Genomic DNA, 117,826 nt, shown 5'->3' with positions numbered 1-117,826 from the left:
ATAAGGACCCAGAAATTCCTCTTGGGGTTTTGGGGACCCAACAATCTCCAGGATGGAATGGGGGGCTGGAATTTGAATAAAGACCCAGAGATTCCTCTTGGGGTTTTTGGGGATGCAACAATCCCCAGGATGGGATTGGGGGGGCTGGAATTTGAGGTAAAGACTCAGAAATTCCTTTTGGGGGCTTTGGGGACCCAACAATCCCCAGGCTGGGCTGGGATGGGGGCGCACAGAACCTGAGCGAAGCTCTGCTCCTGCCCCTCTGCCAAGGGAGCCCCTGTGCCCCCGGGCCGTGCCAGGCACTGCAGCCGGGCAGGACGCTGGGGAGGGGAGCTCTAAAGCCGCTGCATAATCGGCTTTAGCAGGCCCAGCGCCGCGGAGCCGCGATGTGAGCGAGGGACGCGGGCGGGCGGCCGGGGCGCAGGCACTGCCAGGTAGGTGCCAGGGGTGCCCAGCCTGGGGGTACCCCCTGCGCTTGGATGCCTGAGCCCCCCTGTGCTGTGTGGGGTCGCGTCACCGCAGGTTTGGGGGCAGCAGGGCTGAGGTTTGGGGGGCAGGGGGTGCCAGGGGGTGCAGGGTGCTGGTGCCACCTCCCAGCTTCAAGGGAGGCTGTGGAGAACCAGCGAGGCGAGCGAGGTGCCACCTCCCCTCCCAGGAGCTGACTCGATGGTGCTTTTATCCCAAATCATCTCGCTCTGTTTGTGCTGAATAATAAGTTTTTCACCTTTAAGATATGTTCCAGAGAGTGAAGGGGGAACAGAAGAAGTGCACAGGTGTTTTGGTTTTTCATCCCAACATTCCTGCTCCTGCTTTCCCACCATAGCCCCTCTGGGGATTCCCTCCCAAATTTGAACCAGGACAGGGGCACAGGGAGGTGACACAGGCCCACAGCATGGGAGGGGACACAGTGGAGTTGATTCTCTGTGCTTTTATCCCCAGTTTTCTCGTTCTGTTTGTGCTGAATAATAAGTTTTTCACCTTTAAAAGTGTTCCAGAGAGTGAAGTGGGGGACAGAAGAAGTGCACAGGTGTTTTGGTTTTTCATCCCAACATTCCTGCTCCTGCTTTCCCACTGTAGCCCCTCTGGGGATTCTCTCCCAGATTTGCTCTGAACCACGACACTCTAAGGGGCACAGGGAGGTGACACAGGCCCACAGCATGGGAGGGGACACAGTGTCCCCCTCTCTGTGGAGTTGATTCTCTATGCTTTTATCCCCAGTTGTCTCGTTCTGTTTGTGCTGGATAATAAGTTTTGCACCTTTAAGACATGTTCCAGAAAGTGAAGAGGGGAGAAAAGAAGTGCACAGGTTTGGGGGTTTTATCCCTCCACATTCCTGCTCCTGCTTTCCCACCCTTTGGGGATTCCCTCCCAAATTTGCTCTGAACCACGACACTCTAAGGGGCACAGGGAGGTGACACAGGCCCACAGCATGGGAGGGGACACAGTGTCCCCCTCTCTGTGGAGTTGATTCTCTATGCTTTTATCCCCAGTTGTCTCGTTCTGTTTGTGCTGAATAATAAGTTTTTCACCTTTAAGACATGTTCCAGAGAGTGAAGTGGGGGACAGAAGAAGTGCACAGGTGTTTTGGTTTTCTGTCCCAACATTCCTGCTCCTGCTTTCCCACTGTAGCCCCTCTGGGGATTCCCTCCCAAATTTGCTCTGAACCACGACACTCTAAGGGGCACGGGGAGGTGACACAGGCCCACAGCATGGGAGGGGACACAGTGTCCCCCTCTCTGTGGAGTTGATTCTCTATGCTTTTATCCCCAGTTGTCTCGTTCTGTTTGTGCTGAATAATAAGTTTTTCACCTTTAAGAGTGTTCCAGAAAGTGAAGAGAGGAGAAAAGAAGTGCACAGGTTTGGGGGTTTTTTCCCTCCACATTCCTGCTCCTGCTTGCCCACCGTAGCCCCTTTGGGGATTCCCTCACAAATTTGAATCAGGAAGGGGCACGGGGAGGTGCCACAGGCCCACAGCATGGGAGGGGACACGCTGACCCCCTCTCTGTGCTGTTTGCCTCCCATTCCTGTCAGCTGGCCAGCTACCCACACATTGCTGCACCCCGTCCCCTTCCATTCAACCCTTCCCCCGGGCTCCTGCGCCCAAAAGTCACGAGGTTGGGCCCAAAATAGCAAGTTCTGGAGTGATGGGGGAAGCCAGCCGTGCTGCTGGCATCTTCCTGGGAGGAGACAGGCCAGGAGACACGGGGACTGCCATGGGGAACTGCCATGGGGAAACGCAACAGGGAACTGACAGCCTGCATTGTCCCCGTGTCCCCTGAGGGGAACACAGAGTCCTGGCCTGGGGCAAGGCCGAGCTGGAGCTCCGTGGGGGCTCTGCACAGCCCCCAGGGGACAATGCAGATCTTGTGGGGTCCTTACAGACCCATATGGGGTCTATCACAGCCCCAGAGACACTGCGCAGCCCTCTGAGGACAATGCAGGTGTTATGGGGTCCTTACAGACCCATATGGGGTCATCACAGCCCCCAGGGACATTGCACAGCCCCCAGGGGACAATGCAGATCTTGTGGGGTCCTTACAGACCCATATGGGGTCTCTGCACAGCTCTTAAAGGATAATATTGGCATTGTGGGTTCCTTACAGGCCCACACGGGGTCTCTGCAGAGCCCCAGGGACACTGCACAGCCCTGTAAGGACAATGCAGACATGATGGGTCCCTTACAGAGCCCCCAGGGACACTGCACAGCCCTCTAAGGACAATGCAGATGCCATGGGTCCCTTACAGAGCCCCCAGGGACACTGCAGAGCCCTCTAAGGACAATGCAGATGCCATGGGTCCCTTACAGAGCCCCCTTACAGAGCCCCCAGGGACACTGCAGAGCCCTGTAAGGCCAGCACTGACATTTTGGGTTCCTCACAGAGCCCCTTGGGACCCAGGCCCTCCCCACAGGCTCCTGGCACTCGCTGGTGTGGACCTTGCACAAGCCCACGGGGACCTTTGCACATCCCCGTGGGGCCACGTGCAGCCCGTGGGGGCCTTGCCCAGCCCACGGGGACCTCGGGCACTTTGCAGAGGAGCCTGTGGTGGATCTCCAGCCCCGCTGCAGCCAAAGCAGGGACTCGAGGTCAGGTTTGTCCCTCCCCTCCTGGTGTCCCACGGATCTGAGCCCGGAGAGGGTGGCTCGGAGGAGGGAACTGGGGTCCCACAGCAGGGCCGTGGCCACGCTGGGGGCTCTCAGAGTCACTCAGGGCAGGCAGGAGCACCAGGTTTGAGGACCACCAGAATTTCTGAGGGGGGAAATCCAGCCCAGGAAGCCTTGGAGCAACCACTGTGATGGGGCAGGGCTGGGAGTGACTGCAGCGCCTGGCAAGGCACCAGGGTTGGCCAGGCAGGGCACCAGGGCTGCTGGGGGCCCCAGGGCAGCCCCTCCAGGCCCCTGCGTGCCCGGGGAGATTAAGGTCAAGCCACCCTGCTAATCCCAAAGGAGGGGCTGAGGCGTGAGCCTGTGCCCAGTGCCACCCGCCAGGGCTGCACCCCAACGTGCTGCAGGGCACAGAACCCCCCCGGGCACCCTGGGGGTGTCCAGCACCCCGAGGGGCTGCGGCTCAGCCCTGGGGAGTGCCCAGCTCCTGCCAGGCTGCCAGTGCTGCCGGGCACGGGGCACAAACTCCTTCCAGATCCCTGCCCGGGGCGCCAGCCTCCCAAAGCTGGCAGCTGCAGGGGCACTGGGCTCTGCCCTGCAGCCCTGGCAGGGAAGGCTGGAGGGGTTTGGGGTGCAGATGCTGCACCCCAGCTGATGCAGGGCAATGCTGGAGGGTTTGGGGTGCTGCTGCTGCACCCAAAACCTGGTAGGGCAATGCTGCAGGGTTTTGGGGTGCAGATGCTGCTCTCCAGGCAATGCTGCAGGCTGGAGGTTTTGGGGTGCTGATACTTCCCTGCACCCCAGCCCTGGCAGGGCAGTGCTGGAAGGTTTTGGGGTGCTGATACTGCTGATACTGCACCCAAAACCTGGCAGGGCAATGCTGGAGGGGTTTGGGGTGTTGATGCTGCTCCCCAGCCCTGGCAGGGCAATGCTGGAGGGTTTTGGGGTGCTGATACTGCACCCAAAACCTGGTAGGGAAATGCTGGTGCGTTTTGGGGTGCTGATGATGATCTCCAGCCCTGGCAGGGAATGCTGGAGGATCTTGGGGTGCAGATGCTGCACCCCAACTGATGCAGGGCAATGCTGGAGGGTTTTGGGGTGCTGATATTGCACCCAAAACCTGACAGGGTAATGCTGGAGGGTTTTGGGGTGCTGCTGTTGCTCCCCAGGCAATGCTGCAGGCTGGAAGGTTTTGGGGTGCTGCTGCTGCACCCCAGGTGATGCAGGGCAATGCTGGAGGATTTTGGGGTGCTGCTGCTGCACCCCAGGCAATGCTGCAGGCTGGAAGGTTTTGGGGTGCTGATACTGCACCCCAGCTGATGCAGGGCAATGCTGCAGGCTGGAGGTTTTGGGGTGCTGCTGTTGCTCCCCAGGCAATGCTGCAGGCTGGAGGGTTTTGGGGTGCTGCTGCTGCACCCCAGCCCTGGCAGGGCAATGCTGGAGGGTTTTGGGGTGCTGATGTCGGGCAGGGCAGGTGGGTGGCTGCAGAGGGGGGAAGTGGTGCTTTGGGATCCTGTTTTGGGGTTCTCACTCAGCTGGGAAGGGGAAGGGAGAAAGTCCCACAGCGAGGCCTGCAGGCCCCAGCCAGGCCGGGCTCCCTGCAGGGGAAATTCCGAGGGGGAAATGCCACAGGGCACAATTTGTGGGTGCTGGGGGCAGGGGGGGGCACACACAGACAGCCTGGTGACACAGCTGCACCCCAAAGTGCTCCAGGGACCCCCAAATCCACAACGTGGGAAGCCAGAGCCAGCAGCACTCAGCTGGCAGGGCTGGGACAGGAATGGGGTGCAGGGATGGGGTCTGGGGGTCTGGGGGTGCAGGGACAGGGTTTGGGGGTACACGGGTGGGGTGTGGGTCTGGGGGTGCAGGGATGGGTTGTGGGTCTGGGGTGCAGGGATGGGGTGCAGGGATGGGGTCTGGGGGTGCAGGGATGGGGTGCAGGGATGGGTTGTGGGTCTGGGGGTGCAGGGATGGGGTCTGGGGGTGCAGGATGCAGGAACGGGGCTTGGGGGTGCAGGGATGGGGTGTGGGTGTTGGGGTGCAGATATAGGATGTGAGTTTGGGGGTACAGATATGGGGTGCACGGGTGGGGTGTGGGTCTGGGGGTGCAGGGATGGGTTGTGGGTCTGGGGTGCAGGGATGGGGTGCAGGGATGGGTTGTGGATCTGGGGGTGCAGGGATGGGGTGTAGGGATGGGGTCTGGGGGTGCAGGGATGGGGTGCAGGGATGGGTTGTGGGTCTGGGGGTGCAGGGATGGGGTCTGGGGGTGCAGGGATGGGGTGCAGGGATGGGTTGTGGGTTTGGGGGTGCAGGGATGGGGTCTGGGGGTGCAGGATGCAGGAACGGGGCTTGGGGGTGCAGGGATGGGGTGTGGGTGTTGGGGTGCAGATATAGGATGTGAGTTTGGGGGTACAGATATGGGGTGCCGGGATGGGGTGCAGGGATGGGGTCTGGGGGTCTGGGGGTGCAGATATGGGGTGCCGGGATGGGGTGTGGGGATGTGATGCAGGGACAGGGGGATGCGGATCTGGGCTGCGGGATGGGGGGATAGGCTCTGGCTCTGGGGGTGCTGAGATGGGGGTGCGGGGACTCCTTGCCGACAGCAGAGAGCACAGCTGGGGTGAAAGGCCCCGGTGCTGTTGTGGGGGCACAGGAACGTGTCAGGAGAGGGTGTCACCCACACCATGGGGGCACAGGGCTGTCCCTGCCCCTCCTGGGGCTGCGGGCTCGGTGCTGTGCGGGGTGAGGGGGGGAGGCAGAGCCCCCTCCATGCCCCAGCGCGGGGGCGGTTTGGGCTCCGCAGCCCCGAGTCCGTCAGTCCGTCCGGGTCTGTCTGTCCGTCTGTCCGTCTGTCTGTCGGTGCGGGGGGAGCCGCGGTACGGCCGTAGCCATGGCGACGTGAGCCGGATGCGGGGCCGGGGGATGCCGCTCCCGCCCGCCCGCCGCAGGTCGGTACCGCCGCTCCGCCACCGGGGCCGGGGGGCGCCCGGGGGGCCCCGGGGGCTCTGGGGAGGCTCCGCGGGGCCGGGAGGTGGAGGGGGGAAAGGGGGAGATCGCCATAGCGGGGTTGGGCTTGGGGGACCCCCAGCGCTGATGCTGAAAGCGGCAACAAAGAGGATGAGGATGAGGATGGGGATGGGGATGGGGATGGGGATGGGGATGAGGATGAGGATGAGGATGAGGATGAGGATGAGGATGAGGATGAGGATGAGGATGAGGATGAGGATGAGGATGGGGATGGGGATGAGGATGGGGATGAGGATGAGGACGAGATGCCAGCCCTGGGGAGACCGCCGGTACCCCCCGCACCCTCTGCCCTTCACATTCCTCCCAAACCTCCCTCTCCCCCGTGTCCTGTGCACCCCTCCACGCCTCCTGCACCCCTCAGCTCCCCCCTGTGCATCCTCCTCTCCCTTTCCTGCACCCCCCAGCTCTCCCCACCCCTTGCTATGGAGCAACCCCACGGGCACAATCAGCTCCCTTTTTCTCTCCCAAATTCCTCCCCTTCATCCTCCCGTGCCCTTAGCCCACCCCCTCCTGCCTTGCCTTCCATCTCCCACACATCTGGATCTCGGGGCTTCCCCCACACATCTGGATCTCGGGGCTCCCCCCACACATCTGGATCTCGGGGCTTCCCCCTCACATCTGGATCTCGGGGCTTTCCCCTCACATCTGGATCTCGGGGCCTCCCCCAGGCCCAGCTGCCCCAGCCCCTCGTGGGTGTTGGGATCATTCCTGCGCCCCCCACACCACAGGGATGCTCCTGGGAGCTGGCATGGGCAGGGAATTGCAGCCCGGCTGCAGAGAAGGGGCAAACTGTTGGGAATTGAGGCAGGGGGATGTCTGAGCAGCTGGCACATCAGCGCCACCAGCTCCACGGCTGCCCTGCACCCATCACTGCCCACCTCAGTGACCACCAGGGCTGGGCCTGGCTCCATCCTGTGCCTCTGTGCTCACTGACAGCACAACGCTCCCTGTCTTAGAGGGAATCCTCCAGGAGGAGATGCCAGCAGGAGCAGGACCCATGAAACCACAGCTGTGCTCAGCCTGAAAGCACCAGGGGGAACTGAACCATCCTAGTGTTGAGAGACCCTTGGTCTCCCTCCCATGTGCCAAATCCTACAGAGAGGGGCTGGAAATTACATTCCCAACCCTGTCTTAGAGGGAATCCTCCAGGAGCAGATCCAAGCAGGAGCAGGACCCATGAAACCACAGCTGTGCTCAGCCTGAAAGCACCAGGGGGAAAATGAAGCACCGCAGTGATGAGGGACCCTTGGTCTCCCTCCCATGTGCCAAATCCTATAGAAGGAGGCTGGAAATTACATCCCCAGATGTAATCACACCCCAAATTACACCCCCGTGACCAGGGGCCCCCAAAAAAAGAGAAGAGACAAGGCTGAGAGGGGATTCCAGCTTCCCACCTCACATCCTGCCCCAGCCCTGCCTCGCATTGGGTAACACCGGCGGTTTCCTCAGCCCCACCACAGCCCCAAATCAAATCTCCAGCCTCTCTGAGGAGCCAAATCAAATCTCCAGCCTCTCTGAGGAGCCTCTGCTCCCGTTTCCACCCCCCCCCCCCCTCCCTCCACGGCCTCGGTGGCTGCAGCCCAGGGCAGAACAATGGGGCCGGTCCGAGGCTCCGTGCGGCCCCGTCCCCCTGCAGCCCCTGCCAAGTGGGAAATCCGGGGCAGAGTAACCTACTTTCAGCCTTCTGTGCTCACAAGGAGCTTCTGTCCCAGCCAAGCAAGGTGCTGAGCACAGCTCTGCCCTGCCGGGGCTCCCCTGGGCCGCTCTGGCCATGGCAGAGGCAGGTAAGGAGGTCCCAGCAGGGCAGGATGCTCCTCAGGGATGTTGGGGTGCCTCGGGGATGGTGAGCAACTCCAGGGCTTGGGTTTTGGGGGGGCCTACAGCCAGCCCAGAGCAGCCTGGGCTTGAGGATGGAATGTCCAGGGGAACATGGGTTTGGGGAACAGCTGTGGGAGATTTGTGGGGCTGCCCCGTGGGGCTGTTTGTGGGTGCTCTGTGGGGCTGTTTTGGGGTGCTCCATGGGGCTGTTTGGGGTGCCCCATGGGGCTGTTTTGGGGTGCCCCATGGGGCTGTTTGTGGGTGCTCCATGGAGCTGTTCAGGGGTGCCCCATAGGGCTTTTTTGGGGTGCAAGTTTTCTGGGTGATGCCTGTCCCCATGGGGCTGTTTTGGAGGTTCCCCATGGGGCTGTTTTGGGGTGCTCCATGGGGGACTGTTTTGGGGTGCCCCATGGGACTGTTTTGGGGTGCAGGTTTTCTGGGTGATGCCTGTCCCCATGGGGCTGTTTTGGAGGTTCCCCATGGGGCTGTTTTGGGGTGCTCCATGGGGGACTGTTTTGGGGTGCCCCATGGGGCTGTTTGGGGTGCAGGTTTTCTGGGTGATGCCTGTCCCCATGGGGCTGTTTGTGGGTGCTCCATGGAGCTGTTCTGGGGTGCCCCGTGTGACTGTTTGTGGGTGCTCCATGGGGCTGTTTGTGGGTGCTCCATGGGGCTGTTTTGGGGTGCTCCATGGGGCTGTTTGTGGGTGCTCCCTGGGGCTGTTTGTGGGTGCTCCATGGAGCTGTTCTGGGGTGCCCCATGGGGCTGTTTTGGGGAGCACTGCTCCCCCCTGGAGGTGTGTTTTTCTGGGTGATGCCTGTCCCCATGGAGCTGTTTTGGGGTGCTCCATGGGGCTGTTTTGGAGTGCCCCGTGTGGCTGTTTGTGGGTGCTCCATGGAGCTGTTCGGGGGTGCCCCATGGGGCTGTTTGTGGGTGCTCCATGGGGCTGTTTTGGGGTGCAGGTTTTCTGGGTGATGCCTGTCCCCATGAGGCTGTTTTGGGGGTACCCCATGGGGCTGTTTGTGGGTGCTCCCTGGGGCTGTTTGTGGGTGCTCCATGGAGCTGTTTTGGGGTGCCCCATGGGGCTGTTTTGGGGAGCACTGCTCCCCCCTGGAGGTCTGTTTTTCTGGGTGATGCCTGTCCCCATGAGACTGTTTTGGGGTGCAGGTTTTCTGGGTGATGCTTAATCCCATGGGACTGTTTGGGGGATGATGCTCAGGCCCGCTGTTGGCCCGCACAATCCACAGGAAAAATGCCATTTATTTTCCTCACCCCAAAGCCTTCCCCAGCGAGCAAAGCCTGGCACCTGGGCACACCCTTTGTCCCCCCACTTTGCCACCCCGGGGGCACCCAGCTGCAGGAGCAGCGCTCCCCATTTCCCATCCCGGCTCCCATCCCGGCCGCCTCCGCCAGGCTCCGCTGCTCTCCCCGCAGGGATGCGAGGCAGGAGAGGCGGGCTCAGGCACCCACTGCCCCAACCTGCCGGGGCTCGTCCTCTTCCAGCAGGACTTTCAGGTTCCCGGAGCCACGCGGGGCTGGGCTGGGCTGGGCCGGGCTGGGAGCTCGGAGCGAGCCGGGCATGGAGCCGCGGGACACGCGTGGCCGCGGCCCCCGGGGCTCGGGCACCTGCCCGGGGCTCCCGTGCCAGGGCTGCAGGTGAGAGGCTCCGTCCTGGGCTGCCAGAGAGGTAATGCTGCTCGCTGGGCACGCGGTGGCCATGGGCGAAGGGGTTTGGGCACCAATGGCTTCTGCAGATGTGGCTCTGTCCCCAGTGCTGCAGGAAGGGGTTCCCGTGCGTGTTCCCCACCGTTTTGTGGGTGTTGTGGTCACTGATGGAGCCAGGCAGAGGAATTCCTGGTGGGGATGGGCTGCTGAGGCTCTGGGGGCAAAGGCAGGAGCCTCTGGATGCCTGTGTGCTGGGGTCCCGTGCAGGAGGCCCAGAGGGTGAGGGGACATCTCTGAATGTGCCAGAGATTGTGGTGCAGGAACCCAGAAGGTGAGGGGACATCTCTGACTGTGACAGAGATGTTGGTGAGGAGCCCCAAAGGGTGAGGGGAAATCTCTGAATATGCCAGAGATTTTGGTGTAGGAGGCCCAGAGGGTGAGGGGACATCCTGAGTATACCAGAGATATTGGTGCAGGAGACTCAGAGGGTGAGGGGACATCTCTGTACCAGAGATTGTGGTGCAGGAGCTGCACATGGTGAGGGGACATCTCTGACTGTGAGAGATTTTGGTGCAGGAGCCCCAGAAGGTGACAGCATGTCTCTGACTGTGGCAGAGATGGTGGTGCAGGAGCCTCAGAGGGTGAGGGGACATCCTGGCTGTACCAGAGATTGTGGTGCAGGAGCTGCACATGGTGAGGGGACATCTCTGACTGTGAGAGATTTTGGTGCAGGAGCCCCAGAAGGTGATGGGACATCCTGACTGTGCCCAAAATTTGGTAGAGCAGCCCCAGAAGGTGACAGCATGTCTCTGACTGTGCCAGAGATTGTGGTGCAGGAGCCCCAGAGGGTAAGGGGACATCTCGACTGTGACAGAGATTTTGGTGCTGGAACTCAGAGGGCGAGGGGACATCTCTGTGCCAGAGATTTTGGTGAGGAACCCCAGTGGGTAAAGGAACATCTCTGTGCTAGAGATTGTGGTTCTGGAGCCCCACATGGAGAGGGGACATCCTGACTGTGCCAGAGATGTTGGTACAAGAGCCCAGAGGGTAAGGGGACATTTCTGACTGTGCCAAAATTTCGGTAGAGCAGCCCCAGAAGGTGACAGCACGTCTCTGACTGTTCCAGAGATGGTGGTGCTGGAATCCACATGGCGAGGGGACATCTCTGTGCCAGAGATTTTGATGAGGAGCCCGGAGGGTGAGGGGACATCTCTGACTGTGCCAGAGATGGTGGTGCTGGAGCCCCACATGGCGAGGGGACATCTCTGTGCCAGAGATGTTGGTGCTGGAATCCAGAGGGTGAGGGGACATGCTGACCGTGCCAAGATGTTGGTGAGGAGCCCAGAGACTCCTCTGGGTGCCGGCATGGCAGTGGGAAGTTGGTGCCCAAACTGGGGGGGCCCCGTGGGGACTCGAGGCGCTGCAGACACCCCCTTCCCCCTCCCTCTCCCGGGTACCGCTTCCCCCCTCGGGTTTCCGCCGGGGGCGGTGACACGCAGCCAGCCCGGCAGCAGCGTGTGACCCTCTCCCCTCCCTGCCCGCAGGGATGCTGGTGGGACCCTCGTGGGGCGCAGCCCTGCCGCCCCCAGCCATGCCCGCCGCCCTCCGCCTGCTCTGCGGGGTGGTGGTGCCCGCTGCCCTGCTCTGCTCTGCCCAGCCCCTGCCCCGCCTCGCCTTCCCCAGCGGTGAGTACGGCCTGGGAGAGGTGGGGAGGGGGGTGCACGGCTGGGGAGGGGGGTGCACAGCTGGGGAGGGGGGTGCACAGCTGGGGAGGGGGGCGCACAGCTGGGGAGGGGGTACACAGATGTGGAGGGGGTACACAGCTGGGGAGGGGGTACACAGCTGGGGAGAGGGATACAGAGCTGGGGAGGGGGTACATAGCTGGGGAGAGGGGTGCACAGATGTGGAGGGGGTACACAGCTGGGGAGGGGGGGTACATAGCTGCGGAGGGGGTACACAGCTGGGGAGGGGGTACACAGCTGGGGAGGGGGTACACAGCTGGGGAGGGGGGGTACATAGCTGGGGAGAGAGTACACAGCTGGGGAGAGGGATACAGAGCTGGGGAGGGTGGTACATAGCTGGGGAGGGGGGTACAGAGCTGGGGAGGGGGTACACAGCCTCTGCCTGGGTCAGGGTCCATCCCCAGGGCAGAGCGTCCAGCATCAGGAACCTTGGGGTGCCCCCCAGCATAGCCCCCCCTGCCCCATCAGTGACCCCCAGAGGGTTGGGGACAGCACCAGTGGCTGCAGGCGGTGTTGGGGGGGATGAGACAATCATTTACTGGCACCCCAGCACTCGATGGGCCGGATCCTCCAGGGATTTTGTCACCCAGCTGGCACCCAGGGTGTGCTCAGGGTCACCCTGGGGGGGATGAGAAGCTGCCTCTGGAAGGGACAGGGCACGGCATGGGGGCAAAGCAGGGGACTGGGGGGCTGGGATGTCCCAGTCGGGCTGCAGGAAGGTCTCTGCCCCACGGCAGGGTCGTGCCTTTCCAGCCCTGACTGCGCTGTCACTTCCCTTTCCCCGAGCAGCCATGCCCAAAATTGCAAAAATCCCCCAGTTTCGGTGCCTGCTGGGGATGAATGAGAATCTGCAATGTCTGCCTGTGCCCAAGAGCACCCTGGGGACTGGCGACACCCACAGTCTGACACTTTGGGGTTTGTAACCCCTCCAGGGTGGCACCCTGGGGCAGTGCATCCCCCAGACAGATGCCCCAAAGCATCACAGGCACAGCTTGGGGGGGAAATGCACCCCATTTCTGGGGATCTGCAGCTTGGGGATGTCCAGCTCTTGCAGCAGGAGCTGGAGGGGACAGTGGGAAGTGGGGAGCCGGAGGGTGAAGGTGATATGAAATCTGAAGGGGAAGAGCTGCAGCCCATTTCCTGTGTGAGATTAAACAGAGCTGCTGTGCTGGCAGCTGCTGCCACATCCGCACACGGAGGGTGGTGGGGGGGCTGTGTGTGTGTGACCCCCGGGCTCCCCTCACCCCCTCTGCTCCTGCCAGGGGACCCCCGGCGGACCCTCACCCACTTCAGCCAGGACAACGTGTCCCACTACGACATCTTCCTGCTGGATGAGAGCGAGGAGCAGCTCTACGTGGGGGCACGCGACTGGCTGCTGGCCCTCGCCGTTGGCACCCCTGGCAGCATCCGTGCCAAGGCCTCGGTGAGCAGCACCACTTCTGGGGAGGTGGGAGAGGGAGGTGCCTCTGCTGTGTTTCAGTTTTCCCGTGGGGTTGGGCTCGACAGCCCAGGAACATCTTTGTTTCCTTTGTAGATAAGGTGGGGACCCACAGATGAGAAAATATCTGAATGCGTTTTTAAGAAGAAGAGCGAAGAGGTGAGCTGGCCCTGTGGGGGGCTCAGGGGTCCCACAAAGCTATGGGGGTGCTCAGCACCCAACTCTTTCCCCTTCAGACTGAGTGCTTCAACTTCATCCGAGTCCTGGTGGCCCTGAACCAGACCCACCTCTACGCCTGTGGCACCTACGCCTTCAGCCCTGCGTGCACCTACATCGTGAGTGTCCTCCCCAGGGCAGCATTCTGGGGCTCTCTGGGCAGCTTGTGGGGTTGTGTTTTGTCAGGACCTACAAAATACAGTCCAGAAGTGAGCCCAGGATGGGGGTGCTGGGTGTCCCCCCTCAAGGGACATCTTCGTGTGCCATCTGCTAAAGGAGCCCTTGGTGATTCTTGTTCAGCTGCCAGCAACTCTTCCTCTGGCAGGGAAACCCCAATTTTGGGTCCCCTCAGGTGACTCCAGGCTCTCTGTCCCTGCCTCAGTCTCCTCCATGCTGAGCACGTGGTGGGGACTGCCACTCCCCCAAAATGACAATGAGGGAAGGTGACAGGAGCCGGGTACCCCCAGCATCCTCTGTCATCAGCCCCTGCCATCATCCCTGCACCCACCTTGAAGACACGGGCCACCCTATGTCTGCAAGTTATTCCACACTCACTCCCTGCAGATTTGGGGTTGTTTTTGTGGGATCTCAGCACCTCAGGACTGAGGTGCAGAGTGGCCGAGACCACCCTTGGGGGGCTCGGGAGTCCTGGAATGTTGCCAGAAGTGTCTGGTGGCTGCACTTTGATCCTACACAGGAGACGGCACCTGTATGAGGATGGGAGGATTTCACTGGGTGAATGGTGAAGGGATAAGTTAATTAGAGTGTGAGACACAGGGTTTAGGATTTCTGTACAGGGGGGTCTAAAGAAGTAAGATGGAGGAATTGGGGCGTGTCCTGTTCTTCTTCTTCTTCTTCTTCTTGGCCTTCATCTTCTGTGGTGGTGGTGGCACTTTGGGATTGGTTATTACTAGAAGTGCACCGGTTAATAAGGGAAGAAGGTATTGGGGAAAAATTATAAATATTGTACACGTAACTTCGGGTATAAAGATAAGTGACCGCCCCGGGGGCTCGCAGTGTGCCCATGGCTGACATGCTGTGCAGACCTCTGTTGGGCTGAAAGAAAATCTTTTAGATAAACAATTAATAAACACCGAGACCGAGAAAAGATCAGAAGTCTCTCCTCGTCCTTTGAAGCGCGGGCTGTCCAAGGCCACCCTGGGCCTTTCCAGGCCACCTAAAGAGCCGAGAAACCGACAGTTTTCAGTCCTCTGGCTGATTTTTCTCCCCTTTTGCACAGCACCTGGAAAGCTTCACACTGGCCAGTGGCAGAGGACAGTCCTTCCTGGACGGGAAGGGCCAGTGCCCCTTCGATCCCCAGCACACTTACACGGCCCTGCTGGTGGGTGAGTACGGGGCCAGTGGCCTCTCAGCTGGGCTCCCACGGAGTGGAGGGCGAGGGTGGGGGGGGTCCCCACCATGGCTCAGCCCCCTCTGTGTCCCTGGGCAGACGGAGAGCTCTATGCTGGCACCATGAACAACTTCCAGGGCAACGAGCCCATCATCTCCCGCTCGCTGGGCACCCGCACGCTGCTCAAGACAGACGCCTTCCTCCGCTGGCTCTCGGGTGAGCAGGTGGAAGGTGCTGCACCTGGGGAGGTGCTGCAGCCCTGCATGGCTCCAGCTTCTCACCCATCCCTACCTGCAGCCGACGCCGCCTTCGTGGCCTCCTTCAGCCTCCCTGGGGACGACAAGGTCTACTTCTTCTTCGAGGAGACAGCAGATGAGTTTGACTTCTTTGAGAAGCTCCTGGTGCCACGGGTGGCCCGTGTCTGCAAGGTGTGAGAGCAGGGAGTGGTGGTGGGCTGCAGTGGGGGCGCAGTGAGGGGGTGTCACTATAGGACACGAAAGAACGCGAGCGCACACTGCTGCTCTCAAGGTGAAGAAGAAAAAAGGGAAGTTTATTTTCTGACTTTAGCATTTATGGTTTTCTGAAAGTGACAGTGGATTGGAGGGTGACAGTGCCACCTCTCCAATGACAGTGGATTGGAGGGTGACTGTGCCACCTCTCCAATGACACTGGACAATCCAACAGTCTATCAAATTTCTCTTCCATAAAAGAGAAGCTGGTCCCGGTAGGCCATAAAAGAATGCAAAACAGTGAGTTATTTACAGACAGTGTGTGAGAAAGTTCCCTACAAGAATGTCAACATCAGAAAGCTTAGAAAATCTTAAAAAATCAGAGCGACAGTGGGGGATGATGATGATGTGACAGGAGATGATGGGACAGGGACAGTGATGGGAGACCATAATGGGGATGATAGTTGTACTGTGATAGCAATGATTTCAGGGGACAATGGCAGGGGACAAAGGGGTCATGTCACCTTGGTGATGGGCACCTTCTGCAGAGCGATGTAGGGGGGGACAAGGTGCTGCAGAAGAAGTGGACAACATTCCTGAAGGCACAGCTGGAGTGCTCCGAGCCCGGCCACTTCCCCTTCAACGTCATCCACCACGCCTTTGCTCTGCCCCGCCACGACGGCCGCGCTGTTTTCTACGCGGTGTTCACCTCGCAGTGGTGAGTGCCAGGGCTGTTCACTGGCACTGGTTTGTGCCCAGGGCTCTTCATCTCATAGGGGTGAGTGCCAGGGCTGTTCACCTGGCACTGGTGTGTGCCCAGGGCTCTTCATCTCATAGGGGTGAGTGCCAGGGCTGTTCACTGGCACTGGTGTGTGCCCAGGGCTCTTCATCTCATAGGGGTGAGTGCCAGGGCTGTTCACCTGGCACTGGTGAGTGCCCAGGGCTCTTCATCTCACAGAGGTGAGTGCCCAGGGCTGTTCACCTTGCAGTGCTGAGTGCCCTGGGCTGTTCACCTTGCACTGGTGAGTGCCCAGGGCTGTTCATCTCATAGTGGTGAGTGCCCAGGGCTGTTTACCTGGCACTACTGAGTGCCCAGGGATGTTCACCTTGCACTGGTGAGTGCCCACGGTGTTCACCTCACACTGGTGTGTGCCCAGGGCTGTTCACCTTGCAGTGCTGAGTGCCCAGCACTGTTCACCTCACACTGGTGTGTGCCCACGGTGTTCACCTCGCAGTGGTGAGTGCCCAGGGCTGTTCATCTCATAGGGGTGAGTGCCCAGGGCTGTTCACCTCGCAGTGGTGAGTGCCCAGGGCTGTTCACCTGGCACTGGTGAGTGCCCTGAGCTGTTCACCTGGCACTGGTGAGTGCCCAGGGCTGTGCAGGGAGCCCAGGGGCCTGTGCCCTGCTGCTGCCCACTGTCCCTCCCTGCAGGCAGGCGGGCAGGGCGGGCAGTGCCGCCGTCTGTGCCTACAGTCAGGAGGATCTGGAGAAGGTCTTCGAGGGCAAGTACAAGGAGCTGAACAAGGAGAGCTCTCGCTGGACAGTCTACAGTGGCCCTGACATGAGTCCCCGGCCTGGCAGTGTGAGTGCTGCCCCTCAGGGGTGTGCCCCCCACCAGGGGACAACGCTGGTCCCCAGGAGATGGGCTCTGTGTATCCCTGCGTGCCCGCACTTGCAGGTGGGATGGGAAAGGAGAGGGGTCCCTCTGCACCCCACTGATGCTGGCCAGGGCAGCATGGTTCTGCGGCACATCCTCCCCTCCCCGTGTCTCAGTTTCCCACCCCAGCACAGATCCTCCTCTCCCCTCCCCGTGTCTCAGTTTCCCACCCCAGCACATCCTCCCCTCCCCGTGTCTCAGTTTCCCACCCCAGCACATCCTCCCCTCCCCGTGTCTCAGTTTCCCTCCCCAGCACAAACCCCTCTCTCCCCCCACAGTGCTCCATGGGTGCCTCCTCGGACAAAGCCCTCAGCTTCATGAAGGATCATTTCCTGATGGATGGGAAGGTGTCACCCCTCCAGGGGAAGCCTCTCCTGGTGAAGTCAGATGTCACCTACACGCGCATCACAGTCCATGAGACCCACGACGTGCTGGGCACCCCGTACCGTGTCATGTTCCTGGCCACAGGTGGGGCGATATGGGGGGCACACAGGGTCACCCATCCCACCCTCCCCTTGGCTCCAAAGCCTCAGCAATGTCCCCATGCCCCACAGACGAGGGTTTCCTGCACAAGGTAGTGGAGCTTGGGGGAGTGGAGGGTGCCCACATCGTGGAGAGCATCCAGCTCTTTGCAGCGCCAGAGCCGGTGAAGAACCTGCTGCTGGCACCAGGGAAGGTAGGGCAGGTGTGAGCACCCAGACACCCAACAACCACCCAAAACCAGCATCAGGGGGAGGCTCAGCCCTGCACCTCTCCCTCCCCAGGGCATCCTCTACGTGGGCTACTCCAGAGGCGTCCTGCAGGTCCCGCTGGCCAACTGCAGCCTGCACCGGAGCTGCGCCGAGTGCGTGCTGGCACGGGACCCCTACTGCGCCTGGCACAGCCCCGGGGGCGCCTGCCTGCGTGCCCACCTGGCCACCGACAACAAGTGAGCAGCAGGGTGGGAGCCGGGAGGGCTCTGGGGGTCACTGGGGTGCTGCTGACCCCTCTGTTCTGGCTGCAGGAGTGAGTGGCTGCAGGATGTTGAGAAGGGGAGACCGGACGCCGTGTGCCACCGCGGGAGGAGCGCGGCCATGCCCCGCTCCTGGGGGGCGCCGGAGGATCCCGCTGTGCAGGGTGGAGTATGGGGGTACATGGGGGGTGGGATGGGGCTCATGGGGTGTGTTTTGTGGGGATGAACAGAACTTTACAGCTTTTGCGAAAGTTGTAAAGTCAGGATGTTTACTACAGCGCTGGATGCATGTGGGAATCATTCCCTTAAAATGACATGTGTGCTTCTGGGAATTTCAGGTCCCTTTTTATCCCCCTCTCAAATACATATGCACACGATTTCACAATATTTATTTTATAGATATTTACATTTATATTTATAAATATTCACACTATATATATATTTATAAATATTTACATTATATTTCATAAATATTTACATGTTTGTTTATACAAATTTCATGTTACTTTTGCCACTAGTTCTTCTTTATCAGAAAGAATTCCTAGGTCAGGTTGAGTTGCTCTCACAGCAGTCTCTGTCTCTCTCTATCACTTTCTGTCTCCTCCCCCCTTATCTCTGTCTTTCACTGAAGCAGTTTCTCTGAGCTTAGGTGTGATGGTGTTCACAGGGGTCTGAGGATGAGGGAAGAGATGAGGATCTGACTCCATGTATCAGAAGGCTTGATTTATTATTTTATGATATATATTACATTAAAACTATACTAAAAGAATAGAAGAAAGGATTTCATCAGAAGTCTAGCTAAGAATAGAATAGGAAAGAATGATAACAAAGGTTTGTGGCTCAGACATAGAGCCTGAGCCAGCTGACTGTGATTGGCCATTAATTAGAAACAACCACATGAGACCAATCCCAGATGCACCTGTTGCATTCTACAGCAGCAGATAACCATTGTTTACATTTTGTTCCTGAGGCCTCCCAGCTTCTCAGGAGGAAAAATCCTAAGGAAAGGATTTTTCATAACAGATGTCCATGACACTTGGGCTTTTTGCAGCTAGACTACCCAGAAAGCTACACACTTAAAGATGTACATTCTGCCTAAATCAAAATAGATTTCTACCCTAGAAAAATCTCTCCTCTGCCTCAGGTGCACCACATCACTGTGTTCTCCACACCCACAGGGCTCAGCCCCCCGCTGAATGCCGTGGTCCAGCTGCCGTGCCCTCGCCGCTCCGCCCTGGCCACCTACAGCTGGCAGCAGCCTGGCAGTGCCCAGGGGCACACGGTGCTGCAGCCTGACCACACGCTGGTGGTCATCATGCAGCAGGGAATGGCCGGCACCTACACCTGCCAGGCCACCGAGAACGGCTACACCTGGACCGTGGCTCGCTACCAGCTCAGGGACTCTGGCGGGGCCCAGCTGGGCGAGGTGGGCTCGCCGCCCCGCTCATACTGGTCCCAGTTTGTCACGGTGACGGTGCTGCTGGCCGTGACGCTGGCCGGGGCCGCCTGCCTGGCCCTCATGGCCTACCGGGACCAGCTGAGGGCTCGCAGCAAGGTGAGGGGCTGCAGCACGCCCCACAGCCCCCCGTCACGCCAGAGGGAGAAGGTGCCCCTCAACGGGGGCACGGCGGAGCCCCCGGCACCCGGAGCTGCCACCGAGGAGGAGGAGGAGGATGAAGGCTCCCAGGCGTGCTGCCTGCAGCTCGGTGGGGACGTGGATGTGGACAACAACAGGCTGCATGTGCCAGCGGGGGACACGGCGTGACAATGGCAGCGGGTCAGGGCGACCCTGGGGAGGGGGTGTGGGGAGGGGTGGCACTGTGAAAGGGTTTTTTTGGTTTTGTTTTTGTTTTATTTAATACACTTGTTTTAACCTAAGGCTCACGTTCTGGGGCTGGGGGTGGAATGGGACAGGGAGTGGCACAAGGAGAGAGGTCATGGATGTGGCACAGAGGAGAAATGTCACCGTGGGGTGGGCATGGCTGGGAACGGTGGATGCTGACACCAGGGGAAAAAAACAGGTTCCATAAAAACCTCAGTATGGGTTTTTTTATTTAATACACCTGTTTTAACCTAAGGCTCACATTCTGAGGGTGAGGGTGGAATGGGAGCAAGGGAGTGGGACAGGGAGAGAGGTCATGGATGTGGCACAGAGGAGAAATGTCACCACGGGGTGGGCATGGCTGGGAACGGTGGATGACACCAGGAAAAAAAAAAATAGGTTCCAAAAAATACCTCAGCATGGGTTTTTTTGGTTTTGTTTTATTTAATACACGTGTTTTAACCTAAGGCTCGCAGTCTGGGGCTGAGGGTGGAATGGGCCCTGGGAGCAAGGAGTGGGACAAAGGAGAGAGGTCATGCGGACATGGGGACAGGCAAAGCATGTGACACAGAGGAGAAATGTCACCGTGGGGTGGGCATGGCTGGGAATGGTGGATGCTGACACCAGGAAAAAACAACAAGTTCCACAAAAACCTCAGCACAAAACCTCCACAAAAACGGGCCAAGCTGTGCTGGATGGGCTCCCTAATCCAGCCCTGAGGGCACCCACCCTGCACTGCCACCCGCCCCTCATGGTCCCAACCCTGGGGTGCCCCCACTGTCCCTGGCTATCCCCCCACCCCATTTCCAGCGTCCTTGAGCTGCCTTTTCAAAGCCAAGCCAGCTGTACATTTTCCTGCTCTTTGCTTTTTTTATTAAAAAAAGGAAAACTCGACGCCTGACATTGCTGGGTCTGTGGAGCGGCCCCGAGGGCCTTGTGGGGTGTGCGAGGCTGGGCCTGGGGAACGTGTGGGCACACGTGGGTGTGAAGGGACACGTGTGAGTGTGCAGGGATACACATGGGGGTGCACAGACACCCATGGGTGTGCAGAGAAACTCGTGGGTGTGCGCAGACACACGTGAGTGGGCAGGGACACCTGTGGGCATCCAGGGACACGCATGGGCGTGCAGGGAGATGCGTGGGTGTGCAGGGACATGATTGGGTGTGCAGGGACACGTGTGGGTGTGCAGGGACATGATGGGGTGTGCAGGGACACATGTGGGTGTGCAGGGACATGATTGGGTGTGCAGGGACACCTGCAGGTGTGCAGGGACACATGTGGGTGTGCAGGGACATGTGTGGGTGTGCAGGGACAGCTGTAGGTGTGCAGGGACACGTGTGGGTGTGCAGGGACATGTGTGGGTGTGCAGGGACAGCTGTGGGTGTGCACAGACACACGTGGGTGTGCAGGGACACTCCTGGGTGTGCAGGGACGTGTGGGTGTGCACAGACACACGTGGGTGTGCAAGGACACCTGTGAGTGTGCACACACACATGTGGGTGTGCAGGGACACACGAGGGTGGGCAGGGACACCTGTGGGTGTGCAGGGACACGTGTGAGTGTGCACACACACATGTGGGATGTGCAGGGACACACATGGGCATTCAGGGACACCTGTGGGTGTGCAGGGACAAGTGTGGGTGTGCAAGAACACCTGTGGGCATTCAGGGACACATGTGAGTGTTCAGGGAGACTTCAGCGTGGGTGTGCAGGGACATCCATGGGTGTGCAGGGACACTCGTGGGCCTGCAGGGACATGTGTGGGCGTGCAGAGACACCTGTGGGTGTGCAGGGACACACGTGGGCGTGCAGGGACACCCGTGGGTGTGCGCACACATGTGTGGGTGTGCAGGGACACGCACTCCTGTGCAGTGTCCACCTGCAGCGAGGCGCAGAGAGAGCGGGAAGCGGGGAACAGCTCTCTCACAGCCATCACTCCCTCCTGTGGGTGCCCCCGGGCTGTTTCCCCCTCCAGCCGCTGGCCCTTTAAGAGCGGTAATTCGGCGCGGTCCCTTTAAGGCCCGGCCGCCCTCTTTACTGCGGGCCGGAAGCGCGTGGGCACTTCCGGTGCGACCTCTGCCCGCTCCCAAGATGGCGGCGGCTCGCCGGTGCTGACGCCGCCGGTCACTTCCGGCCCGGGAGCGGCCATGGGGCGGCGGGGCCGGCCCGGCCGGGGGCTCCGAGGGGCTCCCTCCCGCCGCCGTCAGGTGAGCGGCTGCCGGGACCGGGGCCGGGCCGGGGCGAGGCCTGGACCGAGCCAGCCGCGGTGCGGCACGGCCTGACGGTCGTGGTTTGGCCCGGCCCGGTGCGGCGTCGGTGCGGGCGGCGGCGGCCGAGCGGGGTCTGGGCAGGTGTGGAGGCGGCGCGGCTGGGCGGGAGGGCGGCAGGTGGAGGAGAGGGGGCGGCTGGTGAGGGGCGCGCGTAAAGCGGGGAGGGGGTTGGTGTGAGCCCCTTTGGCCTTGAAAGAGCCCGGGACAGAGGCCCGGAGGGTCCCGGGGCGGGCGGGGAGGGCCCGGAGCCCCCTCGGTGAGACCCCCGGGGCAGGCGGGACAGGGCTTGAATGGCGGCGGGGAGAGGAGCTGGAGGGTCCAGGACCCTCCTCGGGGCAGCGGGGAATCCCTCCCCGGGCTGGGCGGGAGAGCGGCCGGAGCCCCCCGGGGCTGCAGGGGCACGGCGGCTCGGGGACAGCGGGGACACCGAGCCGCGGGGCTGGGCACGCGTCCGGCCCCGCAGTGACCTTGAGCGGATCCCGGACCGAGCTGTGCCGCTGTTCTGTGCCCCAGAGCTCGGCCGAGCTCCTGTGGTCGGAGGAGGGGGTCTCACCCGGGGTGGGATCGGGGGGTCCTGCCCCGGGCCGGGAGTGCTGGGGAGGGCAGTGCTGTCCCCAGAGCGCCGCTGCCACAGCGCTCACGGAGCCGCAGCTGTGCCGGGGTGAGAGCCGGGACTGCCTCCCTGGAGGGGTTGGATCCCATCCTACCGCGGGGTGAGTGTGAGGGGCGGATTTAGCTCGGTGAGCTGGACGTGAGGCCTTAGTTCAGCTCGGTGAGCTGGATCTGGTGCCTCAGTTCATCTCAGTGAGCTGGGTGTGCTGAGCTGGATATGGGGCCTTAGCTCAGCTCAGCTCCATGAACTGGATCTGGTGAGCTGGATGTAGGGCCTCAGCTCCATAAAGTGGATGTGGTGCCTCAGCTCAGCTCAGTGAGCTGGTTGTGGTGAGCTGGTTGTGGTGTCTCAGCTCATCTCCACAAGCTGGATGTGGTGCCTCAAGCTCAGTGAGCTGGTTGTGGTGAGCTGGTTGTGGTGAGCTGGTTGTGGTGAGCGGGTTGTGGTGAGCTGGATGTGGTGAGCTGGATGTGGTGAGCTGGATGTGGTGAGCTGGATGTGGTGAGCTGGATGTGGTGCCTCAGCTCATCTCCACGAGCTGGATGTGGTGCCTCAGCTCCATGACCTGGATGTGCTGAGCTGGTTGTGGTGAGCTGGATGTGGTGCCTCAGCTCAGTGAGCTGGATCTGGTGCCTCAGCTCCATGAGCTGGATGTGGTGAGCTGGATCTGGTGCCTCAGCTCAGCTCAGTTAGCTGGTTGTGGTGTCTCAGCTCATCTCCACGAGCTGGATGTGGTGCCTCAAGCTCAGTGAGCTGGATGTGCTGAGCTGGTTGTGGTGAGCTGGATCTGGTGCCTCAGCTCCATAAGCTGGATGTGGTGCCTCAGCTCCATGCGCTGGATGTGGTGAGCTGGATGTGGTGTCTCAGCTCAGTGAGCTGGATCTGGTGCCTCAGCTCCATGAGCTGGATGTGCTGAGCTGGTTGTGGTGAGCTGGACGTGGTGCCTCAGCTCCATGAGCTGGTTGTGGTGCCTCAGCTCAGCTCCATGAGCTGGACGTGGTGCCTCAGCTCCATGAGCTGGTTGTGGTGCCTCAGCTCAGCTCCACGAGCTGGACGTGGTGCCTCAGCTCCACGAGCTGCTGTGGTGCTGATAACCCCAAGGTCAGCGTTCCATCCCCAAGTGAACCATTCGCTGCAGAGCTGGCCCTGCTGGGCCCTGTCCAGCTCGGGCTGTTGTGTGATTCTGTGCCCTTGGAGGTGCCAGGGCTGGCTGCACAGGGTTCCCAGGCTGCTGCTGAGGCATTAGCATGCTGAGCAGGGCACATCCCTGCCCGGGGCACACAAAGCCCTGGCTGTGTTTGCCAGAGAAGCATCTTGAGCTCCAGCTGCAGCAACGAGCGGTTTGGGGACCAGACTGACAGGGTGGCATTAAAGGACATGAACTGGGGGGGTTTGTACTGAGTTCTGTGTGTAGGAGACTGAGGCTGTGCCCAGATGAGACAGCAGGAACAGGGATGCCCTGCTTGGCACCCCCTGCTTGCATTTCCAGGCAGAAGTTCAAGAAATGCTGTTTGTGCGTGGTGGGAAGGAACCACTGAGGGGTGGTTTTGGCACAGAAGCTGCTCCAGAGTTGAAGGATGTGTGAGCTGTGGTGTGCTTGTACTTGTTTTGGAGGGCAGGTCAATTCTCAGGAGATGTAACCATGACTTTTATATCAGTCTGTCTAAAATTCCTTGAAAGATCATCAAATCTTAATGAGTGTGATGGGATCCCTGAGCAAGGCCATGGTCTAAATTTCTGGAAGATTAAATGCTCTGAGCAAAATGAATGCTTTTTATGTTGGCAAAGAAAGAATTGCAGCCATGCTGCTCATCCCTGGAGCTGCCAGGATCCCTTCCTTCTTCCACACAGGAGGGACTTTGAGTGCCTCAGAGCCAAGGGATTAAAGTGGCTTTGTCTAATTCAGAATGAGAGGAGTTACTGGTCAGTGTCCAGAGAAAATACAGCTGTTTCCTCAAGAAGTTGTGGCTGAAATTCTGAACCCAAAGCACATAAAACTAAATAAAGATCAAGGAATTATTATTATTGTTGTTGTTTCTGTTTTGTTTTCCATATTGCAGTAATGAGAATGTTTTTTGCAGCCCTTCCCTTTCCTTTGTGGGGAGCTCAAATTCCATGGTGGTGGCAGAGGAATTTGGAGTATGGACTAAACCCTCAGGCTTCACCAGGGAATCACATTGGCTAGAGTCTATTTTAATTTTTTTTAATGACATATTAAGCTAGTGGGACTCCTAACAAGAACCAAGTGGTGTTTTCATAGGTGCTGTGCACAGATAATTCCTGTGCAGGAAGCTTTGTGTGTCAAATCATGTCAGTATTAGCAAACCCAGTAGGGCTGTGATTGTGACTACAGCAATCCAGGCTGGGGTGTTTGTTGTGCCTTAGCTGCCAGGACAATTAGCTGGCAGGGTGAAGTGTAGTTCTCTTTACAATGTAAAAAAGTGGAATTTGGGGTGTTTTTAACTCCCCTGTCCACCTGCAGGAGCTGTGGTAGCCTGTAATGCTGTTTTCTCCTGTTCAGCAAATATTTTGTTGGCCAATGGGCAATGAAATGGTCACTTAATGGGACACCCACCCCTGTTCTGCCTTAATTTCATAACTGCAATTTCTTCTCTGTGCCAGAGGTAAAGAACTTCCAGTTGTTTTGTTACTGTGTTTCTAACAGAATGTCTCTGGCCTGGGTGAGTTCTTCATCAATCCTGAAGTGTTGAGACATTTCCCTCAGAATCCCAGACCGGTTTGGGTTGGAAGGACCTCAAAGCTCATCTCATCCCATGGGCAGGGACCCCTTCAACTATCCAGGTTGCTCCAAGCCCTGTCCAGCCTGGCCTTGGGCACTGCCAGGGATGGGGCTCTGTGCCAGAGGGAACACCTCAGAGGGAGCAATTCCTTCCCAATATCCCACCTAACCCTGCTCCTGCTCAATGGGAAGCCATTCCCTCTGTCCTGTCCCAGGTCCCTGTCTGTCCCTTGGAGCTCCTGTAGGCACTGATGTGTCATGGTAAAGTGAAGTGTGTGCTGCTGGCTGCCCATCCCTTTGAGCTCTCACTTGGTGGTTCTGTTTTCAGATCAAGGTTTTGGCTCCCTTGTTCCTGTTCCTTGCTCTGGTTCTGCTCTCCAGCAGTTCAGCTCGTGCACTGCCAGTGCCTGGAATACAAGTTATGGTCCAGCTGCAGTCCAGATCATTTTGTCATTCCATTATTTAATGTGGAGTTAAGTGGAAGGGTCAAATTAAATCCTACAAACACTTTTCTTTCAAAATTCAACATGTCTTTTTACTCTTTGTAAACAGGTTTTGCACAAATCCAGCGAGGGTGTGAGCTGTGGGCACAACCAACAAAAGAGCACAAACCCTCACATGCATGAGGGCACCAGGGCTCCCTGGCACACCCTTTCCCAAAAGTTCAGCACATTTTTTTAAAATTTAATGTGCCTTACTGGCAGTGAGCTGCTCCATGTTGTTTTGGGTGATTCTCTGAGCTGTGCTTCTCCTGCTGCCTGGCTCTGTGTGCAGGTTTCCCTTAGCCCAAGCTTGGTTAATCGTGCAGCAAGTTAATTTACTAATTACAGCAGCTGAAAGTACCAGGAGCCTGCTGGGCCATGGTGATGAGCTGCAGCAATTGGGGCTGGGGGAGGCTGAAGCAGCCCCTCCCTCCTCATCCTCCCCATTCCACAGCCAGCAGTGGAAGGGGGGTTATCAGCCCAGGAGCAGCGATGGAGTGTTGGAATGGAGGGTGAACTTTGCTCGTGTAGCTGACAAGCAGCTCAGCAGAGAGATCCTGGGCTGTGATTTAACCCTTTCTTTTCAGGATCTTGGTCATCAATGTGGAGACTCTACATGGCTGTCTTGCCTTGTTTTCCCATTGTTGTTCTTTTCTTCTCATCACCCTCCAGCTTTAGGAAGATAAGAATGGAAGTGCCCAAAGAAATGGGTCTAATTCATGCAGGGAATCCAGGAACACAAAAGGACTTGTCTCTTTCTTCTTTGTACAGATCCTGGAACTGAAAAGTGACGTCCTGACACCTGGGAGCACGACAGGCCTGGAATGACTGGGGAGAAGCTGCTTTGCTTGGCCATCCCTGATCTTGCGTGCCCATTAAAAGGTGTGTGTGCTGCTCATCTGCTTCTGAAAGCACAGGAGCTTTGCTTTTCCCCAGAGCAGCCTGGGCTGTGCTGAGAGCTGCTGCTGGGGCTCAGAAAACAGCCACAGAGACATCTGAAGGTGTCACCATCAGGCACATGGTAGGGCCTTGCCTCTGGAGGTTACAGTCCCTCAGTGCTGTGCAAGGCTGGCTGTGTGTGACCGTGTTCACAGGGGGACCAGGATGAGGGAAGAGATGAGGATCTGACTCCATGTTTCAGAAGGCTTGATTTATTATTTTATGATATATATTATATTAAAACTATACTAAAAGAATAGAAGAAAGGATTTCATCAGAAGGCTGGCTGAGAATAGAATAAGAAGGAATGATAACAAAAGCTTGTGTCTCGGACAGAGTCCAAGATAGCTGACTGTGATTGGCCATTAATTAGAAACCAACCACATGAGACCAATCACAGATGCACCTGTTGCATTCCACAGCAGCAGATAACCATTGTTTACATTTTGTTCCTGAGGCCTCGCAGCTTCTCAGGAGTGTCGCAGACATTTCTCCACAGAAATCCTTTCTTTCGGATTTCTGTGTCTTCGGGAGGCCAGAGGCCTCCGAAGAGAAGGTAAACAATTATTATCAGCTGCTGGGGAATGCAACAGGGACACCTTGATTGGCTCATTTCCTATGTTTATAATTAAGGGCCAATCACCAGTGCAAGCCAGGGGACAGAGTCCTTGGCCACAACTTTGTTATAGATTCTTTCTATTCTATTCTTAGATAGCCTAGCTGCTCTGCAAACCTCTCTCTATATTCTATTAGTATAGTCATAATGTATTATATATAATATCTTAATAAATCAAGCCTTCTGATCAAGATACAAGATTCACCGTCTCTCTATCACCAGCTGCGACCCACTCAGGCGCGGTAATACAGGAGGAAAAATCCTAAGGAAAGGATTTTTCATAAAATATCATGGCTGTGTGCTCGAGGAGAGTCAGCCAAGGGTGAGGTGATGTGGGTGGCCGTAGCTAGCGGGGCTTTGTCCTCTACCCAAGGGCTCTCTCATTTCAGGTGCCAGCACTCGCAGCCAGCTTGCTCAAGGCTGGAAGGCTGGGCCTGCATCTGCTCTGTACCTTTGAGGGAAACCTGGACCTGTCCTGCCTGCCCCCGAGGAGCCATGGAGGACAAACGCAACATCCCCATCATCGAGTGGGAGCACCTGGACAAGAGGAAATTCTACGTCTTTGGCATTTGCATGACCATGATGATCCGCGTGAGCGTTTACCCCTTCACGCTGATCCGCACGCGGCTGCAGGTGCAGAAGGGCAAGAGCCTCTACAACGGCACCTTCGATGCCTTTGTGAAAATCCTGCGGACAGAAGGGGCGGCCGGGCTCTACCGAGGCTTCCTGGTGAACACCTTCACGCTGATCTCAGGGCAGTGCTACGTCACCACCTACGAGCTCACGCGCAAGTACGTGTCGCGCTACAACAACAACAACGCCGTCAAGTCCCTGGTGGCGGGAGGCTCGGCCTCCCTGGTGGCCCAGAGCATCACGGTGCCCATCGATGTGGTCTCCCAGCACCTCATGATGCAGAGGAAAGGGGAAAGCATGGGCAGGTTCAAGGTGCAGAGCCAAGACGGCAAGCGGCTGCTGGTCTTTGGGCAGACCAAGGATATCATTGTACAGATTTTCAGGGCTGACGGTTTTCGAGGTTTCTACCGGGGTTATGTGGCCTCGCTGCTCACTTATATTCCCAACAGTGCTGTCTGGTGGCCCTTCTACCACTTCTATGCTGGTAAGTGAAAGGAGGTTTGAAATCTGTCTTATCCCAGGAGAGCCAGGAGCCCCTGGATGAACTCTTGGTGCTGTGGATTCAGCGGGATTTGTTTTCTCTCTGGGGGTGGGAGCAGAATCTGGCCTGAGCCAAGGAGCTGCATCTGGCTGTGTGGGAATTCTGCAGGGATTGGGTGGAAGTTTAACAGAGCAGCAGTGTTTCATGCACAACAAGGGGTCCAGGTGCTATAGAATTCCAAATTGGATGGTTCCAAGCAAGTGGGGCTTTATGCATCTGCTTTAACTTTCTCTCCCACTTAACTCAAGTAGTGCCTCCTCCACAGGAGTGAGGAAGGCAGAATTTTGGAGCCACCATGTAAGTATAGTTCATCTTCCAGTTCATGTGAACTCAGGAATCTCATAGATGGCAAAGGGACTTTTAGAGCCACAAATCTTATGGCAAAACCAACAAGGGCTAAATCTTCCCTGGATTTCTGTCAGGTTTGCTGGATTTGTTTCAATTTTGGCAACTTTAAAATTGGCACTGAGTCTTTTGATGGAAAACTGCACTCAGCAGGAAGTTCTTTCTCCCTAGCTCAGTTCTTGTACTCCTTGGGGTGTTTCCAAAGACTAAAGGTATTGGCCAACTGAGGTTTATTTTCACCTCTGATGTTCCTTTAGATTTCTGCCCTGCAGCTTTGCGCATGGTTTTTGGGAGCCTGGTTACTTAATTTCTGCCAAAAGGTGGTGGCAATGAGTGCTTTGGGTTTTGCTGTACTGGGCCTAAAGTACATCTTGGAGGATTCTTCAAAATCCAGATGTCTCCAAGGTCCTGTGTGTTTTCCAGAGTTGTGGTAGCTAGAGGAAATATTGGTGCTGCATTTAAATGGCAGTGGCAGCCTGTCATGTTGGTCTGTGCTTTGTGGGAGTGCTCCCATCAGTGTCCCTGTCAGCTGTTCATAAGACCAAAACCCAATGTACTAACTGTAAGATTTTCATGCCCAAAGGGCTCAGAGGAGGACAGGTAAGAAGAGGCAGCTGATATGGAGAAACCAGAGCTCTCAGCTTCCAGGTGTTTGCTCTTTCCCTGTCTTCTCAGTGGGAATTGAAATGGTGGGAAACATCAACCCCAGCTGTCAGTGAATCTGCTCTGGCTGCATTTCCCAGTGCTCTGTCCCTGGAGCAGCAGCTGGGGTCCCTGAACCCTCCTTGGGTTCAAAGGACACTGCTGGCCCTGATTCCAGTCGGTGTTCAAAGTCCCAAACAGAGCTGCTTCCGTCCCTCCTGCCAGCCAGGCTTCCTCATTGTCCAAAAATGGGGCTTTTGAACACTGTTGTGTCCAGCTCCAACCAATGAAAGCGTGGGAGATTCAAATCCTATTGGCCAGGCAGCAGGAGCAGAGTGAGGAGATCTGGGATCAGCACTAACCAGGGTATCTCCTGGGCACTGTGCCCATTAGTGACAGCTTTCTGTACAGATCTCTGCTGACTCCTTCCAATGGAGCCTTGTCTTAAGGCTTCCTCCACCTTCTAAAGAGAGTGGGGGTTTTCATGCCCTGTTTTGGGGGTGTGGAAGCTGATTCTGTCCAGTTTGCCCCACAGGCCTGGGGGGCTGTGGCACAAAGCATGGGGAGAGTCCTGGAGCCAGCAGTGTGATGAGTCCTGCTCCCTGTGCTGTGCCAGCTTTCTGCTTGGTGTAGGAAGCACCACTTGGAGATTCTGCAGGCTGGAAATCAGGGATTCTGCCCACTGCAAATCAGCTGGAGTTAGGGGGTGGGGTTAAGGAAATTGTAAACAACCACTGAAAGTCTGAAACTTTGCTCTCTCTCCTGTTCCCAGAACAGCTTTCAAGTTTGACTCCTAAAGACTGCCCCCACCTCCTTCTGCAAGCAATATCGGGGCCCCTTGCAGCTGCCACGGCCTCCACTCTCACCAACCCCATGGATGTGGTGAGGGCTCGGGTCCAGGTAAGAGCTCAGCCTGTTTGGCACACAGCAGGGTGGGGTTCAGCCTGGGCTCTCTCATCTCTGTGCTTTCAGGTGAGCTGTTTCCCTTCTCTCCCTGGGCCTTTCATCCTGGGTAGCAGCTGCTTAATTAATTAACCCTCAGCATTGGCAAGAGGAGCCCGGGCTGGCAGTGCCAGCCTGGCCTGCTCAGACAGGCTTTCCCTTCAGAAAGGGAGAGGTGCTTCCTGCTGCCTCCTTAGGACTTTGTGCTTTCCTCGCTGCCCTCCTCAGGGAGTTCTGGAGACCAGACCAAGCCTAATCAGACTGGCTGATCTGTTGTCTCCGGAGCGTTCAGTTGCAGCAGAGCCCCAGAGCAGCTCAGCATGGAGTCTGGCAGCTCTGGCAATGTTTGTTCTGGCCTTGCAGGTGGAAGGCAAGAGCTCCATCATTCTCACCTTCAAGCAGCTCATTGCAGAGGAAGGTCCCTGGGGGCTGACCAAAGGCCTCTCTGCCCGCATCATCTCGGCCACTCCCTCCACCATCGTCATCGTGGTGGGCTATGAAACGCTGAAGAAGCTGAGCCTGCGCCCAGAGCTGGTGGACTCAAGGCACTGGTAGAGGCAGCTGGGGGAGGAGAACCTTCCTGAGACCTCTCTGAGTTTGGACTCTTGCAGGGGAGAGCCTGGGATGCCACGCAGCTGCTGCACCTTTGTCTCCGGCTGGTTTCACAGCACAAGGCAGATGCAGAAGCAGCTGCACTTCACCTCTTTAGATCTGAGTGTCATGCAATGGTTCTGCTGCTGGTTTCGCTTCAGCTGTGACCTTTGGCAGTGCTCCTTGCCTGGAACAGTCCATTCCAGGTGTGTGAATGCATCCTGGCAAGTTAGTAATTCCTTTTTTTTTTTTTTTTTTTTTTTTTTTTTTAATTAAAGACTTACTGGCTTAAGCAAAAAGCCAGTTTATTCTCTTTAAATTATTTTCATCTTTGCCAAACTTCCAAGGAGTCTCACAGCCTGCAGCAGGACCCTCTGCTGGGATGTCTCTAGTGGCAGTTGTGCTGTGGGAAGCTGGAAGCAGAAAACAGACAAGTGACTTTCTCCAATTACCTGCTTTTATTTCTAGAAGATGTGAGACAAGAGTAACCTGCAACCACTTCAGACTTGATTTCCTGCGTTTTGAATAGATCTACGTACTTGTTTTGTATATTCTTGGAAAATGTTCCCTGTCTCTCATCCTCCAAACAGCAAGCTGGCTGACAGCAAGTGAGGAGCTGAGCTGGCTGTTTGGAATTAGCTGATGGCAGTTTTGACACCTAACCTGTGTTTTTAATCTGTTGTAATTTAATTTTTTTTTTTTAATTTTAGGGAAGCTTATTCTGATTCCTGGGGTACTGAATGGTTGTCCTGTGGCCTCGTTCAGTGTGTCAATCCTGCATGTTCAGAGTGGCTGTGGCCACTTCCCACCTTAGTTAGTTTAAGCCCAGAAATGCAGTTTGGAAGTGTTTGATCGTGGTGCTGCCAGCAGCTGGATGAGAACTGAGTGGGCTTTGAGCTACAATTAGATGGGATGTGGGGAAGGAAAAACCTTGTGCTGGCTTTTGATCCAGTTCAAACCTGACAGGCATGTTTATATTGAATAAGAAGTGATGGTTCACTTCATGAGTTTCAATTCTGCTCTTCCAGTTTGGGAAGGGCAAGGATAATGTTTTGCACAATTGCTGGATCAGAAGCCTGAGCTATGGCCTGTGTATTTTACCAGGTGAAAACTTCAGGGGGATGAAACCAGAGGCTGCTTTTTGGGGAGGGGAGGGAGGGGGTTGTTTGCACTCTGCTGCTCTTGGTGGTTGAGATTTGCCTTTCATGCTGCCAGCCCACACGTGGTGCTTGTCTGGGGAGGTTTGGGGTGCACCTCCATCCCCCTTCTGCCATAACCAGGAATTCTGGTTGAGGTGTTGATCCTGCTGACCCGTGGCTGTTGCTGGGCTCCATTTGGCTGTCTCTTCCTGAGGGACTCACCAGGTGTGGCTCTGCCCTTCATCCCAGTGATGTCCCTGCCTGCTGGAGATGGAGAGTGCTGCAGCTGCTGCTGAGGTGGGAGAGGCTTCTCTGCTTGATTCCAAGGTGCAGTGCTGTGATGGGGCTGTGGGTAGAGCCCTCTTCATGCCAGTTTTGTTTCTTGCAGTGCTCAGAAAGGCACTGGATGCTGGAGCCACTGGTGGAGTTGTTGGAGCAGCACCTTCTGCACCTGCTCCAGTCACCTGTTTGTTGTTTAAAAGTTGACACCAGTCGGCTCTTGCTCTAATAATAGATTCTGCTCTGAAAAGCAGAACAACAGCACCCCAAACCACAAGGCAGCAGGATGTTAACACTGATATATGAACAGGAACAATACGATCAGCCTCTGCCAGGTGCAGCAGGGCCAGTCCCAGTGAGCAGAACAGAGGGGTGGCAGCACCAGTGTGGGGAGACACTGTCAAACTTAATGTTCCTCTCGTAACCAGCAACGTTCTTGACAACTAATAAACTTGAGAGACCTTCAGTTTGGTGCCTGCGTTTGAAAGCACGTGGCTCTCCACGCATGGGGAGGCTGCTGCTTTTGTCGTGTCACAGGAAGGGTTTCACCCTTAGCCTTTGGACTAGGAGAGGGACGTGAGCTGCCTGAGAACTCAGTGACTGAGGGAGAACCGGCTGGAGCACTGGAATGCCTGCAAGCAGCCGTGACCCAGAGCCGCGGGCTGGCTCCTGCTTGGCTGTTACATGGGAAATGTCGCTTTTTTTATTCTCTAACCGAGCTGAACTTTGTTTCTTCTTTTCTCTTTGAATTCTTCAGGCTTGATCGTTTTATTTCACTCAAAGTCGCTGGGGGGCAGGGCGGGCACTGGGGAGAGAAGCACGGATTTGTCTCGCTGCTTCGCTTCGGACCGGGCGCAGCCCCGCTCCGGGAGGCGGCAGTGTCTTCAAAAACCGCGGTGGTTTTGTCACGGTTTGATTCGGACCGGGAGAAGCCCCGCGCCGGGAGGCGGCAGATTCTTCAAAAACCGCGGTGTTTTTATCGTGATTTGGTTCGGACCGGGAGCATCCCCGCTCCGATAGGCGGTAGTTTCTCACGGCGGTGTTTTTGTCGCGGTTCGGTTCGGATCGGGCGCAGTCCCGCTCCGGTAGGCGGCAGTTTCTCACCGCGGTGTTTTTGTCGCGGTTCGGTTCGGATCGGGCGCAGTCCCGCTCCGGTAGGCGGTAGTTTCTCACGGCGGTGTTTCTGTCGCGGTTCGGTTCGGATCGGGCGCAGTCCCGCTCCGGTAGGCGGCAGTTTCTCACCGCGGTGTTTTTGTCACGGTTCGGTTCGGACCGGGAGCGGCCCCGCGGAGCGACGCGAACCCCGCCCGTGCCGCGCGCTCCGTTCTTTCCGCGCTCCGTTCCCGCGCGCTTCCCTCGCTCCGTTCCCGCGCTCCGTTCTTCCCGCGCTCCGTTCCCGCCTCCGTTCCCGCGCTGGCGGCCGTTAGGGGCGGGGCCCGGCGCCCCGGCCAATGGGCAGCGGCGGTGGCGGCGGCGCACCCCCGGGCCATGGCGGCGGCGGCGGGCGGCGATGGCGGCGCGGGCGGGGCCGAGGGCGGCGGGGCCGATGGCGGGGATGAGCCGGTACCGGCGGCGGCCCCGGGGCGCGCCCAGGTGTTCAGCGCCGTGGTGGACACGTTCCTGGAGAAACTGGTGGCCGCCGGGAGGTGAGGCGGGAGCGGGGGTCTGCAGGGTGGGGAGGGAGCCTTGAGCCCGGTGCCAGCCGTGCCGTGACCCTGGGCTCACCGGATCCCCGGGAGCAGCCCCGGACCCGGCTCTGAGCGTGGCCTGACCCGGTCCCAACCGTGCCGTGACACTGAGCCCACCGGACCCCCGGGAGCAGCCCCGGCCCCGGCTCTGAGCCTGAGCCTGGTCCAAACCGTGCCGTGACACTGAGCCCACCGGACCCCCGGGACAGCCCCGGACCCGGCTCTGAGCCTGGCCTGACCCGGTCCCAACCGTGCCGTGATACTGAGCCCACCGGATCCACGGGAGCAGCCGGCTCTGACCCTGAGCTTAGCCCTGATCCGGCCCCACCGTGAGCCCGGTCCCACTCGTGCCGTGACACTGAGCCCACCGGACCCCCGGGACAGCCCCGGACCCGGCTCTGAGCCTGGCCTGACCCGGTCCCAACCGTACCGTGACACTGAGCTCACCGGATCCCTGGGAGCAGCCCCGGACCCTGCTCTGACCCTGAGCCTGGTCCCAACCGTGCCGTGACACTGAGCCCACCGGATCCCCGGGAGCAGCCCCGGACCCTGCTCTGGGTCTGAGCCTGACCCGGTCCCAACCGTGAGCTTGGTCCCAACCGTGCCGTGACACTGAGCTTACCGGACTCCCGGGAGCAGCCCCGGACCCGGCTCTGAGCCTGGCCTGACCCCGTCCCAACCGTGCCGTGACACTGAGCCCACCGGATCCACGGGAGCAGCCGGCTCTGACCCTGAGCTTAGCCCTGATCCGGCCCCACCGTGCCCCCAGTCCCAACCGTGCCGTGCCTCTGAGCCCGCCCGGACCCCCGGGAGCAGCCCCGGACCCGGCTCTGAGCCTGGCCTGACCCGGTCCCAACCGTGCCGTGCCTCTGAGCCCGCCCGGACCCCCGGGAGCAGCGCTGCCGCCATCCCCATCGCTAACCCGGCTCCGGTTCTGACCCTGCCCTCCTTGCAGCTACCAGAGGTTTGTCAGCTGCTACCGCTGCTTCTACAAGCTGCAGCCGCAGCTGACCAGGAGCATCTACGATCAGTTCATCTCCCAGCTCCAGACGTCCATCAAGGTGAGCGGGGGAGCCACCCGGGGGCAGTGGAAAAATGCTGAGCAGGTTGATATTAAGGGCAGCAAATGTATTTCCTAAATGTAAAGCAGAAAGTTGAGGCTGCTCTCTGGAGTTCTGCCTTCCCCAGAAAAAGCTGTAGGATCGTTCAGGTAAACACCACTGGGACTTTGGAGTCCAAGCATGGCCAAGGCCACCACAAAACCAAGTCCCTGAGTGCCACATCCACACATCTGTTAAATACCCTCAGAAATGGTGATTCACAGGGTATTCATCATCCATGATTCCAGCTTTTCTTCCAGGACAAAGCCAGAAGGACTTTGAATAAGGGATGGAGTGACAGGACAAGGGGAATGGCTTCCCCCAGTTAGATGGGATATTGGGAAGGAATTCTTCCCTGTGAGGGTGCTGAGGGCCTGGCACAGGGTGCCCAGAATTTAAGGCCAGGTTGGGCAGGGCTTGGAGCAGCCTGGGGTAGTGGAAGGTGGAAGGAGATGTGCTTTAAGGTCCCTTTGAACCCAAACAATTCCCTGATTCCCTGACCAGCCAAGGCTGACAAGCAGAGTGGTGCCTGTGTTTGTTCAGCTCATGTCCTTCCTTCACAGGAGGAGATCCAGGACGTGAAGAATGAAGGGAATCTGGAGGGGCTCTTCAGTTTGCTGGATAAGATCGTGGAGGAGGCCAAGGACCGGGAGGAGCCAGCGTGGTATGGATGGCCAGGCGTGGGGGGTGGTTTTGCTGTAAGGGAGAGTCTGAAGGCTGCTGTATCTTTACAGAAGTGTCACTGGGACTAAAACACACAAAAATCAGTTTAATCTGTGCTTCTCTGGGTCCAGGATCCATTTCCACTCACTCCCTTAGTGCCGGGAGGTCAGTGCCACTGAGCTGGGGGGTTTGGGCACAGCACCTGTCCTACAGCAGAGTCCCCCTGTGTGCTCTTTGTGTCCCTGGCTCAGGCCTCAGCAGACACTGGAGACACTGGGGACTGACCAGAAACACAGGATTTTGTGTGTCTGTGCTGAGGGGGTGAGGACATCCTCATGTTCCAAGCACCCACTTAGGGCCAGGCTTTGGGAAGAGCTCCCTGTGCCCTCCAGTGGGGCTCTGGCTGTGCTGGGTTCCCTGTGGCAGCCACAGAGCTGATCCCAGCTGGCAGCAGCTCTGCAGCTGTGTGGGACCAGTGCTGGGCAGCATCTCTGGCCAGGGTCTGTGTACAAATCACCAACAGGATGGGACTGCTGCTTGAGCTGTTTACTTTCCAGCATCAGCCTCATTCCATGGTGATGACAATGGCAAGATGCCAGCAGCTCACATCCCAGGCAGCAGACAAAGAACTCAATGTTACAACTCACTTTAAAAGTTTTTTGACCAATCACACAAAGCAAAAGCACATTGACAGCAGTTCTGTCTAACCACTATCAGCACAGGTACCTTTGGTTAAACAATGCTTGCTTATTTCAAATACAATCCCTGCTTGTGAGCCTTAAAACACAACACACAGAGCTCCATTATTAAGCTTCAAACTCCCTAATATCTCCCTAGATATATTTTTCTTTAGCTTAGGGAGTTATTCTAGACAAGTAGAATATGCTTGTGAACCTGCTGTAGGGCCTTAGAGCAGATCTGTGCAAGGAGGAAAGTCCAGCTCACCCTGAGTGTTGGGATGGGAGCAGTGCCTTGCTTTACCCCAGTCCAGGGGATGATATGATGAGCCCCCCATTATTAAGCCTAGAACTTCCTAATATCTCACTAGATACTCTTTTCTGCAGTTTAGGGAGTTATTCTAGACAAATAGAATATGCTTGTGAATCTGCTCTGGCCCTTGGATAGAGCAGATGTGTTCAAGGAGGAAACTCCAGCTCACCCTGAGTGTTGGGATGGGGGCAGAGCGGTGTCATCCTTTACCCCAGTCCAGGGGATGATATGGTGAGCCCCCCATGATCAAGCTTAGAACTTCCTAATATCTCAGTAGATATACTTTTCTTTAGCTTAAGGAGTTATTCTATTCTATTCTTTTCTTGTGAATCTGCTCTGGCCCTTAGAGCAGATCTGTGCAAGGAGGAAGCTCCAGCTCACCCTGAGGGTTGGGATGGTGCAAAGCAGTGCTTTGCTTTACCCCAATCCAGGGGAGGATGTGCTGAGCCCCCTCAGAAGGCCAGGCTGGCTGGAGGACACTCCAGGCCATCTCCCCAAGGCTGCTCCCACACTCTGCAGCCTCCCAGTTTACAAAAGTACAGGTGCAATGCTCTGTGAATGTGACCGTGTTCACAGGGGACTCGGGTTGAGGGAAGAGATGAGGATCTGACTCCATGTTTCAGAGGACTTGATTTATTATTTTATGATATATATTATATTAAAACTATACTAAAAGAGTAGAAGAAAGGGTTTCATCAGAAGGCTGGCTAAGAATAGAAAAAGAAAGAATGAATAACAAAGGTTTGTGGCTCAGGCTCTGTGTCTGAGCCAGCTGACTGTGATTGGCCATTAATTAGAAACAACCACACGAGACCAATCCCAGATGCACCTGTTGCATTCCACAGCAGCAGATAACCATTGTTTGCATTTTGTTCCTGAGGCCTCCCAGCTTCTCAGGAGGAAAAACCCCAAGGACAGGATTTTCCATAAAAAGATATCCGTGACACGTCAATACCCAGACCATTCTTCTATTTGTCCTTTTCCACTTCCCCTGTAACTTTCCTGCTGACCAATCTCCTGGCTGCTGCTTAGCTCTAATGATATCTTTGCTATCTCTGAGCCCTGATTTTGCATCTTTCCCACCCCCGTGCTGCTGGGAGCCCAGGGCAGGGTGTGTTGTGTGTTGTGGGTGCTCCCTTGCAGGCGGCCCAGCGGGGTCCCGGCGCGGGACGTGCGCAGCGCCCTGGTGCCGTTCCTGCTGCGCCACCGCTCCCACCTGCGCCGCGCGCTGCACGAGAGGCAGCACAGGAGCAGCAGCCTGGCCCAGGAGGTGCTCAAGGGCAGGGACAGCATTGCAGAGCTGCAGCAGGCGATCCAGGCTCGCCAGGAGGCCTGGCAGGTAAAACACGCCAGAAAACCCAGACCAGACTGACCCAAACCAAACCAAAACCAGACCAGCCCAAGCCAAACTAAACCAAACCACCCCAAAACCAGACCAAACCAACCCAAACTAGACCAAACCAACCCAAACCAAACCAGCCCAAACTAAACCAAACCACCCCAAAACCAGACCAAACCAACCCAAACTAGACCAAACCAGACCAAACCACCCCAAAACCAGACCAGCCCAAGCCAAACTAAACCAAACCACCCCAAAACCAGACCAAACCAACCCAAACTAGACCAAACCAACCCAAAGCAGACCAGCCCAACCCAAACTAAACCAAACCACCCCAAAACCAGACCAACCCAACCCAACCCAGCCCAACCTCATTCTCACAGCACCTGGAGAACGAGGCTCTGGAATGACTTTCCAAGCCTCCACTTCCCCAGGACCTCCCCAGCAGCCAAGTCCTGCTGAAACTTTAGTGTGGGCATTGGAGGTCTGGGGTGCTTTCTTTTCCCTGTGCAGTGGGTGGGGTGTGGGGTGTGGGTGGTGCCAGGGGAGGTGAGGGGGTTGTTGTGTTCTGCACATGCAGGGGACAGCAGTGTGTGCCAGCATCCCACCCTGAGTGTGGCAGGGTGGGAGAGGCTCCATGCTGAGCTCCGTGGGTTGTGTTCCTTCCAGGCAATCACTAAGGAGCAACGAGAGCTCATCATGGCACTCCAGGGGCTCCAGTGATGTCCCACAGGCTCTGCTGGGACAGCTCATCATCCCACAGCACTGATGGGACGAGGTGTGTGCGCTGAGAATCACCCCATCAGGCCACTGGAGACTGCAGAGGGACTGGAACAGCTGCTGGACTGGCATGGGTTGATTGAAAACAAAAAAAAAAAACCAACAAAAGAAACAAACAAAAAAAAACCAACATTGATATCTTTGGAAATGGGTGGCAATTCTCTATTTCCCACTCAGCTAGGCAGAGGAGCATCACACAGTGTGTCTGTGCTCTCATCTGCTGCACTCAGTGCTGTGACAGGCCTGGTTCCAGTTTCCAAAGCCACATTTGGGGGTTTGTAGCTGTTTTAGCTGTGTGTTAGACAAAATTCAGTGCCTTAAGCCCCAGGGCAGGCTGTGCTGGGGTCACAGCCAAGGCTCCTGCCTTTGTTTGCAGGTTCATTCAGTGTCCCTGTGCTCACTGCCCTTGCAGATGTGGCAGCAGCCGCCGCCCCAAGTTCCTTGTTACCATTCCTTCTGTCTCTTCTAAAGTTATTTTCTAGCCCTGCTCCCCTCCCAGGGATCTGTGCCGAGCTTGGAATGGCCCTGCCTCCACTTTGTGGCTTTGTAGCGCAGGGTTTTCATGTTTGTTTTTCCTGTGGAACCTTCCAGAGCCAGACTGGCTTTCCCCACCCAGAGCTGTCTGTTGCTGCCCCTCCTGTTTGTGGGCTGGGGAAGCCAAGGGATCTCCCTGGCACAGCCCCACCCGTGAGTGTTCCTGCAGCAGGGACAGGCTGTGCTGGGGCTGGCCAGGGAGGCAGGAGAGTGCCCTGCACCTGCAGAGGTTCTGAGGGCACAGCTCCAGGGTTCCTGCCCTGTGCCCGGCTGGGATGGGGCAGTGGCTGCTCCACCACAGCCCAGCCTCTGTCAGCAATTAGGGCTGCAGAGTGGCTGCAGCATTTCCCCTCTGCCTCCCCTCTCTGTGCTGGAATCTCCTCAATAAACTGGGGCTGTTCTTCCCAGCTTGGCTCCCGCTGTGCTCTTGGCCCACGTACTCTGTGTTTTATGGCTTTGTCTGGCAAAGGCTCTGCTTCAGCAGCTCTGTCTGCCCCAAAGGCAGGGCTGGGATTTACAGGATCAAAAAAAAAAAATGGTCAGGATGTGAAAGAGGAATGTTATTCAGGGGCTCTGGGTGCCCTGGCTGGGATGGTGTTCACAGGGGTCTGAGGATGAGGGAAGAGATGAGGATCTGACTCCGTGTTTCAGAAGGCTTGATTTATTATTTTATGATTTATATTACATTAAAACTGTACTAAAAGAATAGAAGAAAGGATTTCATCAGAAGGCTGGCTAAGAATAGGAAAAGAAAGAATGATAACAAAGGTTTGTGGCTCAGGCTCTGTGTCTGAGCCAGCTGACTGTGATTGGCCATTAATTAGAAACAACCACATGAGACCAATCCCAGATGCACCTGTTGCATTCCACAGCAGCAGATAACTATTGTTTACATTTTGTTCCTGAGGCCTCCCAGCTTCTCAGGAGGAAAAACCCTAAGGAAAGGATTTTTCAGAAAATATCACAGCTACAATTCACCTTGCAGCAGTTTTGGAAGGGCTGTGTGTCCATGGGGGAATTCACTGTGACCGTGCTGACAGGGGTCTGAGAATGAGGGAAGAGATGAGGATCTGACTCCGTGTTTCAGAAGGCTTGATTTATTATTTTATGATATATATTACATTAAAACTATACTAAAAGAATAGAAGAAGGGATTTCATCAGCAGAAAAAGAAAGAATGATAACAAAGGTTTGTGGCTCAGGCTCTGTGTCTGAGCCAGCTGACTGTGATTGGCCATTAATTAGAAACAACCACATGAGACCAATCCCAGATGCACCTGTTGCATCCCACAGCAGCAGATAACCATTGTTTACATTTTGTTCCTGAGGCCTCCCAGCTCCTCAGGAGGAAAAATCCTATGGACAGGATATTTCATAAAAGATGTCTGTGACACCCTGTCTGTAACACAACATCTGCCAGGGACCAAGGCAATGGGCACCTCTCACCCTCCCCCAGGGGTGCCCAAAAGCAGCACCTGCTGCTCCCCCAAAACTGGGCCAGCAACCTCCCTTTGGGAAAACCCCAAGGTTTTGGCAGGAAAGTCTCCCTCTGTTGCAGAAGATGATTCTGGGGTGCTGGGACTGCAGCAAGGAGCCCCCAGTGCCCCCTCTCCCATCCCGTGGGGCCTGGGCACTGCCAGCCTGGCAGGGCTGGGCCCACCAGCAAATCCCCCCTGGCCTGGGGCCACTCCTGCCTCCCTCTGTGGGCTCTGGCTGGGCACAGGGCGCCGGGTTCATCCCAAACCACAATTGCCAGCTCTGCCAGCAGCTCCGGCCATGGCGGATGTGCTGCAAATAACCCTGGTGGGGCCGGGCCCCCCGTGCCAAGGCCACAGGGCCCTATAAAGGCACCCAGGGAGCCGGGGCTGCGCCCAGCCCAGCTCGGGGAGGCACCATGAGGGCCCTGGTCCTGCTCACCCTCCTGGCCCTGCTCGCCCTCGGCCTGTGCCGCAGAGGTACGGGGACTCTGTGGGCACTGGGGGTGATTCTGTGGGCACTGGGGGTGATTCTGTGGGCACTGGGGGTGATTCTGTGGGCACTGGGGGTGATTCTGGACACTGAGGGTGATTCTGTGGGCACTGGGGGTGATTCTGTGGATATTGGGGGTGATTCCATGGACACTGGGGGTGATTCTGGACTCTGGGAGTGATTCTGTGGGCACTGGGGGTGATTCTGTGGGCACTGGGGCTGATTCCGTGGACACTGGGGGTGATTCTGGACTCTGGGGGTTATTCTGTGGGCACTGGGGGTGATTCTGTGGGCACTGGGGGTGATTCTGTGCCCATTGGGGCTGATTCCATGGACACTGGGGGTGATTCTGTGCACATTGGGGGTGATTCTGTGGAACTGGGGGTGATTTTATGGACCCTGGGGGTGATTTTATGGACACTGAGGCTGATTCTGTGGATTCTGGGCGTGATTCCATGGGCACTGGGGGTGATTCTGTGAATATTGGGGGTGATTCTGTGGACATTGGGGGTGATTCCATGGGCACTGGGGATGATTCTGTGGGCATTGGGGGTGATTCTGTGCCATGGGGGTGATTCTGTGGGCCCTGGGGGTGATTCTGTCCACATTGGGAGTGATTCTGTGCCCTGGGAAGGGCCCTGGAGGGAGCAAAGGGACTGGGAAAACTCTGCTGAGCTTTGGGGGGTTCAGTGGGGAGACAGGAACCGGGACATCCTTCAGCAGACTGGGGGGGTCTCAGGGAGGGATGTGAGCCCCAAAAGGAGCGGGGTGAGAGCAGAGCAGGGTGGGAGGGAAGAGCAGGACCCGGCTGTGAGCGCGGCCGCCCCTCCGTGTCACCCACCCACAGACGGCTCTGCCAGCACCAAGGACTCGCCCAGCTCTGAAGGTGAGTGAGCCTGGGGACGGGGACACACACAGGGGACAGGGCACAGGGGACACAACCCCCTGACCCCGCTGTCCCTGCAGCCTTCGTCTCCAGACGCGCCAGCGCCGAGCTGGTGCCGAGGCAGAAGCGCAATGCCGGCCAGGGCAGGTGAGCACGGCGGGGAGCAGCGGGGGAGGTTTGCTGGCCCAGGACCCCCCAGAGCCCCCGGGTGTCCCTTCGTGTCCCTTTGTCCCCAGCAGCGGCCCCGGGGCCCCTCCGGACCCGCTGGAGGCCAAGCGCGAGGTTTGCGAGCTCAACCCGGACTGCGACGAGCTGGCGGATCAGATCGGGCTGCAGGAGGCGTACCGGCGCTACTACGGGCTGGTGTGAGCCCTGCCCTGCTTGGGGAGGGGGCCGAGCTCTCCAGGAACCCCCCCTGCCAGCCCCGCACCCCTACACTGCACCCTCCCACCCTTGCTGTTAGCCCTGGAATGGAATAAATGCAAATGTAGAGCCAGTTCCTCCCCAAGCCTGGGGTGTGGGTGGGTGGCTGGGGGGATTTGGGATGTGCTCAGTGTCACCCCATCCCATCCATCCCGGGTTCCCTCCTGTGCCCCCCAGGCTCCAAGGAGGAGGTGCTGTCACCCCCAGGTCCTGCTGCCAGCCCAGAGCTGCCCCATCATCGTCCCAGTTTAATTTAAAGCTGTTTCTCCCAATGTGGGGTTACTGGGGAGCAGCAGGGCTGATCCATGCACCCCTGCCCGGGAATTTCATCACAAACCACCTTAATTACTCATTAAACCTTGAGGAGGAGAGGTGCTACCACCCCGAGATCCTGCTGCCAGCCCAGAGCTGCCCCATCACCATCCCAGTTTAATTTAAAGCTGTTTCTCCCAATGTGGGGTTACTGGGGAGCAGCAGGGCTGATCCATGCACCCCTGGCCAGGAATTTCATCACAAACCACCTTAATTACTCATTAACCTTGACTCACACATGCTTACACTGCTGGGTCCTGTGTGGGGACCCCAAATTCATGGAATCGCTGCTGGAGAATGGAATTTATGGGATGAATTCATGGAATCTTTGCACTGAAGAGCTGAGGCATAGACTGGGTGCAGAGGGAGTTGGGAGAGGGACACTGCAGGACAGGGACAGTGCAGGACAAGGACACTGCAGGACAGGGACACTGTGGGACAGGGACACTGCGGGACAGGGACACAGCAGGACAGGGACATTGCAGGGCAGGGACACTGTGGGACAGGGACACTGCAGGACAGGGACAGTGCAGGACAGGGACACTGCAGGATAAGGACACTGTGGGACAGGGACAGTGCAGGACAGGGACATTGCAGGACAGGGACACTGCAGGATAAGGACACTGCGGGACAGGGACACTGTGGGACAGGGACAGTGCAGGATAAGGACACTGCAGGACACCCAACCACACCCCAAAGAAGCTGCCAGGGTGCCGGGCCCTGCCAGGCTCTGCAGCCCAGCCCCTCACACGGGTCCCTCTGGTGCCCAGTGCCCGCAGGAACCCCTGAGGAGCTGCCAGAGCCACCAGGGGCTGGGCAAGGCCTCATGAAGGCTCTGAGGATGGCACTGCTGCCCACAGGGCAGTGCCAAAGGTGCTCTGGGCCTTGGTGGGGCTCAGGTGGCCCCACAGCCAAGCCTGGCACATGCCCACGTCACAGAGATGCCCTGCAGCTGCCCAGCACAGAACAGATGTGCAAAGCTGGTGGCTGTGTCCTGCCAGGCTGAGGCCATCACCCACAGCTGCTGCTCAAGGGCAGCTCTGGGGACAGGGGACAGAGTGGTGGCACTGGGGGGACACCGGGGGCTGCTGCTCAGGGGACAGGGGACAGAGTGGTGGCACTGGGGGGACACCAGAGGCTGCTGCTGCTCAGGGGACAGGGGACAGAGTGGTGGCACTGGGGGGACACTGGGGCTGCTGCTGCTCAGGGGACAGGGGACAGAGCAGCACAAGGCTCCGGGGCAGGGGATGGGCAGGGGAAGGCGGTGAGCAGCACAAAGAGGGGCCGGTGGCAGCAGCAGAGCTCAGCCTCACTCCAGGCACAGTCCCAGCAGCAGAGGAGCTCTGGGGAGGAGGGGCAGGAGCAGAGGGAACCTTCTGGAAGCCCCCTGGGGTGGTGGGGGCACCTGAGCCCTGCCCTGGGCCACCCTGACTCACCTGGGACCCCTGCCCCAGCGTGCCGTCCCCACAGCAAGGACCCCGCAAAAACCTCGGGTTTCATCCTGAGCAGGGGGAATCAGCAAGAGGAACAAAAAGCTGGGAAGGAGGAAAGCTCCACCCCCAGTTTCCTTATCCCAAACACTCTGGGAACAGCAGGAGAGGCCGGTGCGGGTGAAGGAGCTCAAAGCAGCCACAGGGACAAAGCAGCAGTGCCAGACATGGCTGACCGGGAGTCTGGCATGGCAAATGTGCAGCCTGTGACAGACACACGGTGTCAGGGGGCCTGCAGCTCCCTGTGCCAGCCCATCCTTGTGCCAGCCCATCCCCGTGCCAGCCCATCCTTGTGCCAGCCCAGCCCTGTTCCAGCCCATCCTTGTGCCATCCCATCCCCGTGCCAGCCCAGCCCTGTTCCAGCCCATCCTTGTGCCAGCCCATCCCTGTGCCATCCCAGCCCTGTGCCATCCCATCCCTGTGCCATCCCAGCCCTGTGCCATCCCATCCTTGTGCCAGCCCATCCTTGTGCCATCCCATCCCCGTGCCAGCCCATCCCCGTGCCAGCCCAGCGTCACAGCTGCTGCAGATGTGCTGGGCAGGCACTGCCCTGGAGCTGTGATGTGGGCACAGCTGGGGACAGAGGGACAGGGACAGACAAGCAGCAGATGAGACAGATGGCAGCAGGGACAGGCAGATGAGCAGTGCTGGGCCCAGCAGATGCCCCAGGGAGGATGGGAGCACCAGGCAGTGCCACCTGAATCCCTGCTGGCACAGCAGGTTCTGAGGTGAGCTCTGTCCCTGTCCCCATCCTCATCTCCATCCCCTCCTCATCCCTATCCCTGTCCATGTCCCTAACCCCATCTCTGTCCCTAATCCCATCCCTATCCCCATTGCCAGCCTTTCTTTGTCCCCATCTCCTCCCCATCCCTGTTCCCATCTCCACAACCATCCCTGCCCCCATTCCCACCCCAACATTTCATCACTCCCATCCTGGCCCTGTTCCCATCACCATTCCCATGCCCACCCCCATTCCCATTCCCACCCCCATCCCCTCCTGCTCAGCAGGAATTGTGTCCAGGGCTGTCTCATTCACCACCAGAAAGGAGCTGAGGACACAGTCAGAGCTCCCAACATGATCCCATCCTCCCAGAAGATCTGTGGGGACAGCAGGGCAGCCCAAGAGCTGCTTTGGGATTGTGGTGGGTGGGGAAACTGAGGCAGGGTGGGCTGGGAGTATCTCCCAGCTGGAACAAGGTTTCATGGGGTGTCCAGGTGATTTCCCACCTTGGATGAGGGAATCGAAAATGATCCAAAAGTATCTGGATAAAGGAGGCAGAGCAGGGCTGCTGAGGAGCACCAGGGGTGTGCTGGCCACCTGCAGAGCCCCCTCTTCACCCCTGCCTTGGGCTGGGGGTCTGCTCCTGCTCTTGCCCTGGCAGATGGGGCTCTGCAGGGCCCCAAAGGCAGCTTTGTGCTGTTCACATCCCCGACCCTGCCACAGCCTTGCTCTGGCTGAAATCCCCCCAAATTCCCAGTGCAGACACGACCCTGACTGTGCATGGGGGCACACGGGAGCCTCCAGCTGGAGGGGCCACAGCTCTGGGCACCAGGCTTGAAATGCCACCAGGCTGGGACAGCCAGGGCAGGTGACAAAGGCAGGTCCGTGCACGGGGCCTCAAACACCCACCAGGTGACACTGCAGGGGGAGATCTGGGAGGGAAGAGGTGGAGAAAGCAAATTTGGGCAAACAAAACCTGGCAGCGGCTCCAGCTCAGCCCGTGGGGCAAATGCCAGCAGAAGATCCAGGCTGCAGCTGGGTGGAGCTCAGGGGACAGAGGACAGATGCCTTCCAAAACCCCAATTTTTGGGGATTTATTGATCCCCACAGGATTGGTGTGCTGGGCACAGCACGAGCAGCCTAAAACCCCCAGGTGCCTGTCCAAGGAGCCCGGGGTGCTCTGGGCTCTGCTGCTGACAAGGGAAGTCACCCCCTGTCCCCAGGGAGGGTCTGGGGTCTCCACTCTGGGTGCAGACCCTGGAGCTGAGCAGAGCCTCCAGAACAAGCCACGGGGCACAGCAAGCCCAGGCAGGGAGATGCTCAAGGCAGGGGATGACACGGCTGGAGCAGAAGTGGGAAGCTGAGGCACAGGAGAGGAGGGGAACGGGCAGAGAAACAAACAGGGGCAGACACAGCAGCTCCTGGGGCTCCTGCAGGATTCAGCTCCACCAGGAGCAGCACCAGGAGCTGCCCAGAAGAGCTGTGGCCTTTTCCTGCTCCAATTTCACCTCGGTTTGTTCCCATGAAGGGCTGTGGGACAAACCCCCAGCCACAGACCCCCCCAGCAGCACCATCCTGCATGGAGCAGCAGCGGAGGCTCAGGGCTTGGTACAGGGCTGGCAGCCTCTTGGCACGGCCCTTCCAAGCAGGAAAAGGCATTCCCAGATGGGGATGGAGCAGTGCCAGTCCCTTTGTGCCAGCTCAGCCCTGGGACAGGGCAGATCTCAAGCTGGATTTGCTTTTAACACCTCCCTCTCTGACCTTCCCACCAGTGGCAGCCTCCAAAGAACCCGAGAGGGAGAGAGAATTATGGCAGTGCTCGATGCTCCCCACCAGGGGAAGCAGAGCAGGAGCTCTGACAGCAATGAATTCAGGGCAGGAATATTCATTTATTTTCTCTCCTTTGGCACCAGGGCGTGGTGGGACCCTCACAGCCCAATCTCCAGCCTGAAGCCCCCAGCCCACCCTCTCCCAGCGCCTTGAATGGACACTGGGAAGTCACACATTTTAAAAATTTACATTTTCCTTGTCTCAAACTTCTCCATCCCCTTTCCCCATTAAAAGTGAGTTGCAAAGGCCCCAGTGAGCTAGGCCAGGGGTGCTCCTGTGGCAGCAGAGCCCTAACAAGAGGATGAAATCGGCCCCAATCACAGAGACAGCAAGGGAAATGCTGTTCCCATCACAGGGCTGAGGAAGGACCCACCTGCACTTCCCTCACTGGGAAGTCTGGTCAGCAAAGCAGATTTGGGTGGATTTACAGATGGAAAATGCACTCAGCTGCTCAGGAAAGCTGGGAATGACCACAGGACACACACAGTACAAACATCTGGTATTTTATTAAGCCAGTTGCTGTGCTCAGACCATGGTCAGACATTTGCTGGGAGCCCCAGCCCCTGCTCACCCAGCTGGGCCCCAATCCCCTCAATCCTCCCTGGCTCTGCAAGCCCGTGTGCCACACGAGGGCTGGGGAGAGGTGATTGTCCCTCGCCTCCAACCTGCATCCCCTCCCTGCCATGGCCAGGCCAGCAACACAACCCTGTCCCTGCCCAGTGCTGCTGCACACCCAGAGGGAAAAGAGCCCAAAATTGAAGATGTGAGACAAAATCCGAGGCATTTGCGGGTGGCCTCAAGCCAAGCGAGGATGGGAGCAGAGGAGCTGCTTGGAACAGCCCATGAAACCATGGAGCAGAAGCCCAACAAGCACCAGTGACTGTGTCCACCATGGTTTGGGGACAGCCCAGCCAGCCTCAGCCACCACAGCCCTGTGTCCTCCCAGCGTGGGGTCACCCCAGGAACCCCGAACCGCTCCACAGGGTGGTAATGAAGAGAAAAACCAAACCCAAGGAACACACCAGAACTCATGAACACTCTTGTTTTTCAGCCCACAAGATGGTTTTTCTGTTTGCTCTCCTTCCCAGCACAGCAGGCACCACTGGACTGGGTGACAGCTGCTCTAGGCCAAGCCTGGGGTTGGTGCAGGAGAATCCATGGCCAGAGCCTGCAGCCTCCGCCCTGCCCGATGCTCTCTGCTGAGGCAGCTCCCAGCTCTGGCTTGGACAGGGATGCACAGGCTGGGGGGGCCCTCAGGGAGCCCCCAGTGCAGCACCACAGCAGCCACAGGCTGCACAGAGCCTTCCACAGCCCACCATGCCCTTTGCCTCCACCCCCAGAGCCACTCTGAGCAGCCCTGGGCCAGAGCAGATCTGTGCAAGGAGGAAACTCCAGCTCACCCTGAGGGTTGGGATGGGCAGGGCAGTGCTTTGCTTTATCCCAGGCCAGGGGAGGATGTGCTGAGCCCCCTCACAAGGCCAGGCTGGCTGGAGGACACTCCAGGCTGCTCCCACACTCTGCAGCCTCCCAGGTTTTCAGCTTCCAGCTGTCTCTGACTGGGGATGCAAATCCAAAAAGCATTCACCAGGTCCTCAAGCACAGGAGGAGAGCAGCACAGGGACCCTTCAGGTGTGTTTTTAAAGGTCACAATCCCTCCCCATCCAGCCCAGAGTGGAAGGTGCCATGGGGGCAGTCAGGATTCCCCTTTCTCCCCCGCAGGTAGGCAAAACCTTGGAATATCAAACCAACCCCTCAGGGAGCAGAGCAGTGACTTAAGGAGAGCTGTGAGCAGCCCCTGTTGTTGCCATGTGGCCCCACATGGGCTCACAGCAGCTCCTCTGCCTCTGGTTACAGAAAATGAGTTGATTTGCTTTGTTCTTAACTGGATCTGTGCCCACCAAGGCCTCAGTGAGTCAGGACACAGCTCCTCCTCAGCCTGGCCAGCTGTGGCTCCCAGCTGCCATCCTGCACAGCTGTGGGAGCTGCAAGAACTGAAAACATCTGCCATCAAGTGAAACACTTGCCACCAGTCAGACAGGAATTCCCTCTGGGCTGCTGCTTTACCTCTACTGCTCCTCTCAAGATCCAGCCAGGACCCAAGGAAAGCTCAACCTGGAGCTGCCCCCAGCTCCTCACTGCTCTGGCCACAGCCCTGCAATGCTCCTCTTCACCAGCCACAAGGGTCACACTGAGGCTCTCAGGACAAACACAGCAAGCTCAGCCCCAGGCACCCCCAGACCCCAGCATCAGGGGGGTTTCTTCAGCAGAGCACATCAACTCTGTGCCCCCACCAGACAAGGAGGGCTTCACCCAACAACAGTCCCACAAGGAGATTCCCTTCTCATTTCCCACCCCATTGAACAGAAACAATGAGCTCCACAAACAAATGACTTCAAATAAAAGCACTGGAGGGGAAGAGTGACTGGGAGCTTCACAACCCATCTCAGATCTCCAAGAATCCCCGAGGTGTGCCAGTCTCTGACCTGCTGTCCTGCACATGGCCTTCTCTTGGCTTAGCCAAGCAAAGCACTGTGAGTTTCAGGAGAAGATCCTGCAGGGAAAGCCCTGTCCTTCCAGTTGGACCAGGCAGGTTGGCATTTCCCTCTGCTGTGCTGTAAAGGAGCTGGAACTGGAACAGAAATGAATCCTCTGGTACTTGTGCTGGTATTTTTTAGTTTTTACCTGAAAACAAGAACAGCCTGCCCCTGCAGAACAACACACCACGCTCAGAGCCTGCACAGAGTGGAGGATGTGGCTCAGCTTCTCATGTTTTGCTCTCTGGCTGTAGCAGTTTCTGGCTGGCCCATGTGAGAACACAGACACGTAGAAGACTCCAGTGGTTTGTACTTGCATAGCTGCTGCTGGTTCATGTAGATGGAGACATCTCTTCGTGGGCACACAGAGGCAAGAAAAGGGAGCAGGAGGAGACTGCCCAGCCCCTCTCCTGCTGCCCTGGGAGCAACCTGCAGCTTCACATGCGAGTGGCAGCGTGTCAGACACGGGCTGAGTGAGATGCTGCCAGGATGGAGCTCTGCAGGATCCCTCCCAGCTCACCTGGGCTCTTCCAGCACCTTTCCAGGTAGCATCAGCCCTCCTGTTTGGGATGCCAAAAGCAGGGAGCAGTCTGTGAATCTCCTGCACAGCCTCTGCCAGCCCAGAGGGACGTGAGAGAAGGGGACACAGCTCTGTCACCATCTCTAGCACAGCATTGCAGCAGTGGTGCATTGAACAACCAGCAGAAGATAATGGCTTTGAGATTCTCCTTCCTCCTCCACAGCCTATTGAAAGATTTAGTGGGGGGGAAAAAAAAAAAGGGGAAAAAAAAAAAAGAAAAGATGAAAAAGAGGCTTTGGGTCCTTTGGAGACATCTGCTCCATCCCAGTGTTGCAGTGCTCAAGCCAAGCATTTGAGCCTTAATGGTGCATAAATCCCACCCGGCTCTTCTCACTCTCTTTCAGCAGTTCTGCCAGATTCCTCCTTTTCTCCAAGGTCTGATGCATAGTGGGAGAAGCTGGGGATGGAGGCAGAGTCCTGTGGCCTCCCTGGAGCAGCGTGGTGGAGCTTGTGTTGCTCATGAAGCATGGAGCTCCCAGGGAGAGTGGAGTGCAACATGGGGCTGCTCCCTCCTCACAGGCCAACATCCCTTTGCACTGAGCCTGCTCCATGGGGGCCTGGGAAAGGAAATAAATATGCTTGTTCTAAGACAAAAAAAAAAAAAAATTATATTAAGAGCTTCTTCCCCCTTTTAAATAGAGTGTTTCCTTTTCTTTCTGATGTTGGAAGAGTATCCAAAACCCCAAAGGAACTCTTCTTTTTTCTTTTTTTTTTTTAATATTATTCATATATATAAAAACTAAAAATTAAAAGGAAAAAAACCCTTGAAAAATAATTAATTCAAAAGGAGGGGATGGGGTGGGGGGGAGAGAAATCCTATCCACTTTCCTGTCCCCAGATTGCCAAACAAGAGCAAAACACTCTTTGGATCTTCTTCCCCAAGGCAGAGGGCTCCGTTTCTGCTGCACTGGTTTGGTTTTGCTGAAGTGAAGTCCATGCTTTGAACCACCAGCCTGCTCCTGCTGGCCAAGCAAGCTTTGGGAGGAAGGAGGGGGATGAAGGACTGCCTGTCTCTCGCCCATCTCTGCCCACTGGGAGAAGGGCAGAGCTCTGCCCCGGCCGCTCCCATTCCGAGGGGCCTCTCTCAGAGCAGCTGGCTCCATCAGAGCTGTACAGCCTGTCTGCTCAGGATGCAGGTGGAGGGTGTCAGTGTGCGTGCCCACTTTGGATTTTTGTTTTGTTTTTTTTTTTTAATTCATTTGGGTAGGTATTTTTTGTTGCTGTTGCTGCTGCTGCTGCTGCTTCTTCGTGTCTTAAGTGTCGCCCAGATTGTTGTTTCCTTCGTTCAGACGCTGCACGTTGCGAGAGGGGGAGAGAAAGGTTCACCAACCCGATGCCTTTCTGACCATCAGCCCATCTCTTTCCACTGCTTGTAGAACTCCAGAACATTTTTTATCTCTATGCTGGCATTGGCGGCTGCCTGGATGGCAGACTGCAAAAAGCAAACACGGAAAAACAGGCGGTTAATTTTTAAACACAGAAAAAGGTGGGTAATTTTTAACTTGCCCTGCCATTCCCAGCCTGGGGACTCTCCAGCAGCCTGGCACAGCTGGAAGGCCAAATCCTCCCAATTCTCATTGCTCTGGCACAAGAGGCCTGCAGAGACATGGAATTAAATTCTCTCACCTGTCCCAGAATATTCTGTATCACAAAATCAAGAAGCCTTGAGGGAATACAGGATCTCAACATAAAAATTTGGGGAAACCAAACTTCAGGGATTAGCCAAAGTAAAAACATTTAAAAAAATCTCTTTCCAATCAATCACATTATATCCTTGCTAGGAAGCAGAATGGCTCAGCTCAGGCAGACAAGAGCTACTGACCTGCATGGGCACTGAGAAGGAGCTGGGGTCCTCCAGCTGGAAGCCTGTGATGATGGTGACCATTCCTGTGGTGTCATCCTCCCCACTGCCCTGGGACACTGTCAGCTGCTTGCAGCTGTCCAGGATTTTATAGAGATTCCTGACAGAACAGAGAAACAGAGGGGAAGGTCAGCAGGGAAGGCCACATCTGCTCAGGACAATAAATGGAAAGCAGGGTTGCTCTCCTGTTGTCATTAAGGACTTTTCTGAGATCCTTCTGAGCACAGAGTGCTTTGTGTAACATGCACAGGTGGCTGTCCTTGTCTCCAAGGAATTTCATCATTATTCACATAGAACAAGCTCTGCAATGGGTCCCAGTGCTAACACCTCTCCCCAAAGCCACCTGCCTGCTGTGAGCCCAGCTCAGACATCTTCAGATGCTGAAATCTTACCAGGCATCTAAATCTTGTCTCTTCAATTTATGCCTCTCAAAGCTCTTCCCGACATCTTTCTGGCAACGAATGTACCTAAGGAGAAAGCAGAGTCTCTGAGCTCATATGGAGACTGTCACACAGGCTGAAGTCAGCAGCTCCTCTGGGTGCTGCAGGGCCTTCCCTCAACCCACATTTAACACCCAAAGGTCCATGCAAGGAATGCTCTGTGAATCCCTTCCATCCCCTCCCTGCCTCAGCACCATTCCCACATGTCTCAAGCCCACCAGCCCTGATAAGGACCCCAGAGATGCAGTTTGTCCTTCCAGCTGTGTTTCTGCAGAGCACCCAGGCACAATTCAGCTCTTCCAGCACTCAGTGCAGTGGCAAAGATCACTGCTCCAGTTTATACAGCAACAGAGATGCAACCCCACCATTGCTCAGAAGCTTCTGCACTTCACAGCTGAGCAGCAGCTACCAGCACATCTGAAGAGCCAGCTGCTGCATCTGCTCCTTCCCATTCCTGAACTCTGGCTTTTCCTTGGCCCACTCCTCATTCTGCTCCAAGGGATCCTCTGCCTGCTCCCACCCATTCCACAAGCAAAGGAAAATCCCACCCTGTCCTGCTCTCACCTGTTTCCCTTTTTAAATTCTGCCTCCAGATAGCGAATGCTGTCCCGAGCACCGGCGTTCTCCTTTTTCAGGAAGTCCAGGCCATCGATAACTAACAGGAACAAAAAGCAAAAAACCAAAACCATCTTGGTTACAGTTCCCCTTCTGCAAACCAATCCAGAGGTGTCAAGTACTCCCCATTCCACAGAATGTCCAATGCAGCTCCCACAGGAGAGGTGTGGAGGGAACAGGAGCTCTCTCCCCTCAGCTCTTCTGACACACTGTGTCAAAATCCCAAGCATGGGCCACACACAGAACAGGCCCCAAAAGCAACACATCAAAAGGGTGCTGCAACTGTTCCAAATGAAGTGAAGGAGGAGAGAAAGCCACCACCCAGGCCCCTGGGGCCTGCTCCCAGCACAGAAGGGTCAGGGGGGCAGCCACTGGCAGTTTCCTGCTGTGGAGTCCCCATACCTGTTCGAGGGATGATGATGATGAACCTCCCACTTGTGGCCAGCTGCTTGACAAGAGCCAGGTGCTGGCAGAGGGCCTGGGTGTCAGGAACCAGGTAAGGGGACATGGCTGACTGTGCCTTGGGCTGCTGGAGACTGCCCTCCAGCTGAGACACCTCCAGCTGAAAACACACATGCAAAGACACTCGATTCACATTGATGCTGAAACAAATCATCAAACAGGACAAGACTTGCCCTGCAAAGCCCCACCAGGCCCTTCCAACCTCCAATCATACAGAACAGAGGGCTGGATGCAGCACAGGGTCAGCAAGAGAAGAGGATCTCACTCTGCACTGCCCAGTGCAGCCTCACCTTGAGTACTGGGAACAGTTTGGGGCACCTTGATGTAAGAGGGGCATCAAAATATTAGAGAGTGTCCAGAGTGGGATAACCAGGATGGTGAAAGGCTGAGGTCACTCAGTTTGCTCAGCTTGGGGCAGAGAAGGCTGAGGGTGACCACTCCATCACAGCCTACACCTTCCTCAAGGGGCCAGCAAGCAGGAGGTGCTGACTTCCTCTCTCCAGTGACTAGCAACGAGGAAATGGTACATTTAATTTCTAGCTTCATTGCTGCATCAGGGCAAGTTCAGGCTGAACATTTAGGAACAAGCTCCCCAGGAAAGTGGCTGTCACACCAAGCCTGCCAAAGCTCAAGGAGTGCCTGAACTACACCCGTGGGCATTCAGTTTGAAGTATCATGTGAGGAGCAGGGACTTGGGACTCCTGATCCCTGTGGGATCCCTTCCAACCTGAGATACTCTACAGTTCAATCTATGCAGAATGGAGTTACTGCCTCTGTGTGGGACAGAAGCAGAGAGTTCCCCCTTCCCTTCCCAGGCTGTGACATTCCAGCCACTACCCTGCTGGTTTTCAGGCTGGAACTGGAGTCTCCTACCTGCAGTCGAAGCTGAGCCATGTCTCTCATGAGCCTGTTCCGTCGAGCTTCCTCTGCAGCCTAGTTACAAAACCAAACCTCCATATCAGTTAGCAGGAAACACACAGCTGACACTAATATACACCTCCAGAGTGAAAAGTGGAACTGCTTTAAGGAACAGAACTTTCATCTCCCCCCAAAGATCTGTGATTATAGTTACAACCTAACAGTAACCTACAGGAAACGGAGAATACAGAGGATTCATTCACCTCTACCAACTCACCATGTGAAACTGAGCCTGGGCCTGGTGCAACAAGTTGTCTTGCTCAGACTGTGCTATGCTGATGAAGATGCCAAGCTCTGAGTTGAACTGCAGGATGCTGCCTTGCAAGTGGGTGATGAAGTGGCCGAAGCTCCGGATGCAGCAGATGCGCACGACAGACTGCAAGGAAGAACAGAAGTCAGCAGCCACCACAGGCAGGGTGAGCCTGAGGCAGTGCCCACCTGCAGCTCACACTTATGAAAAAGGCAGGAACTGATATTAAATTCCCAGTTCTGATAGATGTTTGTGATCTCTGAGACTGCAGGAAAGGCTACAGCTGGCCAGAAGGTTCAGGCGTGCCAGTGTCGCAGACATCTTTTATGAAAAATCCTTTCCTTAGGATTTTTTCTCCTGAGAAGCTGAGAGGCCTCAGGAACAAAATGTAAACAATGGTTATCTGCTGCTGTGGAACGCAACAGGTGAATCTGTGACTGGTCTCATGTGGTTGTTTCTAATTAATGGCCAATCACAGTCCAGCTATCTGGACTGTCTCGGTCAGTCATAGGATTTTGTTATCATTCTTTTTCTGATAAAATCCTTTCTTCTATTCTTTTAGTGTAGTTTAAATATAATATATATATAATAAAATAATAAATCAAGCCCTTCTGAAACATGGAGTCAGATCCTCATTTCTTCCCTCATTCTCAGACCCCTGTGAGCACGGTCACAGTGAATTCCCCCATGGACACACAGCCCTTCCAAAACTGCTACAAGGTGAATTGTAGCCATGATATTTTCTGAAAAATCCTTTCCTTTCCAGGTGCATCTGTGATTGGTCTCATGTGGTTGTTTCTAATTAATGGCCAATCACAGTCAGCTGGCTCAGACTTTGTCCGAGCCACAAGCTTTTGTTATTCATTCCTTCTTTTTCTATTCTTACCCAGCCTTCTGATGAAATCCTTTCGTCTATTCTTTTAGTGTAGTTTTAATATAATATATATAATAAAATAATAAATCAAGCCTTCTGAAACATGAAGTCAGATCCTCATCTCTTCCCTCATCCTCAGACCCCTGTGAACACGGTCACAGCACCAGCAAGTCTGGGGCTTCCTCAACCCAAGAAAATCTTAGGAAACATCAGCAGCAGCCTGCCACACCTGCTCTACAAACCTCTGCTCAAGCTTTCAGTGCTAGGAAAAGGAACCACATAACACAACAATCCAGGTTGTGTCTGTTTTTTTTCCAGGATTTAGCCCAACTGACCTCCTCGAGTGCAGAGAAGATGGGCCGCTCCTGCTCGAAGTTGAACCTCTTGTGTGCATTTTTCAGAGGGGGGAGATTGCGCAGGGCCACGTCCTCAGGGAGCAGCAGGTTGGCCTTCAGGTCTGGCAGCTCAGCATCACTCAGCATGTCCTTGACTTCATCACACAGGGCCAGCCCTGGACAGGAGGGACAGAAGGAGAGCAGAACTGGTGAGGGGGCTAAGAGGGGAACTGCTTTAAGGCACATGATCTGTAATGGTTGGGGCAGAGGTGTTAATGAAACACGATCTGTGAGCATCTGCTTAAGGAGGAACCACCAGACCACCCACAATATAAAGAGTTAAATCTCCCAAACAATCTGCCAGGGGACTCTGGGAAATCTCCTGTTTGGAGGGACAGCTTTCCCACCTATTGATGAGCAACCCTGTTTAAACTCTGCTTCTCATAAACCATTGGGAACTTCAGGCTCAGCCCTGAACAGGCACAGAGCACATCATGAGCAGCTGGAGCTCTGGAACTATTTTCCAAGATTACCATGGCAAAATCACAGCCTTACTCCTGCTACTGGCAGTGAATTTCACTCCTGCTGGCCACACATGGATTCTCACATGCTGGTGCCAGTGTTTCAGTATGCTGCCAGCCACATTCATGCATTAACACAGCGTTTTTGTGTGTGATTTTTGGGGTTGTCCTGTCAGGGCCAGGAGCTGAATTCAATCCTAGAGTGAGGTGAGGGGTCTCTTCCAACTCAGGATGTTCTGTGATTACATGATTCTGAAGACCATGGGACAGTATTTAACTGGAATGGTGGTTAAACAAATAAAAACAATTTCATTTCCTATTGTGCTTATAAAAGCTGCTACTAGGAAATCTCCCTCCCTGGGCTCTCACACACCCTGGGAATAATCACTGATGACTGGGCTTGGTGAAACATGACATTGCCACTTCTTTCTCCAGTACCTGATTCCTGCAGGTCTGCAGCAGAAGGCAGAAGGTTCAGGAGCACAGACAGCCTGTTCCACAGGCTCTGAGAGCTCTGCAGGAACAGAACACAAGAGGCCATAGAAAATATCATGACAGATGTATACAACCCTCAGAATACTTTATGAACAGTAAACCTCACCATCCTTCTTAGATCCAGGTTAGCTTAATTCAGCTGGTGGGGGACATAACATCACCCTCTGCCCAGGACTACAACCAGCCCAGGGAAGCTGCCATAACCTTGTAGAGAGCCCTGAGACCATCCCCACCTGAGCACACATAATGATGAGGTCTGTGTTTGTCCTCAGCCAGTCCAGGAACACCTTGACAGTAAGCAGCAGCCCTTCATTGGTCACAATCTCCAACTTCTCCTGAAGGGATCGCTCGTTTCTGCAGGATTTGTTACTTGAAATGCTTTCTTCAGAGTCAGACACATCATCTGGAAAACAAAGGCAAGCACAAGATGGCAGCTGTTAAACCCTCTGGATGTCAAGTCAGAACAGCACTGGGCTGGTAATAATTGAGTTGAAATACCAGGTGCCTCCACACATCCTCAAAAAAAACAATCCCTGTCCCCTGTGCTGTCACTGGAGTCTATCACCCCTGCATTTCCTTCTCCTTGGGATAAGAGGGTTAAAATCTCCCTGTGAGGGTCTGACCAATGCCTGAGCTCTGCAGCAGCCTCCACACTGACAGATGGGGCAGTGCCAGGGCCCAGAGCAGTTCCTGCAGGGAACAGAGCCCTGAGGCCAACATGCTCCCAGCTTGGGGCCAGGCAAGAGCAGGAAATGGCAGGGCTGTCCTGTGAGTCAGAGAATTTTAAATATTGAACATATTCTTCACTCTTCTAACTCTCCAGAGCTGAGGATCTCAAAGCCATTGCCAGTGGAATCACAAGTGACACAAGTGATCTGAGGTCAAGGTGGGAATCACCCACACATTTTGCTACAGGTCCTCATTTCCAGTCTACCATTGCTTCCCATCAGCACATCTGTGGGCATCCCATAAACCCTCAGAGTCACAAGAAAGGAAATCATTTATTCAGAACCCACCACTGACAGTGTTACACCATGAAAGAGCAGTTTGGACACAGCACACATGAGGAGAGCTCGAAGCTAAAAAGTTCACACTGAACTCATTCTATCTCTCATTTTCTACACCTGTAAAGGCATTGTGGCCACACAACAGCAAGAAAACCACTGAGGCAAAGGGTTAAACAGACCAAAGCCCATTTGTTTCTTCCCCCACCTCTTTCATGTGGCCATGGAGCAGTGCCAGGAGCCAGTCAACACTAACATGATCTAATACTGTGCCTTCAAATGCTGGCCCAGGCAAAGCCTGAATCCTGCCAGTGCTGCAGGCCAGCTGGGTTTGGCAGCAGAATGTTTCCTTGCTCCAGGGAAGCTGGGAGGAATGAAAAACAAGACTGAACAGGCCCATGTAGTTTTATGTGAAACACAAACAATTCCCTGTAGTTTATCAGATCTCCCTTTCCAGCTGTTTTTGCCCAGAACATCACTCAGTTGTCTAAGCTGAGTGGAAATGGAGACATGGCAGCTCCACCTGCTGCACATCTCCCAGGGGTTCAGCATGCACAGTCAGTGAGGCACATCTGGGGGGTCACAGAGACACCCTCAACACCCCTCACATGCACCTGGGTCACACCTTCCACACAAACTTCTACATGAGCATTGGGCTGATCATCTGTCATCTCATGGACAACCTCCTGTCCCCCATCTGCCCTGTCACCAGAAGCAACACTAAGTGTGTGATTAGGTATTTCACCAAGGGAAAATGGAAGATGCAATTTTTAATACCTGCTGGAATCATCCTCTGGAACCAAAATGGCTTCACTACAGCAAATCATACCTGAAAAATTCATTGGCTTTCTACAATGGGGTTACAGCAGTGGAGGATGAAGGAAGAGCAGCTCACCTCACCCACCTGGGTTTGTGCAGAGCATTTGACACTGTCCTGTACAACATCTGTGTCTCTTAACTGGACAGACATGGATTTGATGGGTAGATCACTTAGTGAGCAAAGACTTGGCTGGAAAGCCATGGGTAAAGAGCTGCAGCTCCATGTCCAAGTGGAGAGCAGTGACAAGGAGCATCCTCAGGGCATGTTTTAACATCTTTGCTGGTGTCACAAATTGAGATCAAGTGCATCCTCAGCCAGCTTGCTGACAACAGAGCTGTGTGGTGGGGTCACACATTGGAGGGAAGGGATGGCACCAGAGGAACCTGGACAGGCTGGAGAGCTGGGTTTGTGCCAAGCTCAGAAGGAACAGCAAGGGCAAGGAGAAATGTTGCACCTGCATTGGGGCACCCCAAAACACAAAGAGGCTGGGGGAGAATGGATGGAGAGCAGCCCTGGGAAGGATTTGGGGGGATGGGCTGACAAGAAGCTCAGCACATTGGGAGCCCAGAAAGCCAAAACTGACCTGGGCTCCTCCCCAACAGCGTGGGCAGCAGGTAAAGGGGGGGATTCTGCCCCTCTGCTCTGCTGAAACCCTGCCCTGCAGAGCTGCCTCCAGCACAGGGAGGACAAGGAGCTGCTGCAGTGAGCCCAGGGGAGGCCACAGAGATGATCTGAGGGCTCTGGAGCTCCTCTGCTCTGGGCACAGGCTGGGAGAGCTGGGGGTGCTCAGCTTAGAGAAGTAAAGGCTCCAGGGAGACCTCAGAGCTCCTTCCAGGGCCTAAAGAGGTTCCAAGAGAGTTGGGGAGGGACTCTGACAAAGGACAAGGAGGAATGGCCTTAAACTGAAGGAAGGCAAATTCAGATGTGGTATTAGGAAGAAATTGCTCCCTGTGAGGGCGGTGAAGCTCTGGCACAGGTTGCCAAGAGAAGCTGTGGCTGCCCCATTCCTGAAGTGTTTAAGGCCAGGTTGGATGCAGTTTGGAGGAGCCTAGTGAAAGAGGGATGAAATGACATGGGCTTTCAAATTTCAAGTCCCTTCCAAACAAACTAGCCTGTGGGCCTGTGATTATCACAGCTGCTCAGTATTTAGTGTGCAGAACAATGGTAGTTCTGGTAACCCTGGCTGGCCACAGGTGTTTCCTTTGCTCAGTGCACATATTCCTGCATGCTGGGCAGTAGAAGTAAAGCTTCTGTGTCAGGAAAAGTCCAACCCAAGGCCTGCCCACTACCTGGCCAACCTGCTCCTCCAGACCTACCCAAAGGAGAGAGCTTGCACCATGAGAAATGGTGAATTTAGCAAACAGACTGCTATAGTTTGCAGTTTTCTACACATAATTGCAATAACAAGGCCCTTACCTTGCTCTGCCAAGCTGGGCTTCTCCAGATCTCCATTGACACATGGCTTGCTCTCCATGCCATCCTTCAAGGCAGGTGCTTCACTGCTGGGTTTCAGGAGGATGTTGCTGAAGGTGGGAGCCAAGCGAAAGCAGCGTTTGGTCTGGAACAGCTGGGTGGACATGGCCTGCAGATTACTGGCTATGCTTGCATCATTAGTGCTCAGGGAAGCTGGCCCATTGACTGCTGGATCCACAGCTTCACTTTTAGAGATGCTTGGGCTCTTGGAGTCCCCCAGGCCACTGCTATCCACACAGTTTTTTAAGGCCTCTTTGGGCCCACTTTTGCCTTGGCTGCTTCCTTCCTCACCCGGTTCATCCTCCATGTCCTCCAAGTCAGACCGAGACTCTTGGCTGTTCATGTCGGAGTCTGTCTCCACATCAAAAGCAGCTTCTGCCTCCTCATCACTCTTCTCTGAGCCACTCTCTGAGCCATCACTGCCCTTGATGGAGCTCTGGCTGGAGTCAGAGTCAAAGCCCTCACTCAGGTCGCTCTCATCCACCTTCTGGGCGTGCCGGCGGCGGCGCAGGCAGGACAGACGAGAATATTTCTTGCTTTTCTTGCAGTCGTTCTTCCTCTGCTCCTCACTGGGCTGATGATTGGCCAGCTCAGCTTCAGCTTCCTTCTCAATTGAGTTCACAGGCTCCCGTGGCTCCTGCTCATCTGCATTTACAGGGAGAATAAAAAGTGAAGTCACGGTGTGTCCCATAGGCTGCTGCTGGCCAGCCCTGGGACCAGGGCTGCAAACATCAGCCATCACCTCCATCAGTGTCTTCCACTGCAGAATAAGCAACCCCAGAAGAAAGACTCACTTTCTAAAAGCACCTAGGAAGTCAGAATTCCTACTGCCCAAGCACTGGCAGTACTATATAGAATATATATAATAATCTATATATATAGTACTATATATATATATATATAATGCTCTATATATATAGTACTATATAGAATATATATAATGCTCTATATATAGTACTATACATAATATATATAATACTCTATATATATAGTACTATATAGAATATATATAATACTCTATATGTATATAGTACTATATATAATATATATAATACTCTATATATAGGGAGTATAATATATTACCATTTTATTATTACTATATTACTATTATATTATTATATAATACTCTCTCTATATATAGTACTATATATAATATATATAACACTATATACATAGTACTATATATAATATATATAACACTATATATATAGTACTATATACAATATATATAATATTCTCTCTATATAGTACTATATATAATATATATAACACTCTATATATCTATAATACTATAACACTATATATATAATACTATATATAATATATATAATTATATATATAGTACTATATATAATACTCTCTCTATATATAGTACTATATATAATATATATAACACTATATATAGTACTATATATAATATATATAATACTCTCTCTATATATAGTACTATATATAATATATATAATATTCTGCTACCAGGCAGCCTCAGTGCTCAAGGCTGCTAAACCAGAATAGAACACAGCTGAATTCTAACTCTCCTCCCCAACTTTCTACTGTCAAAGAGCTGAGTGACCCACAGAGCAGGGCAGGGACATGTGCTCTGTAACTACACTGACCTGACCAATCCCTTTCCTGACCAACATGCATGAAGCTTTTCCAGCAGCCCTGAATCACTGTGACAGCTTCAAAACATGCAGAGGAGGGGTCATTCCTTGCTGCTATTACCAGAAACTCCCTCACCCTGCATTCAGTGAGGTATTGCCAATGGACTGTTGGCAGGGGAAAGGTTTAGCAGTTTTAGTCACTGCTCAATAAAACCCCCTTGCCTGAGCAGAACTGAGGTATGCTGAGAGGGCCTGTCTCCTTCAGCCCCACTCTGCCCCTTCTGCCTCCCTCAGCCCAGGTGTTTCACCCAAGATTGTCTCCTCAGTGGAGCAGGAAAGCAGCCAGTAAACAACAGCACAGACAGAGAATAAAACCTCAGATTGGGATAAACAGATGATGAAGGAGCTGCCAAGAGATACAGAAAGCAATCTCCTTATAAAGTAAGTAACATGCCCATCCTGAGGTGATTCAGATACTCAGAAAGAGCATCCAAGTGGAGACAACTCAGCATATCAAACCCCTTTGGGGACTCCACACCAGAAATAAAAGATCAGTGCACCTCTGCACTACAGAACCCATGCCCAGGGGAGAAAGGGGAAAGACAGCCCTGTAGGCAGGCAGCCTGGGAGACCCAGTTGCTGCCATCTCTGCTCTCTTACCTGTGCCATCACTCTGAAAGGCTGGGACAGGATTTTCCCCTTCCTCTAGCTCAGCCTGGAGGCGAATATTGACGTGATTGATCAGGTGAGAGAAGAGAGCCAGCGTGAAGGCAATGGCTGCACTGTACTGCTTGGAACCTGCAAGCACACAGCACAGTGTGGGATGGAGGAGGTGAGCACTAACCAGTTCAGACAGCATCCCCAGGCTGTGCTGCTGGATGCTCACCAGGAAATTCCCAAACAAAGCCCTGCTCACCTGCCCTCTTGAGGCTGTGAACGCTCATAAGGCAGATGATGACCATGCGAAAGATCAGGAGGTCAGGAAGGAAGGAGTAGCCACTCTCATACTCTTCTTCATCTTCACTAGTTGAGCTCAGGTTAGGAGGAGAGGGCAGGTAGAACAAGCACAGGTTGAAATCCTCCAGCACAGACTGGCAGAGAGATGTCAGCTCAGAATCCAAAGAGCTTAAAAAGAGTAAAAAATAAATAAGAATTAGTAACTTAAGACTCTGCTCCTGGCATGTCTGCCCAGAAACTGAACCAAAACTGCCAGTTAGGCTGTCCTTCAGCACTAGGCAGGATGAAGCACCAGGGAAGTAAATTACATTAATCAGATTATGTTTTCCTCCTTAAAGCTGCTTAACTAAAGACAAACAATACCTAGAGAGGGTCACCAAAAATCAGATTAGTTTTCCCCTGGGAGCTCAGCAGTGGCCATTAAGATACACAAAGCACTTAAATGCTAAAGGGAGCAAAAGTTCTAGATGCAGTGCTCAATGAAAAGTATTACACTGCCACACACACAGGACTCAGTTTTTCCTCCTCCCATGTCTCTCCTGTAGCCCAGAATATTCCAAAATCCTCCAGAGCTATTCAGTCCTTCAAAGGAAGTATCCATGAGATCAATCCAATGGGCTGTGGGAGCCTCCCAGTTACAAAACAGACCTGCTTGTGAAATTTCCAGCAAAGCCTTCTCAGGGGAAAGTGTGCTTGGGAAATTAAAGTAGTTCCCAAATTTCTTATGTTCTAAATACATGTTGAGTGGATATTAGAGGACTCTTGTAGTTCCACCTCAGTGTAAGGCAGTATTGGAAAGCCAATCCCATACTGGGCTGCATGAACAAAGGCAGAGCCAACAGGCTGAGGATGTGTTCTCCTCTCCATCCAGCACTCACAAGGTGGCATCTGGAGCACTGCACCCAGTTTTTGGGTCCACAGGACAAAAAAAAAAAACACCAAACAAAACCACACTGACAAGCTGGATTTAGTCCAGCAGAGGAACAGAGAACATGATGTAAGAGAAGAAGCAAAGAGAATTGAGTTTGTTCAGCCTGAAAGACAGAAAGCATGGGGGGGAGTGTCTTCTGTTTCCAGATGCCACACAGGTGATTACAGAGGATTGAACAAGGCTCTCCTTAGTGGTGCACAACAAAAAGAAGAGAAATTATGGGTACACTACAGAAAAGAAAAATGAGATTAGATGCAAGGAAAAAAAAATTCTGTGCTGAAGGTGGTCAAACACTGGGAAGGGGACCAGAAAAGTGTGGGATTTTTGTACTTGGATCCAGTCAAAACTCAGTGTGATGAGACTCTGAGCAAGCTCATCCAACTTCACATCTGCATCAACTTTCACAGTGAACACTACTTTGGGAAGTACCAGACCCCCAAAAGGTCCCTTCCAACCTAAACCATTCCACAATGAATTTAACTGCAGCTTGTATTTAAGCCCTTTAAAACACCTGTTCTGTTTCATGCAGTAAGAGGTTTATTTAAAATCACCTGAAAATCTCCCAGCAGAGACAGAGAAAATCCAATTAAAAAAATCCAAAAGCCCAAAATCACACAGCTATACAAAGCTTCCCATTTATTCCAACACAACCAGGTTTTGGTGTTTCTTTGAACAAGGTGTTTGAGTTACAGACTTCCAAGTGCAGTGAACAGCCTCACACAAGTGTGGACAGCAACTCTGCTGTCCCATCAGCCTGAACACAGGGCTTGCCAGGAAAAAGCATCTGCTGACTGCATGGGGTAAGCAAACACCAAAAGCACAGCAGAGAGACAGCTGCAAGGCCCAGGAGCTCAGCATGCACTCAGGCTGGCTTGGTTTAGATTTAGACAAGTCACCAAGGATTTAACCCTTTGGTATTTCAGGCTCCCCTGGAAACACAATCTTCATGCTCCATGCATGGATAGGGCAAAATCTCAGGCTTTTTGGCAGAAAGCCTCTGCACAGGCACTGTTATCCTACAGGAAACCATCCCTTCCAATTCTGAGTGCCTGCTCCTGTCAGTTATCAATAGAGGACACAATTTACCATAACCTTACCTGCTCTTTGGCTGCAAAAGACTCTGCAGGTACATGAAGCTCACCAGCAACCTCTTAATGTCTTTTCCTCTAAAACGATGGAGGAGAAAACACTGTAAATCAGGTGCCCTATCACAGACAGGGCTGGGATGACAGAACTCTATTAACAGGTAAATCAGGTCTCAACTGAAAAGTCCATTCTGATGAAATTGAAGAGAAACAAGACAGTTTATACACTGCCAACTTTCACCACTATGCCCCAACCCTCATGAACAGTCTCCAACTCCAGGGAAGAGTGAGAAAAATCCCTAAATGCAAACTCTACACCTGGCCAGCATTTAGCTTTTCTCTTGAAACTATGACTCAAGACAGCAAGATTGGGATCTAGAGTGGGGCTTTCAAAATTTGGGAACAATCACCGTGCTGAAATGGCCCATCTACCAACTCCACTCCCTACAAAGACATTACTCTCAGCCTGCACCTCTCCTTTTCCTTCCCTTCTTACCTTTTCTTGCTTGGAGACAACTTCCTGGTCTCACATTTCTTCAGCTGATGGTACATCTTGGCTGCTTTGTCATACAGCCGCTTCAGGTTCCCATAGGCACCTTCAAAGGACACTTCAGACTGGATGCTAAAGCACCAAAACAGGACACAGCCAAAGTTATTTCTCCACAAGGCTGCTCACACTTTAGGCCTTTAACTCACCAATAAGTTATTCAGGCATTGAGGGATGAGCACAGGTAGCCAGTGCTGCTTTCTGGACATGTTGGGCACCTAAATTCCCTCCAATGGCTGCAAACTGCACTTGAGCTGCCTCACAGCCTCCACCTGCCCTGCTTGCACATATTCTCAAATTAGTGCCTTCAAGCCAGGAATTCTACCCTGCTCATACCATAGGGTGTCTCCCTCAGCACTTCCAGCCTGGAGAAAGCCCTCCAGGTGCAGCCCTGCACAGGTGATTAGTAACCAGCACAGTGGTGTGGTGTGGTTTGGTTTGGTTTGGTTTGACCAAGGCTCACTCTCATTAGTCCTACTCAAGGACAAACCAAACTCATCTCTTTCCCCTCCCCTAAAATTCATTTGCCAAAAGCAGTGCCAAAACAAGTTCAGAGTAAGGAGAAGAGGATCTGGCCCCCACAGCAGCAGAGCATGGCTTCCCTGCTCAGGACATGCAGATCTGCAGGAACTCACCAGCGTAGGTAGCAGTAGGTTGCTTCCACATTGTAGTACTTGCTCCCTGCCAGTGTCCCCAGCTGGTTGAAGGGCATTCCTGCCAGAAGGAGAGGGGCAATGGAATTTACTTGGAATTCTCCAATGGCCCTGGCTAAAAAGTAGATCCTTCCCCTTTCACTACATTTGCACACAGGAGGGAAACCAGGAGACACAAAGAGTAGTAAAGCTGTAGTACAAAAGTCTGGACTATTCAATCCTTCCACCATCCAGGGTCTGTTTTCCATTTTACAGAGCTTTTAGATCCTCCCCACCTTGTGCCAGTTATCTATATAAGAGAGAAGAGCAAACCACACCTCCTCCTTTGTATTAACAGTGGTGTGGCCTTGACCCCATATTCCCTGACAGAAACATCATCTTATCAGCAGCTGAGAGCTCTGTTGCAGCTCCAGTGGTGCAGAAAGTTCTGCCACTTTTATTTGGGATCAGCCTTTCAAACAGTTCAGTGAGAACTCTGCACAGACAGCATGTAGAGGACATTGGCTGGAATCACACACTTTAGGTATGACACAGCCTCTACTCCAGCACTGATGTGTTCCCAGAAGGAGGCACTTCTGAAGGAGGAAGCAGCACATGAGATTTTTATTTTTTTTTTTCATGGGTAAAAGGGGAAGGTGACTGATAATGCTCTGCTCCTGGCAATGGGGAGCTGGATCTGTGCTTAGCCCAGAGGTGCAGCATCACCACAGTCAGGGAAGTCTGAGCTTTTCAGATGAGTACAGTGAGGTCACTGGCAAAGAGCAGTGACTTTAACTCCTCTGTTTGGCTTGCCAGTAAAAAAAAAAAATCACCTGAAAACCTCCCAGCAGAGACAGAGAAAATCCAATTAAAAAATCTAAAAGCCCAGCAAAAGAAGTTATTGAAGGAAGCAACTTTAACCAGAGGATAAAACCAGTCCTCTCTCAGCTGCAGGATTATAAACCTAACCAGTTCATATCATTACATTGTACTATACCAGTAGCACTACATTGTTCTTATGTTGCAGCAACATGATTTCAACAATTATAAACTCATGGGAAGTCACTCACCAACTTGTGGTGCAACAGAAAGGGCTTGATAGTAAAATCTCTCAGCCAGCAGCTCCGTGTCCACACCTGCCAGCTCATTCTGATAGCGAGCTGCAAGGAAAGCACACACACACTGCATCACAAACCCAGCACAGCTGCCCTAGCAGCAGTACCACCAAACCTGAAATACTGGCCAAGCCAACAAATCCACCAAAGAACTGCTCTTGGCAAACACTGCAACACACAGGCTTTGCCAGGCTGGTCTGAAACACTTTTCTTTCACCTGCTCACACCACACACCACAAGTCCTGCCCTTTCCAGCCAAGGGCAGAGCCTGCCACACTTGCAGCATCACATGAGCAAAAGGAAAATGTTCTCCTGCTCCATGTGCTATGTGCTGAGTCACCTATCCTTGAAGGTGAAGTTACTGAGTTACTATCTGAAGTAACTCAGAGTTGTGTACATTTTCCTGTACCTCAGACTGTATTCTAGAACAGCAGGGTGTGAAATCAAGTCAGCTGACTTCATAAAATACCTGACTGTGGCTAGACTGAACTTGATTCATTTATTTTTTTTCCCTTTTTTCTTTTTTTTTTTTTTTTTTTTTTTTTTTTTTTTGACAAATGTAGGCATTTTGGAAACTTCAGATGACAGCACTATGAAAAGGTGAGCTCATTTGTCTCCCACCACTCAGGTAAGTCATTCCTACTACCCCCTCAAGACATTTATTTGCAATGCCATTCTTAGGCTGATTCATATGCAACACTAATGCCAAACAGCTTTCAGCAGCTTGGAGGCTGCAGTGTCAGACACATGTACCTGCACCACTCTTCCAAGAGCTGCTCTCCACACACACAGCTGCTTTCTCCTGCCTTTACTCCCACATGTTCACTAGCAAGAAGCTGACACACTTACCACACACTTCAGGAGGTCGTGACTGTGGGACAGTCATGCTGCTATAAAAAGGATGTCCCACAGCCAAGCACAATGACACTGGGGCTTTGCAGAGGCTGAACTCTGGACTGATGCACAATATTGCCTAAATCTGACTTTCAGTGCCACTGGTGCTGATGGAAGAGGGTTTTTAAGTCACAACTAAGCAGTCTGACCTAACTCTTTTTGATCCCTCATACTGTGGAAACAACATAAATAAAAGCAAAGGCTTCCACTCTCACAGCCATGGCTACAGCTGCTCAGCAGCAGCAAATTCCTCATCTACCTGACCAAACACAGAGCTCCTGCAACTTGCAGCAGTTAAAACAAAGTTATATCAACTTGCAACTTATAAAAAAAGAGCAGTTCAACCATGAGGATTTCAGCTTATCCCAGTCTGTGACAAAGGTGTCAGAGGGAAACAGAATCTGCAAGTAACCTTGGCTGGTGCCCAACAGCTCAGCCTCACATGGTGGGTACAGGCAGCACCTTTTTGCCATTGTAAAGGCAATCTGAGAGGCAATCTGTCCTTACCTAGATCTCCCAGATAAACCAGGCACCGGTGACAGGCCATCTGTGCCCACTCCATCTCCTTCTCTGATGCAGACACAGGTTTCTTGCAGCCTACAAGCAAACACACAACCACTCAGAGCTGCTGGGAAGACACCAGAGCTGCCCATGCCTCTGCCCAAGGCACCCAAAGCAAATCCCCCATGGTCAGACCTCACTGCCAGCTTGTAGAGCAGCACTGGGTCACTCTTGTCAAAATGTGGGGAAAAAAAATGCAGGAAAATACTTCCAGACTCTGCTGTTCATCCACTTCCCCCTGGATTCCCTTGTGATTGGAGTCACTGGCATAAATAAATGAGTGTCACCATGTCCATTAGGTCTGCCACAGAGACCTGGCTCCATCTGCCCTCACATGAGAGGACAAAGGCCAATTCCTGCCTATAGGATTGTGTGATCATGTTACCACAGCACTGAACACAACTAATACAGCTGATCTCATTAGCATGGCTAATGAGGCCTTCATGGGAGCAGGAACACACCCCTGGAAGCCAGAACAAACTCTGAGCACTGGGCACCAACACACAACAGGGACAGACCCTCTCCAACAATGCAGATGGCAACAAACTCATTGTCCCAGGACCAAGATGTAGATTTAGTAGTGACCAGCCTAAAAGGGAAGAAATTAAACCAGGGAAAACAAGGACAGAAATCTGTGCTGTAGCCAGAATCAGTTAGGAAGAAATGCCTCTTTGCAGTGGGTTCAGGAGGCATCTGAGCTGGTGACAGGGTTGAAGGCACAGCCTGGGAAGAGAGGCCACAGATTTCAGGCTTGTCCAAGCTGGAGAAGAGCAGGCTGGGGATACCTCACTGCTCTCTGCAGATTCCTGAGGAGGGGAAGGTGTCAGTCTCCTCTTGGCATCCAGTGATAGGACACATGGAAATGGTTCAAAGGTGCATCAAAGGAGGTTTAGATTGGACATGAGGAAGCCTCTCCTTACTAGAAGATGGTCACACCCTGGAATGAGTTTCCTAGAGAGCTGGTCAATGCCTCAGACCTATCAGTGTTTAAGGAACACTTGGACAATGTCCCTGACAACATGTTTAACTCCTGGTCAGCCCTGAGCTGCTCAGGCAGTTGGACTGAACAATCATAGGTCCTTTCCCACTGAAATAACCTTGTCTATTCTATACTAAACTTTTAAAAAAGAGCAATTCAAGCAGTGGAAAGTGTCAAGAGCAACAGAGAAAGGCTGCAGCCAGCTGATCTGAACGAACTGAACTTATCAAACTCAGTTTGATAAGTGACTCAGTTGCTGGGAAGGGCACAGGCAGGCCACAGTTCAGCCAGAGACCAGGAGGCAAAGGCTGCTGTGCCTGCACCTCCCCTCCAGAGAGCAGCTGCTGCTGCTGCTGGGCCACCAGGCTGGGCTGGCCTCAGGCTGGCCTCAGTCCTGCTGCTGCCAAGGACTCACTCACACCTTCTGGAAGAGACACTTCCCTCAAGCAGGAACCCCAAAGAAGATTCTGCAGACCAATCCAGTCTGTACTCTGCTTCCCTCCTGATGAGGCTAAAAGGGTGGACATGGAATCTGGGGGCTGCAGTGACCACTGAGGAGCTGTTCCCACTTACCAAGAGGTGTTGTCCAAGTCACACTGTACAAATACACAGCCTTCAATCTGTGACCACACACACCATTGGAATCACCCTCCTTTTTTTTGCTCTGAATCCTCTTGCTCTCATTCATATAACCATAAAGCTGTGCCCTGCCCCATCTGTGGTTTATAAGAGATCCTTTCAGATCCATCTTTTCTGGATAGGCAAAAGTTACATCTCTACTCTCCAGTTATGTGCTCACCTGCAGCATCCTTTTAAATGAAGAGCCCAAACACACCAAGAAACCTGAACAAGGGGAGCCTTTCATATGCAATCACCCCTCAGGGTATAAACCCACCTGTGCAATCAAATCATCCCTCAGGGTATAAACCAACCTGTGCAATCACCCCTCAGGGTACAAACCCACCTGTGCAATCATCCCTCAGGGTACAAACCCACCAATGCAATCACCCCTCAGGGTATAAACCCACCTATGCAATCACCCCTCAGGGTATAAACCCACCTGTGCAATCATTCCTCAGGGTATAAACCCACCTATGCAATCACCCCTCAGGGTACAAACCCACCTGTGCAATCAAATCATGCCTCAGGGTACAAACCCACCTGTGCAATCACCCCTCAGGGTATAAACCCACCTATGCAATCAATCATCCCTCAGGGTATAAACCCACCTGTACAATCATCCCTCAGGTTACAAACCCACCTGTGCAATCACCCCTCAGGGTATAAACCCACCAATGCAATCAATCATTCCTCAGGGTACAAACCCACCCATGCAATCACCCCTCAGGGTATAAACCCACCTGGAATGTGCATATTGAGGATTTATTAATGCTGCAGTCCTGAGATACATTTCTAAAAGCAACACCTGCCATGAACATCTGCCTTTTAAACCAACATTTTAAAGCCAATAGTGACACCATCATTTCCCAGAACTAAGAGTAGCAAGTTAAACCTCCTTTTGTTGAAGACACACTAACTTCCCCTAGCCAGGTGCTGCTGCCCTGTGCCCTGCCAACTTTAAGCACACCAGTTAAACCTTTGCTAATACAACTCACAAAACCAAGGCTCCATTTCTCACCTGGACACCCCCACAACAGAACCCTGAGGCCACTGAGTACAACCCTGGGCAAACCCAAGACAATCTAGGATGTGAATGCACAGGCAGTCTAGAGCTGTTTCAGGACTGTAAATACTCTTATTCTTCCTCCTCTAACAGGTACAACACCTCAGATTTCCCTGCAGCCAAGGCCATGCAGAGGTCACACAGGCCAGCTAACATGAACTGCAGAGGTCACACAGGCCAGCTAACATGAACTGCAGGACCTTCCTGTGCTCTCAGTCCAAGATTCAGAAGCCACACATGAAGAGAGCACAGAGATAAGAGGCACCAAAAGGAGGAAGAGTCTTACATCTAGTGAATAGGATGTACTGACAGAAATCTGTTGATTTCAAGAACCTATTCCCCTGTTTGCCTGCTTTAACTCATCTTTTAAAAACATTCTATACAGCCAGCAATGCTCTTCAGTTTTCCATAAAAATCTGCCATCACCAGACACTTTTCCTAAAGAATTTTCTCACACTGATTTCTTTCTATTAGAAACCCCTCTGTCTTCCCTAATTTAGTATTATTTACAAGCAAAGTGCCACGGAAAAGAAAGCAGAACAGTCTGTTCTAAACAGAGACCTTGCTAATCAGGGGGGAAAAAATTTCCCTTGAATGCTGAAACAAAGATGGACTAGTGCAAGGGGAAGCCACCTGTGGGGTGAATTTCTGAACCAAACACCTCGAGCACAAACCTATGAGAGGGTCTGTCACGTGTGTCCAGTCAATGCAGCACTGCAGCTCCAGCTGGTAGTGGGACTGGATGTAGAGCAGGAGGTGCTGGTAGAATCCTATGCCAGCCACCAGGTGAGTCCTGTATGCACACTCCAGGGTGCTGCGGCTGTGGATGTGCTGGGAGAGGGAAAAGGAACATGTGAATGCAGCCCTGGGCACAGTTTAGGCTTGGGTGAACTGAGGGTGAAGCCAGACATTGGTTTTGCACAGCTCTGTACCTCCTCCTGCTCCACAGTGCTCCCTCTAGTAGTATTTACTAAGGGTTAACATCAAGGAGAAAGGCTTGTAAAAATAAATCAATAAAATCAAAGTATCTGGTTGGAGCACCTTAAATGCACCCAGACCCCTGGAAAGCCAGGAGAGCTCATGGAATCACAGAGCACTGAAGACCTTCCAGTGATCAACTCCTGTAAAAACAATCAGCACTGATAAAGCACTTAAAACAATCACTCTACCTGGAGAGATCTGTCTGATGAAGAGGGGAACACAAAAAACAAGCAAATTCTGTTGGAATGCCCTCTGCAATGGAAGGACTCTCAACAGCACATCAGTGCTTAAGTGCCCAGTGCCACACAAAGGCACAGGGCAGCCCCACAGGAATGTGACAGTGCCCAGCTCCCCACCCCGGGCTCACACCACAGCTTCTCCAAGCAAATGAAGCTTTAACTTTGCCTCCACTGCACAGAGACCTTCTCATGCCAGAGCCATAGATACCTGCCTTTTTATTTGTTTTAATGAGCTGGATAACTTCATAGTAAACCTTTCTCCAGAGCAGTTCTTCTGCTTTTCTTCCATAATCCACTGGATGCAGGAACATCAGCTTCACACACAGCTCCCTCAGCCTGGCCAGAGAGCAGAGCATTGTCAGTGGCTCCTGCAGCCTCAAACAGCTGCCACTACAGAAGCACAGAGAGGAAAACCCAAGTCCATTACAAGGGCTGAGCTATGCCATCTGCCTGGATCACTCCCACACAAGAGCACCAGGAAAAGCCACATGCTTAAAGCAGTGCCCTCTGGGCTCAGCTGGCCATCAGTGACTTCCTGAAGTGCAGTAATGACAGCTTCAAAAATTAGTAAGAATAATCCTCCTTGCTCAGCAACCCTGACCCCTGATAAAAGATTTTATACATGTGTAAGATTTCTGCCCCACAGTTTTTATTACAAGGAAAGAATTGGCCAACACAAAGACAATTTATTTGTATCAGTGATATCCAGGAAAGCCATGGATTGCATTGCTCAAGTACAGGTCTAAAACCAAGCCTCTGCTTGCAAAACCTGGAAGGATCCCAGGTCAACAGGTGCACTATAAACCAAACAAACATTAAAACTGCAGATTCAACAGCTCCACGTGTTGCTTCACACGGATTTTCCCCAGCCAAACACAAAACACAAACATGCTGCCCAACTTACTTGTTCCTCAAGCTGATGTTCTCTGGCTTGAACACATCCTGGTAAGCTGCCTTATTGCCAAGGATGAGATCCAGCCTGTGCACGGCCTCAACCACTGCCCTGCAAGAGAACACAGAACCACAGTTTCAGGAGAGGTCACCTGGGATCACTGCAGATCAGAGGTGGCTGCAAGGAACCCCATTTAGTCCCACTGTCAGCACACTGCCCTGTACCACCACATCACAGTCACTGATCTCCTTTTTGCACTCTGAAGAAGGTTATGGAATACAGAATTATAGGCATTTTTCTGCAGAACAGTGGTTTAATCACCATTTACCTCTGCCTGTCTGATCAAATACATCAATTATTTCTACAGCTGCAAAATCAGAAATGTCTCTGGACTCGCTGGCAACCTCAACAATTAAACCTGCTATACCTACATTCAGATTCATTTAAATGTCTTAAACTCTGTGGTTAAAAAATTGATTGAATTCTAAAAACTACTGTTTTGATGGGGTAAGTTTTAATGGTGTAAGATTCAAACCTCCACCAACTCCTGTTTTCTTACCAATCTGCCTGCAAAAGAAGGCAACACAAGTCTCTCGTTTGCCAAAACTTCCCCATCTTTGTTACAGGGATTCACTGGTTGAACCCCTAAAGTTCCCTCAGTGACAGGTAACAGAAAGAGGAAATTTGTTCCAAGGTTTTCTCCCCCAAAAAAACAGAGCAAGCACCCTCCAAACCTCTGAGCCATGCAAAAAAAGTACTTTGGTCAATCATTGCCCAAGAGCCTCCTCCTGGAGGAAGAATCCCACACTGTGTGTAAATCTCAAACACTCAGAAGTTTGTAGCTGTGAACAAATCACACCCCAGCTCTGAACACTGCAGTGAAACAAACCCAGGACTTTCAGCACCATTAGTGCTCAGGGACAGCTCAATAAAGCACAATAACAATAACAGCCAACCCTTCCTACACAAGGGGTCACCTCCAGCCTCTGCCATTGCTCTGCCTGTAGCCAAGGTCACCAAACCCACCCCAGTGGTCCTTGTTCTCCCCCTCAGCTTCAGATCCACCCCACCCACGGTCACTCCTCAAAATCTTCCTTGAAAACTAAAGATGTTACTGCAAAGTCACCAACAGTTCCCTATTCCCAGCAAGGCAAATCTCTCCTCACAAACTCACTACACCCAAAGGAACTTCCCTGAAAAAAGCCCCAGAACATTCCAGAGCTCACACAGAAAATGTCCCATCTCCTGCCACAGAAAGCCTCTCACTGAAGGTGAAGGAATCTCATTTGTTTCCAGTAGGCACAGAATCGGGAAAAGGGAAGTGTGGGGAATAGAAACATCTCATGCAATGCCTTGGGAGAACACCATAGACTTGAACCAACTTCTTACTGAATAATGATGAAGAAAACCAAGGAGATGGTAAGAATCACAGAAAAAATCTTCCTTGAAAACTAAAGATGTTACTGCAAAGTCACCAACAGTTCCCTATTCCCAGCAAGGCAAATCTCTCCTCACAAACTCACTACAGCCAAAGGAACTTCCCTGAAAAAAGCCCCAGAACATTCCAGAGCTCACACAGAAAATGTCCCATCTCCTGCCACAGAAAGCCTCTCACTGAAGGTAGAGAAATCTCATTTGTTTCCAGTAGGCACAGAATCAGGAAAAGGGAAGTGTGGGGAATAGAAACATCTCATGCAATGCCTTGGGAGAACACCATAGACTTGAACCAACTTCTTACTGAATAATGATGAAGAAAACCAAGGAGATGGTAATAATCACACCAAAACTCCAGTTACATCTTGACATCCAGCCCCTCCTGCTCACTGCCCTCTTTCTCATAAGGCCTGAAGGGTGTTTGCAAACTCTGACAGCCCCATACCCTCACACACAGCAAGGAAAGAAGCAAGTAAAATACATTTTGTTTTACAGGTAACAGGCACTGAGTGTGCAGCATCCCTGCAAGCTCATACTGGGGTTGGGACAATCCAAAAACCCTCCAGTTCAGCTGCCCCACAGCAGAACCCCACAAACACAGGCAATGCACATCTCCTGCCTGCAGCCTGGCTCTGCTGTCCTGTGGCTCTCCAAGTCCCTCCACACACCAGGAGCTGACTGGATTCCTCTCACAGGGTGACCAGAGGAAAGAGGAATTGCTGCTTCATTTAATTCCCAGAGAGAACTACAAATGAACTACAATCAGTGATTCCTGACACAGGCAGTAAAGCAGCTGTAAAACAACATTCTGTGAGCAACAATCTCAGCTGTGTGTGCCTGAAACAAGTGCACATGTCCATGAGAGCCAGTGTGGGAAATGATCCCAGTGCCCTGCCAAATGACAACTACAGAAATGTTTCCTTCTAGGGACAGAAGGATATCACCTTCCCCTCAAGGTGGCCCAGAGGGCATCTGCCATACAACCTAATTTTATACAACAGTCCATGGATGGGGACATGCACACATTTGGTATTTCTGCTGTTCTTTCAGTGTTTGTGATGAAACAGAGCTGATGAGCAGAGAGCAGCAAGGCTGACACACTGGGATGTGGTTTGTGAGCCCTAAGGGCTGAAGCGTTGCCTTGTCCCCATCCACACAGCCCCTCTGGTGCTGCTGCAAGAGAAGGAGGCAGGAGCAAAGCAGAATCTGTGACAGCTGGGGATGCCCTGCCAGGATCCCACATCTGGGCTGCTGAGGGAAGAGGATTCAGTGAGGACAAAAGGGACAGGAGCCAGACTCACCCCAGAAATGCTGGGAAACACCAACACAGGTGCTATGGACCATGCACTGCTGGAAATGCACTTTAGCATCTGTGCCAAGACCACAGGTTGAACTTTCCCAACTTTCCCCAGCAGTTAAGAGCACAAATCCTGTTCCAGGACCCATTTTCCCACCTGCTGAGTTTAAACGTTGCTGTCAGACAGCCCATCAGAGCCACAAAGGAGGCACATCAGATGCCAGTCTATTAAAGGAAACAAACACAGCCCATGGTGCCAAGCAGGGTGGAAACAGGCCAATGCCATACAGACACTGATCTGTCCCTTCTCCTCCATGTGATGAACAGTCTGGGATGGAGCAGGACAGCAGGGACATTTGTCCCCTCTGTTGCTTTATTTAGGACACCACTAAGAGCCACAGTGTGTGAGGAGTAAGACATTATTAAGAGGAAAGACCTGCAAGTCATTTAGCTGTGCTGTGGCATGTGTCAGGCCACAAACCACAGTGCCTGGAACAGGCTCCACACAGCACCAGCAGCACTGAGTCCACGGGCTAATGGTTACCCAGAAACCTGTAAAATAAACCTGCTCACCCCATGCCACAACAGGCATTGTAAAAGCACACCCGTGGTAATCCAGCTGCCACATCCCAAGGTGAAACCTGGGAACTGTCAATCCAGGAAGACTTGGAAAAGATCAAAGTTTACCCTAAGAGCAGCAATGGGTCTGGGAGGACACTCTGACAGGCAAGGAGCTTGGAGAGCTGAGCTCAGCTCGCACAGGCTGATCCCGTGGGATCGCCGTTTAGAGCTGTGGCATTCCCGCATCTGTGACTCAAAGGCGCCGCTTAGTGTGACAGTCAGGAGCTCTCAGGCCACGCTCAGCGCACAACGGGGGGCAGGGAACTCCCGCTTGGGGCTGAGACACGGAGGAACTGACAGCAGAATGTTAAGGTGGGAACTGCTCAGAGAACTGTCAGCTACACAGACGGAAATTTGTGGCCACTGCAGGCACTATAAATCCTGTGCTAAAATCACAATGCTTCCTCCCCACTAAAGAAGAGCTGTCCCTGCAGGAGGAGGGTGGCTCCTTTTCTGCTGTAAAAACGCTCTAGAGCAACCACACACCTTATTCTGCTACAAAAACTGAAACAGAAAACAACCCCTCCCTTGCAAGGATGACAATCCCTCCTCTGGCCACAGGCAGTTCTCTGCAGCAGAACGTGAGGTTCTGCTTGACAGATGAGCTGAGCAGCACCAGGAAAACAAAGCAGAGCAGCTCTGGAACCACGACAAGGATGGTTCCAACAAAACACGTTCTGGTTTGCAGGCAGAAGGACAAACATCCCCTGCAGGCCTGTCCCACACTCTGCTGATGTGCTGGAGATCACTGCAGGTGTCTCAGCGTGGCAGCAGCACACACGGAGCTCCTCAGCCCAAGCAGGGCCATGCAGCCCATCCCTCCATCACACTGAGCCCCACTTCTCACCTCACACCAACACCCAACCCACTGAACCCCCGAAGTGCAGCAACGTGCTTGCACCGAGCACAAAACAACCACCACCCACACCTGCAGTTACTGCTGGGCAGGCAAAACCCTGCCCTGCTCTAGAGGAGGGCAGCGAGGTGCCACGAGGTGCAAGGACACAGCCAATGTCACCAAGACACAAAGAAATGGACCCCCATGTAAAATTCATCTCTTGTCTCCATCACTTTGCTCATCTCTGAGAACTGCTGCTGGAACTCCTGTGGATCTGTTGTACTGACAGAGAACCTGAGCCAGAAGGGAACCATTTCTGGGCTGCCCTCACAAAACAGGTCAGGAGCAGAGCAGAGGGGGCCTGAGCTCAGCAGGGCCAGCAGGAGTGCCCCAGTCCTGTTCTCTGACGCCATTTCCAATGGATGGTGTGGAAATGTGGGACCAGAGTCTCGGAGTGCTGAACTGGAAAGATCTGCAGCAGCTGGAGCTGTGCTGCCCTCCACACAGCAGCAGAGTGCCCCAGCTCACACTCCTGCTCATCACATCCTCTTCTGCAGCACTTCTCACACAATCCCTGCCTACTGCCAAAGCCAGGGACACCCTCTCCAAACCCGCTCTCCCTGGATGACCCCACATCTCACCCTTATCCTACTGCATCCCAACAGCGCCTTTCCACTCAGCCCCCATCATTCTCCCTGAATCCCACAGAACTCCTTTTTCCACCTCTTATGTCCTTACTTATCACCCTGGGTGTCCCCTTACCCCTGACCCCCTTCCCGCTCTCCCAGCATCTCTGCATTCCCCCATCTGGCCTGGATCTCCCACAGTCCCTTGGTCTGATTTATCTGCCCTGGAGCCACCAGACTCCTTTTCCCCAGTGGAACCCCTCCATGTATTGCTTATCCTCTCTGGATCTCATACAACTCCTTTCCCCGGTCTTCCCTAAACCTCCTCCTTCTCCTCTCCCTTTGCACTGCATCCTTTCCCTGGGTTTCCCCACACTTTCACTTCCATCTTCCCTAATTTCCATCACCTCCTTTCCCCATCGTCTCTGAACATCCCTCCGCTCCCCTATGCTGTCGTTCCTCCAGAGCCCCCCAACCCCGTCCATCCCTGCTGTTACCTCAATTCCACCATGTCCTTCCCCAGTCCCCCGAATCCTTCACTGACAACTCCCGCATTTCCTTTCCTTCCATCCTCACTGACAACTCCCCCATCTCCTTTCCTTTATCCTCCCTGTCTCTCACCAACTCCTTCACCCCGGTCCTCCCCAGCCTGGCCCAACCTCCCCGCCCCAATTCCCTCCCGTCACCCCCAGCCCCATTCTCCCTCTGCTCTCCTCGTGCACCCCCTGTCACCCTCCCTCCCCAAATCCTCCCCCGTTCCCTGAGTAACCCCCGACCCCTCAGGACCGATTCTCCCCACCCTCATCTGGAGCCGCCCGGCACCGGCTCCCTCCCCTTCCCGGCCCCTCCATCCCCTCCGGCCCCTCTGCTCACCGGTACAGCCGCTTGGTGTGCAGCACCTTGGCCTCCGGCTCGCCGCTCTCGCTGGCGGCCCCGCCACCCTGGCTCATGGCGCCCGCGGCGGGCCCGGCCCGGCCCCGCGGCCCCTCAGCACCGCCCGCGCCGCCGCCGCCGCCGCCCCCGGGCCCGCTCGGCCGCCATGGCTGCCCCCTGGCCCTCGATGCTCTCGCGAGATTTCCCGCGGCGGCGGCGGCGGCGCCGCGCCGGGCGGGCGGGGCCGTGGTGGGGGCGAGCTCGTCTCGCGAGAGCTGAGCCGCCCGCACTTAGTGCTGGCAACATGGCGGCCGCCGCCTCACGGCCGGGCTGAGGGCCAGGGCGGGCCGGGGTCCCCTTGTCCCGGTTGAGGGCTCGAGCAGAGCCCGCCCCGTGATGTGGGGCCGGGAGCCGGGGGAGCGGCGCAGAAATCCCTCCCTGCTCTGGATCCCGCTCTGCCGAGGGGCCCCGGGGACCGCCAGGCACCCGTCGGATTCTCCCCCAGTGGTGTCTTCAAGCTGAACCTTCTCACCTTTTGTAAACATAACTATGCCGGCACGGAACTTTTTCTAATTTCTGTAATAAAAGTTGCTCAATAAAATAAAAATACTTGGTATTATTTATTACTCTGATTGTATTACTATTTTTATAACCATTTTATTACTATTTAACTTTTAAATTCTTTAAAAACAAGTGATTGGCGTTTTTCACACTCAATAAAATAAAAATAGTTGGTATTTCCAGCATTGTGTTAGGTGACGCTACATAAATATTCTTTAGGTGGGAGGGGATGTGTATTAGACGGGTTAATGTAAATTTTACCGTTTAAAAGATGTGACTTCGTGTTACCCTTGGTGCGCTTGATTTGTGGAAAACTCCACCTTGCACATGCAGGATAAACAAGGGCTGACTTGCCTGTCTCCTTTTTAAACTGTGTGAGAGTTTAGAGAGCTCTTTAACTTGGCACACCCGTGTGAAAATGCGTATTTTATGTTTGGCTTTTTGCAAATATTAAAATGAATATTATATGTGTTGTGTTAGAAAGTAATGCTGTATTAATTAAGTAGTGTGTTAAATAGAGTTTTAGGTTATAAAAAATGTTAAAATACAAACGATGCTATGTAGGATACTTTTTTTAAAGAAAGGACTTGCAGTGAGATAGCAGCCACAGGACACCTCAATCTTTCAGAGAAAAAGAATTTATTGCTTTCTTATCAGAAGAAACGAACTTCTTCCCGCCTCAAAGGTGCTGTCAGGATTCAGAGGAAGAAGTTGATGATGACCAGACAGAATCCTGTGTTTGAATGGAATTTATGCATCATGTATGAAGTGTATGAATATGCATCAGGCTATTGTTCTTAAGGGTTAATCCTCTATTAACGTGAGTCCTTTTTCAGGCGTATTTTGCCCAGAAAAAGGCACCCGGACATCCACAACTCTTTGTTTCTATTGTCTCATATTGTCCTAATTCAAATTATCCAACTTATTATTACTCGAATTGTATTACTATTTTTATAACCACTTTATTACCTTTAAAATTTTAAAAACAAGCGATTGGCGTTTCCACACCCGGAACGGCCCGGACACGGCCCGGGGGTCCCGGGGTTGCCCCGCGGCCTCCACCGATCCCCGCGGGGCCGGGCCGGGCCGGGCCGGGCGGAGCTCCCGCCCCTCAGCCCGCCCCACCCGAGCCGGTCGGGCAGGTTTGAGGTGCAGAGGCGGCTGGGAGAGCGCTGGAATCGCGCAGGGTCTCCTGCAGAGCTGGGAATCCATGGAGCTGGAATCCCCCATGGCCCCCTGCCCGTGCCTGAGTGAGTGCTGCAGCCGGGGAGGGGCTGGGGGCTGCGATTGGGGCTGGGGTCCGGGATGGGGTGCTGGAGGTGTGGGAGGCCTAAGGAGCTGTTTCAGCCCTGCTTCCGTGTGTGGAGCTCGGAGGAAGCTCCGTGCCTCAGTTTCCCCACGCCTGTGGGCTCCTGAGGGTGCAGGGATGAAAGTGCTTTGGTTTTGCTCCAGTCTTTTCCCATGTAGATAGTTAAAAATCTGCTTATGGATTATTGGCAGTTCATTGAGGAAAAAGTCTCAGCCCTCCACTGGAAATGTACTGCAGTGAGAGTTGTGAGTATCTAATTCATATGGCTGCCAGCTTTTGTCAGAGTATTTATTTAGTTAGGGCTGGTTAGCCCTATCTCCAGCAATTCTAGAAAAAAAATCCCTTCGGTTCAGACTTGAGCACACTCAAACAGATGTTTTGTTCAAGTGTTCTCCTTGTCAAGCTTCTGGACAAACTTTAAATTGTTGAGGAAAGAGAGAATCTACTTCGTTTTTCTCAATTGTAATTCTGCTAAGATAAGTTTGCTCTGACAGGCAGGACACTCGGGATGAGGCAAGAGACAGGGTTCTCCTAAAGGGTAACAACAACATGGGAGCTCTGCCTGTGCCTCCTGCACCCATGGAAGGGCACCCAGCAGCCCCTTTTGCCCACCCCACATCATTCTCAGCTGCAAGAGGCAGCAAACCTGGCTCATGCTGGCTGTCCCCACGGTTTTGGGAAGCAGCCAGGTCACCTCTCCCCAGGGCTTGGCTGGTCCTGGCCCAGGACAGAGCCACTGAGGAGCCAGCTGTATCATCTGGGCTGTGCCCAGCCAGAACTCCCAGGGTGTTTGTTCAGCAGGGGAATTAATTCCCAGCCAGACCTGCACCTCCAGGCTTCACCCCTCCCAGGACAGAACCTGACCCCGCTGCCAGGGGACACCAGGCACTGCTTTCCCCTCCTAGTGCAAGGACAGGAGGGTGGTGGGGGCTCCAGGAGTGCCAGTTTGCTCCCACTTTGTAACTGGGGCTGTGCACGTGACCCCACACCTCTCATTTCTGATGTGAATTGATCTGTCTCCTTTCTCCAGGGTGAAAGCAGAAAGGACAGGAACTTTGTCCCCTCTGAACACCCCAAGTGCAGGCAGCAGTGTTACCAGCCCCCAGCTGCATCCCTGGCAGTGTGGAACTGAACACACTCATGGCTGCTGCAGACCCTGTCCTGCCCCCTGAGGAGGTGGCTCTGCTGGACCTGGAGAAGGTGGCCCTGGACAAGGTGCCACCAGCCCCAGATGAGCACCTGGGGGACCCTGATGCCACCCTGCCGTGGGACCAGAGTCAGCACAATGCCCGGGGCCAGCCGGAGCTCGCGGAGACAAAGAAGCGCTCGAGTCCCGAGGGAGGCCATGAAGACCCAGAGGAAGCTGTTCCCACCTGCCCCACAGCTGAGGCCGAAGATGAGGAAGTTCCCCAGCTGCCCGTGATGGCATCCCACGTTTTTGTGCCCATTGACCCGCAGTGCATCGAGCAGAGCCCCTTCAAGCAGAAGCAGCACCCGACCCCATGGCCCCGGGAGGAGAGCAGGGGGGATGTTCCCCCCAGTGTCCCCCCCAGTGACAGAGCCAGCAGCCTTCACCACAAGCAGGTCTTCCTCCCCCTCGGCCCCTCACGCTACAGGAACCCACCGGGCTTTGAGGGGCGCGTGGCCAAGCCCCTGGCTGAGGGCTCGCAGTGCCCGTGTGCCAGGGACTGTGGCACTGATAACCTCAAGGCTGTGGCATCGGTGGCAGGGGCCCTGCTCCTCTGCCCTTGCCTCATCTATGGAGCCTACATCTTCCTGCCCTTCGATGCCCCGCTGCTGCCCACCGTCAGTGCCCGCCTGGTCTACACGCTGCGCTGTGCCACCTTTGCCACCTTCCCCATCGTGCTGGGTGAGCCATGGGCTGGGGTGTGAGCACTTTGCTCCTGCTCTAGGCTTCATGAGCCCTGGGGCTGAGCTCTTTGTGGGTCTGATACTCCCACCAGGAGCAGCAGATGGAGCTTTTCTCCTGTCCTGGTGCTCCCCAAAGTCCACCGTGGCTCCTCTGGGCACACGCTGAGCCCCTGTGAGACAGAGTAGAAATTCTCCAGAGTAGAAATCTATTTTGATTTAGGTGAAATGTACATCTTTGAGTCTGTGGTTAGAAAACATAGCTAGGTAGCTTGACTGTAAAGCCTAGGCTCAGGGAAACTGATTCAGTGAAGGACAGAGATAAAGGGGAGGAGACAGAGGGGGATAGACAGAGAGACTGCTGTGAGAGCAGGTCTACCTGACCTAGGAATTCTTTCTGATAAAGAAGAACTAGCAGCAAATGTCACGTGAAATTCGTAAAAATGAATATGTATGAACCTACTGTGAAATTGTATGCATATGTATTTGAGAGGGGGATAAAAAGGGACCTGAAGTTCCCAGAGGCACTCATGTCTTTTAAGGAGAGTAATCTCCACATGCATCCGGTGCTGTAATAAACACACCGGCTTTACAGTTTTCACAAAGTTGTGGAGTTTTTGGCTGTCTCCACAAAACACCTCTCTCTGTCCCTCAGGAATGATCGTCAGCGGCATCTCCCGCCTCTGCTCCTCTGCCCTGGAGCCCTTTGGAGAGCTCCAGCGGGAGGTGGAGATCCACCGCACTTACGTCTCGCAGTCCGTGCACCTCTTCATCCTCTACTTCTTCAACATGGCCGTGCTGGCCACCTACCTCCCACAGGAGCTCCTCAAGCTCATCCCACTGCTCACAGGGCTCTTCGCCATCTCCAGGTAAGTGGCTCCTTCACCCCAGGCTCTGTCAGTGCCAGCACCATCCCTTGGAGCAAACTCCCGCTCTGGCAGCGCCTCACCCAGCTCACCAGAGCCAGGAAGGGTTCCTCTTCCTACAGCAGGGAAATCCTCAGATTTCTGCTCAGAAACTGAGTGCCAGCCCCAAATCCTCACTGTCAGAACCACTGAGTGCCAGCCCCAAATCCTCACTGGTCAGAACCACTGAGTGCCAGCCCATAGCATCCCCCCAAATCCTCACTGGTCAGAAGCACTGAGTGCCAGCCCCACAGCATCACCCCAAATCCTTACTGGTCAGAACCACTGAGTGCCAGCCCCAGATCCTCACTGGTCAGAACCACTGAGTGCCAGCCCCAAATCCTCACTGCCAGAACCACTGAGTGCCAGCCCCAAATCCTCACTGGTCAGAACCACTGAGTGCCAGCCCCAAATCCTCACTGCCAGAACCACTGAGTGCCAGCCCCAAATCCTCACTGGTCAGAACCACTGAGTGCCGGCCCCAAATCCTCACTGCCAGAACCACTGAGTGCCAGCCCCAAATCCTCACTGGTCAGAAGCACTGAGTGCCAGCCCCACAGCATCACCTTGGCTCTCAGCCCGCACTCTCTGCCTCTCTCCAGGTTGATTTTCTGGATGTCCTACGCCATCGGCCGCTCCTTCCGTGCCTTTGGCTTCAGCATGACCTTCCTGCCGCTCCTGGCCATGCTGCTCTGGAACCTGTATGGCATGTTTGTGCTGGAGCCTGAGAACCTCCTCTCCCTGGCACTGCCAACGCCCGAGAGCCGCTCCAAGGAGAGCAGAGCCAAACTCCGCCACTGGGGCTGAGGGAGTGAGGTGGAGTGCCTGGATCCTATGGGTTTGAGCTTCCTTCATGCCCTGCCTCAAGAGTCCTGACAGCTGACAGATCCTGCTGGGCTCCTTCTCCCTGCCTGGACACAGGGAGGTTTTGCTGAGCACACAGAACCAGCTGCAGACCCTCTGCACCAGGAGACTCCTGCTGGATGGTGAACAAGAGCAGGACACACTGAGCCCTGTTCCCTGGGAATGGGTGGGATTTGCTTCCCCTCCTGCTGGAGCCAGCTTTGCCCAATAAAGCCCTTACCAAGCAGCTTTGTGCCTGGTTTGCAGAGGGTGAGTTAAATTTCTCACAGAATGACTCAGAGCTTCGCCTACAGCATGCAATCATCCGGCCTCAAAATTATGTTTCCAAGAGGGAAAAAAATGTTTCCCCCAGACTGTCCCTCTCCAAACCCTGCATCCCACTACAGGGTCCCTGCATAGCCAGTCTCACCCTGTTTGTCCCTCCTCTTCCTCCTGGTGGAGAGTCAGCGCCCAGTTCTCAAAGCAGTGGGTTGGATGGGAGGGAAGAAGCTGGATTGGGTGACATGGCACCAGCTTTGCCACTGGCCAGGGCAGGGATGGCCAGTCCTCCCCAGGATGGGTGCTGAGCCCCTTCTGCAGACATGAATGGACCCGTGGGAGTGGCATTTCTGACAGCCTCAGTTGTCAGTCCTAACCCAAAGCAGTTAAAAATCCACCCAATCCAGGAAAAGCCACTCCAGCTCCAGATCTGCCCGGTGTCTGGCTTGTCACACCTCCCATCCTGCAATGCTGGATCACAGGAACAGCTCGCCCCAACCAGAGAATGGGAATCAAGGAGCTGAGGGACTGCCATGAAGCTGTGTCTTGCTTTGAAAGCCAGGTGTCCACCCAGGAAGGCAGGAACCTCCTCTGCAATAGAAATTGTGACCCCCTTCTCTCCAAATTATTTTAACTCTGAAATCAAAGGGCTTTCAGGCAAAGACATGGGGAAAGTGATGTATACATACACTTCTTTACTGATATGTATATGTGTAACTAGGCAAACAACAATGTGAAAACCACGTTCACTCTCCTGTGAAAATTTAAAAAGTTTAATAAAGGGCAATAGGAGACAAGGACCATGGAGCAAAGGATGTTAGGGTGCATCTTGGCAATCAGCCAAGACCACTCTGTTATCTTACACCTTAAATACCTTATCCCTTACATCAGCCTGTTGCATATTCATATATCCTTATCCAGAGTAAACTTTTTCCCCAAACTAGTTTAATGTTCCAAGAACTGTTCAGCATATCTCCTCCTTTGATCCACCTTTTTAGAGTATGCTTATTCCTGGGTTGTGGTTTTAATCCTTTTTTATCATCATCTTCAGTTTTGGGTCTTGGTCCACACTGTCTTCAGGTGGTGAGTGCTGATAGTTGGCAGATCTGTAGCAGGTGCCCCCATCCTGTGTTCTTTGGATGTTATCCCATCCAAGCAGGCATTTTAACACAAGCATCCTTATATCAGCTATTTCACTACTATGTCTAAGCTTAATTAACAACAGAAATAAAAACTACATCTTTATTACAAAGTTATTTCAACACCACGCATATCTGTGTTAATGTTTGCAAAAAGCCAATATTATAATATGTATCTATAACAAACAACAACGGCAGCACCACCAAACAAAACTAGAAAACCCCATAAAGTATCTTTGTTAAAAAATGGGACCACACTTCTGTACTAAGTGATTTCAGCATTTCTTATAAAAAAGAAAAGGCCTAAAGCAAGGGGCTTGTGGCCGGAGCAGGAGCGTTCCTGTCAAGGATGCTACAGTGCCAGCACTGGGTCTTCTTCAACAGCGATATCCTCGATGTTCCAGGTGGAGCAGCGCAGCTTCCCTGGGTCAGATGCCCTTTTTATCCTGTTTTTACTCCCTTTGGATTGTTTTTTGTTGGGATCCTTCATGTGCATGAAGGTTTAAGGCGCTTGATTTGCCATTACAGTTCTGTCCAGGCTGGCTCCTTTCCCTTAGAGTGTGGTGCACTTTACTCAGGTGTAATACAGTAAGATGCGTACTGCATTTCTTATAACTACCCTTTGAACCCCTCTTACAATATGATAACCAAACTAAAAGTACATGCTTTACAATTATTAACTATTTTCCATCACTTTCTAACCTGTTTTTGACATCTTTTTCCCTCGAAGCCGTTTCCCCCCGCGCTGCAGTTCCGGGCACGGCCGGCAGGGGCGCGGGTGGCTCCCGGCGGGCAGGGCGGGTGCGATGATTCCCCCGCGCCTGCAGGGGGCGCTGTGGGGCGGCTCGGCGGGGGCGGGAACTCACGGGGGACCGCGTGAGGGGACCCAACCTTAACCCGCCCCCCCACCAAAGAAAGAAAGAAAGAAAGAATTAAACCGGGAAATAAAGAAAGAATTAAACCCAGTTTGAATGCATAAAAACCAGGGCAGACCGGGATTCCAGCGCACAGCAACACACTGCGGGCAGAGGGTCCCGCCCAAGCCTGTCCCGGTGGTTCAGCGCCACATGCGCTGGTTGTGAGCTCCCAGCGGTCAGGCCTGTGAGGAAAATTAATCCACAAACACCAGAGGTTTATGTCCAAAAAGGAGACAGAGGAGTCCTGTAACTTTATTCGAATGAAGGGAGAAGTCATGTACATTTTCCATGGAGTCTCTCAAATTTTTGGAGGACACAGCCTCCTTTTTACCCTGATTTCCCAGCCACGTTTCTTTCTCTCTTTTCCCATTGCCTGAGGTACTTGTGAGGTACAGACTTCCCAATACTCCTGATACCTAAAACCTCCTTTTAATTTAACCCCCTTCCCCCTACCTCTTTGTCTTTTCCATGTAACAATCAGTGGGATTCCTATGGAATTTATAGTTCTTCCCATTGTTTCTTTCATCGCTCAGTATCCAATTTTATTTATCAGCAGACGTACAGTTTGTTTGTAAAGACAAATCCCTCTCATTCCATTCACAAATCAGCAGAATCCTTCCCACTGTTTCTTTATCTCTCAGTGCTGGTTTTATCACGGTTTGTTTGTAAGGACAAATGCCTCGTTCCTTCCAGACTGCAGGGAAACGGGCAAACAGCTCCCTACAAACCCAAATTGGGTCAGTGGTCTAGAATTGGGTCAGTGGTCCCAGGGATGAAGTCAGGAATGTCTTCCTCGGGTCTCTGTGACCCTGTGTCACAATCCAAAGCCCCCTGCTTAATGATGGATTAACACATTAATCCATCATTAATTAATAAGGTGCTGGGCATTGTTCCAATGTATTCCTATAATGGTTCACTTGCTCTACTTTCTTCTACAAATGAGCTCATAATATAACAATTAGCTTTGGCTTAAGCATCTAATAATCATTAACTTATCGTTGGTGTATTTAACTTCAATATTCAGAGGAATATGGATTTGTCTTTACAAACAAGCTGTGGGTCTGCTGGTAGGTAAAACCAGCACTGGGACATAAAAGAAACAATGGGAAGGGTTCCACTGATGGGTGAATGAAAAAAGAGATTTGGTTTTATAGATAAACTTTAGGTTTGCTGATAAATGAAATTTATAGATATTGAAAGATGAAAGAAACAATGGGGAAGAAAACCCCCTAAATTCCTCAAGAATTAAAAATTAAAAGGGAGGGTTATACATTAAAGGGGAATCTCTGGTATCAGGTGTATTGGGGAGTCTGTACCTCTCAAGTACCTCAGAAATGGGGAAAGACAAAAGGGAAATTAGGATAAAAAGGAGGCTGCATGCTCCAAAAATTTGAGAGACCCCAGGGGAATGCCCCATGGCCTCTCCCTTCATTCGACTAAAGTTACAGGACTCCTCTGTCTCCTTTTTGGACATAAACCTCTGATGTTTGTGGATTAATTTTACTAACAATATGAATGGTTCTAACCCTCAGCTAAAATCTTTAACTTTTTAAAAATCATGATTCACTACAACAAGGCTTTGTCTTCCCCTCTCACAGTTACTGATCCCCTCCAGCTCTCAGGGTGCCAGCAGGAAGGAAAATACAGAGAATGTGTAGACTGGATGCATTAACCTCTGACAGCCAGCACAAGAAGGTGCTTTGCAGAGAAAGTTTAGTCTCTTCTTTATGTTAGGAAAATTATTGGAGGGTACCCTCTATGCCCCAATAAGCAGAGGCTCTTCTTTCCAGGCACGATCCTGGAATGTGGATGGGTGTGAAGGAGTCTCCTGCAGTGAAAGGGTGAAGCCCAGACTGGGCTGTGGAGATCCAAGTGCCTCACACCCAAGCAGGGCAGGGGCTGGCCTGGGATGGAGGGGTGGAGGGAGCCATGGCTTGTGTGAGAGCTGCCCCTGCTCCAGTGCCAGGGCAAAGCTCAGGAGCTGCTGCTGTAATTCCAATTTTCTTGGCCTTTCTATCCAAGTGTCTGATTGCTCACATTGCTGAGACCTCTGGGAGTCAGCTCACAGCAGCCAGCAGAGGGGACGGGCTGGGATGGAGGGGTGGAGGAGGTCACTGGCGACTCCCTGCTGGCCCTGGGACAGGCTGTGGGGGAATCTGGGCAAGGGGGACACGATCTGGGACATGTGTGTGTCACATGTGCACAGCAGTGTCCAGGGAACCAGGCCAGGTGTCTGTGGTGCAGTGTGGGCATGGCTGCTCTGCCTGGTGTGTGTTTCATCCCTGCCACCAAGAATAACAAAGAAAACTCCCAGCAACACTTCTGGGACAGCACTTCTCACAGCTGATCATCTCAAATTACTTTTCAGAATTGTGCAATGTCTTGCAGTGGACTGTCAGAAGTTAAATGAACTAAATTCAGGCTTGTCTTACAGCCTAAGGAAAACCAAATAAACTCCATTTTCTCAACCTAGACACAGGAAGACCATTTACCCCAGGTGATCAAAGACCAAAGTCTGGGAAAGAACAGGGGGAAAGTGCATCTCTCTTGGCTGCTCTTACACATCATTGTCAACAGATCAAAAATCCAGTGAACTTGACAGCTGCCCAGCTGAGTGAACAGCAAACAATCTGGGAATACAGGGCTAGGACCAGAGAAAAGCAACCAAAGGACATGGGAGAGGAAGAGGGAGAAAAAGCATAGGCTGGGGAGAAGAACACTTGAGGACAGGAGCATTGCATCTCTGGAAAAAGAAAAGGGTATGTGACTTTATCCCCAAAAAATGGGGTTTGCTGGAGGGAGGAGTGGGGAAGGACAGTGATTGACTAAAGGAAAATGAGACTGGTTTGACCCAATCAGTGCTCAGGTTCCTCATTTATGCCTCTACTGGCTCAAAGTTTTTTAACTAACTTCCCTTCTGGAAGTTGTTCTCCCACCAAGAAGCCCTCTGTAGCCTGCTGCAGCTGAAGTTCATATCAATACAAGATTCCAAGGGACGGTGTGGAAATGCAAGGACAACAAGTGACAGAGTGATGGGAAGGTAAATCTTCATGTCCTGTTCACAGATGCCTGGCACAGGGAGCTGAACTGACCCACCCTAAAGCTGGGGGAAAAGGGAGCAATCTTCCCAAAAAAAAAAACAGGAAAGGGAGAAAGCTCCTGCTCTGAGCTGTTAGCCAATGACAGGCAACAGAACTAGGCAAAATTAACTGTACCCTGCTGAAACATGGACACCCTCAGCAGAATTAGGCACTTGATATGAGCCTGAACAGGCCTGAAATGCAGCAGAGAAGATTTCTATCAATTGCTTAGGACTTTAAAAACCTAAGCTTAAATAATCATGTATCAAAGCACTGTTTCTCTTTTTGGTAATCAAACTGTCACTGTGTCATGCTGCATTGCCTCCATAATGTCTTGCTTTGTATAAAATTAGAGACAGGAGTGTGTGACTAAACTCAGAGTTCCTGAACACATTTAATTTACATTGCCAGGTGCTGAGGCCAGTTGGCACAGAACAACTTGCTCAGCAGCTTCAGCAGCTTCCAAAACTACACCTAATTCACTGCTGGGGAGTGCTCCCAGGACACCTTCACCTGAAAACTTTGTCTGGAAGTCATTTTCAAGAGCACTGCTTGGCACAGAGGGAGTGCAGCAGGGACCTGCCCCTGCTCAGGTGAGAGCTGCCCCTGCCCCAGTGCCAGGGCAAAGCTCAGGAGCTGCTGCTGTAATTCCAATTTCCTTGGCCTTTCTGTCCAAGTGTCTGATTGCTCACATTTCTGGCGCCTCTCAGAGTCAGCTCACAGCTCCAGGAAGTGCAGAAGGAATTGTCTGTGGAAACCTTAGAGAGAAAGCCAGCACTGTCCTAGCTGATCCCCCAGCATGGGCAGCAGGTAAAGGGGGGACTCTGCCCCTCTGCTCTGCTCAGGTGGGACCCCACCTGCAGAGCTGCCTCCAGCTCTGGGCTCCCCAGCACAGGGAGGACAAGGAGCTGCTGCAGTGAGCCCAGGGGAGGCCACAGAGATGATCTGAGGGCTCTGGAGCTCCTCTGCTCTGGGCACAGGCTGGGAGAGCTGGGGGTGCTCAGCTTAGAGAAGTAAAGGCTCCAGGGAGACCTCAGAGCCCCTTCCAGGGCCTAAAGGGGCTCCAAAAGTCTGGAGAGAGACTTTGGACAAGTGCCTAGAGTGCCAGGACGAGACACTCATTGGCTTCCTAATGCCAGGAGCAGGGTTATTGGGATATTGGGAAGAAATTTTTCCCTCTGAGGCTGGTGAGGCCCTGGGACAGGCTGCCCAGAGAAGCTGTGACTGCCCTGTCGCAGACAACTTTTATGAAAAATCCTTTCCTTAGGATTTTTTCTCCTGAGAAGCTGGGAGGCCTCAGGAACAAAATGCAAACAATGGTTATCTGCTGCTGTGGAATGCAACAGGTGGATCTGGGATTGGTCTCATGTGGTTGTTTCTAATTAATGGCCAATCACAGTCAGCTGGCTTGGACACTCTGTCCGAGACAGAAACTTTTGTTATCATTCTTTACTTTCTATTCTCAGCCAGCCTTCTGATGAAACCTTTTCTTCTATTCTTTTAGTATAGCTTTAATGTAATATATATAATAAAATAACAAATCAAGCCTTCTGAAACATGGAGTCAGATCCTCATCTCTTCCCTCACCCAAGAACCCCTGTGAACACGGTCACCCTGCTGCATCCTTGGAAGTGCTCAGGGACTTGAAGCAGCCTGGTCTATTGGAAAGTGGCCCTGCCCACGGCAAAGGGGTGGGATGGGTTGATCTTTAAGGTCCCTGCCAGCCCAAAGCAGTCTGTGAGTGTTTGAACTCCATGGAATATGGTATAACCTGAAGCACAGAGCAGTTTCTTTCACACAGATGTGAACAAGAGTGTTATTATGAGGCCTGAGGGATTAGAGGAAAAAAAAAACAGAAGAAAATTACTACCACCTTTGCCTCTTACCTGCAGGACAGAAAACAATTCTGTTTTACAGTGGTGAGTTACTGTCAGGCTCTGTGAAATGGCAGAATCAGTGGACAGTGTGTTCCCTTCCAAGGAAAACCCAGTGCACTTTCCAAAAATACTCCCAGAATTTTGCATTTCTGTGGTGGTTTGTCACACAGAGGATTTTTGGTGAATATATGGGAATAGAATTGCGTGTGAGGGAGAGACTGAGATAACATCACAGTGAGGGTTAAGTTCCTTCTTACTCTCTTATTGCCTTATTAGTGCTAAAATCTGTAGCACAATTACCCACAGCACTCCATTTGGCAGCTGCTCGTTGTTAAGTAAACACATATTCCCATCAGATAAATACACTTTGGTGTCATAAACTCACATAGCCACCAGATACAGCTTCACTTCCAGCGCCCTCCTGTCTCCTGTGCAGATGGTGAAACCTGAAAGAAAACACGAGGTTTGCTCCCAAGAGCCATCAGCAACAACTTGGTAACATGGTTTTCATTAAGAAATGCTGCTCTATTTTTAAAAATTATTAATCTGGGGATTAATGGTGAAAACAGTCCTAAATTGGTTTGGAAAGCTGAAAGTTGCATTAGGCTTTGTCCCAGAGCAGTGAGAGTGGCAGCAATGCTGATTTCTGTAACAGACACACGTTGCTGTTGCCAGAGCCCAGATTTCAGTGAGGAACAGGCACAATGGTCACTGTGAAACTTTTCTGGAAGCAGGGACTGAAGCAGAAGTGTCCTCATTCTTCATCCTCTAAGTATCCAAATCATTTGACAGCTAATTCCTGAATCCAAACACTCCGCAGTGAAAAAAACCAGCGAGCAGCAGAGAAGTCTCACAAAGGCAATCCTGACAGAGGCTTTCCCAGCTCTGGGGCCCACTGCAGTCGAGTTAACTGCTGGGATTTAGAGAGAAGCCCATCAAGAGGAGAAATGCCAGCTTCAGATTTCAAATCACTGCATTTGCAAGCTGCTTCTGCCCCAAGACTGAGCTGTCCACTGCCAATGGGACGGATGCTGTTACAAAGAAAAAGTATATTCCTGGAGAAAAAGGAAACATAAGGGATTAATAATTGAGTTTATAATTTACTTACTTAGCCTAAAAATCCAGCTTCTACAACACAGTGCAATTATGAAGAGCAAATGGGCTAACATGTGAACATCCTTCTTGTAGTGCAAGAATTCTCTCTTTATTTTCATTTTATCAAAATAGAATAGGTGTGGAAATTTGCAGGCAATCCCAACATGGGAAAAGACGAGGATCTGACTCCATGTTTCAGAAGGCTGATTTATTATTTTATGATATATATATATATTATATTAAAAGTATACTAAAAGAAGAGAAGAAAGGATTTCATCAGCAGGCTTGAAAGGAATAGAAGAATGATAATAAAATCTTGTGACTGACCACAGTCTGAGACAGCTGGACTGTGATTGGCCATTAATTAGAAACAACCACATGAGACCAATGACAGATCCACCTGTTGCATTCCACAGCAGCAGATAATCATTGTTTACCTTTCATTTCTGAGGCCTCTCAGCTTCTCAGGAGAAAAATGCTGGCAAAGGGATTTTTCAGAAAATATCGTGGCTACAAATAGGGATATCCTCAGAGCACCCAAGTAACTACTCAGGGAAGTTGAAGCACTTGGAGAAACTTGGAATCGGGCTCCAAAATGTCCTGTTTACCTTTACAGTCTCTTTTACTACAAATCAGATTGGTCACAGCTAGGAAGGAGGATGGGGACGCACTGGGAGATCAGATCCAGCTGGAGCTCTGTGTCAGGGGGCCTGTGATGAGCAAAGAGAGGAGGGTGCAGTGCCAGCCCCACTGCCCAACCTCTGCAGGAGCACGAGACCCTTGAGGTGCCATTATAGAGGACAGCAGTGTTCAAAGTCATCACGTTTAAGGGCAAGTTTTAATTCTGTAAAAAACCTTTTCTTCATTCTGACTGTCCCTCAGCTGATGATGCCTCAGCTCCAGGTTTTGGTATTGACACCAAGCAGCACAGCAGCCCCTCAGCCCCACTCCTGTTAGATTTGCAGCAGCCTCTTGGACTGCCAGGCCACTGAACCAGGTGAGAGCTTCCTGCCTCACAGCCATGCCCATTCCCCCATGGGAAAACCCTGAGCTCAACATTTGGGTTTTTTTCAAGATGGTCCCTTCTGCTCTCCAAACCTTCCTCAGCTCAGCAAAATGCAGCTTTCCAGTGCCTGAAGGGGCTCCTAAAAACTGGAGAAGAGCTTTGTACAAGGGCCTGGAGTGCCAGGATGAGGGGGAATGGCTTCCCACTGCCAGAGGGCAGGGCTAGATGGGATTGCCATGGTTTGACACTGCCCAACACCAGGCACCCAGAAGAGTCACTGGTTCACCCTCCCTTGCCACAGCTGGGTAGAGGAGAGAAAAAAATAATATATAGGGTTGAATGATTTGAGATAAGGACTGGGAGAAAACTCTTCAAGGGCAAAACAGGCTCAGGTTAAGGTTGCAAAGTGAATTTGTTACTGACAGAATTAGAGGAGGATAATGAGAGGCGAAATAAGCCCTTAAAACACTTTCTTCCCCCCAGCCCCTCCCTCCTTCCCACTGGCAGTGCAGGGAAACAGGGCATGGGGGGTTTTGGGTCAGTTCATCCCTCAAGTTCTTCTGCTGCTGCTCAGGGAGAGGAATCCTGTCGGTTTCTCGGCTGTTTTAATGACCTGGAAAGGCCCGGGGTGGCCTTGGGCAGCCCGCGCTCCAAAGGACAAAAAGAGGTTTTTTCTCGGTCTCGGGTGTTTATTAGTTGTTTATCTAAAAGATTTTCTCTCAGCCCGACAGAGGTCTGCACAGCCAGCCAGCCATGAGCACACTGAGAGCCCCCGGGGCGGTCACCTATCTTTATACTCAAAACTACGTATAAGATATTTACCTATTTCCCCCAATACCTTTTACCCTTATTGACCAGTACACCTTTAGTAAGAACCAATCCCAAAGTGCCACCATCACCACAGAAGATGGAGGCCAAGAAGAAGAAGAAGAAGAGGACACACCCCAATTCCTCCATCTTACTTCTTTAGACCCCCCTGTACAGAAATCTTAAACCCTGTGTTTTACACTATAATTAACCTATCCCTTCACAATTTATCCCAGTGAAATCCTCCCATCCTCATACAGGTGTCGTCTCCTGTGTAGGATCAAAGTGCAGCCACCAGACACTTCTGGCAACATTCCAGGACTCCCGAGCCCCCCAAGGGTGGTCTCGGTCACTCTGCACATCAGTCCTGAGGTGCTGAGATCCCACAGAATCCTTCCCCTGTGAGGAACTTCTCCAGCATGAGCCTGCTCTTGTGAGCAGCAGCCCTGCTGGTGAATTCTCCCCACGGGCACACAGCCCTCCCAAGCTGCTGCAAGGTGAATTCCCCCCCCAAACTGCTGCAAAGTATTTCATACTTAAAGATGTCATCACAGAGGCCTTACCAGCCTCTCTCATCGGCCCAGCCTTGGCCAGCAGCCTGTCCATCTTCAGAGCCAGCAGGGATTGACTCTGCTGGACATGATGGAAGCTTCCAGCAGCTTCCCACAGGAGCCACCTCTGTGGCCCCCCTACTACCAAAAACCAGGCTGTGCAAATCCAATACAGGGATATTGGGAAGAAATTTTTCCTTGTGAGAGTGGTGAGACCCTGGCACAGATTGCCCAGAGCAGCTGTGACTACCCCATCCCTGGAAGTGTTCAAAGCCAGGTTGGATGGGGCAGCCTGGACCCTTCCTGTGAAGAAACTTTCTCAATATCCAATCTAAACCTCTCCTGGCACAACCTGAGGCCCTTTCCTCCTGTCCTGTCCCTGTTCCCTGGGAGCAGAGCCTGAGCCCTCCTGGCTGTCCCCTCCTGGCAGGAGCTATGCAGAGCCACAAGGACCCCCTGAGCCTCCTTTGCTCCAGGCTCAGCCCCCCCAGGTGCTCCAGCCCCTCCCCAGCTCTGTTCTTGTCTCTGGATGCACTCCAGCCCCTCAGGGTCTTTCTTGTCATGAGGGACCCAAAAGTGACCCCAGGGTTTGTGGTTCCTCAGCAGTGCCCAGCACAGGGAACGGGCACTGCTGGTCCCGGTGCCACACCATGGCTGGTACCAGCCAGGTGCCCTTGGCTGGGCACACACCAGTTTATGTGCAGCTGCTGCCAACCAGCACTCCCAGGTTGTTTTCCAGCTCTGCAGCCACTTTTCCCTAAGCCCTGGCACTTTGTTGAGTGTCACACTACTGGATCCAGGCTCTGCAGAGCCCTCCAGCAGATTAACACTTCCACCCAACTCAGTGGGCTCCAAACTGACTGAGAACTCATCAGTTCTGCTCCCTGAGGAACTCATCAGTTCTGCTCCCTGAGGAACTCACAGCTCTGCTTTTGCACTCCTGCCCTGGGAAGTGCTCCTTACCTGTGCCTGGTCCCACCCCAAGGGCTGGGCACGGACACCAAGCTTCTGGGGGGGGACACAGAATGTAAGAAAATGAAGATAGTGCAGAAGGTAATCTCACCCCTGAGGAGTTGCAGCTGTACTGATTACCAAAATTAGGAACAGGCCTGCCCTTAACAGGCCACAGCTGTGTCCAGTGAGGATGAGTGCTATAAAAGAGTGGGTTAGCTGGTTGAGAATGGAGCTGGAGTTTGTTGGTGGTGCTATGAAGAAGGAACCAGTGCTGTGAGGAGATGCCCATGAGAAATCTCCAAGAGGGTATGGAACTTTGACAACAAGATGACAAGTCTTCATCCCCCACAAACCCACACAGTAAAGCTCTGCAGACAGCAGCCATGTGGAGGGATCAGTTTTTATTTCAAAAGACAGTAACACAATTTTTCAATTTAGTATCAAAACACTGGATATGTTTTTTGTCTCCAGATTGGCCCCAAAAACTGCTACAACCAGGCAGCATGCTCCAACCACAAGTTACTGCGAGCATGGCAGTGCCACACTCACACCTCACAACACAACACATCAGCAATGCACACAGAGATGGCTTGGAATCAATTAAGACAATAAGAGCAGTCCTGGGCAGGAGGGAAGGCTTGGCTCCCTCCCTCCAGGTAGGCAAAAACACTTCTCCAAGGACACAAGGCTGCTGTACTTAAGTTGTTAAGTGTAACCCAGTGATGAGCAGTGAAGCTTGGTGCATCAGCACTTAGTGAAGGCAAAGTCAGCTCCAGGGTAGCAATGGGTTACAGGGACAGTGGCTTCTCTAAGCCCTTCAGGTGTGGAGGGGAAGGGACACAATCCCTGTGAAGGTTCAATTGTTCAGATGACTGGCTTGGCTTAAGAAAAAAAAAAAAAAACAACCCCCAAAAGAGGACACCTTTCACCCAAGTTGTTCCTTTCCAACATAGAGCTACCTTAAAGCTGAAAACTGAACTGTGCTTTTGGCAAACAGCTCCTGGAAAAGGAAGTTCTCTCAACAGGCTGTCACCCTAGCCTGGCTACTCTGACTCACAGCCAGAACCATCATATCTGTTTCCTGCCCTGCCAAAGCAGGGTGGCCCAGAGCCAATTCACAGAAGATTAATACCAAATTCTAAAGCCAAGAGCTCTGAAGTGTAGCTCACCAGCCTCACACGTTATTTGGAATGTTTGTAATGGTCGCTACAAAAAAAGGTAGTTACAAAATGTGTACATCTTAAACATGCTCTCCAAACATTATTGCATTGTTTACTTCCCTTAATGATGCTGTTTGAAGCTCTGCCCAACCTGGTGGCCTTTAACCCTGGAACTAAGGAGATTTGTGTTTGGTCAGGTTGGCAACAGAAAGTAAACTCTGGTGCCAGGGTTAGAGGGCAGCAGCAGCTGGGCTGGCACCGCATGGCACAGGCAGTGGCAGGGATCCTTTACATCTCATTCAGGTCTAGCAGGGTCTGGTCCAGCATTCTTTGCGTGCAGAGATGCTCCTCTTTGGTGGATTTCAGTTTATCTGCCAAGAACAAGAGTCCAGAGTTACAAACCAGACAAGGAAGGGAGAGTCCTTTGCCAAAGAAAGCTCGTGCCAGCCCCTTCCCCACGCAGCTGCAGCGATCCTGGGGCTGGAGTGCCTGGCTGGGTGCAGCTGGAAGCTTTTGAGGTTACCTGGCTCAGTGTAGCCCTCGCCTCTCACACTGCTGGTGCTCCCACAATGGCCACGGTGCACCTGTAGCCAGAGCTCTGGGCAGTGTTTCACATGCAGGCGTCTCTGAGTGCAGCCAGCTCCTCCCAGGGCTTCCACACCTCCACAGCTGACACACACACAGTGGCCCAGCAAGGCACCCAAGAGCAAAAACACCCCTGGAGCTCCAGCTGGTTGTGCCCCCCTTCCCCTCAGCACAGGGCAGCAGCAGGGAGCAGACCACCAGCCCCAAGGCAGAGTGAGCAGTGAGGGAGCTGCACCCTGCCCAACACTGCAGGCAGCTGTGCAGTCGATTCTCACATGTTCCTTAAGCCAGGAGGAGAGCAGATCAGCAGCTAGTGCTCTAAGTAGGCTTTATTCCAAAGGTGAGCCCACCCATATCACTGGAGACATCCACACGCTGGGACACTGGGCAGACAGGCTGTGGAAAAATGTCCTTTAGGTACAGGCAGATTGCCAAAGCCACTCCCAACCTCCCCAGGGCCAGAAACTGCACAGAGAGAGAACAGCCCTCCTCGAGCATGAGCAACAGCAGCAGCATTTCAATACTCCCTGCAGGCACCCAGGACACAGCTTCAGGCTGTGCATTTTGGCTGTCAAGACGTCTGTGAGCTTTCCCAGCCCATTCCAGCTGCACTGGGGTCAGGCCTGGGAAATTACTGCTGCCCCCAAAACTTCTCAGGATCCCCTAGATAGGAACATACTACAGGTGTGCAGTGTCTCACAGACCACAAGGTCAGTCCTTTATTGGTAGAAGCCATCATTCCATGCACCAGGAAATCCCACAGTCATTCAGCTAACAGTAAATTAGGTTGTAGCACTTGACAGGCAGCTTCAAGCAGACATAAGTCTAACTTCAGCCCACCCCTCATTTGGGGGTGCAGCAATTCTGGTTCCATGGAGGAGCCAGGCAGGATCCCCTGGACAAGCAAACAAGACTGGCTAAAACACAGCCAAGTCTGGGGGTGACTTCACCAAGAATAGAAGTTACCTTTATATATTAAAAAAAAAGCTTAAATAAATTACAGGATTAATCCAAGTGCCTCATTAAAAAGCAGCAATTGCATAAAACTGGCAAGCCTGCCAGTGTTAATGATCAGATTTCAGTGTGGTCCACAGCAGTGGTGGTGGCAATGAGCTGTTAATGGGATTAGTGGGCCCCTTCTCAGTCACACAGATCATGCAGCATTAACTTCAGCTCGTTAGAGAGCAGGCGGTTTTTCTCAAGCTGGCTGTACAGGCGCTCTGCAGCAGCGACAGGATGAGGGAAACAAGAGGAAGAGAGAAAAAGAGAGAAAGGGAGGGTTAGTAGAGCACCAGGAGGAGCACATCAAACAAGCTGTCTCCACAGTGTGTGCTTCTGAGGACAGCCAGCTATTCCCAAAGGTTTGCCTTTCTCTAACTTGGGCTTCAGCTCAGGAAGATCAGAGGAAGCCAAATGTGGGCAGAAGGGAACGTGCTGCCCAAGATGTGCAAAGGCAAAGAAAGGAAGAAGAGACACCAGAAGAGGAGCCTGCAGGCAGGGCCCCAGCAAGGACAGAGATGTGGGATGTGCCTGAAGCCTGTGGAGCACACTGCAGAAATTACTCCTGCCACAGCTGTACCAGAACCAGCTTCCAGAGGGAGCCACACCTCACTGCAGTGGGAATGACAGGGTGTGAACAGCAGGACAGGCACACCAGAAGAACTGAGAGTGAAAACATCCCTGGCCTGGAGGACCCTCCTCTGAGAACATGCCCGGTGCCACACTAACAACCCAGCTAGGACTGGAGGCAGCAACTGTGCAGGTAGAGGACAGAGGGACTTTGGAGCACAGAGCCCTGCTTTACATCTGCCCCAGAACAGCTCCATGAGCAGGGCACAAGCTGCCACTGCCTTTGCAGCTGTGGCCTCTGCAGTCCCTGTCCTCAGAGCCCCACAGAGGTTCCAGCAGCCACACTCAGGCTCATCATCATGCTTGGTCCCTTTCCACATCCAATCTGTCACTTCCCAGGGCTGGGTGGCAATGTCCTGCCACAACCAGCCACTACAGAGAACACATTCAGCATCCCTCCTGCTCATTTGCACAGCAGAGTCCTCCCAGCCTGACAGCTCCAATTCCTGCACTTTGGGGGATTCCAGGCAGGAAAAAAAAGACCTTAAACATCATCTTCCAGCCTGGCAGAAGTGACCAGCACCACCTGCAGTGACACCAGTGTGATGCCTCTGCTGGAGAGTGAGCCCAGAGCACAGCCTTGGCCTTGGCCTTCCCCTCTAATCTTTGTACTGTGAGGTCCTGAAACTCTCAGGCACCTGTGGATGCCAAGGGTCAGACAGAGAGACACAAACAGTGTTTCTCACAGTGGCTTGTGAGAATTTTTAGGGAGTTTATAAGGATGTGATAACTTGTTAAGTATAAACAATCTGCAGGTGGTGTTTTTCTGCTTCATCTTTCTGTTCTTCTCAAAGACAGTGTGTGAGGAAGATGTTTCTGTTAGTTAGCCAATCAAACAGAATCTGTCCTATCTCTCTATTTAAACCACGTGGTTCTCTTGAATAAAACCTTCTTTGCTCTTTCTACAATCCTGCTTCCTGCCTGTTCCTGTGTCAATCTCAGTGCAAGACTGGCAGGCACCCCCTGAAGGGGACCTACACCATTCCTCATTGCTTTCAATCTCAGAATATTTTACTCTTGAACAAGATCTAGCTGGGTAAAATTGCAGAAAGTGGAATGGTTTACATGGAGCAGCCAAAGCACATCACCCTCCCCAGAGTCTCAGCTCAGCCCCACCTGCACACAGAGGGAAAAGCTCAACTTCAGCTTCACTCTCAGCTCTCAGAACCCTCTAACTGCACCTCACTCTGCAGGAGAGGGCAGTAATGCTGATTGATTGTCCCTTCTTTAAAGCCACCACGGGAAGCACAGGCAGAGAAGCCAATGATTTCTGACCTACCACAATGGGGAAGCTGAGGGAAGTTGTGGGTACATCCTGGCCCATGCCTTGCACAACAGCTGCTGTTGCTGGCTCCATGGTGCTCTGAGCAGCCCCAATGTCTGTCCCCAGATCTGAGAGATCCAGGCTGGTCCTGGGTCTCTCCATTGGCAGAGGAGAGTGAACTGTGCTCAGCAGAACTTGGTGCAATAGCTCCCAGCTTCCAAGCAAACATTCCTGCTTGTGTGCAGGGAGCTGATGATTCACCCACACAAGGCAGCAGACTGGAGTGTTTAGCATGACCGAACTTCCCACACTTCAGGAACAGCTTCTGCACGGGGAACACCTGCCCAGGTCTGCAGCAGCCACACCATGTTTGGGCTGCTCCTTTCCCTGCCCACCCCCAGGGCAGCCCCAGGACGTGGGGAGCCCCAGGAGCTGCCCCTCCTGGTCAGTTAACCTGAGTTTGCAGCACTCCCACAGCCCAGCAAAGCTGCCAGGAACCAGCCTGCACAGGCCCAGCAATCCAGTCCGACCAGATGCCTCCAAAACCTCCCAGGGTAACCATTGCATCACCCACCCACATCCCCATCCACCACCCAGAGTCTGGGATTCCTTCTGGGTGAGTGGGGAAAGTGCCACAGCCCAGGCTTAGATAACATTCCTGGGAACAGCAGCGAGCAGAGCAGAGGCAGCAGCTCCCCACAGCAACAATCAGGGTGCAACCAGAGCTCCCTGTGAGGTGTGAGCTGCCACCTCCCAGCACTGACAACCACACAAGGGCTGAGGTTGGAAGGGACCTCTGTGGGCCTGGTCCAACCTCCCTGCTCAAGCAGGGTCACCCCAGAGCACTTGGCACAGGATTGTGTCCAATTATTCTGGAATATCTCAAGTGAGGGAGACTTCACACGGTATCTGGGCAATCTGCTCAGGGCTCAGTTACCAACACGGGGAATAAATTGTTCCTCATGTTCAGGTGGGACTTCTGGGCATCAGTGTCCATGTGCTGCCTGTCCTACTGCTGGGCACCACCGAGCAGAACCTGGTCCCTCCTCTGACACCCTCCCTTTGATACTGACAGACAATGATGGTGTCCCTGTTGTCTTAAGAGCCCACAGGGGAACACTGGACTGGAAACCTTCACATTTACAGAAGCCCTGCCCTCCCACAGGATCCAGATCCTCATCTCAGCTGCAGTGGGGTTACTGAAGAGCTCTGGGTTCCTGCTTTGTGCTCATGGGGCACAGTCCAACATCCCCCACTTTGAGATCCCTTGAATGCTCCCTCCCTTCCCCACCTGCCACCAATGCAGAGTGGGGCAGGTGAGTGCCTGGATTATCCTGAGTGCCAGTGCTGGCACGTGGAGAGCACAAGGGCACAAACCTGAGGAAGCCACGGGAAGTGTGCCATGTCACCAGAACTCTGCTCACGGAGGGCTCTTCGGGCACTGGGGCAGATGAACAGATCCAGAAAGGAAAAAAGTATTTGACCAACCACCATGAGGCAGCACACACTGTTTTGTGAGCAGTGTTTATCATACCACATCAACCAGCAACAGCTCCAGCAGTGACACACAGCAGGCACTCACAGCCCAGTGCCAGTGCTCTGTGGGAAGCTCCATGCCACACTTCTAGAAGGATCCTGCAGCCCCCAGCCCCTGTGTGGGGAGGGAAGGGCTCTGCAAAAGATTCCCTGGCTCAGATGCTCACAGCCCTGCTGCAGTGCCTTCTCATTCCTGAAGCAAGAGGCCACACATCCTTCCCCTTGGCACAGGCAGCACCTCACACCCAGCTGTGCCCCAGTGAGACCAGCCAGAGCTCACACAGTATTTATTGGCTTCCAAACCCTGGCTAACGACTATCAGGTGTGTGACCTCCCACTGCAAGCCAGTGCTTGGCAACCAGTGCTGGTGAGCACTCCAAAGCAGGCAGGAATGAGGAGTGTCTTCAGTCAGGCACAGCTCCAGGGCCTCCTGCTGCAACCCCCAGCCCCCAGTTTGACCCCCACAGGCCCTGTCTGCAAAGCTGCCATCACATCTGGGAGCCAGGGACACACCTCAAAGAAAAATCCAGCGTGCAAGTGAGGTCTGTGCTCCACTGAGAGTGACTCCAGTTTGAAGGCAATGCTGAGACAGTTACTCTAAAGCAGCAAGTGGTCACTAGAAACCCGTTTCTCCAAAGCAACAGCCATTTATACAGGAACTGTTTTCCTTAAAAAAGGTGACATCATGCTCGAGCAAGAGGCAAGAGAAATACAAAAAGAGCTTTTTATGGCTCCACACAAGATATGCAGATGAGAACAACATCCTCCCCGCTGCCCCAGCACAGAAAGGGCAGCCCCTCAGAGCAGGCTGTGTCTGGCACATCAGGTCACACAGAGGGAGCTTTGTTTGGGAGCAAGTGCAGCAGAAGTGGGGGGCTGCTGCCTCTGTGTCTGTACAGCACCCATTCCCAGGGATGCCCTGTGCACAGTAACTGGAATTCAGAGTGAGATGAAGAGAGCGTGAATGCCGGGTGCAGATGCAGAACAAGCCACCAAGCAGAGAGGCAAATCCAAAGTGGAGTTTGGAACCACAAGAACTTATCTGTGTGAGACAGAAGGAGACACTAATTTTAAGGAAAGCCTCGGTGTTTGTGCACAGCAAACTCTGCTTAGGGAGCGTTGGGACACTCGTGTTAAGGCTCTTCTCTGTGGGGTGAGGACCTGGCCTCTCCTGGGTTAGTGCAAGGACCACACGGAGCAGTTGTTAGCAGCACCCACTGCAGATCTGAACAAAGCTAAGGAGCAAAGTTGCAGAAACACACAAGTTCAGCTACTTCCACAGATCAGTTCATGATCTGGCCCATCTCAAGCCTATTGTGGCAATTCCTAAGGAATCCACCTGAGCACTATCCACAGCCTCTTCCAGAAGGAATCCTGAGACCATGGCCCAGTGGCTCCAGCAGATGACAAAGCCACATCTCCTGAGAAAGCCCTTCCCAGTGGGAATGGGAATTGCACTCAAATTTAAGTCAGAACCCTTTCAGGCCAGCACAGCACTTGGTTACACATGCAGACCACCAGGACCTAGAGTTAGAGGATGGCATGCTGGGGCTCCTTGGGCAGATCTGTAGAAGTAACCTGGACAATTCTCCAACTACAGAAACCACAGCAAACCAAGCAAGCACTGGCAGTCCAGGCTGCTGAAGCGAGAGCCAGCTCATATTTACATGGAAGTCATGTCATTCAGGGCGTGGTCCAGTTCCTCACTAATTGCTTTGTACTTCAGTTTCTGGGCATAGAGCTCATCTAGAAGAGGTTTAGGAGGAGAACAAAAGGAAAACAATGAGGGAAGGCAAAGAGTTCTTCCAACACTCCGGGGTGGGAAAGGCACACTGGTGTACATGGACTGAAGAAAATGAAGTTAGATGTGGAGCCATCACGGCTCTGTGCTCATCCCCAACAATGAACAGGAGGGTTCCAGCAGCCTGAGGACCCAAGTGACCCACAAGTGCCTTCCAGGATTACAATCCAGCTCCAAGGGCAGCAGAGCCAAGCACTCAACCACATCACCTTGTAAAAACAAGCTGTCCAGCTAGGTCAGCAGGAACCAGTGTCAGGAGGAGCAGCAGGGAAAGGCAACTCCATCCACTTAGGGAGAAGCTTGTTACACCTAAGGAGAGCACTGATAATTGAGGTGCTTTGTTCTCACCTGTGTCTCAGTGCAAAGACTGGCTTGGGAGCAGTCAGTCATGTCATGGAGCTGGGCATCAGAGGAAACTCCAGTGCTGCAGGATGCAGTGAGGTGGAGGAGCAGACTGGCCACACCAGTGCTCTCCATCAGATAATGGAGCAGACAGGCAGCTCTCTGCCTGCAGGGAGGGGTGGGCCTGGGACTGTGCTGACACATCCCTGAGCCCTGCAGAGCTGGCACAGACAGCTCCAGCTCTGGCAGCTGGGCTGCAGTACAGCTGGGCATGCTGTTAAGAGCCTCACAGAGCCTGGGGAACTTTGTCATTTGTCATGAACTAGGTCACCTCAGCAGCAAGGCTGTAGACCAGAGCCAACTCTCAATCAACAGGTTTCAAGGGGAGCATGCAGGGATTTGGAGGACTTTTTGCAGTTCCAAATAAAAGCTTGTCCTGCACCATGAGGTGGCTCAGATTGCTGCTTGGCTGCAGTTCTGGAACAGTTCAGCTGACACCATTGCTATTTCTAGATAATAAACCTCCAGAGTGACTCCAAGACAGCAGGATAGTGCTTTGTATCTCCAAGAGCTGGTACTAAAAGACCACAAAGGCACACCTGTGGTCAAAGTAGGAGACCTTTAAGGGTTTTGGTTTACCAGCACCACCACTCCAGCCACAGCAATCCACAAAAGAATCTGGCCACACTCCCAGATTTAAGGGAGGCAGCTGAAACCTCCTCCTCCTGTGGCTTGGGGCAAGGTTCTGCAGTGGCTGGGCTCAGGAGTGTTCCTGAAGGATTGTGTGAAGGAATGGGAGGAGGAAAGGAACCCACCCTTGGCACAGGCTGATTACCCCATGGGCTCAACTGCTGGGGATTTAACCTTGGCTCAGGACTCACACTGGGCAGTCTGAGGCTTCATGGGGGCTGCTTCAGACCCACTGACTCCTGCAAGACCCCATCTGCAGCAGCCAGCACGTGCAGGATGCTCTGCACACAAGTATGTTATTGTGACAATTCTTACAGGTGTTTCTTTCCTGTGCCACTCCTACAAGAACTGGATTAAGCTGGGGCACAGGGATCTGGTTACAATCCTGAGGACATCACTACCAACATACAGAAGCTATCTAGACAAGGCCAGGTGTCTGGATCAAGAGCTTGAGAGCTGCTGCAGCACAGGGGAACTGTTTTCAGAGCAGGGCTCTTGCCAAGCCTCACCTTGGAGGCCAAGTGGGATAATGCTCCAAGCAACGAGGAGCACAGCAGCTACCTGAGACACAGCCCTCCTCAGCTTCTCACTCAACACCCACTGCTTGGTTTCCTATCCCCAGAATGTACCTTCCAGATCATCAATGGTCTTCTCCAGCTTGGCTACAGAGCGTTCAGCAAACTCAGCACGGGTCTCTGCCTGCCAGACAGAAATAAACCAGTGAGTGCAACAGCAAAGGGACCAGTCCAAGGACATGGACTTTGCATCTCTTCCCAGTCAAGCTCACCCTGCTGGGCCATCCTGACATGGTCACTCACCTCTTTGAGTTTATCAGTCAGAATCTTGATCTCTTCTTCATATTTATCCTCTTTTTGAGAGTACTGTGGAAAAGGAGTCAGCAGTCAGCAGCCCCAGATACCTCCCTCTCCAGAGAGCCCACAGCTACAGAGGGCAGCATCAACTCCTCACTGCAGCACACATGACAACAGAAACCTTCCACCTGGGAGTTGTTCACATCCTCACCCAAGCCCAACAGGACTGGGGCAGGTGGCAAGTCTCACACCATGCATGGAACACAAACTTGGATGCAGAAAAATTCTCATCTTAACATTTTAGCAGCTTAAACATCCTGGCTGATTGAGTCTGCCACAAGGCAGGGAAGGGCAGCCAGGCTTCCCCCACCCCAGTTTCCAAGCCCTCCAATGAAATAAATACCTCAGCCCTCCCAGCAGAGCAAGCACAGTGCTCCTGGCTTGCTAAAGACTGCAGTTGACTCATTTCCAGTGGGTGCTCTGTGTTTACCCTCCTAGCACAACAGCAATGTTTCTGGCCCTGGGACAGGCAGCCCTACCTTCTCAGCCTGAGCCTCAAGAGACTTGAGATTGTTGGTGACATTCTTCAGCTCCTCCTCCAGCTCGGAACATTTACTGTGGGGTTTTGTAAGGAAAGGGGAGAAAAAAAAGGAAAAGAAGAAGTGGGAGGGAAAGACAGGAGACAAGAAGTGAATCCACGTGCAGGGAAGATCAGGAAGTTCTTTAGGAGACTGTCTGAGATCAGACTGGACAGGACCCTGCTTTGAGGCAGTTCCCTTTTTGCCTCTGAGCTCATGTTTGGAATATTCTGCCAGCACATGCACGGGGCACAGAGCTGAGCAGCGAGATGTGGACACAGGTTTCTGCCAGACTTGGAGTCTCCAAGGAGAAGCTTCACTTTTAGTGTGCTGTGTGGAGGGAAGCTGTTCTGATGGACAGAAGGACAGCCACCACCACTGAAAAAGGGACATTTATGGGCAGAGAAGACAGAATGTTCCAGGAGAGAGCGAGAGAGAGACGCAGTTAAGCTGAGGGGAGGAGCACAGTGAGGAGACCACATGAGTTTTTGGTTTAATGGTTCAAGAAGGGAAAGGTTAGTACCTTTTCTTCGGCAACAGACAGACACTTCAAGTTCTGGTCCATCACTCTGATCTGCTCCCGCAGCTCCCGGCAATGACTGTTAGTGACGGTCACACAGGGGCACAAGCCAGGTGGGGGCAAGGTCAAAAGGAGCACCAGAACCACACCACCACAGAGCCAAAAAGGGTGGGGAAGGGAAACACAAAAAAGTCATGGTCACAACATGCACATCTGGGCGGGAAGCACGGTGCTGCTGCTGCTGCTGCATCCACACCAACTGTGTTAGACAAGGCCCAGAGCACAGAAAGGCCCTGACCAGCTCCTCAAGGATCAGCTAAAGCACCTGAACACATGAAAGGAGCCCAAACACCAGGATTTGTGTCTCTGCTTTGAGCAGAGGAAGCCCAGATTTCTGCTCAGCAGTGCAGAAGCTGTAGTGGTGTGGTGGTATTACTGCAAATCCTTGGAGAGGCCCAGAGAGCAGCCTCAGCCACAGCTCTGCCCTTGGCCGCCAAATATGGCCCAGGAGGCCTCTGCCACTTCAGTACAAGCACTGTGAACCATCTTGTGACTGCACACACAAAGCAGTGCTGTGACTGCTGAGCACAGGAAGGCTCTGCAGCCTCCATAACTAGGGAGTGACTCCATGCAAAGGCCCAGAGTGTCTCCACCCAAGGCAAATCACATCACAAACTCCGTGTCCTAGGTGGAACTAATCCTGTTTCTTGGAGGGAAGTGCTTTCACTGCTTTCCTTTGCAGCCCTACACCCACCCTGTGCTTCAGGCCTTGTGTAACAAGGTTGGCAATGCAGTGTTAGTGCCCATGCAGAGGCAGACCTGGCAGGTACATGCAAGCAGACTACTCACGACTCTGCGAGCTCAGCTCTCTCCTCAGTGCGCTCCAGATCCCCCTCAATGATCACCAGCTTCCGAGCAACCTGGAAAGGACAACCAGAGTCAAGAGCAAGGAGGAGTTTTGTGCTTGCAGGCTCTGCAGAGTGAAGGGAGGAATGCCTGCAGGAGCCACTGCAGCTGTGGGAAGCTTTTGGCCAGGCAGAGCACTGATGAGGCTCTGCTGAGAGCCAGATTTGGTGTCAGCAGGAGGAGGGTTCAAGTCTCCTGGCCCAGGTCAGTTGTACAGAGCACCCAACGGTCTCACCTCCTCATACTTCCTGTCTGCCTCCTCTGCAATGTGCTTGGCTTCCTTGAGCTGGATCTCCTGCAGTTCCATCTTCTCCTCATCCTTCAGAGCTCTGTTTTCAATGACTTTCATGCCTCTGCCCAAAAGCAAGCACAAGGAGGGGAGATGTGTGAAACAATCTTGGACAAGGCAGCAGTGCAGTGAGTTGCAGAGCATTAACAGCAGTCCCTGGAAGCACAGTGCTTCTCAATAAACCACGATTCCTCTGAATGCAGAGGCCTCTGGGCTGATGTGAATACAGCCACCTCAATGGCTTGGAATTAACTGTTCTGTGGAACATTCCCCCAGCAGATCACTGGGTTCCCAGGCCAAGGGGAGTGCAGTGCTGCTGAGAACAAGCCCAGCTTTCTTAGGGACTCCCAGCCAAGTCAAGCACTTCCCCATCTGGAATGAAGGAAGAGCCAAGTCTCTCTGTGGCAGGCCAGCAGCTGGGGCAGGCTGCTCACGGTGTGTGCAGGAGGAAGCACATCAGACAGCTGGAAGTGGGCCACTCCCCTCTGAATCACAGGTCAGGGGACATCTGCCAGCTAGGGAGGATGCTGGCAGAGAGGCTGCTCCACCCACAGCCACCTTTACAAGGCAGTGGTGTCCCTGAACCCATGTATTTCTCCTCTTTTGGAAGAGGGGATGCATGGTGGCACTTCCTCACTCCCCAGCCTCAGGTTCCAGGACAATCAAGGCCATCAGCAGCCTCAGGTTCATCAACACTGGTTTAGCTGCTCTGCCTAAGCAGGCACTGACTCCCTCAAGCCTTGGTGTGGGATCTCTTCCCCCAAAAAGTTGATGGCACCAGACCCTCAGTGTCTGACACAGTGCAAGCAGGAGTCCTTGCTCACCTTTCACTCTCATCTGCTGCCTTCTCTGCCTCTTCCAGCTTCTGCAGAGCTGTGGCAAGGCGCTCCTGAGCTCGGTCCAACTCCTCCTCCACCAGCTGGATCCGGCGATTCAAAGATGCCACCTCAGCCTCAGCCTGCAGGGAGCAGAGGGGGGCACTGAGCCCGGGCAGGTTTGGCAGCTGAGATCTGCCACGGGGGCAGCAGCAGCACTCAGGAACCCAAAGCAAACCCAGGGTGCTTCAGCCACTCTCCCAGAGGTGAGCAGCACACCCAGCTCTGCAGGCTTCCCGCTGCCATCCTGCACTGCTCTGAGTTCAGGCCATAAACACCAAGGAGATGATTTCCACCAAGTGCTGCCTCTGCAGCTGCCAGGATCGTGCCAGGCCATTCATTCATCATCATGTTTATCCACCACACCAGAGCGTGCTGACAGCTGCCACTTAGCAGAGAGTCAGCTTACTGCTGTGATCTGGACATGGGCATTGCCTGGGGCAAACCCTCTGAGCAGCAAGGTGAGAAGGATTAACATGTCCAGGGATGTGCCAAGCTGTCCAGGGATGTGCCAAGCTGTGCTGGGTGCTGCTGCCAAGCTGGGCTGCTCACAGGGTGCTGCCCAGCCCCAGGGCTTGTTGCTGCAGAGCCCACAGCCCCACAGAGAGCCTGCAGTGCTTGAGGATTCCTTCCTCCCAGCAAATCCAGGCAAGGAGCAAAAGCCTTGAGACAGGTTGAGGAGGCTGTTCCCCAGCAAGAGCTGCCCTGGATCACTCACACACCTTGGGAGCTGCTGAAACTGCTGAGAGCATGCAGACATTTGCCAGAAATGTGGCTGGGGCTTTAAGGAACTGGCACAGATCAGGGGCCATCCCATTCCCCAAGCACTGCAATCCATGTCCCAGTCAGCCTCCACAGAGGCCACAAGGTACAAGGCAGCCCCCACAGTGCTGTGCTGTGGTGGGGAGCACAGACCATGCTCAGAGAGCTCAGTTCATCACTCGTGTGGTAACACAGCACTGCCATCACCCTGTAAGGCAATAGAGCACTGCCATCACCCTGTGGCTCGCTCCAGCGTTGAGTCAGAACACAGCCAGGGCAGATACAGAGCACAGGAACTGCCCTTCAGTGCTGCTGAAAACAAAGCACCTCAAGGCCAAGGATGAAAATCCCTTCCGTGGCACTCCTCCTCTGGATCAGACCCAGACTAAACAGTCAACTGGAGACTCACTGCAATCTTTTTGGGACCCTGGGGGCACGGCCTGATTGCCTGTGAGGCCCCTGCTTGCAGCCACATCCACTCCAGCCAAAGCCCAGGGGAGCCCAGATGCTTTAGGAACTCTGACATCCCCCTGGAAATCCAGAATCCTGCTCCCCAACAGGATTACAAAGGCAGGCAGGCAGGAGAGCAGCCATTCCAGGGCAGCTCTGTGATGTGCAGAAACCCCAGCACAGGCACATGGCAGACAAACAGAAATACCCCAGCTGCACATAACAAAGCACCCTCCCAGCCCCACCGTGCCGAGGAGGAGGAGCAGAGCGATGAAGGGCACCAGTGTTACACTGGGGTCCCACACTGCTCGCACCCAGCTCCCAGAGGGGCTCCCCAAGCTCTTCCCCCACCGAGGCTCCCCTGGCAGGTTCCAAGGCCAGGCTGGGAGGGCACAGAGGAGCTCCCACGCAGGTACACCCAGCTCTGGATCAGCCCACACCCCTGCGGTGCCCAGAGCCAGCACCCACCCTGCTGAAAGGGGAAGTGATCTGCTCGAAGAGGAGCACAGCAATACCTTAAACAGAACCAGGATGGAGATTGCCTGACTGAATCTTGGCCCTATTAAAGGGGCTACCAGCTGCTGAGGACCTCCTCCTTCCTTCTCCACTTCTCGACCCTTTGAACTGCACCACTCAGCCCTGACTTCCTGCAGGCAGCGTTCAAAAACCACCCAAAAACCACCCTGCATTTTGAGGAAGTGCCTTTCCCCTGCTGCAGCAGCTCCTGCTCTGGAGATACAGATGAAACTGTCAGGCTTCCCCAGAGCACAGGGCGACACTTCCAGGTGGCCCTTTCAGACCCCCCTGGTACAAGTGGCACATTTCTGTTATTCCATGCTTCTTTCACAAAGGCAGCCCTGAGCAAGGAGCACCTGGAGCTCAGCAAATCAAAGGAGAAGCTCATCCAGGCCTTCAGAATTCACCAGTGCTGTCCCAAGAGAGTCAAGAGGACTCCCCAGGACCCGTGGCCAGGCAAGTCCTGGGCACCATACTGGGAGCACTGGTTCTCTCCCCCGAAGGAGGCTCAGGGAGCTGGGAAAAATACGCCTGTGCCTGTGACAATGCTGCTAGTGCAAGGAGAATTCCTTATGTGGCTGCAAAGAAAGAGCCAGCTGAGGCCTGGGAGTGGCAGCAGCTTCTGCCATGGATCTGGGCAGCAGAGCCTGACCCATCCCTGGCAGTGCCACAGCTCTGTCACAGACACAACTCCAGCACTCGAGGGGGACACTCAGCTTCACATCAAACGCAGCAAAATCACTGCAAACCCAACGAGAGTCATGCTTAGATTCCAGCAAGGACCTGCCCTGTGTCACCTCATTCCTGTCCCCAAAAACGCCACCAGCTTTGCCTGTGTCCCAGCCCAAGGAAGGCGGCCACTCAAGGTCCTGCCCGTGCCACTTCATCCCTGTCCCCAAAATGCCACCAGCCTTGCTTGTGTCCCAGGCCCAAGGGAGGCGGCCACTCGAGGTCCTGCCCCTGTCACCTCGAGGTCCTGCCCGTGGTCACCTCGCCCCTGTCCCCCAGACGCCACCAGCTTTGCCCGTGTCCCAGCCCCAGGGAAGGCGATCACCCCGAGGTCCCGCCGTGTCACCTGGGGGTCCTGCCCGTGCCACCTCGCCCCTGTCCCGGCCTTTCCGGCGGCGAGCACAGCGCTGCCAGCACAGACCCTGCTGTCGCCGCTCCCTCCTCCCTTGGAGGCGCTCCCACCCTGCTCTCCCCCGCCGGTACCGGTGCGAGGGAGCCCCGCTGACCGGGCCGGCCGGGATGCGGGGCTCGGCAGGGAGCCGAGGGAACCCGCTCCTTCCTTCCATCTTACCCGCGCAGCTCCGGGCTCGGGGCCGCACAAGATGGCCGGGGCCTCCCCCTCCTCCCCCCGGCCGGCTCCTCCGCCGCTGCCGTCCGTCCCGGGACACCGGGAACAGCGAAACAACGCCAGGCCCCCCCTCCCCGGTCCCGGTGTCCGCTCAGCGCCGCGGGCGGGTCCCAGGGGGAGCCACGGATGCAGAGCGAGAGCGCCGCTCCCGGCGGACCCTTCGGGCCGGACCGGCATCCCCGCGGCTCGGAGCGACCCCCGGCCCCGGGCGCGCCGCCCGCCCGGCTCTGCCCCCGCGCGGCGGCGGCGCCGGCGGTACCTGCTCGCGGTTGCGGCGCTCGGCTTCCACCTCCCGCTGCAGCCGCTCCGCCCGCTCCTCCGCATCGTCCGCCTGCTGCTGCAGCACCTGGATCTTGCGCTTGACCGCCTCGATAGTGGTGGCCCCGGCCATGCTCGGTGCCTCCGCTCCAGCCCCGCCACCCCCAGACACCGGGACCGCGCCCGGAACGGCCGGACGGAAGTGACGTCACTTCCGCCCCGCCCCGCGGGCGCGTTACCGGGGAGATGAGGAGCGGCCGCCGCGCCCGGGGCGGGGCCGAGGCACCGGGACCGGCACCGGACCGGGGGCACTCAGTGGCACCGGCGGGAATGGGGGCACCGGGCGGGGGACACACATCGGCACCGGCGGGAACGGGGCACCGTCACCGGGTGGAGGCACCGGGACCGGCACCGGGCGGGGACACTCATTGGCACCGGGCGGGAACGGGGCACCATCACCGGGCGGGGGACACTCATTGGCACCGGCGGGAACGGGGCCACCGGGTGGGGGATACACATCGGCACCGGCGGCACCGGGCCAGGAAGGAACACAGGATGTGCCCCACGGGCACCTGGGTCCAGCGGGACCCGCCCGAAATGGACGTGAGGGCACCGGGAGTGCCTCGTGTGTCACGGGGAGCAGGCACGGCCTCACCGGGCCCGGAGGATCCACACGGGCCCTGCCCCACGGAACCCCCTCACACCCCGGTCGGACTGCCCTCAGCCCCGGGGCAGGGGACACACATCGGCACCGGCGGGAACGGGACACCGGCACCGGGCCGGGGGGAACACCGGGGTGTGCCCCACGGGCACCTGGGTCCAGCGGGACCCGCCCGATACGGGCGTGAGGGCACCGGGAGCGGCCTCGTGTGTCACGGGGAGCAGGCACGGCCTCACCGGGCCCGGAGCATCCACCCGAGCCCACACGGGCCCTGCCCCACGGAACCCCCTCACACCCGCCCCGGTCGGACTGCCCTCAGCCCCGGGGCTGGTTCGGGCACGGCCCCGCCACGGGCAGCTCCGGGAGCCCCCGGAGCCCACAGCCCTGCAGCACGTTTCGCTCCTTCCTCCCTGCCGGGGCAGGGCTGCGGCCGCCAGGCTCCCGCTCCGCTTCCATGTGTGAGATCCCGAGCTGAGCACCCTCCCGTGTCAGGAGGATAACGCTGCGAAGATCAGAGCTGGGAGCCGTGTTCCTCCGTGGCGTGAGGGTCATGGAGCCCCCCAAGAGCTCAATAAACGCATCACCGAGCCCTGTTATTGCTCTCATTCCCCCCTCTCGTTGCCCTGTTTGTCAATGCTTCGAGTGTGTGGATAGAAGGGAAAGGCTCCGGGCTGCTGCCTGATACCCTCGGCAGCCAGGCAGGAGCGTTTGCCTGGCATGGCACAGTATGGCATGGCATGTTGCCAGGGGTGAGCTGGGAATCCAAATGTTCTGTTGGGCTGGAAGCACCCGGGAGGCAGCTCTGCCCTTTCACTGCTCCAGGAGGCAAAATCTCTCCACTTCCCAGAGCCAGGAGGAAAGTGGGGGACCCCCATGGGCCATCCTGGGGGCAGCAGCCAGGAAAAGGGGCTCCGGGTGAACAGAGAGGATCCAAGTAGGGATGTGGTGACAGCAGGGAAAATGCCAACAAGGACAAAGGGGAGGGCAAGAAGGGTGTGAGGGTGGGAAGAGCTCTGCAATGCTGCTCTCGACACAAGCCAGTCCCAGTGCAGGGCTGCCCGCAGGGACCCGCAGCAAAGCTCCAGGGCTCCGGAGCTCCCAGCGAGAGCAGCCCGGGCGCCGTGCCGGGATCAGGCATTTCCCCACGAGCACGGACGGCTCCTGCCTTCTCTGCGCCAGAGCCGGGCTGCGAGGCTCTGACACCGGAGCCTGAGGCATCCCGGCCTCTCAAGGACTGCCAGGTCCTGACAGGTGACGAGCGGTGCCTCATGCCTGTCTCGATGCCGCCGCCGGCTGAAACCCTGCACCGCTCGCACCATTGTTTTCCTGGAAACAGCGGACAACAATAGCCGGGCTGTGCAACGCTCACGCTGCCCATGAGCCCCCGCCTGCAGGGGGGTGAGGGCTCTCCCCTCCTCCTTCTCCTTCCCGGAGCTCGGCTCCACCACCCCCAGCCGTGACTCAGAGTTTCCCGGGGACACGCGGACCCCGCATCCCGCACCCACTGCCCAGCTCTGCCCTCCGCAGTTGTCCTTCACAGGGCCACGCTCGGCTCGAAGGCACCTACACGGTTTTACCGGGAGCACGCTGAGCCGGACAGGGACCTTCCTGTGTCCCCAGGGCATAGGGAAGGGCTGCAGTCCCACCAGGGAGGGGGACAAGGCAGCACTCAGCTTCCACCTGCACCCCATACATACGTCCGCCGCCTTTTTCTCTGCCAGCTCCAGCTTCTCCTGGGCGTCCTTCAGGGCCTCGGAGTATTTGTCCAGTTCATCCTCTGTCCCCTTTAGCTTCTTCTGCATGGCAGCTAGCTCATCCTCCAGCTGGAAGGACAGCGGTGTCACCACGGCTGGGCACCACTCTGAACCCCTGCACCCCGAGAGAGCCCTGCCTGCCCCATCCCAGGCTCAGCTCTGCCCCATGGCATCCCTCCTGCCCCTTCTTTTGAGCCAGCTCTGCCCCATTCCCACACCCCAGGGCTGTCCCACCCTCGGAGCGCCCTTGAGCTGGGGGATAGTGGCAGCTGTCACACTCTTACAACTAAATAAACTATTTAGTGCAGTAAAACACGCTCTCATACCCCAGGCAGAGCCTCTGTTGGGTCTGGGCTCAGCATAACCCAGCACAGGCACCCCCCACCACCCCTGGGCTGGGGGCTGTGGCTCTCTGCCCTACCTGCTTGCTCCTCTCCTCCGCCTGCTTCTGCTCAGCCTCTGCCTGCTCTGCCCGGTCCAGGGCGTTCTCCTTGTCCAGCTTCAGCATCTGCATCTTCTTCTTGATGGCCTCCATCCTCGTTGGGCAGCAGTGGGCAGCGGGATGCAGACAGACAATGGGTGCCTAGGGCAGCTGTGGTGCCTGTGCCCCACCACCCGTTTATCAGCTCTGCCCAGCACGGTGGCTTTGCCTTTCTTGGGCTGAGCCGCCTCCCCACCTTCCCAAAAAGTCTGTGCTGGGGACCCATTGTGTGTCCTGGGGGCCCTGGGTGGTCACAGCCTTATTTGGGCTCCCCAGGACAGCTGGGGCGTTATAAAAAGCAGCAGCAGGTCTGTGACAGGGGGTCCTGCATTGTTCCAGGTGCCCCCTCCCCCTGTGACACGGGACACCCTGGCTGGTGCCCCAAGCGCTTCCTCAGGATGTTGAACTGAGTCTGTGCAGCACTGCCACGAAGTCCTCACCCCCCATTTGCCTCCTCCTTAGGATGTTTTGGTGGCCCTGGGCTGACATTTACCCCTGCCTGGGGGCGGCATAGAAAAGGGCAAGATCATCCTGGCACTATTTTGGGAGCAGGGGCTTGGCTGAGGGTGTTTGGCTCTGCAGGGAGCAGCAGGGGAAACTGCCCCCAGAGCTCAGGGGGAGCCTGCTGAGCCCCAAGCCCAGCTCCAGCTGTGGGGTGCTTGGTGCTGAGGGGGAGGATGCTGCTGGCAGCTGGAGGAGCAGATTCCCCAGGTGCAGGGAGGAATTCTCAGGGCAAGTGGTGGCTCTTCATCCACAGCTGAGGGATTTGCAGCCTCCCTGTGCCGGCCCAGAGGTTCCACTGGCCCCATAAATCAGGTTAGGATCTCCCATGGAAGAGACCTGCTGCTCCCACCCAGGGATAGATGTTGAGGGCTAAAGGGGTCAGCACCCAGGGACCCGGGGACAGAGAGCTGGTGGCAGCTCTGGGTACCCTGGGCAGGGCACTGGAGGGGACAATGCCTACCCAGGGCCCTGAGCAGTGGCTGCACCTCCATAAATAACACCCCCATGCCAGGGCAGTGGAGGCAGAGCTGGGCACAGGGCCACGGGCCTTTGTCTTGTCATCATCCCTGGCGTGAGCGGGGGGACAGGTGGCAAGCGCTGACCCCGCTGCCATCCCAAACCTCCGCCAACCCCCAGGACGGCTCTGGGCTCCCCTTCTCAATCCCATGGAGATGGGCAGACAGGTTTTATTGTGGCAGTGGGGACTAGCAGAGGGTGCAGGACAGGGTGCAGAGGGTCCCCCTGCCTGAGACACGGCACAGGCAGCATCTGGCCAAGTCGGTGCTGGGCTTCCCTGGCGCTGTAAGAATATGTTTGATATTTAGTTGGTTTTCCAATAAAACAACCTAATATCAAACATATCAGACAGAGACAGGGGCAGACGGAGGTGGGAGGACCAGGAGCTCAGCGGCCTGTAAGAGAAAAAGAAGAATATGCTGAGAGCTGGGGTGGGAGTGGTACCCAGGTTCAACCCCCGAGGCACTGCAGAGGCAGCACCCAGCCTCACCTCAGTGCCAGGAGCCTGCTGGGCACCTGTGCCCCAGGATAACCCCAAAGGCACTGCAGAGGCAGCACCCAGCCTCACCTCAGTGCCAGGAGCCTGCTGGGCACCTGTGCCCCAGGATAACCCCAAAGGCACTGCAGAGGCAGCACCCAGCCTCACCTCAGTGCCAGGAGCCTGCTGGGCAGCTGTGCTGGTACTGGGCCCCAGGATAACCCCAAAGGCACTGCAGAGGCAGCACCCAGCCTCACCTCAGTGCCTGGAGCCTGCTGGGCACCTGTGCTGGTACTGGGCTGCTCGGGATGCAGTGCTGGAGCAGGAGGTGTCCTGTGGCCGGGATGAAGCTGGAGCAGGGCAGTGCAGGCTTGGTCTCCTGGCATGGCACGTCAGGGCACACCATGACATGCACTGGCATGGAGCAGCATGCCATGGCAGGCAGGGCTGAGGCCAAAGGGACCCCACATCCATCACCCTCTTACCTGGGCCGGCTCGGGGGACTCTGCTGCGCTCTGGCTCGGGGGTCGCCTGGCCGCGTTTATAACCGCGCTCGGCTGCACCGAGCGGGGGGACGTGGCCAGCGACAGCCCTGGCCCCGCACACGTGGCCTCGTTCCCATTAATTACCACCCATTGACGTCCCCCTGCCCCCCGCACGGACCCCCGCGCCCTTGCTGCCGGTCGATGCGGTCGATGGCCCCGCGCCGCCTGCTCCTGCCCCTGGTGACACTCCCTGTCATTAGCAGGGCTGTCAATACCGGGGGCCAGCCCCGGCCTGTGGGCCCTGTGCCACCGAGGGGCTGCTGCACATGACCCTGCCCAAGGACGAGCCCCGTTGACGTGGGGGAGTTGTGCCTCACATCCCCTTGCTTTGGGGAGCTGCTGGACTCACAGGGGTGTCTCTTCCAAGGGGCTGCCTGTCACCCTGCTGCATCATCCATGCTGAGGATGTGGCTCCATCCATGCTGGGTGACTGAGGCAGCTGCTGGGACCAGGATGATGGTGCCCAGTGACAAGGGCACATGGGATATCATGGAGTGCTACAAGCATGGCCTTCCCACACCACAGCAGTGCTTTGCTGCAGTGGGACACATCAGCCTCGGGAATGGCACTGGGAGCTTTGAGGACCAATGGGACAGGACATGGGGCAGCCAGAATCCTGAGTGCCATGGGAAAGACAGGCACACAGGCCGGCCTTGGG

The 117,826-nt window shown here is 54.1% G+C and overlaps 7 protein-coding genes across 22 annotated transcripts; 5 read left to right on the top strand and 2 right to left on the bottom strand.

The window, feature by feature from the left end:
* Positions 1-5,941: 5,941 nt before the first annotated feature.
* On the top strand, positions 5,942-20,088 carry SEMA4A (semaphorin 4A). Its single transcript, XM_063176373.1, has 15 exons — positions 5,942-6,051; positions 11,155-11,295; positions 12,615-12,775; positions 12,887-12,949; positions 13,027-13,125; positions 14,247-14,352; positions 14,457-14,573; positions 14,655-14,785; positions 15,355-15,524; positions 16,239-16,389; positions 16,743-16,932; positions 17,019-17,140; positions 17,229-17,392; positions 17,468-17,580; positions 18,595-20,088. The coding sequence occupies exons 2-15, from the start codon at positions 11,157-11,159 to the stop codon at positions 19,179-19,181; spliced, it is 2,313 nt and encodes a 770-aa protein (XP_063032443.1). The 5' UTR covers positions 5,942-6,051; positions 11,155-11,156; the 3' UTR covers positions 19,182-20,088.
* A 1,254-nt stretch (positions 20,089-21,342) lies between these two features.
* On the top strand, positions 21,343-32,477 carry SLC25A44 (solute carrier family 25 member 44). Of its 2 annotated transcripts, none has more exons than XM_063176230.1 (5): positions 21,343-21,446; positions 26,116-26,226; positions 27,289-28,016; positions 29,833-29,960; positions 30,366-32,477. In XM_063176230.1, exons 3-5 carry the CDS (start codon positions 27,395-27,397, stop codon positions 30,555-30,557), a joined length of 942 nt encoding a protein of 313 aa, XP_063032300.1. In that variant the 5' UTR covers positions 21,343-21,446; positions 26,116-26,226; positions 27,289-27,394; the 3' UTR covers positions 30,558-32,477. The 2 variants fall into 2 exon arrangements, with proteins under 2 accessions (XP_063032300.1, XP_063032301.1); XM_063176231.1 differs by lacking the exon at positions 21,343-21,446 and adding an exon at positions 21,571-21,590.
* Positions 32,478-33,499: 1,022 nt separating this feature from the next.
* Positions 33,500-39,512, top strand: PMF1 (polyamine modulated factor 1). Its single transcript, XM_063176166.1, has 5 exons — positions 33,500-33,657; positions 34,655-34,760; positions 35,363-35,463; positions 37,596-37,791; positions 38,461-39,512. Exons 1-5 carry the CDS (start codon positions 33,500-33,502, stop codon positions 38,512-38,514), a joined length of 615 nt encoding a protein of 204 aa, XP_063032236.1. The 3' UTR covers positions 38,515-39,512.
* Positions 39,513-40,881: 1,369 nt separating this feature from the next.
* On the top strand, positions 40,882-42,328 carry BGLAP (bone gamma-carboxyglutamate protein). The gene is given in 5 exon segments (XM_063176333.1): positions 40,882-40,916; positions 40,918-41,060; positions 41,921-41,959; positions 42,040-42,106; positions 42,196-42,328. Coding segments are annotated over 5 exon segments (417 nt in total).
* Positions 42,329-47,221: 4,893 nt separating this feature from the next.
* On the bottom strand, positions 47,222-78,804 carry SMG5 (SMG5 nonsense mediated mRNA decay factor). Of its 2 annotated transcripts, XM_063176587.1 has the most exons (23): positions 78,708-78,804; positions 73,031-73,129; positions 72,339-72,462; positions 71,581-71,737; positions 68,190-68,279; positions 66,744-66,833; positions 65,677-65,755; positions 64,991-65,116; positions 64,507-64,575; positions 62,438-62,646; positions 62,182-62,319; positions 59,861-60,562; positions 56,854-57,023; positions 56,564-56,639; positions 55,605-55,780; positions 54,363-54,521; positions 54,101-54,160; positions 53,168-53,327; positions 52,715-52,805; positions 52,103-52,177; positions 51,672-51,810; positions 51,180-51,281; positions 47,222-50,406 (listed from the first exon to the last, which is right to left on the bottom strand). In XM_063176587.1, the coding sequence occupies exons 1-22, from the start codon at positions 78,782-78,784 to the stop codon at positions 51,198-51,200; spliced, it is 3,150 nt and encodes a 1,049-aa protein (XP_063032657.1). In that variant the 5' UTR covers positions 78,785-78,804; the 3' UTR covers positions 47,222-50,406; positions 51,180-51,197. The 2 variants fall into 2 exon arrangements, with proteins under 2 accessions (XP_063032657.1, XP_063032656.1); XM_063176586.1 differs by having other exon boundaries at positions 47,222-51,281.
* A 1,589-nt stretch (positions 78,805-80,393) lies between these two features.
* TMEM79 (transmembrane protein 79) lies at positions 80,394-84,441 on the top strand. Its single transcript, XM_063176241.1, has 4 exons — positions 80,394-80,518; positions 81,608-82,447; positions 83,102-83,315; positions 83,954-84,441. Exons 2-4 carry the CDS (start codon positions 81,718-81,720, stop codon positions 84,156-84,158), a joined length of 1,149 nt encoding a protein of 382 aa, XP_063032311.1. The 5' UTR covers positions 80,394-80,518; positions 81,608-81,717; the 3' UTR covers positions 84,159-84,441.
* An 11,842-nt stretch (positions 84,442-96,283) lies between these two features.
* TPM3 (tropomyosin 3) lies at positions 96,284-115,275 on the bottom strand. Of its 14 annotated transcripts, XM_063176279.1 has the most exons (12): positions 115,066-115,275; positions 114,588-114,713; positions 108,836-108,969; positions 107,958-108,075; positions 107,666-107,736; positions 106,820-106,895; positions 105,725-105,787; positions 105,536-105,605; positions 103,741-103,819; positions 101,915-101,978; positions 97,920-98,040; positions 96,284-97,430 (listed from the first exon to the last, which is right to left on the bottom strand). In XM_063176279.1, exons 1-11 carry the CDS (start codon positions 115,177-115,179, stop codon positions 97,963-97,965), a joined length of 993 nt encoding a protein of 330 aa, XP_063032349.1. In that variant the 5' UTR covers positions 115,180-115,275; the 3' UTR covers positions 96,284-97,430; positions 97,920-97,962. The 14 variants fall into 14 exon arrangements, 13 of the variants coding, with proteins under 13 accessions (XP_063032349.1, XP_063032352.1, XP_063032351.1 ...); XR_010030540.1 differs by lacking the exons at positions 101,915-101,978; positions 106,820-106,895 and adding an exon at positions 106,258-106,333 and having other exon boundaries at positions 115,066-115,270; XM_063176282.1 differs by lacking the exons at positions 114,588-114,713; positions 115,066-115,275 and adding an exon at positions 112,231-112,412.
* Between the last annotated feature and the right edge of the window lie 2,551 nt (positions 115,276-117,826).

Source organism: Melospiza melodia, chromosome 25 (genome assembly GCF_035770615.1).
Source record: "Melospiza melodia melodia isolate bMelMel2 chromosome 25, bMelMel2.pri, whole genome shotgun sequence".
Classification (NCBI taxonomy): Eukaryota; Metazoa; Chordata; class Aves; order Passeriformes; family Passerellidae; genus Melospiza; species Melospiza melodia.
Note: the sequence above shows the minus strand (reverse complement) of the source record. Positions and strands in the feature narration are given on the sequence as shown.

Coding starts and splice junctions, on each gene's coding strand:
- SLC25A44 (XM_063176230.1), top strand. CDS start 27,395: ATGGAGGACAAACGCAACATCCCCATCATCGAGTGGGAGCACCTGGAC. Junction 28,017..29,832: donor CTTCTACCACTTCTATGCTG/GTAAGTGAAAGG, acceptor TCCTGTTCCCAG/AACAGCTTTCAAGTTTGACT. Junction 29,961..30,365: donor TGGTGAGGGCTCGGGTCCAG/GTAAGAGCTCAG, acceptor CTGGCCTTGCAG/GTGGAAGGCAAGAGCTCCAT.
- TMEM79 (XM_063176241.1), top strand. CDS start 81,718: ATGGCTGCTGCAGACCCTGTCCTGCCCCCTGAGGAGGTGGCTCTGCTG. Junction 82,448..83,101: donor CACCTTCCCCATCGTGCTGG/GTGAGCCATGGG, acceptor TCTGTCCCTCAG/GAATGATCGTCAGCGGCATC. Junction 83,316..83,953: donor GGGCTCTTCGCCATCTCCAG/GTAAGTGGCTCC, acceptor GCCTCTCTCCAG/GTTGATTTTCTGGATGTCCT.
- SEMA4A (XM_063176373.1), top strand. CDS start 11,157: ATGCTGGTGGGACCCTCGTGGGGCGCAGCCCTGCCGCCCCCAGCCATG. Junction 11,296..12,614: donor CCGCCTCGCCTTCCCCAGCG/GTGAGTACGGCC, acceptor TGCTCCTGCCAG/GGGACCCCCGGCGGACCCTC. Junction 12,776..12,886: donor GCATCCGTGCCAAGGCCTCG/GTGAGCAGCACC, acceptor TTTCCTTTGTAG/ATAAGGTGGGGACCCACAGA.
- SMG5 (XM_063176586.1), bottom strand. CDS start 78,784: ATGAGCCAGGGTGGCGGGGCCGCCAGCGAGAGCGGCGAGCCGGAGGCC. Junction 65,117..65,676: donor ACCTACTGCTACCTACGCTG/GTGAGTTCCTGC, acceptor TTGGTGCTTTAG/CATCCAGTCTGAAGTGTCCT. Junction 54,522..55,604: donor TCTTCTCTGCACTCGAGGAG/GTCAGTTGGGCT, acceptor TCTTCCTTGCAG/TCTGTCGTGCGCATCTGCTG.
- PMF1 (XM_063176166.1), top strand. CDS start 33,500: ATGGCGGCGGCGGCGGGCGGCGATGGCGGCGCGGGCGGGGCCGAGGGC. Junction 33,658..34,654: donor AAACTGGTGGCCGCCGGGAG/GTGAGGCGGGAG, acceptor CCCTCCTTGCAG/CTACCAGAGGTTTGTCAGCT. Junction 34,761..35,362: donor AGCTCCAGACGTCCATCAAG/GTGAGCGGGGGA, acceptor CTTCCTTCACAG/GAGGAGATCCAGGACGTGAA.
- TPM3 (XM_063176279.1), bottom strand. CDS start 115,179: ATGGAGGCCATCAAGAAGAAGATGCAGATGCTGAAGCTGGACAAGGAG. Junction 107,737..107,957: donor CAGACAGGAAGTATGAGGAG/GTGAGACCGTTG, acceptor TGTCCTTTCCAG/GTTGCTCGGAAGCTGGTGAT. Junction 105,788..106,819: donor TGTCTGTTGCCGAAGAAAAG/GTACTAACCTTT, acceptor CCTTTTCCACAG/TACTCTCAAAAAGAGGATAA.